This window comes from Harpia harpyja, chromosome 2 (genome assembly GCF_026419915.1).
Source record: "Harpia harpyja isolate bHarHar1 chromosome 2, bHarHar1 primary haplotype, whole genome shotgun sequence".
In the NCBI taxonomy this organism is placed as follows: domain Eukaryota; kingdom Metazoa; phylum Chordata; class Aves; order Accipitriformes; family Accipitridae; genus Harpia; species Harpia harpyja.
In genome coordinates, this window is record NC_068941.1 from 59,324,173 (window position 1) to 59,468,351 (window position 144,179).

Here is a 144,179-nt window from a genome sequence, read left to right on the forward strand (position 1 = left end):
GGAAGAGAAAATCAGGGGATGGAGTGAGGTATCAGATATAATCTTGGTTTCTCTCAAGAAACTCATTGCCCCTTTTTCCTGAATTTTCCTGCATTCAAATAGGAAAGAGATTAGATCTCTTACCCAGAAGTCCTTCCTCAAACATATGACTCCTCCAGTCAACTGCTTCTGAGGGCAGTGGTATGCAACTTCAGTGTCTACTGCTCCTGTACCTTTATTATTAGTACCTCTTGCATTTCTGCTACTTTTCTCCCAATACCAGTTCAAACAAGCAATGCCTGGCCCTTGGCATTGCTAGGTGACTTCCTAGGACATTGTTGTGATTTAAACCCAGCCAGTAACTAAGCACCACGCAGCTGCTCGCTCATTCATCCAGTGGGATGGGGGAGACAATCAAGGAAAAAAAGTAAAACTCATGGGTTGAGATAAGAACAGTTTAATAGGACAGAAAGGAAGAAAATAATAATGATAATAATAACAATAATAAAATGACAATAATAATAATAGTAATAATAAAAGAATTGGAATATACAAAACAAGTGATGCTCAATGTAATTGCTCACCACTCGCCGACCGATGCCCAGTTAGTTCCTGAGCAGTGATCCACTCCACCCCCCAGCCAACTCCCCCCAGTTTATATACTGGGCATGATGTTACATGGTATGGAATACCCCTTTGGCCAGTTTGGGTCAGCTGTCCTGGCTGTGTCCCCTCCCAGCTTCTTGTGCCCCTCCAGCCTTCTTGCTGGCTGGGCATGAGAAGCTGAAAAATCCTTGACTTAGTCTAAACACTACTTAGCAAAAACTGAAAACATCAGTGTGTTATCAACATTCTTCTCATACTGAATCCAAAACATAACACTATACCAGTTACTAGAAATAAAATTCACTCCATCCCAGCCAAAACCAGGACAGACAGACAAACATATGAGGTGAGCCATAGAAATAGGTGAATGGTTTGGTTAAAGCCTTCTGTGGCCTCCTGTTCCGCTAGTGGCTGCTTTGACCTGACTGCCTAGAAGAGTTTGATGGTTTCTTTATGTTCTTATTCAGTAAAAATAGACCAGATTTAGGGAAGTTATTCAACACATAAAAGGTGTACTTTACTATCATGGCCCTGGGTTTGACAGACTGTGGACTTGGTAAGACCCAGACGTCACAAGCAATGCTCTGTTCCCCAGACCTCACCTACTTGTGTAGCATCTGACAATCTCCGGAGGGACTGCACTTTCAAAGAAGAAATCACTAATGAGGAGATATGCAATACATTATTGATTAGCACAGATTCATTCCAAACCAAAATACACTGAAATATCAATTATTAAGTAATAATATAGACTTTTTTTCTTTTCACTGCTCAGGAATTTACACTGTAGAAGTAACCCATGGCTCTAGCTGATTCTAAATTACTGACCCCCTTACTGCAAAGATGTAGGCACTGACCACGGCTATTTAATACAAAATACTGCTCTGCACTGGCATTTGCAAGCAGGTTTCTGTGGCTGACATTCTCTGCTGTATGCATTAATTTTTAATTCCTTCACTTTCATTATCTGCAAGTAGTGATTTTTCCATTATATTTGTAAAGGTGCAGCCAAAAAAAAAGTATGAAACAACAAATGGCCACTGGGCAGGAAATGAATCACTCTGGCTTTGAGCATGCTAACTACAGATACTGCAAATATACAGAAACACTTTGAAAACTTTCCAAGGACAATGCTCTGTTAAAACTATAACATGTATTCTCGGGATCTGGATGTATTATTACACAACTCTTTGAAAACAAAAAACAAATGAAGCACGCAGTAAAAAACCTGGTGATGTGTTCGGATGGGAACTTTAGTTACAAATGGGCTGACATCTACTACTCTCAAACAACACTCTATAGCCAGATCTCCATTCTCCTTTCTAGGAAGGACTCAGCAGACTACTGAATGAGAGTCAAGTTAAGTCTTGCCAGAGAACTGTCTTTTTTTCTGCACATTAGTATCATCCCCAAAGGATGCTGCGGTAACGTGTTGCCGGACAGAGATCTGTTTTGTCAAAGAATACGTGACTTATTTTTTTCCAAAAGGGAAAGTAAGGGGTTTCTCCATGCCCTGCTGTGACATTTGGCATTTTTCAGAGCATGCCTCTGGTCATTTGCCATCACATTGACAGTTTACATAATGTCTCCGGTTTGATTTGCTTGATGGGATCCCACTTGCTCAAGAGGGCTGAAGATACATAGTTAAGATCAAAGGTTGCCTGAGGAAGTTTTCGGTCTCCTCTACTCCTACATTGTAACCAGAGCAGAATATTTAAAGAAAAGCTGCAAGCTGTGGGCAAAACTCAGTCCTAACTCATCCTCATTGATTCGATTTAAGTGATGGGGAACACAAGCAGTTCGGATAGGATCCATTACTACCCAATATTTTACACCATGTCATTAGTAGAGATTGTGTTTACTTCATTATCTTTTTAGGTATGTGCAGAGGATTATCTAAAAATCAAATAAACTATTGACCTTCTTTTGGAGAATTCTTCATTATGACTCCTGTTTGAGCTGCCCAGATCTGGCCTGGATAATAGGTGACTCAACCAAGGGATAAAAAAAACCAACAAAGTAAAACATCTGTGGTTCATTTTGAAAACATCATAACAAACAATATAAAGTGTGAAAGTTCATGCAGCTTTATTTGAACAGCCTAACTCAGACCAAGCTTGCTGTGTTTCTTTTCCCTCAAATCGCAGCACAGAATGAGGTTTGTCATAGCCATTTGGCCTTCAGTTGGGCTGCAGCTGGATCAGCTCTCAAAAGCAGAGTTGCTGGAGAGTTTGTTATTTAAAAAAAGCCCAAGGGGAGAAAAAACAGTAAGTAACAGCTGTTACTTACTCAAAAGAAAATTTTAAAATAAGATATTTTGGCCATGTTTCAGACACAAGCATGGCAGCAAGAGTAAGGAGTGTGCAGGTTTGGTTGCTAGTCCAGGATATGGGACAGTCTCCCTTCCCCGCTTGACTGCATGCTCCTCCACAGAGTGAGGATGCTGTGTGCTGTGCAGCCTCGGTGGAGATGGCCAACCAACCACCACAGAAGCTAGCTCAGGTTCTTGGGCAGATATGGCAACATTACTGTAACCTCTATCCAGCTATCACTCCTGGCTACTCTGCAGGATGAAATGGCGATGATGGCTCAAGGACCTTCAATGACTCCTTTTAACCAGCCTGGCTCTACTAGTGAGCTAGAGAGGATCATTACTTCACTATAATGATTTGATACATGTATGAGAACCTCAAGTTTCACTGAGCTGTATTTGCATGGAGTCTGATACTCGGTGTACGGCCAACGCAAGAACTGATACACTCATGCAGGTGGGAAGTGGCATGCCATCTGGCTCTGGGCGCTGCTGGGGTGCTCCCTCTCACCCACAGCATCCCTCAACACAACCCAGGCAAGCAGGGATCTCTCATGCAGCACGTTCACCTCCACTCTTGCTGCATGGCCATTTCTTGTCCCGAGAGTGCTCCTGCCTCAGCAGTTCCCAGAAGGGGTCCAGCGCTCATCTGAAGTCAGCAAGAGGTGGAAAATTCACCACTTCCCAGCAGTCTGCTGTTCACTGATAATTGCCCTTGATCAAACACTGTGATCAGATATATATGGCTTTGGCTTCTAGCTGCCAGTTCTTGCTGTGCCTCTGGGCCCTAGATTTTTCTCCCTCTGAAGGTAAATTCACCATAATCAAACCACCTTTCATTTTTCCATTCACCCTCTTTCACTGCAACCCGCTTCTGTGCTTTCTTCTAAACTGCAATGTCCCTCCAAAAAAGGCGATCACAGACCTGTATATGGTCACCATTACCTCTGTTTTACACAAAAAAATATGCTCCTCTGCTTCTTCTCCCTTGCATATGCCTTCAAAGTTTATACTGAACCTCTGTGGCTGCTACAGATCAGCATTATTGCTTGTGCACAATAATTCCTATGGTATCCCAGGGTACTGAACCATCTGAGCCCAAGGCAGTAAAGCAAGGACTTTTCTTCATCTTAGCTGTTAGGTTGCGTTCAGCATATGGAAAAAAGGCACTAGCTTCAATCTGATGATACCAATAGGAAAACAGGCTGGTGTAAAGCTTTTAGATGTAGGGATTGTGTCTCGCTTCCCATTTTGCATAGTGCTTGCTTAGTGCTGTGGGATCTTGTCCTGCTTCTGTGCTCCAGCATTAGCACATACACAAAATAATAAAGTCGAGGCTAATTAATGGGACCAAGAACTCTCCATCAGCTGCTTTACACTTTTCTTCCACAGGATAAAGACTGGGGCTTGATGCTGTAATGACAAAACTGCAGTTTCACAGGAGAGCTCAAGAAGCTAACTAAAACACTCCAAGAAATGTAAAACTAAATATTATTTCTTGAAATATAGAAATCTTGCCTGGCCCAGGAAGAAGTACTTAGTGCTATATATAAGATTGCAATTGGGATTTTAGGAGGAAAACACTGGCTACTTACTAACTGATACGCTGGATATTTACTAACTGATGAAGTCTTTGAGTAACAACAAAGTGGAGGCTATTAGTTCAAATCTCATCTCCCAGCAGAGAGCAACACCTATAGGCATGTTGGGGTCTGGTACTCTCAGCAGGGATTTCCCTGCTTGTAACGCAAAAGGAGGAGATGGGAGGTGGATAGAAGGTGACAAATGTGAGCAAGTAGCTACTAAAGGGGAATCATCTGACATGAAGAGAGGGAACTAAATGAAGTTATATCTCTGCTGTGCTTAAATCCATGTATATGATGCTGAACACTCATATACATGGATTTGAGTATGTATACTCACATATGCATACTCATATACATGAAGGAGACTCCAGAGGAGTCATAAGAGTCTCATACCATTGCACGCACTGATCTTCTGCCTAGCTTTGTGCAACCTCCAGTGCCTTCTGCCCTCTCAGAAACCCCTTCTTCACTCGGATTGCTCCTGGATTTTATTACACATTTCTTCACTCTGATACACAGCATCAAACCCCTTTTTAATTAAGCCATCACTAATAGATTATTACAGAATGCAACATAATAGGCACAAAACTAAGAGAAACTTTACCTGGATATGGTAATCATAGAGATTTTAAACTTCACAGTCTAAAGAAATGTTTCTCTCAACCAGATGTCTAAGGAGTGCAATGAGAAAACTTTTATTTGTAAATCACAATGTAAATAACAAATTTAGATATCACTCAAGCATATAATTCATGTTATTGGCAAATACTTGCATTAGGACCTTTAATGAGCTTCTAAAAAGTAAGCCATTCATGCAAGCCTGTGTAATTCCTCTTCATAAAATACAGAACCTGGATACATACAGATAATAGTAGATAAGCCCCTGAAAACGAGAAAATAGAGATTTGATATGATGCACCAAGAGACAGGAAGCCAGTGACAACTTTCAGAGTGAGGTGACAAAGGAATAACAGCAGAAAAGGCAGATGACCTCCCCTAGCAGCAGTGGTTGGGATGGATCGATGAAGGTGTAGTACCCTACCAGGAGACCAACAAAAATACAGAAAGATAACTGGGAAGTGACAAAAATCTGAGGAAGTTTTTAGTGGCTTAATATAACATGCTAAAATAGAAAGTGCAGTCTCTGTGCCAAGTGAATCCAAATTCTTCCAAAACCAAATTATCTTCATGCTAATGATTTTCTGAGCACTGATGTATTACAACAGAAACTAGAAAGCTCTGACTTCAGTGGATCTCCTTCTACCTCTCTGAGCTAAGTAAAAGCACTTAAACAAAAATTAAAAAATAAAAAGCATATAAATTTTTGGCAATGAACACATTTATTTATGGAGTTATATTGCTTGTTGTTTAAAAATTTTGTATCATAGCCAGGTTATCAAAGTTCCCCAAATCAAAGCTGCGTTTAGTTCTTCTGGTGTTCTTGTACCACACCAGCTCACTGCTTGCTCACTCTCCTTCTGTAAAACTGGTCATACCTGATATTATATTAGAGTTTCTTACTGAAATGTTTCATTCTGCCAGTACTGTATGGACTGTGCTGTAAGATCTAAGTCATCAGTGCACCTCAACTGTATTAAAACTAAGCAGGAGAAGTGGAAAAAGAAAAGAAAAGAAAAGAAAAGAAAAGAAAAGAAAAGGAAAGGAAAGGAAAGGAAAGGAAAGGAAAGGAAAGGAAAGGAAAGGAAAGGAAAGGAAAGGAAAGGAAAGGAAAGGAAAGGAAAGGAAAGAAAAGAAAAGAAAAGAAAAGAAAAGAAAAGAAAAGAAAAGAAAAGAAAAGAAAAGAAAAGAAAAGAAAAGAAAAGAAAAGAAAAGAAAAGAAAAGAAAAGAAAAGAGAAAAGAAAAGTTGACAATGCTTATTGTTCAAATTATCTATGGTATATTAAGTCAGTAGGTAAAACTTATTTTCTCATGTATTTTAACTAGTCCAAGTTTATATTGCATACATAGCAATGCAATGTATATTTTCATGCAGTACATCCAATAACCTTTAATAAAATATTTTAAAGGCTGTTACGAAGCACGAAGCATATGCAGTCAAAGTACATTAACATAACTAAACTCCTTAATCTAGAAGAGCAGATCTGCAGTTGCAGCGTTGCCCCTGTTTATTAAAGACAGACTGGGAGCGTTGTCTCCACCATTGTGTCCCTTTGCCACTTTTATTTTCCCAAGGAGAAGGAAGGATGACCAGCAAGGCAAGGCTTTCCTCGGGGTTGCAGAGCCATCTAGTGTCGGAAGGGCAGGATTCCCGCATACATAATTTCTTCCCATTTACTCTTAATTCCCCAAACGTTTCCCCATTCCATACTTCAAAGATTTTATCAGCGTTTCTCAGGCTCCTTTTTGTTCTCTGCAATACCTGCTTTTTTCTTCCTTTTCTTTTCAGTCTTTAGAAATCTTCAGGCATGAAAGGACTGCCTGACAACACTGACTGCCCCATACCCAAATGATGGTAGGTCCAACTTTCTGTATTTGTTTCTTCCTTAGGATGGAAAATACAAGGATGGAGCTAAGCAAAGATTCTTTTATTTATCCAACCCTCTGCAACACCTAAGGGGCCAATTATACCTAAGCTAGCCCTAGTAGATGTTGGTCTATCCTGTCCCTAAATACATCCAGAACATCCCCATTCCAAAGGTAGGAATATCCTATTCTCTCTGGCCAGCCTTTCCCCTGTGGTTACTTATTTTGACTTGGGCAGTTTGCTCTCAAGTCTAGCTTCAGTCTGTTTCTTTCAAATTTAGGTGGCTTCTTCTCATCCTGCCTTGGAAAAAACAGAGGCATTTGACCAGTACTGTCTTTGGTATAACATTTGTCTATTGGTGGATGTGCCTCCTCCGCTGCTTTTTCTCTATACAAAGCAAGTGCAAACCTTACAGTCTTTGCCGGCCAGTGGGGTTTGTGGGACCTCTTTGCCGTGCTTTCTGCTCTCCCCTGAGCTGTCTTTTCGTCTACCCCTTTCTCCAAGAGCCATGGCACTGCTGGATGCTGCTTCAGCCAAGTCTTCGTTAGTGCCGCATCAGGGCAGCACAAGGGCTGCCTGTGCCTTACAGGTGATACAGCTGGTGCTGAGCTTAAGTGGCCACCTCAGGTGGGGTAGAAACAGTCTGAAGGGCTGCAGAAAACCCAAAATACAGCAAGAGAAGTCTGAGTGCAGGGTGCTCAGAGAAACAGGACTACTGGGTCAAATAGGAAATATTATGAGCAGTTCCAGGGAGCTCATGAACACTGGTGGCCCTCCAGGTAGGAGGAGTTCTATATGTAACATGTATATGCACGTGCATATTTCCTACAGAATGTTTCAGCTCACTGTATACAAGATAATGCTTAATTACTGTAGAGATGGAATAAAATTGTGTCATTTGACAGACTAGCTGGAGAACAGGTTAGCTAAATGTAGGTACGGCTTTATTTTGTGACCAAAGTACTTGTTTCAGGCAACAGAAAGGGTTTATGTAGATGACTGTCCTGGGTCTATTAATCAACAACTAAAAAAGAATGCAAAGTTTGGAGCTAGAAAGCTTCCCTATTTCAAAACTGGGTTTGACTGCATGACATTTGGCTACTGGTGATGTGTTTCATTTTTATGTGTGGTGGTATGTTATCCAATATGACCTCCAAAGACAGGCAGCTCTATCCTAAACAAGACAGGACCTCAGAGGCATGCCTTTTATACTCAACTCCAGCTAGAGCAGATTTCAGTGATCCACTTTGGAAATGATGAAGAAATAAATGACAGACAAGCTGCCACCCAAGAAGAGGGGCAACCATAAATACAGAGCTGAAATGGTCTGATCATAGGAGGGATATATTTACCTAAGTTATATGAATATCCATGTTAGATAAAGAGAGGTATTTATCACCCATGCCTCTGTTTAGGCATCTGTAAATAAAAAGTCCAACAGGATTTTGAAAGCAATCTGGCAGAAGGTGGGTAACCTCAGATTTCCACTGAGATGGTTTATTTTTGGGCTGGTTTCCTAAGAAACAAAGTGTGTGTGATCACACTGTCAGTCTCTCACTAATAACTTCTGAACCTGCTGGCTGGGTTTGATGGAAGGCTAGCAATCTCAAGGATATGAAATTCCTGTATGTTCCATGAAAATCAGTCACTAGGTGGAGGAAAGAGACCCAAATGAGTATCTCCATGGGGAGACAAGTCATAGAATGAAATCAGCTGTTCTTGGTCTGGTTTGCTCTACCAGCTGGGCAATAAGTAGGTATTGGGCAAACAATAAATAAACGAGTGCACATTGCAGACCCAGGCACAGCACAGCACAGCACTGGCTGCTGCCTTTTGGGGCTGTATTGTGTCCAGCTGCTGGGCAGAAACAGGCTGTCCCAGGGGGAAAGGAGGAATATGAAACAGATGGTGGCCCTGGAAAGGGGAGCCCTTACTCATAGGAGTATGAAGTACTGTTAATGTTGTTCGTGAGTGGAAGATGCTGGACCCGCTGCAGTGATGCAAATAAGATGTCTGCTTCCTCCTCTGCTATTCTACCAAAAGGCATAATTTGTTTAAATAAAATATCTTAATTTGTCTTGGCTTTTGTGTTAGCTACCCAGCAATCAACAATTTTATTAATTGGAAATTGCTCGTTTGGAAAAAAAAAAATCACTCCTTTGCCTCATCTTAAAATAAAAAGTGTTTGTAAAAACCTCTGGCTCACAATAGTTTTTAGGACATTTTAGTACCATGGGAATGGATGCGCTTTCAGAGAGACAACTGCCTTGCAGATGGAATACGTTAGCAGAACACGAAAATGAGAAAAATAAGGTGGTTGTTTGCACATCTGCCCACTGGAGGCCTTGTCTCCCTCGGCACGAGCTGCCGCAGGCCACTCCTTGGGAGAAAGGAGGTACCGCAGAGGTGCCAATGACCTTGATAATATAATGCTGGGCCAGTAATTGCCTGACAGCATCCACCGGTACATGAAAGTATCCGTTTACTCCAGGCCTTTCTTTAGAGGCTGCAGTTTCACTGGATTATTGGGACATAAGAAGTCTCTGCCTTACAGCTTTTTTTGTGGATTCCTGATGTTTCTGGCTAGAGTGAGGTAGACAAGGTATTACTATATCCTCCCATGCTTTTTCCTTCACCTAAGCTTAATCTGTTGCTGAAGAAAGACAAGAAAGCAAAGTTTAAGACCAGAAAACAAGGTTAAACCACAGGCTATTATCTGTAAAACCCTGATGAAGAGCTGCTTGCAATTCCTGGACAACAGGTATATGGATTATTACAAGAATATAAGCAAAACCAATGTGTTTTCCCCCTTATTCTTTCCTATCCTTGCTGCTGTGACATAACTGAGGGGAAATGTAATTATCAATGTAAAATCTACATTTCTGCACATTGTGTATAGCACACACACATGGAAACCCCTTGGACCTTCTTTGGAGGCAAGTTCTCTGTATTTATAATGTGACCGTGTGTCGTGGTTTAACCCCATCCAGCAACTAAGCACCACGCAGCCGCTCACTCACTCCCCCCCACCCAGTGGGATGGGGGAGAAAATCTAGAAAAGAAGTAAAACTCATGGGTTGAGATGAGAACGGTTTAATAGGACAGAAAAGAAGAAACTAATAATGGTAATGATAACACTAATAAAATGACAACAGCAATAATAAAAGGACTGGAATGTACAAATGATGCGCAGTGCAATTGCTCACCACCCGCCGTTCGACACCCAGCCAGTCCCCGAGCGGTGATTCCCCGCCCCCACTCCCCCCAGTTCCTATACTAGATGGAACGTCACATGGTATGGAATACCCCATTGGCCAGTTTGGGTCAGCTGCCCTGGCTCTGTCCTGTGCCAACTTCTTGTGCCCCTCCAGCTTTCTCGCTGGCTGGGCATGAGAAGCTGAAAAATCCCTGACTTTAGACTAAACACTACTGAGCAACAACTGAAAACATCAGCGTTATCAACATTCTTCGCATACTGAACTCAAAACATAGCACCGTACCAGCTACTAGGAAGACAATTAACTCTATCCCAGCTGAAACCAGGACACCGTGTAATGCCAGATATGTCACCTGAGCTCTCCCAACTTTCAAAAAAGATGACAGCAGGTCCTGCTCCATCTTCCTAGACACACCTGCTGGGCAAGCCAGCGGCCAGGAGACCTCCACAGCCAGCAGCAACATCAGCTCTTGGCTTGCTGGCATTCCCCCCATGCTGGTGAAGGGGGAAGCTCTTGTGGTATCCAAAGTGGAAGAGGTATTCAGATCAGCATATGAAATGTCTGCAATGGTCTGACAGTGTGGATTATGTTCACTGTATGCTCTGCCCAGCATGGGTGGTGCAGGAGCCAGTGGCACAGCAGGCGCCTTGGTGAACCCATTGCTGGTCAGTCCCAAATCCCTCCCTACCTCCCATCGTACCAAAGCTCAGTCCTGAGCTCTCGATGGCACTGGCAGTGGCCTTCCCACACTGCTGGAATCTGCAGCTACTAATTAAAGACCAATCCTTGATGAACCCTTCTAGTGACTGCCCTGTGGCCTCACGCTTCCTCCATCTCAGCAGCCTGTGTTTCATCTCCCCTTTAGCAAGCTTCTTAGGCAGGTCACAGTTCTGGTATAGCTCCTCTCTTAATTGATATTTCTTGTATGGCACCATGTCAGATGCTTCACTGAAATCAAAACAGAGCAAATCTGCTGGGAAAAGTCAGCTGTCTTGTCAAAGGAAGATACTGGGTTAGTGTGGCACTACCTGCCTTTCAATGAACCCACACTGTTTTTTGCCCTGTTTGTAGCTTACCTTCATGTCTTGAATTACAGTCTCCTCCCTACCAGGTGACAGCTCTTGGGAGGGAAGAGCCCTGTGCTCAGACCAGGCCAGCACCGGTCATCATCCTTCTTGTAAAGAATAGGGTCCTTGAGCTGGAATAAATTGTGACTGTTCCTCAGTAATTACTAGCACCTTTGGTCATAAACAGGAATTAATTCACCATAAAAAATCTACATCAGCATCATAGCCTGAAATACTAGCATTGTTTTTCTTTAAAACAGAGACAGGTAGGACTAAGGAGTCTTACTGCCACTGCTGGCTGGACAAACCCATCAATTTATGTGCTGGAAAGAAGTGTGTGTAAACATTTTTCTTTCCAGCAACAGTGGTCAGATGAAGAGATGAATGAAATTTCTTTTATTCAGAAATGATTAGTAAAGATATCAGTCAAAACATGAGCAGTATCTGGAACAAGCCATTGAGATGATAGTGGTAATATAACCACCGTTCATACTATCTGGTACCAAATTCCTCTCCCTACAAAGTTGCAGGGTGTATTTGACCTGCCTGCTGTCACTACCAGGCACAAAGAGCCTGGTCTTACTGCAGTGGGTGCCAGAGTTTCCCAGGAATCACATTTGGTTTGCAAGCAAAGTCTGTTTGGTCCATTTGAGATCCTTACAGACTCACCAGCTGCAGTGAGTCAGCTCTCTTCCCCTTTTCTCACCGAGGCACATTTTTCATTCCCAGCATCACGCATCTCTGTGCAGAGACATGAGCCGGTGTAGCCAGGATGGCAATTCACTCCTCTGGATGTGTCCCCGAGGTAGGGGATTGTTCTCTTTTCTCTGCACCTGAAGGTTGGGTTATGGCCATGTGGTGCAAGGAAGTCTGGTTAGGTCATATGAGATGTTCAAATGCTGTTTGGCCGACGGACAAGTCTTGTTTCCCATGAAAAGGAAACAATGACTGGACTATGCAGGCTATAGTCTTGTGCCCTTGTTCTCCGCAGGGTATGGGGTAGGTAGCGGGAGGGAGGATATGGTAGCAGATCACTGCTCATTTTTAGTAAAAAGCCCAGCACATTGGAAACGACGTCTTTTGTCTTTCAGACAATGTCAACAGCTAATGCAGGAGAATTACTGCAATACTGCAGCCCCATGCAGCGGATGCTCCCTTCTCCCAATACACTGGAGTGAAGCGATTCTGAATAAGCATTTGTAACCAGTGCCCTGAGTCTTTCTGAGCTAATAAAGAATTATTGGCAGCGAGTTTCCCTGCCATTCTTCTGGAGCTTTTCAGCTGCCACTCTGCAGCAAGGAGATAAACACAAGCCCTAGGAGCCTCTCGCAACTTTCCCACATACTGTAACATATTTTGGAGATGTAGAATAACACAATGGAGTCCAGTGGAACCGAGCAGCACCGCAGAACTGCCAAAAGTAGGAAACTGGTGTGAGGGACTGCCACTCCTTCTCCTACATTGCAAGCTTCGGTTACCTGGTGAGTTTTGCACTGCACTTGGGCATTTTTAAGCAAACAAACAATTCTCAAACATTTAAACAAAATTCAGTAAATATAGCGGGCTAGAAGCTCCGATTTTAAAATGTTTGGGTCAGCAATCAGGTAATTGTTATATAGAGCACAGTAATAAGAGAGAGATGACTCTTACCTGACTTCAGGTGCCTCTGAGGCACATCTATATTCCAGCTTGGCAACTAAGCACACTTTAGAGTCAGCAGAGTTAATGAAATACAGAGCGCAATTACTCTTGCCTAAAGTAGTCTACTAGATTTGGCCAGATGGCTTACGAGGTCTCAGCTGATGAAATCTCCTCTGGCAGAATGGGCACCTAGACACCAAGTTCAGATGCAGGCAGCTACCACTGCAGTCAATGTCTAATGTTAGGCAAAATGAACGTGGTCCAGATATCTAGTCCCTCCTCAAGGTGACCAGGTACAACTCTTACAAGAATAATGCAGAAGGTGCTATTAGCAACAACCAATACAGTGCCAAAAAGCTTTTCAGAAAGAGCAGATTTCTCCACTGCTTACTGACAGGAATAGGAATCAGAGACCCCGAGAACAAGAACAAAACTCCCAGAGGGCTTAAATAGAGGAAACTAAAGGACTTGCCTGAACGTCAGAATTCAAATATTTATAACCCACTGAGAAATCGTGTCTCTCCAGCAGCACTCATGGCATGCCTTCACTTCAGAGCTAGCGCAGGGTGATTGACAAGTTATTGGCATCTCCCCAAAGCAAAGCCCACTCTGAATTGTAGTTCCACCCTGGTGAGGCCCATGCTGGGCTGGGGCCATATTCCCCAGCTCCCCGGGCTTCCCCTGCTCTGCCCCTGAGGGAGGAGGTGAGCAGGGGAAGGCAGACGGCACTTGGGTAGCAGCACCTGCAACCTCAATGCAGGGATATGGGTCTCGGGGTGGAATGAAGAAGATGCTGCCCACTGACCATACCTAACCCCAGGGAGGTTCCCCAGCATTAGATGCTTCCCAAAAGACCTGTGTGGTTCCCAGGGGCAGCTGTACCAATGTGCAGAATCCTCATTAACAGTAAAGAGCAATTAGGTTTTCTCTTCATGGGCCTGTACTTTTCTTAGTTGCTTACTAATTGAAGCACACCCTTCCTTTGCTTTGCACCTTCCTTTCACAGGGCTTTCAGGTGTAAGCAAGAATCCTTGCTGCCCTTTCTCAAGAATCCCCCTCTTTTTCTTTCTGTCTCTGTTAACGGTGGGTCCTGCACGAGACCTGAAGTAGAGATGCTCCATGGTCACAGGCTGACGACAAAGCTTCTTCTTCATGAAAGAACTGCATTTTTTTCTTAGATATTTATCATTTGTGCCCTGATTTAAAGAAAAAAAAAAAACAAAAAACTTTCATAGGTGAGCTAAATTAACCTAGGACCACAAGTTACATGTGTGCATGTATGTGTGTGTGAGTATTCTGAATCGGGAAACATTCTTCCTTCGTTTCCTCTCCTGAACTTTTTACATCTTCATAGTGAATAATTTAATCATTATTAAACTGTCCATGATCATGGTATTACAATGTAATCACTACTGGCCTGCACAGAATGCAGATATTTACATACATCACTTCTTTTTGTATATGACATACATTAAGAAGTATACCTAAAACAATTTTCAGTTCTGGCCAAATTTTGTTTTAAGAAACAAGTGGAATCAGACAGACAGTATTAGCATATTTAGGCCATTGTTTTAAACAAAATCAGGAGATTTAATTAAAGAAAATCACCCCATATTGCGAGTAACACTGCGTGACTGTAGCACAAACAAAACTAAGCAATTTTTTTATGAACGCTGCGTCATCGGTTACTAATGTCAGATGAATAACTAATGCTATCTCGTGCTCCTGAAGCCTCGTTTCTCAGCAAGGAGCCTCCCTAAGTGAAATGCTAAAGAGAGCAGTCCAAAGATTTACATAGGTCAGGATGTAAATCTCGGGGGAAGGAACAGATTTCTCCAAGCAGAGAAGCAGGAAAGGGAAAAACAGCAGCTTTCCTTCTTCTGAGAGGGGAAAACAGATAAAGGGTCCTGGTGGCTCCTGCCAAGTCCTCACGCCCGCTGTGCTGCAGACAGTCCTGCCTTTCATAGGTGGCGGAGCAGCAGCCATTCATTATTGGCAGAGAATTAACTGCTATTCCCATTTATTTTTCCTTTTGAAATTATAAAAACTGGCTCATGGGAGAAGCTAACACTTCAGTTTGCTGTATCCTGCCAATAATGATCAACCAGGAGCATTAAAAAGCAGCAGGCAGTGATACATTTTGTTTGACTGGGCCTTCTTTCTCAACCTCCTGATATTTATCAGCCTCTTTAGTTTGATAATCGAAGTTAGCATGCTAGAGACAGAGAGCATCACCTGCCCAGGAGCCATGGGTACCGTGGTTTAACCCCAACCAGCAACTAAGTACCATCCAGCCACTCACTCACTCCCCCCCGCCATGGGGTGGGGTAGAGAATCGGAAGGGTAAAAGTGAGAAAACTCATGGGCTGAGATAAGAACAATTTAATAATTGAAATAAAATAAAATAAAATAAAACAAAATAAATAATAATAATAATAATAATTTGTAATGAAAAGGAAATTAACAAAAAGAGAGAGAAAACCCAAGAAAAAGAAGTGATGCACATGAAAAACAATTGCTTGCCACCAACTGACCAATGCCCAGACTGTTCCCGAGCAGTGGCCCCCCCAGGCAGCTTTCCCCCTAGTTTATATACTGAGCATGGTGTCATATGGTATGGAATATCCCTTTGGTCAGTTGGGGTCAGCTGTCCCGGCTGTGTCCCCTCCCAGCTTCTTGTGCCCCCCAGCCTTCTCGCTGGCAGGGCAAGTATGAGAAGCTGAAAAGTCCTTGACTTAGTGAAAGCACTGCTCAGCAATAACTAAAACATCAGTGTGTTATCAACGTTATTCTCATCCTAAATCCAAAACACAGCACTACACCAGCTACTAGGAAGAAAAAGAACTATATCCCAGCCGAAACCAGGACAGCCTGAATGGCCTAGAAGCCCCTGAGGCCAGTGGGCAAGAAGTGGTGCGGCACTGACAAAGTGAGATCTCAGAATGGACATGTTCCTGAGAAGCCCTTCCATCTTGATTTCTGGGCACTTTTCCATGCAAGACACTTCAGTGGAAAGTTGATTCGTATCTGTTTACAGCCAAACTTAACCCTGAAAGGCAGATGTACGTTAAAAGCCAAAAAAGCTTTGGTTGGCGGGAAGGGTTTCTACTGCAGTAGTGAAATGTTGACCCTTTGCTGGTGTAGTTGCTCTGAAATTTTCTACTAGTGAAATGTGCTGCAGCAGGTGGAGAAAGGAGGCCGCTTCCCTCCCCTAGAGAGGGGTTCAGGGCTACAGCTCAAAGCAAAGCTTGGTGGGACTTCAATTGCCAGAATGGAAGTTAATCTCCCAAACTTTGCTCCCCAATCTGTGTACAGTTGGGTTTGGATTGCCCTTCTAAGGCACCTCACCTTCTCCCTACACAAGATGGGAGGGTAGGTGCCTAGGTCTGGACTTTGCATTTCTACTCTGGAGGTCAGAGTCTGCAGCCCAACGTTTACCCCAAAGGGGAGTCTCTGCTGCTTCATTCCTGGAGCAGGCTTGGCTGGTGGCCGTGCAGCGCTCCTGCCTCCTTCTCCAGCCTGCAGGTAGCCATTCCTCTGCTCTCGCCCAAAGTCACGCAGAGCCTGAACTCTGACTTCCAGCTCACTCTCTTATGTTTGCTTTCAATCCCACATGTGTCTCGATCCCTCTTGACAATTGTAAAGCCCATGAATACTGTGTCTTTGTGGCAAACACAATGTGGGGCGGTCCTCCTCAGTTAATAACCAGCCGATGCGCAAGCCCTCAGCTCCTCAAAGCACAATGGGGAGTTTCTTAGGTGCTTTCCAATGTTTTGTTGCAAGTTCATGAAAACTGTCCCACGAGCATACCAATGCCCTTGCACGTTTCAGAGGCTGCAGGCAGGGGGATTTTGCAGAACCTCCTTCGATTCAAGCTCTTGCCACAGAGAGGCAGCCTCTGCCAGTAAGACAGAAAGAGAAAAAAAACAGTGAATGGGAAAGAGGAGCTTTGTAGGAAGCATCAGTAAATGGAAAAATAGGGACAGTGTAGTCGGGATGTGAGGTTGTGCCTGACCTGCTCCTGAAGTGCCCCTGTGCTTTGTACTGTGGATGGAGGCTGCACTTCAGCGAGGTGTTTTACATACAGTAACAAGGTTAAGTTTCCCTGACCTGTGAAGGCAAAAAAGAAGTTTTTTCTGGTGTGAAATGACAGTGGTGTCTTTGCAGCATCTCGTTCTCAGGACTGGAGCAGCAGTGGTACCTATCCTGATGGTTTCTGTGCCCTCGCTGAAGAGCTTGGGGGATTCCTGAGGCCACCTTCTGCAACCAAGGGACTTTGCCGGTGGAGACCACTCCATTCTAGCATGGTGGGCAGTCTAAAGAGAGCGTGAGCAATAATTTACAGCAGGTAGGGATTTACTAAAACCATGAAAACCATATATAAATTTTGTCCTTTATATTAAAAGACCAAGTTGAGGACTTGCTGGGGTTTGTTCTAACTGAATATATGGACCTTTGTTCCTTTTTTTTTAACTGGGAACTCTGTGATATCAACATTCCTGAGGACAAAAGTCCTTAGCTTTCCACCTGCAAGTCAAGGATGTTTTTCTATTAAAATCCTAATTGTATCAATGAGGTTTATTCATTGTTTCAAAGCTACTAGTAACAATTAGCATGCTGATGTTCACTGATTAAGAGAAGAAGGAAAAAAAAAGTCTAAGGTAAATAAATCAACTTAAAAATTATCCCCTTCTGCAAACAACAGCTGCACAGGAAAAGGAAGACTGTTAGCCATCTTTCACTGATGTACTAGGCTGATCCAGTAGATGCGTTTCAAGTACTCTGCGGCTGCAAGTTAATATATCCTACACTCCACAGGAAAGAACCATGCAGGAAAACAAAAAAAAAGGCAGAACAATTGTGTGAACCAAAAGCCCCATCTTATTCTGAAAACATCTGGGCCTCTGAACGTTTCATTCATTCATTTGGTTTATTTGGTGCAAAAGCTGCCCAAGCATTAGCAGCCTCGTGGTTAATAATAGAAAAAGCAAATGTTGGTGTAGAGATCCTTTGCCTTTTATTCGGTAGGACATGGACTCAGAAAACAGGAACCGCTCAGGGACTGAGGCTATACAAAGTATGACAACATTCAGTATGGGGGAGGACAGCTGGGATGTGTGATGCTGGGATTATGGAGGGGATAAGGAATGCCAGCGGTTTTGGAAATACTGGTTTATCGAGAGCCTCAGCTCAGCACAAAGTACAGGAGTGTTGGCGAAAAAGAGTACAGGGGCGAAAGAAATAAATGGAGGATGAAATGCAGACTCAAAAAGTCTGGGATGATTTTGGCACAAAGCTTCCAAAAAGCCAGGATTTTATCAGTCAGGATATCACAGTTTCTGACAACTTCTACCAAGCTCAGCCATGGGACTCTGCTTCAGTGCTGAAGAGTGTCCTGTGAAGGGTTAAGTGGTAAAAGAGCAACTGCTTCATTTTACGTAGGCAACACAACAAAGCCTGGAAATGCAAATGCGTTCAGAAAAAGCCTTTGAACAATTTTTTTTTTTTCCCTCTCAAAGTTTTTACGTTATAGAGGTTTAAGAAAAGTCCCCACTGTTTATTGTCGAGTGTTTATTACTGCGGACATCAGGAACGGCTGACAAGTTTACATAAAAAATTCCGGATCTTAACGTTTTCCCAGTTGTTACTTTTCCTTTTCTACCGCTTCATCTTTACAGAAGAAAGGGATTAAAGTGATGTATTTTGTCGCACATTTTCCTGCAGTGAATTAACCCTTGGCCAACAATGACAAGGAAGACAGTGCAGCTATATGGAAATTAACTTGACAGCCAATAAACATGAGAGGCTGTTGTTCACTGGATTTCATTTTAATAGGCATTAACAAGGCTTTTGGGTTAAGTAAGCAAACGGAACTAGCCCTGAGACTATCATTTCATTTCATAGCCCTTTTCATAGGGATTAGCCATCAGTCTGAAAGGCCTGTGAGGCTTCATCTGGCTTTTTAACTCAAATTGTACTGAATCCATCGCAATTCCCTTTTGCTCCTAAAATGCTACAAACAAGTAAACAATATCCATTGTGGATCCTTATATTTCTTGGTACGTGTCAGATTTTTAATGACAAATCTGAGGTTGGAATGGCGCAAATCTGCACTGCAGGTAGAGCCTGCCTATTCCCAGAGCTTCAGTTAGTGAGAATCTTTATTCTACAATGATAATTTTGCTTTAAAAAATGTCAAAGGTACCTGCATGAGCTTAAGGAACAGCTAAGCCTGTTTCCCCTCCTCTCAAATCTTAGGCACAGTTTGTGCCTGGGCTGAACTTGATTTGGCTACAAGCTCTCCGGGCTGGGGTACCAAGCTTGTGTCACTCTGCAAGTTAATCAAAATTGAAGTGATATCTCACTACAGACCTTGATGCTATCGTTCTGCTCATCCTCCTTATCAACTATCTTCCCCTCCAGAAGTAATACAACAATTAACAGCTGGGTAAGAACAGAGCATACTGTGCACGCTTTATTTGGGGGTAAAAGGGCACAGAGTAGCCACAGCACCAAAGAATCAAGATGAGTGGTTTTAGTAATCACTTCTGACTGAGAGCAGCGTATGGGAAATTAAAATAATGCTTTTATACATGCTCTGGTTTAGCGAGCCTTCCAGTCAAGAGAAACCACAGAGCTTCCTAACGGGACAGTCAGGAGCTCTCTGTAGGAGTTCCCATCGGGCCCACGGCCAGTGATGGTGGTACCATGCTGGATGGCCCCAGCTCTGCACAGAGGCACCAAAGCTTGAACACTTCGGTGATTCTGAGCAGCTTAATGGAGTTGTACCACATGGCGCCTGGCATACCAGAGAGCAGTCCACTATTTCAAGCCAGCCCTGTAAAGCTGAGGACCACACTGTAAGTGGCACAGGGACTGCATCCTCCTGTGACCAGGAAACAATGGAGACTGAACGGTTCTGGGCAGAAGTCAGTTGGTGCTGATGCCTGGTGTAGGACCATACCAGTGGTTGCTCATCGCGTGCTGCAGAGATACTGCTAAACTGGGGCTGAAGAATGGTGGTCAGAGGGTCCTGATGTTAGAGCATATGACAGGAGGTTAAGTCATGTAGAGCTACCGTGTCCACTGATACTGTGTCTGCTTCTCAGAGTACTGAGTGGATGGAGTTGGGTGATTGATGGAAAATTGTTTTCCCATGGATTCGCAATTCAATCATCTGCCACGCTTGCATCCTTTTCACCTGCCTTCATGCAATTGTTTGTTTGTATAGATATTTGTGAAGAGTCTTTTATTTATATGAGTAAGTATTATTCACAGACAAGTGAATGTATTGATATGTGAACAAATGGGTTCCCAGAAACAAAAGCGCAGTCTCTCTGGAAGTGATTACCCTGCCACCCTATACATACACATTTACTTGATGAGAATGTGACTAGAGAAACCAAATGTAAAACATGCAGGACAGCCAATAAATGTCATTTATGTGTCCCAGTCAGGAAGGAAACCAGCTATTTTTAAAACAGGGATTTATAAATATAGCCAAATGTAAGGCATGGTCTAAAGAGGACAAGCAGGAATCAAAGATGCTCAGTAGCTTTCCTGGAGCACAGAGCTTATTCACCATCCCTGTTACTGGCCCAGACCCAAGTAGAGCAGAGCCCTTCTAACGTCCTGTTAATGTGAGTGTCTTCTGCTCTTTTAGCTAATAGCATCAGCACGTCGGAAAAAGTCTGTAGAAATATGCAGGACCGGGCTTAGCACTTCTGCGTGGCTCTGTTGCAGATTCATGACTTACGAGCAGTGGAGGGCTTGAGAGTGGAGTTTTCTGTGTATCATCTGCCTCATGCTTTCATGCATAGATGCTCACCCTGTCCTGTGGCACACATGAACCTGAGTGTATTTCTTCACATGTTGGGCCAAGACAGCACCTATCCACTTCCTTTCCTCTTCTCAAGAATTCAAAAAGTCCTGAATGACTTAAATTGCCCTGGCAAAATCCCAACACAAGCACCTACGCGTTATGGCTCATTCAATGCTCTCGAGTCTCCATCAATACCTCAACCAGAGGATCCTGCCGTGCAGCTCCTGTAAGAAAGATGTCCTCAAGTGAGGTACATGTGCCTGGAAAAACCTGTATTTCTGTGCTAAAGAACAGGAATGTAAATATTGTATTAAGATCTTGTATTTAACATCTGTGATCTCAGCAAAGGGGAGGAGAAGAAAAAGGAGGTTGTTGTCATGAAGAAAACAGCAATGCTTACTACCCAAAGGTTTCTATTTCAAAGATTTTCAAAAATATTTCATGTGTTATTTGCAAAGTTGTATACTAATTAAAACATGCACTGAAATATTTATTAAGATTCTGCATCTCTCTCTTGGCTCCCTCTCTAAAGCTCACTAGGAACTATTATATCAGCTACTTTGGGGGTTTATGTACAACAAACAGCCCAGAGGCTTAATTTCGTGCAGCACTTTTTGAAAAGCTATGACTGCAAGCTGTGCTTCAGCAGAGTGTAAGGTTGAAATGTAACAGGATATTGCTGTTTTAATGTTCCTATCACATGGGTATGTAAGGCATGGGAGGTAATCAGTAGCTGGTTATTAAAAATCAATTTACTCCAGTGTGCTATAGTGCAGACATCTACCATCATAAGTAATATAAAAAAATTTAATTTTATTGTGAATCTCCTGATACATGGATATTTTTTTTCTTTTTTTTCATGGAGCTGCAGTTAGACTTGGAAAGGTGATGTGGTAGCATTAAAACATTTCTGGACTGATAAAAATGACAAAGATATTGTCTTCTTAATTTCCTGCTTTGAAACCATTCTTATGATTTCACAGCCTTTACTAGTGAATTCACTTATTAGTGAATTTTTGGGTTTCCCAGTCCCACCAGCATTGCCTACATGCAATAATTAGCAATTAACATGATACTTATGTTTTAAGGTGTTTTTTTCCACTATTCCTAACTTTGAAGACTTGATTTTGTTCTCTAAATTACGGTTATAGTCCATAGCATGACCTTTTACTGGGGCCGTTCAAGAACTATATTTTTAATATCTGTTTTCAGTAGCTTAAAAGACTGTCGAATTTCAGTCAGTTTGAGGATGTTATTTTCCAGGGTGGCAGTCCACCTTCTCCAAATGAATTTGGAGAGGCTGGAGGAAGAGAGGAAATGCTTGGCCTTCTTTCCGAAAAGAGATGATGGCCCTCAAGAAAACTTATTGCTTTCATGCTTTGAAATGATGGCTTACGTTCACACACACAACCCCGCCACGTTTAAATGGCATTATTACAATGGCAAAAACTCATGCATTCGAAAGGTCAGAAATGCCAGAATTATAACAACATATTTTCTGGGGGGAGTTCTTTCTGTGTTGTAATGTTGACCCTATGGATAGGATCATGCGCTATTTCTCTATAGATGCTACATCTTGCCGAGTGCATTGCTTTCACATTACTCAAATACATCTGATTTAGTTATAAATACTGGAATAGAGGAGGCGAAGCTTCTCTCTTTTGTTCTACAGTGCACCAGATGTCCCTTTTCATTATCATTACAAATATCCAGTGGCATTATTCCTTCATGTCTCTCCTACAAGCCCACACAGCACTGTGGAGGAACCATTTATTGTGAAATTACAAGTATCTATTTAACACCAAGAAGGATATTTGGTATTTTAAGAGCTGTATTATACCAAGGTAAGTGAAATTTCTTTCAAAGCTGTTCTAGATTCACACCAGTGACAGTCTGGGGAGAGGCGAGCCTCAGCTGCAGGTTCCTTTAAGGCATTTCTGTAGCCTCAGGGCTCCTTGGACTCACGTGCTCTCTGCAACTGTCTCCTTCAGGCAAGGAGCCGGCACTGTAGCCAGTGGCAAGATCTTCTCCCCCTTCCCCTGCGCTCCCCACACATGATCAACCCAGCAGGTGAGTGAGTGACTGCTGCTGCACAGAGGTGGTTCAGTGGTCACATACCTTTTTTTTCCCCAAAAGCAGCCTCAGACTGATCACCAGTCTGAACAGCAAACCCAAAGCAGACAAGATAATGCAGGAACGGCAGGAACCTCATTCAGAGCCAGTTTCAACTGAAATACAGTGAGCCCACTGCCTCCAGATTGTGCAGACTGTGCTACTGCATGTGCACGCTGGTTCTTAACTGTAGATCTTTACAGAGGAGTTTTTGCCTAGCTTAGTTAAATGCCAAACAAATGCCAAATAAAAGATCATTGCAAAAGGTACCATAATAAAACTACTTTCCAAATGCCTCGTGATTAGGACAAGAAATATCAGCAAAGGAAACTGACGTTAAACTTTATTCCTTACTTTCTACCCACCCAGTGAAGTACTGCAGTACTAATGTGGGAGGCTGCTGAAACGCCATCCTGGAGGGCTTTAAGGACAGGTTAGCAAATGTCTCCCAGAAACGAATTAGGAATCACAGATTCTGCATGAGGGTAGAAGAACAGACTGGATGAGCTCTCAGTGTTTTTTCCTAGCATTCATTTCTATAACCCATCGCACACCAGAAATGGGGCCACTATCCCAGTTTAAAAGGGATTCCCAGAGAAACCCATACTGTTCATTGGCACTGTGATGGGTCTTCCAAATCCCACGTCGAGCAGCCTGCCCTGTGCGGTCCCCAGCAATTGCTGCTGTTTCACACCATCACTGAGCCATCAGAGAGAAGAGCCTGGCCATCACCACCAGGGAGAGCAGCTGTGTTGGCATGGCAGCCCGGCTCCAGGAAAGCCTTTGGGTGCAGTGCCACAGGCAGTCACTCCAGCAGAGACATTTTAGGGGAAGGTGTGTCCTCAGCCCCTCAGTGGCTGCAGACACCTCTCCCTTGTGAAACCACAGCTTAGAGCCAGCTACGCTGTGCTCTCATGTGATCAAGTGCATCCAGCACCCACTGCTCCGCACCGACTTGACTGTGTCACCACTATTGGAAACCCATACTTTGGAAGAGCAAGAGAAGCCCATCTCACTTTGCCTGCAGACTGGATTGATTGTCTTCCTACAAGGAAGAACAAACAAAAGTGTCTTTCACACTCCAAGTGTCCATCACACTCCATCATCGCTACTTCCATTGCAATAGTCAGTGGTGTAAGGAGGCATAAAAGATTTAGCTCAACTACTGCACCATGCTAACAGTAGACACTAGTGAAAAAGAATAGCTGATTTTTTTTTTTAACTCTTTTAAAATCTCATTTTAAAATTTTAAATCTCAGCAGAAAAAAACAGCGTAAGTGTGGCTCACACCGTCTTGAGGGGACAAATGAGCTTAGACAACTCGTCAGCAAATGAGCAGAAGATGGGGAGCTACCGAGCAGGACAGCTCGATGCCAAGAGTGAGCAGGGAGCTGATGTGCCACCAGCTTCATCTGAATATTCAGGAAAGTTAGTTAAACGGTGACACCTTGTCCTGGCACATGTCCCTATCCTCTCCTGTAAAACAAACCCTGGCACACAGCACATGTCGTGTCACTTGCCTTTTTTCTTTCAGAGGAAGAGAGAAAAAATTCTGCATATTTGTAAGACATCTGCATTTAAAGCCACAATAGCAGGGAATGTAGATGTCTGTGCCCTTCAAAAAATAAATGCCAGGGCATACTTTCACGGAGTGCTTTGTGCCCTGCCCTCGCTAGACCAGGGACTCTTAAGACCACAGTCACATGGATTAAGGCAGAAGCATTGCATAGACTGAAGATATCTGCCACTCTAGGCAAAGATTTCTGGATTAAGATGCGTAAAAGCTAGCGGTAACTGAGATGGCAGAGATTTAATAATGCTTCTAAAATTGCTTATGTAATTCTCCTGGTTGTTCATGGCCTGGAGGAAATGCTTTCTAGGACCAGGGTGGTGCGTGTGAACCAGCGGTTCACACCTGCCAGAGAATTTGTGCGGGGAGCTGTATAAAAGTAGGATGCGTTTGGGAAGCCAAGGGGAGATGTGGCAGGCAGGGTAAGTAAGTGCCACAAGAGTGGATGGAGGAGTGGGCTGTGCCAGGCTGAGCAGGACACAGGGAGGCTGGCAGAGGAGACAGGCTCCTTTTTGGAAATAACTCTGAGGTGCGGGTCTTGGTGGGGCAAAACAACCTCTCTTTTAGTGCAAAGCAAGAGTTGTGGGAAGGGTGGCAGCTTTAGAGGAGCTCCCCCAGAGCTGAGTCTCCTTTCCCTCCTGTCCACTGCTTTCGCTTGCAGACCTGGAAAGTGCTTGGCAGGGATGTGTTCCCCCTCGGCCAGCTCACCTGGGAGGAGCCCAGGCAGCAGCCACCAAAACGCCTCCCGTAAATCCTCCCTACCACCCTCCATGCCCATGCATGCCCCTCGGCACTGCTCAGGCTGCCTGGGTGCCTTGCATGGTAGCTGGACCCTGCATGGGACGGTCGGTCACGGAGCAGCGACTGGAGCCTGCCAGCTCTGCAACAGCACCTGCTGAGCCAGTGTGGCCGTCATTGGCAAAGAGGACTGAACTCAGGAGCAAAGAGTGTGTTTTCCAAGGAGATTATTTGGCACTTAGTGGTTTGTCTCCCAGATGACAGTGTCAGTCATCGTAGCAGGGACTATGTGTTAGCTGGCTTCAAACACAAGTTGAAACACAAATCATCTTGTGAATTACAGATGAAACCAGAAAAGGTGATCAGAAAGAAAGACTCTTCAAAACTCAAAGGTCATGTCTCTGCCTTGATGGAGAAGCAGGTTTTTCTCTAGTAGTAGGTAATTATTCTTCTGTGGAGTATAGATTTTGTGAAATATCACGGAACAGTATCATAAATCAGAGAAAGCTAAACCCTAAAACCTCACTTCAGAGACACTGGGTTCAGGCTTCCCCTAGAAACTTACCCCTCTGGCTCTTTACACAGGCCAAATCCAGGCTGAGGAAGTGCCCATGTTAATCCATTTAAGAGGGAGGATCACAGCAAACATCTCATGACAGCAGCTGACCTTACAAGAATGCCTCCCTCATGATGGCAGAGACTTGACATAGATGCCTGAACTTGCAAAGCATTTGTCATTTTGAACTGCCACCCTGGGACAAGAGTTCATAATCTCCTTGGGATCCCCAAGCCTTGTTCTCTAATTGCCCTTCAACCTGAAACCCAGTCTTTTCAGAAGAGTTCAAGTAAACCTTCTGGAGTATTTATTTTCAAATATCTGAGCTGACTTGGAGAAAGCAGGCTCTTTTTATCTCCACAGTAGCCATTTCTCAATGGAAATAGAAGGGAATTACTTTTAAGGCAAAGAAATAATTGTTTTCAGCTGGTTAATAATGAAAAGAAATTGCATGCAAGAGTTTGTATTGTCAAATTCTTCTATTAAACATAGAGAGAGAAGGGTTGCAGAGCATGGCTCCAGGCTGGAACACTGATATAGCATTATCCCTGTTCCCCCTCTATTACAGCTTTAAAAGTGATCTGCAGACTGCAGACTACAGCTCAAGACAAAGGGTCTCAGGGACCCAGAGCTAAGCACCATGTTTTATCATTGCAAATTCCTTCCATCTCCTGCCTGACTCAAATAGATGCAATCTAGACTGGAGGCCTGATGTTCATGTACCTTTTGATATCTTTCTGACTGTGTAAAGGGGCCACAAATGGGACATAAGTATAATTTATACATACTATAACCTCACTTTTCATTGGCCCAGTGGAGACTTTCTAAGTATGAGACTCAGGCCAGAAAGTTCACATTAATTCAGGCATTTGTTGTTTCTTCAAAGTATAAAATGGCAGTTGTACAGCTGAAAATCCCAGTGGCAGCCCCATAGCTTCATAGGAGGAGACAAATAAAGCATTCAGTGTTTCAGAAAATACCACAAGGGCCAGTCTCAGTGAATCTGCTGATCTCCCCAGCATCCGTCAAGCAAAGTCTTGTCAGAGAAAAAGCATCTGTGTTTGAGACTTCTCATACATCTGACAGCTCAGGAGGTGACTCACAAACTGGGGGGCTGGTGTAGAGTCAAGCTGGCCAACTTTGGTCAAAACGAGCTCTGAGAGCAGGAAGAAAGAGAAATGGCCCCATTGTTACAGCCACGCCGCATGACCAGGGCCCAGGCTGGGGCCAAGGCAGCGGAGAGGCTGCCGCCACTTTCTTTGCCTCTACCCAGAAAATCTGGGCTTCCAGACATTTTTATTTTCTCGATCGCGGAGCAGCCATTGCCATTGAGCTGCAGGAACATCCGAGTCCGTACAACCAAGGCATCAGTGGTAGGCAAAGGCAGGCGGTGACTGCTTACGCCCCACAACTGCTCTGCCAGACGGTGCCCCAGGGATCATGGCACTTGGCGACTCGATGTCAGTAGAGCTAGGATCCTGTTTGCATTTGCTGTACCCCAACCTGCATTACCTGAAGTGGGGAGGAGCAGGTCTGTGAGGAAGAGAGACCTAAGCGGTCAGCACAGAGTGAGGGAGCCTTCTGGGATCTGATACTGCTCCCCTTAGAGCATCCATCTCACCCTCCTTAGTCCTCTGCACCAAAAATGTTGTTCACAATTAAAAGTGGTTCTTAAAGGTATGCAGGCTAACTCTGCTGTTTAACAATAGATAGTAGCAATGCATAGATAACTTCTATTTAATTCCTTAATCTTACATTAAGCCAGGAATGTGTGTTTACATTTAGTATTTCTAAGTATCATGCTTCTCATGTGTGCCTGATTTTTAATGATCTCCTGAATAATTCATTCTAAAAGCCTCTTTATTTTCTTCTCTCCAGTTTAATTAACCTCTTGGTGCAGTCGGTGGGATTTTACCATAAAAGCATAATGCATTTTGCACTAGTGTGTAACTCATGCTGGAAGAATCTGAGTACAGCCACTAAAGAGTTAATAGCAGCTTCTGACTTAGTGCCATTTTATTATGGATAATGAATAATAACAGAACATTTTCTTATTGTGCTGAGCACTACCTTAGGATACCCAGGAAGGAGTATTCATCCTGCCTAGCACCACTGGCCAGACCTTGGCGCACGGCTCCCTCCTCACACCGAGGCAAGGGCAGCATCCTGCGTTAGTTTTCTATGGAGTTCTCTCCGCCCTTCCCAAAAGGCTGAAGAAGGCTCCCAAATGTATGCTGGTCCTCTGCCAAAGCCTCGGGCAACAAAAATTATGGGGGATGCAATTGCGACATCAGGAGGCTCTTGACTGATACGTGCTTTTGGGTTCCCAGTTAGAGCCTTTTTGGGTTCCTACTGATGGACCCCATTGACCATCCCATCCAAAGACTTGGACTTCATCAGCAGAAAAGAGCATTTCTCCTTTGTGCTGCAAGTTGGCAGCAATTATCAATAACTGTATGAGCTAAATCTCATTGTTCAAGGAGCTAGACTGCTTTCTACAATGAGAAATATTTTTTGCTTTGCAAATGGAAGTTGCTGTAACATGGTAGTGGGCAAGTCTTTATGAATGCCCATGTATGAGCTATCTTCTTATTTCCAACATGTCTTCTGTTCCAGGGTTTCTAACTACCCTATGAGTGTCTGCAAACTCACCTGTCTAATTTCACAAAGTTTGGGGATATTATTCTTTCTCTTACAGAGGTTAGGAAATGGTGATACAGAGAAATTAATAAAATTGTCCCCAGTTCTGTCACCTGGGTAGGGACACCAAAGGGAACCTTTGCATGCTGACCCCACCGTGGTGCTTTAACTGGAAAGCCAGTTTTCCTGCAAAATGTCCCCTGTGCTCATCCATACTCTCAGCAGGTGCAGGGGCCGCTCACATCTACAGCTACCTACCAAGTTGGTGAGGGGCCTGGAGCACAAGTCTTATGAGGAGCAGCTGAGGGAGCTGGGGCTGTTTAGTCTAGAGAAGAGGAGGCTGAGGGGAGACCTTATCGCTCCCTACAACTACCTGAAGGGGGGGTGTAGTGAGGTGGGTGCTGGTCTCCTCTGTCAGGTGGCTGGAGATAGGACGAGAGGAAATGGCCTCAAGTTGAGGCAAGGGAGATTTAGGTTAGATATTAGGAAAAATTTCTTTACTGAGAGGGTTGTCAGACATTGGAGTAGGCTGCCCAGGGAAGTGGTTGAGTCACCATCCCTGGAGGTATTCAAAAAGCGCGTAGACGGGGTACTCCATAACATGGTTTAGTGGGCATGGATGATGGTTGGACTCGATGATCTTGAAAGTCTTTTCCAACCTAAATGATTCTATGATTCTACTTCAGAGGCAGAAGACCCTCCTGATGCCTTCTGCAATTTATCCTGTCTCTGGGCAAGTTTCTGTATCTCTTAACCTGGTACAGTCGTACTTGACCAAGTCATGCTTGGGCCACCTTAGTGCAATACCTTTGCAGTGGACCAGCCGAGCATCACTTTGGTCCTGTGGTGAGGGATGGCACAGGGCCACATCAGGCTGCGCTGGGCCAGGACCCAGAAGATGTGTGAGAGGTGTTTTATCCTGGGCTTGTGAAAGATAACCCGTCATTAGATAAAAGCCCGTCCCTGAAGATTAGAGAACTACTCTTAAAATAGGCAAATGATTAAGCCCCAGCTGGTTTGGTTTGGACTAATTAAGGCTGAGTCTTTGGCTGGGAAAAGTGATATGGGATTTAAATCAGCCCTGCACCGTTTCAGGAAACAGATTCTCTCATGCTGTTTTTTTTCCCCGTAACTATTCTCCGGGTTCAGATTGTCAAAACACGCAGTGGCGGTTATTCGCTGTTAATTATTTGATGCTTTCTTAAGATCCTCTTATGCAACTGCTTCGTTATGCAATTAAACAGCGGCAGGTTGCCACAGGCCAGGCGGGGTACGAGGAAGCTGGTCATACCTTAGATAAGCGGCAGGGGTTGGCACGGCGGCAGGGGCTGGGGGCCGGGGGCCGGGGGCTGTGGGTCGGGGCGAGGGGGGACGCGGGGAGGGCAGCGCTTCCTATGCACAAGCCGCACCAGCGCCTCGGCTTCCTGAGCATCTGCGGCTCGCGGGACGGGCAGGCCTCACGCCTTTCCCAGTCTTTGACATTGCGGACTGCAAAGCGTCCCCCGCATGACCACGGGGGCTCAGAAAGGGACAGAAATGGCACTCCAGCAGCTCCCTTCCCCATGATTTGAGGGAGCTCGGAGAGGGGATCGCAGAAGCCGGAGCTGGGCTGCTTTTTGATGCTCAGGCTCTCGACAAAGGGGTCTTTCACCTTGCCCAGGGCAGCAGCTGGCAGTGGTACCCCGGCTGGAGCTGGGGAAAGCCTCACTGCTTTCCATCAGGTGCTCTCTCCTGGCACGTAAAGCCTGGTTTGCAGCTTATTTAAGGAGAAATTTGTGGGATGGGTTTTATCTGTGAAACCTTAAGTGATGTGGTCCCCGGGCACCAGCGCCCACCTCGCTCCTCGCAGGACACGGCGGCCAGCCCAAGCACTCCTGCTGGAAGCCACATGTTTCACAGGGAAGGTGCTGGCAGGTGGCATCTCCAGTAGTCCCTGGCACTTGCCCATCATGCTAAGCTGCACCAGCCTGAATTTGCAGGTCTCAGCCCCTGCCCCTCTGGGGACAGAGGAGAGCCTAGCGGGCAGGGGCGGTGGTGATTTTAGGCATGGGCATTTGTCCAAGTGTATAATGCCAGGGTTTAGTTTATTAGATACCTGCATGTATAAAAAGGCATTTTATTTTAATCTATTTTAATACATACCTAAATGCTTCCAGCTACTAAGATTTCTCCAAAGACTAATTTAAAACTTTTTCTTTGCATTGTACATGAAGACCCTCATACTGTTCCACAGAAGGGAACATACTCATGAGGATGTTATGATAAGCTGTCTCTTGGCGTGTCTCTTTATTAATTTTTGGTAAGACCTTTTCTAATAATACCCATTAGTTCAAAAAACTAGTATCCCGTATCTGGAGCTTCAAAATTAAGAAAGACTATTTGCCTCTGAGGGCTTCAGAATTGTCCCAAGCAACAGTTCTCAGAGAATAGAAACCAGCAGTTTGTATTTTTTTAGATTTTAAGTAATTTTAAAATTTAAGGAAATTCAAAATTTAAGGGATAAAGTCTTTGACTCAGATCCATTAAAAGCTGAACTCTGTGTAGAAAATATATTTTTTTAATTCTTTTTTTTTTCCTGTGTAATCAAATAAAGATTGTGCAGCCATAATTCAGGCTGTTTGTGTTTTTGTCTTGTAATAAGATGTTATTTTTTCCACAACATCCTAGCATTAGAAATATATACCAAAAGCATTGCTTAAATTCCAGCCAATTTAGATTGTTCGATCTTGTTTGTTCCCAAGCTTCATTCTCAGTCAAGAAAGTTAGATTTCTGTGTCCTAGTAGATTATTATTATCGTCTAAAATTATTGGCACTGAATGAAAACATATAGGAAATGCAGATAGCTTGTGGTCTTTACAGATCACCACGGAGGAAATTCCTTGAACATACAATCTGCCTGTCCAGCTGTAACTTGCTATGTGTTGAAACCTTTATATGCTAAACATATGGTATATGGTTTAAGTCTTCTCATGCTATGAGGAGCACATCTTTGAAGGCATGACTTTAAAATGCTCCTTTGCTTGGGAGACCTACCAATGCACAGCAGCATTCTTTCATTGGGCACATTGAGACGATGGTCGCTGAGTGTCTGTCTTTACCAGAAAACAAAGTGGGGAGGGGGACAGGCTCAAGCCCTGCGTTAGCATGATTTACATGCTGCAGGGAAGGCCCTATAGCCCAAGCAGGGACCATTTAATAGAAAACCTCAAACGCTGAGCAGAGCTGGTGTTTATACACCAAAAGTGTGACTTCTTTTCAAAGGAAAAAAGACACTCAGAAAGTTTCTGTTGCTGAAGAGCAAGTTTCCCTTACCAAGGCATTTGTACCAGCACATACACACTACCATGTTGTGTACTTAAAGGTTTTCCAGCTCAGCCCAACATGAACATGCCTGCTGAATTTTCTAGCTGGGGATCAGCTTTCCAAAATCTCTAATTACTCCATGCATCTCTTTATGGGATAGTGTTGCGATATTACAAGAAATCTCATCTGAAGAGGATAGCGTAATCCTCCACCATAAATTACGTTAGTCAGTCTTCTGGAAAGCTGAATTGCCAAGGGCAAAACACCACCTCTCTGTGTCTGTTAAACTGGGTAATAATAATACTTACCTGTATCACAAGGGTGCATTTAGGATTAATTACCCCTCCTCATGCCAAGGATGAACTTATCCCATGGTGTTTGGTACTGCCACCCATTAGTGGTAATTTGTATAACTAATTATTGTGAGGCCTGCCTGCCAATGTTTTCACACACACACACATGCACATACTCTACATTAACTTCTTTCTAGTAGGCTTTCTGGCACTAGCAGAAGTTTGGGGCAGATCTTTCCCAGCTAGGTCTTGCTCATGTTTTCCTTTAAAGGAGTTTATCTGTAAAGCAGTCTCAAATGATGAGTCCCCAAGCAGCCTGGGCTCTTTGCCCATAAGGTGTAAGTATTTCCTGCTGACATTTTAGGATACACTTTCAAGCACCTTTTAGAAAAGGAAGTAGAATAGGACCCAGAGAGATCCTGCCCCCAAAACCAGGCTGCAAATCTCTCTTCCAGCTGGTGGCATTAGATTATGGCATGCAGCTCAACAAGGAGATTGTACAGCTCAGTCACAACAGGGCTGAGGTAACACTCACTTCCTCAAATTAATTGGAAACCTAGTTTCTATTTCCAGAAGTCATTACAAACTGACTGAAACTGTTAATGATTAAAGGATTCACCTCCCATAGCTTCAGCAGTATAAATGCCAGCTTTGTAGTCTTGAGTGATTCATCCCATCACAGGGTAAGCATCCAAGACAGGTGAAACAGTCTTGCTGTCAGCTGCAGAAATAAACTGGGGAGGGGGGGGAGCTTGGCCAGGGTGCCTAAATTTCAGACAGCCCAAATTAACTGAAATTAATCCACTTTAAGATGCTTTTGAAGATGGGAATTAGTTTGTAAAGTCACAACAGCCCAGAACATCAAAGGTCAGTGAGCACCTCACTTGGGCTCTTTTCCCAGTTCTGAAAACATTCTCTCTGTATCACATGAAACTCTGGTTCTCAGTGAAAAATGCCTGGCTGGTTGTGTCTCTGAACTTGTGAATACGATGTCCTGTATAAAGCACAGTGCACTATACTGTTTGCATTCATTAAATCCTCTTCCACTGGAAAATTGGCTCTCTGGCTTGGGATATGCATGACACACGGGAAGGATGTCTGTAATCGCTTACACAAATGTCCATATCCTTCTGTTGTTCCTGCTCCCTCCTTACTGTCTCTCATGCTCAACCCAACTGCATCTTGAACTGGGAAATGACAAGCTGTGAAGTATTTTCGATCAGTTAGAATTACATTTGGGTCTTGAGTATCATAAAAGCCAGAAAAAAAACTGCATTTACTAAAACCCTTTTCTCTGAAAAGGTATTAATAATGTATGATCATACTTTGCAGATAATGCAATAATTGCTTGCTTGATTATGTAGCCAAAATAATCATTTTCAGAGATGTTTGTTTTTTGCCTGGTGACTACATTTTGTATCATTTTCAGGGCAACAGATGCTCATCTATTTGTTCTGCTTCAAAACCCAGCTCTAAATTGAAAGTGAATTACTGTAAACCTTCCACAGGCATCTAATTTTACTTTAAAAATACATGCAGCCTAAATGTTCTTATACTCAGGAGGGGAAAATCCACACACAAAGACCATGTTCAGGGAACTCAGTGCACTACAATTAGCTTCACACCCTGCCAAAACGGAAAAATTATGCACCCAGAAAATACACATTCGCACATACCCGCAAAAACATGTGCTGTCTTTCAAATCTGGTTTTTAAATGTTGATTCTGCTTCTTTGCCCCAGCATGACAGCATTTTATGTAAGTTTTTTAAGTACGTGCCAATTTCACTAAATAAATATAAGTAATTAAATAAAGTGAATAAATAAATAAATTAATAAACAAACAAAGGTAGGTAAATAAATATAAGTAAAAAAAGTTATAAATATAAGTAAATAAATAAAAGTTAATAAATATAATTTGTGATCTTGGCTAGGCTGAAATGTACTTGAAGACCTGTTTGGGTAATGATTTGGAAAGTAATGGACTACACAAAACTTGACGTCCAAAATGGGACCAATCCAAAAATACATCTAGGGATAAAGAAGTACTAAAAAACCAAATTTAAAATAAAAGAAGAGAAAAATTTATGATTTTTCCCTAAAGAAAAGGAAAAAATCCAACAGTAGAAAGCAGGACAAAGCTGCAGCTAGTTAGCTTATCTGCTTCACTTTTTGGGTTGTTATAAAATACTCTGCCTAAGGTTTTCGAAAGTCATCACCTTTCAACTGACTGTTTCCACCTGCTTCAGTACCAACACGACCACGGCTTGGTGAAGGCCCCAGTTTACAACCTTGTCCAGACCAGCTTTCTTTTTAAGCGCTTAGGTGTGCTTTCCCTGCTCAAATCCAAGGGCGAAGCTCTCTGCAGAAGAGGCTTTACCCCCCGGGTCTGATGTCGTACAGCAAGGACCTCAAGGAGAGGACGATGCCGGTGAGCAAAGCCCACCCGGAGAGGACGTCCACCCTCACGCCAAGGGCCAGCACAGCCGGTACGTCATCCTGCTACGAGCATTTCTGCCCCAAGGAGGATGCTGTCTGGAAATCAGGTTTCACCATGGACTGTTGATTTTTTACCAAATTCTGACAACTCCTGCTTGGTTTTGCCACCTACTTTTTTTCAAACAACGGGCGAAGTGCTTTATTTTTTGTGGAGACATGGGTACATTATTTTCTAGTTGTCTTCTCCCTTATTCAAGTGTATTTTCACCATGGCCAGGCCTGAGGTAGGAGGCAATTTAGGGTTTGGAAAGCGAGTTGTGACCAGATGTAGTCAGCAGTGTAAATGGGCTCCCTTCTACTCAACCCCACTTACTACATCCTCGTTCAGGGTGTTGCAATTAGATGAAGTAATGTCTGAGACTAAAAGAGGGAGAATGACCTTGTTATAGGATTTTTTTTGTAAATAAGACATTGAAATGAAAACAAGGCGATGTTGCACTGGAGAGGAAAATGCAGGAAAGAAGTGGCCAATCTGGTTAGCGAGAGGCTACTTAAAATCTGTTTCTAAACAGGAACTTGGGGTGGAAAAGGAGAAGGAAACACCCCAAAAGGTATGGCTGGTCATGGCATGCAGACTAAAGATAAAAGCATCAAAAAGAGAATCTGCGTATGGCAGGTGGAAGAGGTTGGTGCTCAGAAGTGACCCTGTACTTTTTGGGTGGGAGGTGAGGAGGACCCGCTTTCACCCCTGCTCCTGTAGGCATCTTTCCCAGCCTGGCTGCATGCGGTGCCTCCTCCTTGTGCTGCCTCTGCCCAGTCCCCTGAGACCATGGGAAAGATTTCAATAAAAATGCTAAATCCTGGGAGACAAGCTTAAAAAAATTAAGAAAAAATAGAGGCAATCTATACAGTTATTAACCACCCAATTTAAGAGGTGATTTTTGCAGTCATTTTCTACCTGATTTCAAATCTTAGAATATAATGAAATATGGTTAAAAAAATTCCTTAAATGATCTGACTCTAGTCACAGCCACAGGTTCCTGTTCCCTGAACAAGAGGTAAATGTAGGTTAGGAAACAAAGTGGGAGGCAAGAGCTATGTTACTTCTTGATTTCAGCTGGTTCTTCATACCATGCAGCACAAAATCCTACCTGCTAAAGGACCAGATGCTAGTTTGTGTTGTGTCTAAGAGTGAATTGAAATATTCTTTAAACAAAATGTAATGGGAACTACCTCTGTTTCAATAAGGCCCTTAATGGAACAGCACAGGCATCAGTATTAGGTCTGTTTTTATTTAATATATTTCATTATTCATGATCTAGAATTTTACAAAGGAGTCAATTAATTACAGTTGCAGAAAAAAACAAAACTGGACGGTACATTACTATGCTGCTGCCAGTAGTTAAAAAGTCAACTATTTCTTTGCCAGGAAGATTTTTTTCCTTCCAGCCAAAATTAGCAGTGCGATTACCCCAAATTGCTCTGTCTCCTTGTCCCCGAAGCAACTCCTTCAGGTGGTGGAGCTGGGTGCCATCAAACCCACAGGGTGCCTGCCAAGGGGGTTGTATGTCTGATGGCGATGCCTGCACCAGGTTGTCTCAGGAGCTGTGCGACTATGCTTCGAGCTTCCTTGTTCAGACTGCACAGACAAAATAGTGTAGAATCAGTGCTTTCTGAGCCCTCAGCACATCTAGTCTACCTACTTGTACATACTTTCTATATACTTCTTCCCACATCCTTCTGTGGCAGGCATGGAGGAGAAGGGGAACAGATGCGCAAGGGCTACAGGTGGGTGCTGCAAACACTGGTGGGGATGTAACGAAGAAGGTGCTTTAGCAGGAGCCTTCCTAGTAACAGCGAGCATCCTCAGAGGCAACCAGTTAGTTTAGCAAGTTGCATCTGCAGGCAGTTGGTAAAACAGTTCTCTTGAAAGACTTCTCAAAAATAATCACATCTTTTTTCATGACAAAAGGCCTCTGGACAGCAGGATGAAAAATGCTGCACACAGGTTAGGTGGAAGAATAATGCAAATTCTGAAGTATTTCTTCTTGTAAAGTCTCCATGGTAAGTCTGTCATGCATAGTCATGTCATAATATGCATAATATGCATAAGTCATAACACATAGACTTATAGCTGGCTGTCATAGCAGCCCTGTACAGCCCTCTTTCTACACTTGGGTTAAAATGCTAAAATCTATTGCAAAAGGATTATATTGAGTGTGCCTGCTTGGAAGTGATAGACTTCCTGAAGCTGTACTGATGTTCAGGAATGGTCTTTTCAAGTACAGCATATACTTAGCCAGGAGAGAGGATTTGGACATTATTAGACAAAATGAACCGTATTCATATGGTGTTTATAAAATACATTTGGTTGTTATTTCCCACTGCAGCAGATGGTACCCAAAATAAGAAATGACCTGGGACCTCATTACCAACTGCATAAAGTCTGCACAAAACTGCTCAGGAAAGTAGGAAAATATTTGACTTGTTTTCTTTTGAAGAAGGTTTTGCTTACTTTTGGTCTCTCAGAAAAGAAAGTTCATAGAAGATATTCATCACAAATACCCACTGTGACACTGGGCAGGACAGAAATTTAGAAGAAATATCCCGCCTCATGCTGCAGGGTACCAACCATCAGTCACTGCCTTGAGTTAAGAAGACACATCCCCACCATGAGGCAGCTATTCCCAAGGTGCATGTGATGGGCAACTTGTTTCCAACCTCCCCTGAAGCAGCTGATGGGGCCATTGCCCAGGACTGCAACACTAAATGCCAGCATTCATTTTCCAGGGAAATGGCTGGAGTCTCAGATGTTGCTAGATAAGTGTCCTGGTGTCATATGATGGGACCATCCCTCCTCCCTAGCCAACGAGGGCTCTCGAACGATGCAAATAAGGGTAATTATCCAAAGAACCAACGCTCAAGAGGGTGCCCATCTCTAACACTTCCCTGGTTTTGGTATCGCGTGCCGTAGATTGCTGGAGTTAGCAGCCAAATGCGCAATCTCCTATTTCCATTAGTTTCTGCCACTGTCATGAGTTACGAAGGACAAGGATGAGCACGAAGCACAGGACTGATGTGGTGCCAAGCCCAGTGCAAAGAGTGGTAGGATGCAGCCAGGGAAGGAACCTGAGGCCTTGCAGCAGCTCTTGAATCTGAAGCTCCTAGTGACCATCTGCAGCTGTGTTTGCCCATGTAAATGTCAAATGCAGCCTTGTCTGGTTTTGCTTCATTTGCTCTTGCTGATTGACCCTTCACGGTGACTGCCCTGAAAGATGGCGGCTGCTGTCAGCAGGGGCTGAGCCAGCAGCACCCAGGGCACAGGACCCCTAACTTTCTCCCAGATGCTGAGAAAGCCTTTTCCCTTCCCTCTGAGTTTTCTCCCCTTTCCGTGATCACTGTAACCTGCCTATACAGACAATAAGCTTTAAGGCTGGATCTCCCCATGTTTTGGGTCTTTGTTGGGTTGTCACACTCTTCTTCCCACTTCTTGATGCACTGCACGATTTCGTATTTTGATATGAATTTGAGCCTAGACAAATGTGTGCCAGTGTGTAATTCAAGTTTAATCTGCCACCAGAAAAGTTACTCTTTTTAATTTAAAATAACCATCTACCTGAGAGTCGAGCTTTTTACTAGTTGTAACTGGAGAAATAGCCATGCCAGAGAATAGTAATGCTTCAGTGTAGGAAAACTGTTTTTTTGCCTGTTTTCTAAAACTTCCACTGAGCCCCAGAGGCTGTTTTTTTGTCATGGAGGAGAAACAAAACAGTTTTTGTTCAAGTTCCTTGTGCAAAGGATCAGAGACGTTTCCTTCTCCAGCTGATATGTTGTAGATCAGCTTTAACCATATTTGCAGGTATCACTGTGGTTAGGCTTGTACTTAACCACAGATCACAATTTGGGTGCCAAACAATCTAGATAGCTCGTCATATGACTGTAACGATCTCACAGCGCAGCGCAAGTGGGGTCCACGGTTTTCTGTGCCATCTTCTTTGCTTTCACACTGGCCGCACACAAATGTAAAACTGCAACCTTTTCATATCTATTCTGCCATTGGAAGGAGAAGGCTTGGGTGGGCAAGCAAGGTGTGCTGATACTCATCCACAGTCCTAATTTGTGCACATCTGTGTGCTCCGGTGAAAAATTAGGCTCTGCTCCAAAGAGGCTTTTGGTATCAGAAGAAGAAATCTTGAAAAGATGACGAATCCGCACGCGCTCTCTGGGCTGGTGACACCGGCCGCGTGTTGCGCTACAAGACTTGCAGGCGCCAGGCCAGAAAATATCCTTGGCGATACTGTGGTGTTATTTCTGAAGATATTTCTCATGTAATAGAAACGGCTCTTTGGACTGTCCAGATACTAGATGGTAAATGAGGGGATTGAAATTCTTACCTTCCAACTGGTTAACAGTCATTTTCTTCATCATTTATAATTAAATTACTAACAGCCCTGCACTGTACAATGCAAAATACTTTGACCTTCTATCAGGACCCTCATTTTTCTCTCCCTGACCTAAGGCTAATGTGTGAGAAAGCAGGTGTGATGTATTTAGTCCTAAATAATTTTCTGCTTTGACAAATGTGACAAAACGTGGTTCTCCTTCAGCGTCCCCCCTCCCTCCCCCCGCCTTCCCTTCAGGAACTGATGTTTTAAACGCAGAGCCGACAGCGATGGTCTGGTCCCAAGGAAGTAGATCCATCTATTTATTACTTGTGATCAGAAAAGTGCCAGGGTGGTGATCGGCACACATGACCATCACACGGCCTGGGCAACGTAATTGCAACAATAGCTGACGAAGATGATTAAAAGGAGATTTGTTCCTAAAGCCATTTAAAGAGGAGGCCAGAGGGGCTTGTGTCAAACTGCGCCGCCTGCCTCAGCAGCGTTTGCCTGCAGGACAGTGCGTTCTGCAGCTGCCCTGCGCTAACAAATACACACACACACACAGAGCCCAAGGTAGGGAGCTGGAGTCCCCCCGCTGCTGGGGAGAGGCCTTGAGCAGTTTGCCTAAAAAGAGGATCTTCCCCAACGTTGTACTGATAGGCCGTCATAGAAAAATCAAAAATACTAAATGCAGCAAAAGCTGAGGTTGGTGAGGCAACTGTATTAAGGAGCGATAAAAAAAAAATTAAGAAAGCAAAGAAGCATTAAAGATCATAAAATATTTTTTTTCTTCCCAGCATTTTGGGACAGAGGCTGTTAAGGAAGCAGGTAATATGCTTCCTGCTGGGATGAACTGGCAGAGTAACAGAGGCCACCTGGGAGGCAAATCCTCTGGGTTAACTCCTACCACTCCTAGAGAAATTCCCGTCCCCTGTCAAGTGCTGGTGGCTTCTCTGCAAGGGGCCGGCGGGATATAGTGCAGATGTTCTCCTTGACCCTTGAAGTGCCATATGTGGCCCCAGAGAAAAGCTGGCTGGTGAGCCCAGGGCCGGGGATGCTCGTCCCTGTGCTGGGATCCCAGTACTCCTGTCACCCTGGATCCTGCTGAGGCATCCCTGCAGGGGCCGTGCAGCAGAGTGCAGGCAGTGCAGTGCGATGTGCAGTTGCTGGAGGGATCTTGCAAAAATATTTTTATGACAAAAATATTGGTTTGTTTTGTTTTTCCACTTAAGTTGCTGTGCTGGTTTTGGCTGGGACAGAGTTAATTTTCTTCATAGTAGCTAGTATGGGGCTACGCTTGGGATTTGTGCTGGAAACAGTGTTGATAACACAGGGATGTTTTCGTTACTGCTGAGCAGTGCTTACACAGAGCCCAGGTCTTTTCTCCTTCTCCCACCACCCCACCAGCGTGTAGGCTGGGGGGGCAGAAGAATTTGGGAGGGGACACAGCTGGGACAGCTGACCCCAACTGACCAAAGGGATCTCTCAGACCATATGATGTCATGCTCAGCGTATAAAGCTGGGGGAAGAAGAAGGAAGGGGCGATGTTCAGAGTGATGGTGTTTGTCTTCCCAAGTAACCATTATGCCTGCTGGAGCCCTGCTTTCCTGGAGATGGCTGAACACCTGCCTGCCAATGGGAAGTGGTGAATGAATTCCTTGTTTTGCTTTGCTTGCGTGAGTGGCTTTTGCTTTATCTATTAAACTGACTTTTATCTCAACCCACGAGTTTTCTCACTTTTACCCTTCCGATTCTCTCCCCCATCCCACTGGGCTGCTGCTGGAGCTACCTCCCTGTAACCCCGGGGCTATATTTCTGCCCCATCGCCAGGCTCAGGCACTCCCCAGTAATGCCCCAGACCTCTGAAATCCCCAGTGGCTTAACCATGAGCTTCTGAAAAGCAATTATAATCCTGGGATTCTATTAATTTCCTTGGGGTATTTTTGCAGGTACTGCTCATATTTGTATACTTTCTTCATGCCCCCAAATGCCAGAAGCTCTAAAAGAAAAGAATAAAACTTCCAAAATGAGTTATATAACTAATTGTAGTGAAGTGATTTGATTTTATCCTACTTAATTAGTCTCATCACAGCAGTTCAAAGGATGCTGACAAACATGCTCTACAAACATTTATTTCTATTATTAAAAGCGAAGGTGTCATGGTTTAACCCCAGCCAGCAACTAAGCATCACGCAGCCGCTCACTCACTTCCCCCCCCACCCAGTGGGATGGGGCAGAGAATTGGAAGGAAAAAGGTAAAACTCCTGGGTTGAGATAAGAACAGTTTAATAGGACAGAAAGGAAGAAATTAATAATGATAAGAGTAATAATAATAAACTGACAATAATAATAATAAAATTACAATAATAAAAAAAGGATTGGAGTATACAAAACAAGTGACGCACAATGCAATTGCTCTCCACTCGCCGACTGATGCCCAGTTAGTTCCCGAGCAGCGATCCACCCCAGGCCAACTCCCCCCAGTTTATGTACTGGGCATGACGTTGCGTGGTATGGAATATCCCTTTGGCCAGTTTGGGTCAGCTGTCCTGGCTGCGTCCCCTCCCAGCTTCTTGTGCCCCTCCAGCCTTCTTGCTGGCTGGGCATGAGAAGCTGAAAAATCCTTGACTTAGTCTAAACATGACTTAGCAACAACTGAAAACATCAGTGTGTTACCAAAATTCTTCTCATACTGAATTCAAAGCATAACACTGTACCAGCTACTAGAAAGAAAATTAACTCTATCCCAGCTAAAATCAGGACAGAAGGTATTCTAAAACATGCTTAATTTTTTCCCCTCTTTTAGTGTTAGTTCTCTCAGATGGAATACCTAAAATGTATTACACCAGTAAGTTTCCTCCCCTCCCTCAGAATGAAGCCACTTGCAAACACTGGGATGAGTGAGGACACCTTTGAAGGCCTGAGTTACAAAGGGCTAAAGCCAACATTTCTTCCTCCGCTGCTGCCGGGCTCAGCCACATGCTGGTACCCAGCACAAGAGTCACATCGTGCTTCTGCTGCTCTTACCAGTGCAGCAACTCAAGGCTATCCTCAGGCAGGCAAGGCCCTGTGCAACTACTTACTGCTTTTGGTGGAGCAACTGTCATTTTTGACCTGTTGTTTCTAGTCCAGGAGAAGTCTTTCCTTTGGTGCTTAGGTCCAGAGACACCCTGTCTACCAGAGTAAGTTGAAACCCAAAACAGGTTGCACAAGAACTCTGGAAATTTCCAAATAATACTAATTTCTGGGACCACATGACTAGCTAATGTTTGGTCCTATCAAAAGAAGAAAAATGCAAACAGCTTTTGAATGAAAAATGACTGAAGGGGAAAATACAAAAATGTTTTCATCTCATAAATGAGTTTGAATTGTTTTGCTATTTTAACTCAGAAGAGGAAATGCCAAAAACAGCATTTAGGAGGTTGCTATTGCCCTTTTTAAATTTTCTTTTAATGTTCTGAATAGGCTGGAGGCATGTCTTTCACTCCTTTCATCCCCAGCCCACCAGGCAGCTAGACCCAGGTCTGCTGCCCTGCTCAGCAGCCCTCCTCCCACCTTGAGCAGGCAAGTCAAATGTCACTTGTTATTTCAGTCACCAAAACTGAGTGCTCAGATGTGCCACTAAGCCAACTTCTTTTCTGATGACCACACCAAAACCCCCACAACCACGTATTAAGAGCAAGGCCCCCTGCCTGGTAACGATATTTAGACCAGCCAAAAGCACGTGCAGTGTAATTCACAGAAGTGCAACCAACCACTGGTGCTGATAATTCTCAAAATGTACATATTTGGGGGAAGTCAAAAATTATTTTGCACTTTCTGCAGCTAGAGAAAATACTGGGGTAACTTGCACTACACACTGATGTGTATTGATCTATAGGGGAAGCTACACACTGCGCCTTCCCGAGCGGCGACCTGATGGTTGGATAGCGTTAAACATGCCACGTGAACCCCTGATCGGATGCTGCTGACATTGCCTATTGAGGAGTGCAGTCTCAAAGCCCAACACGCCCTTTGGGGTCAGCTGGTTTCTACTGCCTGTCACAACTTAGCTAAAATGATTTCCAGGCCACAAACAGAAAAATCAAGTCACTAGAGCTATTGCTGCTAGTAAATAACCTCTGCTGCCTGGTTGGCAGCTGACAGATAATAGTTATTACCAAAAAGAGTGACTGATAATCAATTTATGAAATATGGACAATCTTTCAGAAAACATAGCCTCAGAGCAATTTTTGGACATAAACTTATTAGTTACGGAGTAATCTTTTAAGAAATTAGTGCTCAGGAAACATGGCAATTGAAGGTCATCTGTAACCATTATTCATAGTTACAGAAGTTTCTGGAAACCACAAGAACTGCAGAGTAGGTTTTCATATTTTTGTTATAGCTTCAGTTCTAAACCAGGGGCTAAAAGGTCTATGCAACTGCTCCTTGTCTTCTGTTGAGACTCAGACCTCCCCACAGGACAAGTAGGAAGTTTCCTAATCCACATACAGGAAGAGGGAAACGTTTCACTCTCTCAGTTTCAGCCTACAACACAGTAGAATTAAGGATGCTATTGTCCAACCTCTTCAGCGATCGCTGTGAACATTTCAGCCTGGGGTATGACTGGTCATTCCCTGGTGATGTGGCCAGGCACATTGTGTCTCCATTTACAGACAACTTCCCCAAAGACCCATACAGTACACAGATGTGAAGGAGAACCAGAAACAAAAAAATCTGGTGGTGGTGACGCATAAAATACAGGTTACTAACTCTATGTATACTGTTGTGTTTCCACGATCTTTCTTCTTCTCTCTCACAGAGCCTACAAGTATTTTCTTCTCTGGCTCGTAAAGAGAATGGAGGAAGAATCATTCTATAGCATTCAGTACAAGGGTGGGATTTTTCTTTTCTACTTCTGGCCAAGTGAATGCTACAGCTGAGGTTCTCCAAAGTGCCATAACTGATTGCAGAATCACAGAATGGTTGAGGTTGGAAGGCACCTCTGGAGGTCATCTGGTCCAACCCCCCTGCTCAAGCAGGGCCACCTAGAGCCGGTTCCCGGGACTGTCTCCAGATGGCTTTTGAATATCTCTAAGGATGGAGACTCCACAACCTCCCTGGGCAACCTGTGCCAGTGCTCGGTCACCCTCACAGTAAAAAAAATAAAATAATTTTCTGATATTCAGATGGAACCTCCTGTGTTTCAATTTGTGCCCATTGGCTCTGGTCCTGTCACTGGGCACCACTGAAAAGAACCTGGCTCTGTCCTCTTTGTTCCCTCCCTTCAGATATTTGAGTCCATGATGGTCCATGGTCCTGAGGCTCCATGCTGGTATCATGGTGCTGGTTTCACTTTATATCTGGGTACAATAATGCTTTGAAGGACAGCTAAAATACATATTAAATGCCTTCCTGATGTGCTTTTCCATGTAAGCTGTTGTTTAGAACCGGCACACAAAAATAATTCAGGGGGAAATGGTCCGTATGACCATGAACAGGAACGGAGGCGGTAATCCCTGCAGGCCTTGTAAGAAGAAAATAGGAGAAAGCTCTGCTTTTTTCAGAAAGCAGAGATGCTGTATTCTAGGTTGCTTCAGAAGGGGAAACATTTCAGGAAAATAAAATCAATGATGTGCTAACTGAATAAATATATAAAATAGCTCCTTTGGCTATGCTAAATGAGAATCCACGAATTATTTGTACCAGTTCAGATACTGGAATGCCTCAGTATGAAGTCTACTTTGCTTGAATGGTGGGGTGGACAAGACAGGAGAAAAAATGGTCCAAAATCAGCCACAAACTCAGTATCTTCTGAAGCATTATTAGAAAACGGTAACAGTGCTAATTGTGGCAAAACTTGCACCTCCTGGCTCCTGACAAAATTAGTTTTTAATTTCCTTAATTAGTTTTAACAAACAGAGCCAAGACCTGGGTGGAAGCAAAAAAGAAAAAAAAAAAAAGGAAGCTGTTTTAAAAAGGAACCTCTGAAGGAGGGGAGCTCTTCAGGGATGTCTGTTGACAGAACAGAAATGCTTAAGGACCAAAACAGTCGACGTCTGTCTCTCATATGAGTTAGTAGGGGGTTTTGGTAGGATAATTCTAGAAACTTTTGCTTATATGCTCTGCACCTACTATCAAACCATGCACCAACCATGCTGATGCAAAGCCTTATGCAGCAGAGGAAAACGTGAGCAGGTGAGTCACAGATTTCAAACCTGGAGTAATTAAAGCAGAGGGTCTCCCACTAAGATGAGGGGTATCTGCTCAGCTAGGGAAGCATTACGTTTTCTCTTTATGACCTCACCAACCAAAGCAGCGCTAGGTATCTCACGCTGCCTCCCCTGCAGTGCTGCATTCAGCCAGCCCAGCACAAGCCCTAGTGCCAGCATGCAGGAGGGGACGTACCCTCAGTAACACTGAGATATTTTTGTTCAATTTTAAATACTATTCATGACATACAGACTGCATCAAGAGTCTACAGGATGAATCTTCTAGTTGCAGTTTTTTCCAGAATGAAGCTGCATCCCAGTTTTCAAGTATTTGTCCCGTCTATTCATAGGTAAAGAACTTTCATAACAAATAAACATTAAGGTTTTCTGGCATACATTTGCAAAAATGTTTCAGAATGCCAAACTTGACCTCTGTGTGGCCAGACACTGAGATTTTGCTTCAACCCAAGAATTTATTAAGACTTACATGAAAATATTCCATCTTAACATAGTACACATCAGTAGTATTTGAATACATATTTACAGATTTATTTGAACTTTTCTGAACTGCAATTCTACAACCGAGCAACATATCCATAAGTGTTTCATAAACTTTCAAACACTTACATATTTATACATATAGTTTTTGCATATATATATATATATATAAAAAAATATTTTTGAGACTCAAGGACTGAGAATAGTCAAAAGGACATTATTGCTACATTTCCATATTTACAAAAACAATGCATGAACCTATTCAAAACACCAAGCCATTGCAAAATAAGTTTCAAAAATCCCCAAATTATAAAAATATAAATTTCAAGAACGAAAAAACCCAAACCTCTTTCAGCTAAGTGTCCATTAAGTACCGAGACATCTATAATTATAACAACTAGTTTGTCTACAGTTGCTCTGAAAGCCAACACGTTACATAAGAGCTTTTATAGCATTAAACTGAAAATGCTCAACAACAAGTATGCATAAGAGTGCCTCCAAACAACTGGCTAACTTTGGAAAGGTGCAACAGCCTAAGGAAGTTCAGTGCAAATGGCTAATTTTTTACTTAACTCTGACAGACAGATTCCTGTAACATTAAACCAAATGCACAGTCATAGAAGGAGCATGGTATTCAACATAACTCAAAATATACTACCAGTGTGTGTATTTACAATTACCTTGCATTTGGGCAGTTAGTTACACATTTAAATTGCATGTAAACTCAACCAAAATCCTGGTATAGTATAAGTTACAGAGTGCTTAAGTGCATTGTAAATAAATAGGTACTCAACTAGTACTCTGCCTCTGACAAATGCTTCTCTCAATGCCTTTATTAATTTCTAGGGGACAGAAACAAAGGAAGAAAAGAACTAGCAGTGTTTCCTATGGGAAGGGGTTAGAAGATACTTGAGCACAACCCTAGGCTCAACAGATACTGACCCCAAAGCCTCACGTTTGTCAAGCAAGACCAAAGGGATTCTTTCTTTTATCCCATGTGTAAATTCAGCACTTCCCAGTTAGGCTCTTCTTCATTATGATCTCTGGACTACTACAGAAAGATGAAAAGACTCAGGGTGGGGGGAAAGTAACCCTTTCCAGTTAGCACTATCCAAGCCTGCCTGTGGGAAAGATTCACCTGGGTAGGACAAGATAAAGAAAGGGCCCCCAGGAGAGAATTTTTTGCCTCTGCTCTTGCCTAGATAAGATGACTCGTTAAACGGCCTCTCCTCCAGACACACAGTTTACTGGAAGCAGCCCTCCTCCTCTATTTTGACTAACTTGGCAGGGTCCACCTATCTTTGGTGAACACTTTTGGACATAACTATTAGCAAAACAAGCATTGAAGCCCTTGGGTTCCCAAGGTGGGGGGGGGTGGGAGCGGTTCAGGCTCCATGGTGGGGTGAGACCCAGTAATGGGCAGCTCCGTCCCTGGCGGGCAAGGGGCCAGTGGGAAGTAGTGCATACACCCACAGAAACCTTGTGACCCATCTGCAAGGCTGACAGCATGGGTGGGAAATAAAGATGAAGATTTGCACTCTTCTTCCCTCCTCTGGTTCAAACCCCAGGGCTCCCAGGAGGGTTTGCTGCTGTGCAGACCAACTTTGGAAAGGTCTCAGTCCCTTCACCTCTCTCGCCCAGGTACATCCAGCACCCTCGCTGGCCTCCAACCTACGATACCTACCTGGGAAAGCTTCTCAGGCTTGGCTGGACATGGAAAGGGGTTTGCAAAGCCATTAGCTTCATATTTGTTTATTTCTTAATTTCAGCAAAACAAGATTAACCAGAAAATGACTGTACACCTTCCAGGCACAGATCCACAGAAGGATCACTGCAGATTTGGTTTGATCTGCAGTCATCTTGTTCCACACCCTGGCTCAGGATTTCTTTTGTTGGTCGTTTTTTTTTTTTTCTTCAGATCTGGCGCTCTACTGCAAATACACACAATATAGCAAAATATATACAGCTTCAGTTAACATTGCAATGATGCCTGTAACCGTGCTCAGCAGATTAAGTTTATGTGTAACAGTGTGTGGTGAAGGACAGTATTACAACAACGTTTCAGCTACACAGTGCTAGTAGTGAGTAAAAGTAAGAGAAATTATTGAAGTCGTCCATCTCTCACCCCCTGCACAATACAAACAGCTAATACATCTGGCCTCCTCTTCTTCCAGACGCCACTCAAACATCTTCGCGTACCAGGAGAGGCTGAGTAGATGAAGCACTGCTACCCACCGAGTTAATCCTCACCGAGTGATCTGGAGCATTTCCTTGACTGGAAGGTGGAGTTGAGAAGTTTGCATAAACCTGAAGAAGCCAAAGACCGGTGTCAATACTCTGCAGACCACTCCCTTTGCACATACTTGGAGAACTCTCCTTTCATAGCCTTTTCCCACTGGTACTACACACCGCCATGGAAGGGTTCCAGCTCAGGTGTTTCTTTGCAAATGTAAGGAGAGTTTCAAAAGGTCTTGAGCTTAACTGCTCTTTTAAAGAATCAAGAACCTCAATCACAGTTATTAACACCACAGCTTCCAACTGCATACCAAATTTCAAGTGAGCTTGAAAAAATGCAGATCAGGTTATTACTAAACTCCCCCAGAAACCTCACTAATACTTCCTTCACATTCTTGCTTTTGTTTTAGTAATTCCTCCACCTGCCAAAAACACGCTACAGGATGCAATCGAACACCAGCAGCTTTCGGTTTCCTCTTTTCTAAAATTGTCAGGAAGCCATGTACTCTGTGCCCAAACAAGGCATCCAGAAGGTAAATGGAAGCTTTGTTTTTAAACCAGGTTTTAAACTTACTTTTTTAAACCTCAGTAACACACAATGTTATTGTGAGAGAAAACCCAAGTTTCTGATGTGCCTCCAATTTTTCTTTGGACTGTTTTGTCCAGTTACCCTCTCAGAAAAAGCTTTTGCTAGGGAATGGTCGAAAGAGCAGTGAATACAGTTTGTCACGACATACCTCCAAGGTTATATAAATAGAGCTAGGGGAAGCAAGTGAGAAGAGGCAGAAGAGCACCGAAAGCTCAACCTCTTCGTCCAGAAAGCTTTTCTAATAAAAGCTAAATATACTTCACTTCTGAGATGTTTCCCAGATTAATAAAATATTTCATAGTTTAATATAAGATGAATTTATGCAGTACCATTGCATTTTGTAACATCAGAATTATAGTGTCAGGTTGAGTAAGAAACATCAATCATGCAAAGAATCTTCTCCAGCTGGTATGTTTTGGGTATGGGCTTAGACAGCTACTGTCTAATGGCACAACCAAGAAGTGAGAGGCCCAGACATCATTCCTACCACCCAAACTGATAGTGCAAAGCTACATAAATAATACTGGAAAAATAATGAGGCGCCCGGGCTCTTTGCTCCTCACAGCTCTAGTCTAACGTCTTGCTTGAAACAGCATTGACTCCAAAAAACTGATGATCTGTAACTTACCCGAGGGGCATTATCTGAAAGCTGCTGTTCTATCAGCTGTACTATTTGTTTAAATGTGGGTCTCTGTAAAGGATCAGCATCCCAGCAACTCTTCATTATGTCATACCTGCAAAGATACTGAAATTAAGTACCGCTCACGAGGAAATCCTTAAAGCTCTTATCTTGCCTCCATTATTATTTGAAAGAAAAGTGTGACCCAGTTCCACAGTTTACCTTCTTTAAATGACTTTTAAGAATAGAAATAGTACTGCTAAGACCTGTGCTTGTGACAACAAAGGACTCAATACTAATAGGAGTCTCTGGACATAGTTTTCTTTGACAGCTTGCTAAGTGCCAATCCCTTCACAAAACAGTGAATTAGGGATGGCTCATAATGAAGATCAGTAGCCAGCCCTCTTGCTGTCAGGAAGTACAGCACAAATGCAGATGCTGTACAGTCTGGTGATACATCTCACTGACTGCTCTATCTGAATTAAAAATGTTTAATTATGTTCTGTGATCCGTCAATAATTTATTGATATGGAGCAGATGCCACGACAAAGTGATCAGATGGTACAAGGCATGAGTGTATTTCATTGCTTGTAACAACACAGGCATTGTATTCTGCTAGTTAGAGTATATGAATTATTTAAAACATGAAAAGAACTTAAAAAAAAGACAATGGGGCAGTGCAATAAGCCCTAATGCAAGAATGGAAGCTTCCCTTCCTTTGCATCATTGCTGGTGTTTGGTGACTAGAGGTGCTAGTTGCTCGCTTACATTTCAGGCGGTGCACACTCAGGGCTGAACATCCTGTATCCCTCCTTGATCATTTTATAGAACTTGGAGTCCACGGGCATCCCTGGATATGGGCTGCTTCCTGTTGAAAAAGCATGCGAGCAACATGATTTCTGCATCTGCAGTAAAACCAAGATGAAACAGAAATCCTCTGAAGTACAGATCTTGAAGGAGCTTACCTAAAGAAAAGAGCTCCCAAAGCAGTATCCCATAAGACCAGACATCACTCTCAAAGGTGTAGACACAATTGAAAATACTTTCAGGTGCCATCCACTTCACAGGAAGACGAGCCTTTCCAGGGAAAAGGGAATAAATTACGACAATGGACATAAGGCATACAAAATTTACAAGATAAAATTAACCTTTTCTACTTCTTATGTGCTTTAAATATTTGTTAAAACAAGAAATAGAAGTATCCATCCAAAAATGGAAATCTCAGCATTTTAGAGTCTCCAAGTGCTGCATGGTTACTGATCCATCTTTCTGTGGGTCTACCAAACTCGTGCAGTGCCTTGCACTCTGATCTTCTGTATACTGTGTGATTCCTTCTGTCTTGTTTATGAGGGATGGCAGGAAATCAGAGCAAAATAATATATATGACCATGGTATGGTTCCTTACATAAACATGCAAGTCTACTTCCGTGGACTTGCTACCATAGGCACACGGATGAGATTCACATAGTCAAGATGGTTCAATGCTTTAATCAACAGTTAAGACATCTGCTTTAGCTTCTCAGTGTACCAGAAAAAAAAAAGAAAATTCACAGGAAAGAAATACATATTGACATACATATTTTGGGCGGGAGTGTTGATTTGCTTGAGGGAAGGAACGCTCTACAGAGGGATCTGGACAGGCTGGATCGATGGGCTAAGGGCAAATGTACAAGGTTCAATGAGGCCAAGTGCTGGGTCCTGCACTTCTGTCACAACAACCCCATGCAACACTACAGGCTTGGGGAAGAGTGGCTGGAAAGCTGCCTGGTGGAAAAGGACCTGGGGGTGTTGGTCAACAGTCGGCTGAATATGAGCCGGCAGTGCGCCCAGATAGCCAAGAAGGCCAACGGCATCCTGGCCTGTATCAGAAATAGTGTGGCCAGCAGGAGCAGGGAAGCGATTGTTCCCCTGTACTAGGCAGTGGTGAGGCTGCGCCTCGAATACTGTGTTCAGTTTTGTCCCCTCACTACAGGAAAGACATTGAGGTGCTGGAGTGTGTCCAAAGAATGGCAACGGAGCTGGTGAGGGGCCTGGAGCACAAGTCTTATGAGGAGTGGCTGAGGGAACTGGGGTTGTTTAGTGTGGAGAAGAGGAGGCTGAGGGGAGACCTTATCGCTCCCTACAACTACCTGAAAGGAGGTTGTAGCGAGGTGGGTGTCAGTCTCTTCTCCCAAGTAACAAGCGATAGGACAAGAGGAAACGGCCTGAGGTTGTGCCAGGGGAGGTTTAGATTGGACATTAGGAAAACTTTCTTCACCAAAAGGGTTGTCAAGCATTATAACAGATTGCCCAGGTGTCGTGGTTAAACCCCAGTCAACAACTAAGCACCACGCAGCCACTCACTCACTTCCCCCCCACCCAGTGGGATGGGGGAGAAAATCGGGAAAAGAAGTAAAACTCACAGGTTGAGGTAAGAACGGTTTAATAGAACAGAAAAGAAGAAACTAATAATGATAATGATAACACTAGTAAAATGACAATAGTAATAAAAGTATTAGAATATACCAATGATGCACAATGCAATTGCTCACCACCCGCCGACTGACGCTCAGTTAGTCCCCAAGCGGCAATCCCCCCTGCCCCCACTCCCCCAGTGGACGTGACGTCCCATGGTATGGAATACCCTGTTGGCCACTTTGGGTCAGCTGTCCTGGCTGTGTCCCCTCCTGACTTCTTGTGCCCCTCCAGTCTTCTTGCTGGCTGGGCACGAGAAGCTGAAAAATCCTTGACTTAGTCTAAACATGACTTAGCAACAACTGAAAACATCAGTGTGTTATCAACATTTTTCTCATACCTAACTGAAAAACATAGCACTATACCAGCTACTAGAAAGACAATTACCTCTATCCCAGCTGAAACCGGGACACCAGGGAAGTGGTTGAGTCACCATCCCTGGAAGTATTTAAAAGACATGTAGATGTGGTGCTTAGGCACATGGTTTAGCAGTGGACTTGGCAGTGTTAGGTTAACGGTTGGACTTGATGATATTAAAAGTCTTTTCCAACCTAAACAATTCTATGACTATGATTTTTCATAAGTTTGTGTGGGGACAGACATCCCTTCAGAATGCTAACTGGAGCAGAGGAAAGGGCTTCTGTCCTAAGCATTTGTCCTGCTGTGGGGGAAAGCAGACCTCTTCCTTTTAAGTGGTCTTGCAATGATGTGGCCAAAGATATATTTCAACCATACTATAGAGAAGACCTTTGATGTCTTCTAAGGAAAGGAGACCCAACAGAAAAGGAGGTAAATGGAAAGGGAAAGAAATGAGGTGGAGGAAAGGCAGCATTTGCCATGGGCTGGCTCACCAGAGAGGCAACCAGAGTTGTTTATTTCCTGAACCACACAGACAGCACTCTTCTTGGCCAAGCCCCCAGGTGCTGTCAGCAGCACTGCCTCCCAGCAGCGTCCACGGCTAGCAATGCCCCAGCGCTCCTGATCTGCTTTAAGATCAGGCCAGATGCAACTAAACGCCTCCTGGAGCCACTGCTTCCTCTCTCCCCAGGCAGCTGCACCCTATCCTCCTCTGACCCTTTCAGGCTACATAAAATCCTATTCTCAGGCAACTCAGGAAACTTAAAGGGTAGCCTAGACAAGTAAAACTTAATTACTTACTGCCCACTTCCCTCCTAAGCTGCTGGTCTGCACTTCCCACTCCCAGGAGCCTTGAATGATCAAGCAGCTCCTAACCTGACCTTGAGCCTGAAAGCAGCTTTCTTACACTAAATGCCACTCAATATCTTGCCAGGACAGCCATTCCTGAATTGTTTCAGCTCCTATTGTTCCCTAACCTCAACTTCTAGGCACCCAGTGGCTGGTACCAACATTGTTTTTGAAGACAACCAATAATCCCATCTCTCCCATAGCCTAAAATAGGGATGCTGTAGGTACCTGGGACATCAGAGGCTGCTGGGTGACAGCAGAGCAGCAGAGATATCTCAGATACCTGAGGTGCCACGGACTGACTGAGGTTAACTGAGCGTGGCAAACCACTTTGGTGAGAAATGATCAGGTGTGGGATTTTCTCTCTTAGCCAAGTTTGCCCAAAGCCAGGATGGGCAAGCTTCAGTTCATGTATTGTCAAGTCCCTAACTAACAACCAGCCCCTGACCGTGGAGCACTCAGCTGGGCTGGGGAGGAGGGCTGCCTTGTTGAACATGATCTTCTCTCCTTTGAAAAATGGTGCAAGTGAAAGTATGTGTACTCCAAAGGCAGTGGCTTGCTGCACATTACTGACACAGATTTAAAACACTAATCCAGGCAGCGCAAATCAGTTTGAGATGCAAAATACCTATACTTCGTGGCACACTTCTCCAGCTTAACCACAGACAAGCTCGATTTTCTTTTGTAGTAGGGCTCCTTTTACTGTACTAGTACTTTAAAGGGGACTTCGAGTGCTGCCAAGGTAATCTGCATCACTTCAAAGTGTCTTTGTACCCCTCCAGAGGTCTAGTAGGTACTAGTGTGATTGATACTCTTCTACATGGGAGGTTTTAAACTCCTCTCATCAAAATATAGTGTCTTGTTCCAACCCTGTTACAGGGTTTGAACTATAGCTGCAAGTTAAGGCTGTATTTGTTACACATACGAGGTTAAAATCTGTATATGGAATCAGAGAAAACCAGGGCTTTTTTGCCTCCCACTATGCCCCAATCAATAAATTTACACTTCAGAATCCACTTTCCATTGTCTGAGTGATGCTTTATAGCAAAGAACAGGATGCAAACCCCTGATTATGTATGTATTTTTAAAATAAACTATTTCAGTAATGGACAAATATACCAATGCCCAGAGAAAAAGTTTCAAAATAATTATACTTAGGATAGGCCTACCAGAATATTCCAATGGCAAAACTTGCAATTACTCAGAGAGCTGTAACTTTTAGTACGTTCAGATACAACAGAAAGACTGGGAGTTACATTGGTGCAGCAAAAACATCTCTTCCACTACAACATACATTCAATACCAGCACGTTTTTTCCAGTGTAACAACATGTATATACCAAGGGTTTTTATCAGCATACACATCTACATCAGGAATCGCTCCTCCTAATGCTCCTGACCAGCACACATATATATCAGAATTGGGAAACCTAGGTTTCTGCCTAACTAAGAAAAACTTTTCTTTCCAAGTCAAGACAACAGGAATTCCCCTAACTTAAAACAGGTGGATAAAATATCATATATACTTACGTTTCCTTTGACCACATAATTTGAGTCATTCCTTATATCTCTTGCCAGGCCAAAGTCACAGATTTTTGTTATTCGACCATGAGTGAGAAGAATATTTCTTGCAGCCAGATCCCTATGAATGCACTAAATAACAAACAGACAAACAGACAAAGCTATTTTGTAATATCCTGAACAGGCTGTTGCTTGGTTACATGTTTACTTAGCTATATAACTTACTGCATTATGCATTTTATGGCAAGCTGAAAGTCATAATGAAGCCACGTGTTGATAAGCTTACTCAGATGATTAAACATTCTGGTGTAGTATCTTTGCTATCATGACATTGATCCACACGGTTAAGCTTGTCTATGCATTTATTTTAGAAAAGACCACTTGTAGTCACTTTGAATTTTCTAGTGTTTCACGTTTGCAGCTAAAGTTTAATGTATTTTTTCTCTGACTTTTTATCAAAAAATCACTGGCTTGTTTCCTAACACAGGACACATAAGAAGAAAATGTGGTTTGTTTCTAAAATAATTCCAACCTTTTATGAAGTAGCTATTGTGGTTGAGGGGAAAGTGTTGAAAAGCTGAAAATAGGGAAAATTATGGTAACAACTTCAAAGCACAGAAGTCAGGAAACTGAATCCTATTTCAAAAATACTCCTCTGGAAGACTTGAATTATTAAGTACCTAGGAGAGTTTTATAAGTAGGCCTAAGTATTTGAAGATCATGGAAATTTTCACGTGCCAGTATCTTTCAATGAATAGTCGAGCATTTAGTGACCTAGCTAGCTTATACTGCAGTTTTCACTTCAGAAGTGTGTATGTCTTTGTAACTGCAGCTCTAGAAGGGTGCCCGAGTTTCCCAGCGGTTGCATTTTCTTTGTATGCAACTGTGGAGCCCATGTGCATTTGTTAGAGAATGGAGGTAGTTCTCTAACAAAATGATCTCTTTTTCCATCTGGAAAGGAGAGCATTAAGCTCCCACTTTACTGATGGTATATAGTATGCAGGCCACAGCTTTCCAAAAAATAGCTGAAGACAGTTCAATTTTCTCTTCATTTTTTTCCTTGAAATACAAAACTTTATGAGTTCCCTTCAAAAAATGACATAAAATGTCAAGCATTATGCAAATCAAACTCAGGAAATGATAACTGCAAGTTGCATAAGCAACTTAATCTCTGCCCCTTTTGCATGCTTACACGAGGAACTATTTTTAATGACAATTACTGTCTCAGAGGACTCTCCTTCACCTCCCAATCCAACATATTCTTCACTTTGCATATGAAAATTACTGTACTGAAGCAGTAAAGTGAAGGAACGGCCAAGCATTCAGCATGTCTCTGCCTTGTTCCTCCAGAATCAGTGCAGTTTGCATTGAATAAAGACTTTGTCCATTGGAGGAAGTCCTGTCTTGTGATTAAGGCACCGTGTGCTTAATAAGGGAATTATCCCCCCAGGACAGACTCCTATCCTGACTCCTACACAGAGGCACTTTTATGCTTCTGAGCCTTGATACACAAGTTGCAGAAGAGCAGCTGGGTACTCTGCACTGCTGGTCTGTGTGGACCCTCCCTCCCCAAGGGCATGAGGCAATGTGAAGCATCTTATCCATCAGTCCACACTACTCTGCATTTACTAGTTGGACCGAAAAGCATGTATGTACACAATGACCAAAGGGGACCAAGCACAGTAATGTGTTAGTGCAGTGCAACTTAACTCTGTGACAAAGCCGTTAATTCTGCACTGCCAAAGCGATACTGCACATTACTTCCCAATCTCACAGTGAGGTGGTGTTACATTCATTTTTGCCTTTGGTACTCAATGCCACCGTGTCTGTTTTTATCAATGGAAAGGCTATAAAGAAAACAGTCACTGGGAACAATGCATAGTGAATCCTGGGGCTACTCTATAGGAATATAAGAAGAAATAAAGAATATGTGTGCTAAGCACTGGATATCCTCAATCGTGAAGGATGCAGGAGCCTGGTGAAAACCATTACAATCTGTAATATAATGTGTTTGCCTGTCAGGCCTGTTTTAAAGCTGTTAGATGAAAAATAAACTAAGGGCTTTGGAAGGAGGAACAGTGGGGAAAAAAAACAAGTGCAAGTTTTAATGTGGACTTCCTTTGGAGCAGAATTAGAGCCACATTTCCCACTACTAACACAGGATCCCAGGATTACCTTATTTTTCTCAAATTGCCTAAGTTTGGTTTTGAGCTTTATCCAAGGTGCACCTGTACTATCCTGTGTCTATATTAATTACAATGTTTACATGTTAAATGGCATTTTTCAAATAAAATGGAAGAACAACCATAGGAAGATCATAATTACACTGTGCTTAAGACTTCTACTCTTTATAGATCCCTTTCTGTTATGCAATACCTCTCCTATGAAACGCAGAGAAATGTCTATTATGGTCAGGGTAGCCAACGAAGATTCTTTGTGGGTCTCTAGGTTGATTTTATCTTTCCAGAAAATTAAAAACCAAGACATATCCTGTGGATTAAGCCATATTGCTAAAAAAAAAAGCACACGATGTGATAGCTCCCCTGTTTAAGGCAGTATTCTGCATGAGAGAAGTAGCAAGTGCAGCATTGTTTAAAACTCATGCAAATAGATAGATTTGCAGCAGTCTTCATACTGTTCTTTAGTTTGTAAACTCTCCAGCAGTGCCACAGAAAATATATCCTAAACTCTCGAGATTTAATTGTTTTTGAAGGTGTCCACATGTTGGGTTTCCAGTTCTTTCCTGAATTCCATTTAATTCCTATACACCAGAGAAGACTGAAGAAATAACTCCTTGGGGTTTCTATGGGTTTTACTGCCTCCAAAGCCATCAGGAGTTCTGACAAAACTACCTGTGTGCTCCAGGAAACAAAGGAATGGCTGGAGATCAAACCCATAAGAGCCACCACCCAAGCTAGGCAGGGTTCAACTGCACTTGCCGTCTCCCAACATATGACATTATTAAACAGTGGAGCCTTGGGGTGCAGCAAACATACTTCGCTGCAATTCCTCTCCTCTGTCTCTTCTCTTGACATTTCTATGACTAGTTTCTGCACTAGCACTGCTTCACGCTGACTACTGTGCACCCTACATTCTGTTTTATGGGATATAAAACACCACTTTTGGCCAATGAGCACAGTACAGAACTCCAACAGTAGCCAAAGCTTCAGGTACAAGAAGGAGCATACGAGTTTGCAGTGCTTGTTGAAAAGAACACAGAAAGAACATGTGGATCACATTAAAACACTGAAAGTGATGCTGAAGGAAATCAGAAATCTACTGATTCTGTCCAGCTCTGAAAAATTCTTAACTTACATTTTTGGAGGCAAGGAAGCTCATGCCCTTTGCCACCTGGTAAGAAAAGCTTAGTAGATCTTCAACATCTAGAGCAAGTTCATCATCTTCCGACATAGAAAGGGTAACATCCTGATCAGTATAGGATCCTGCACAATACAAACAACAACAGCCTTTGAGTGGAGCAAGTGTAATCATTTAGAAAGAGAGCTATCTTAACATTAAACAAAACAGTGATCTGAGTAAGTACCAGACTAGAGTCACGTAAATAGCCCATCACCAAAAAGCAAAAAATAATCCTGATACTCCATTTAAGTGTGGAGAAATACAAGACACTGTAATTTAGCATATTGTTATTTCTCAAGCCTTCTCATATCAAGTAATGAGTTTTAATTGTCCCCATCCATGAGACAAACGTGTGATAAAATTGAAAAAATCCATGAAGCCACTCTCTCTGCACTCCCACCAGCAAACAGAATTCCTTGTCGCTGTACTCACCAGACTTCACTGGTCGTTTTTTCTCAGCTTTTGGTGGGACTGCATATGACACTCCTGGTTTCATGTCCATGTACTCATTGGCAACATCACTGTACAGGCAGCAGATGAAATGAAACATAGTTTAATGAAAAAGATCTCAAAAGCCATCCAAACAAAAAGCCAAGGTTACACCAACCTCCTGAATATAACGCTTTACAAATGATCAGTAGATTGGAAACTCATGGGTGTGTAAAAAAGATGAGGAAAGGCCTGTGCAGAAAGAGAGGTTTGTCAGTACAGCTGATGATACATCTCAAAGTTTGGAGTTTGGCTCAGGTGAGCAAACAAAACCGTTCATACATATACTGTTTATATGGACTTCACTCTCTATAAATTAACATCCAGATGTCTCACAGGATCTGCTAGTGCTTCCTTCTTCTGCTTAGGCCAACTTCTACCAGAATATTTCAGCAACTCAAGTGGCAATTGAAATGCAGAAGACAAATGGTAACAAATGTTAAATTCAGAGATTCACAAGTTCCACAGGGGATTTGTATGTATTTCGAAGAATCAGCCAAGGCTTGGGACAGGCATCTGCTACATTTTTTAAGGTTAAGTTTTCTTATTGCTATATATAATTCAGATGTACAGATTTTCATACTATATGGTTTATAAATATACAGTTAGGCACCTTTAGAAATGATGGATATACTCTGGCATTTTTCATGTCATTGCCATTAGAACTCATATACATAGCCCTTCCTTAACCCAAAATATCTGTTTAGCTTATGAACAACAAATACAGCCACAGAGCTAACATGGAAAGGAGTAATGAGATCACCAATAGCTTTAGTCACCACCAGAAACACATCTGACGCATTCTCCTGGTTTCAGCTGGGACAGAGTTAATTGTCTTCCTAGTAGCTGGTATAGTGTTATGTTTTGGGTTCAGTATGAGAAGAATGTTGATAACACACTGACGTTTTCAGTTGTTGCCAAGTCATGTTTAGACTAAGTCAAGGATTTTTCAGCTTCTCATGCCCAGCCAGCTAGAAGGCTGGAGGGGCACAAGAAGTTGGGAGGGGACACAGCCAGGACAGCTGACCCAAACTGGCCAACAGGGTATTCCATACCATGTGACATCATGCCCAGTACATAAACTGGGGAGAGTTGGCCAGGGGGGGTGGATCGCTGCTCGGGAACTAACTGGGCATCAGTCAGCAAGTGGCAAGTAATTGCATTGTGCATCACTTGTTTTGTATATTCCAATTCTTTTATTATTATTATTACTGTCATTCTATTATTACTTTTATTACTATTATTATAATTATTATTTTCTTCTTTTCTGCCCTATTAAACTGACTTTATTTCAACCCATGAGGTTTTGTTGGGTTTTTTTCCCCGATTCTCTCTCCCATCCCACTGGGTGGGGGGAAAGTGAGGGAGCAGCTGCAGGGTGCTTAGTTGATGGCTGGGGTTTAACCATGACACACATTTAGCAGCTGCAACTTTACACTAAATACCAATATGAGAATTTGGTAAATACTCCGCCATTAATACCTCAATTTACAAAATGTGCTCAAACAGTGGGATTCCTTCACTGAAAAGAGGGCACACCTCCGATGGCAAATCATAGCTTTGTGTTCATCACCTCAGTGGTTCCAACCTCTCTGGGGCATCACCAGCTATCCGTATATTACCACGGCACAAACAGTTTCACCAGTACTATGTCCTGCTGGGACATACGACTTTACCACCTCCTAAGGGCCTGCCTGGTTCTTTTGTGTCTGCTAACACAAAGTAATGGGCCCACTGGGGCAATAAACAGACTACTAATAAAAATGGGCAGGTATTGTAACAGGCCCTACATTTTGGTAAGCTATGTCTCCCTCACTTCGCAAAGGGAAGGAGCGAGCAGGAAATCTGCTTGGAAACGTACTTGGAAAGAGCTCTGGGCTGGTATCTAAAACAGAGCGGTTAAAAATATACAGACGAAGTAACTGAAAAAAACCTAAGTACAAGAGCCATCTCAGAATCGTGACATGGGTCGTGTCATCACAAAATTTAGCGAGCTATCAGTGGCAGCTTGCCTGTGATATTGTAAGGTGCTGGACTGATTTTGTAAGAAGTCATTTCTGAAGGCAGGAACTTAGAGGAGCTCAGAGTATTAACACCCCAACACTGGGGGAATTGTCATTCAAGCTGCTAAATGAGCACTGCCAATGTTTAACAGGAACGATAAACACAAATACGTACAAAGATTGGAGCCAAGGAGTTGCATGAAATAACTACAGGAAATTTGATAAAGAAGTAAAACAGAGAGTGTATACAATCAATTGCGCTCTGTTAGAATAAACCACCCACTGTACAAATCGTCTATTTAATTAAATTGTTTCCTTGCACAGCAAAGAATCTTCAAAGCCTGCTGCATGAAAGGTTTCTCCACATCGCTTATCCCTAGTAAACTTTGATATCTCCTCCTTCCCGATCTTCTAAAAACACAAGTACATTTCAGCAGGTCATACTTACGCTGCAGGCTCTGCCTGATGCAAAAGGTTCTCATAAACTGCTGTTTCTGCATGTTCTTCATGTTTTGGACAAATAAATGAATCTCGTTTCCGTCTCAGAAAATTTAAAAGATCACCATAGCAGCAATATTCTGTAATCACCAGAGTGGGACCTGTAGTTGTATGTGAGGTTTAGAAAGCAGGTGAGTATTGTTTTTAAAGCAGAAAACCTTACATAAAGATAGCACTCAGCCAAGCACACAGGCTGGGCTATTAAAAATCATACTGCCTATCACTGTCTAGACTTGAAAAGTTATAGAAAAGTAACCCAGCATCTTCCCTTTCACAGATCAGCAACTACGGTACAGCTAAAGCTGTGTCACTCCCAATTAATTTTCCCCGCCTCAATTGCATTGCATTGTACAAAAATTAAACAAATAAGTCTTTTTCTCTTTCTTTACGTGATAATGTTTCTGGCCAGACACTTCTGTTTGATTTTGCTCACTTCCTGAAGGAAGTTATTTGTTCCAAACGTTAGAGTAATTCAAGCTTCAAACATTAATCCTTTTGATTCACTTCTGTTTACAGTAGAGCTTCACACTCCTTCAGTAATGTTTTGGAAATGATGTAGAGTGTTATATTCTGCAGTATAATAGGAAAAATCATTCAAACAGAACAGCCTGCTGCGACAGAAAACTACATTGCACAAGGTCTTTAGAATATTAAAATGAAATCGGAAAGGAGAATCAAGTCATCTCCAGCACGGATGTTTATAGATCAAATATAAGTTTTCTGAGTGAATGACTCCAGCTATGGCCCTTGAATATATAATTGCACTGCGTGTTATTTCATCTGTAAGGTTATTCTGTACCACCATTTCCTAACCTCACTAGTTTATTTCCATTTTTCTGCAGTTAAAAATTATAGCTTTCGAAATAGCAAAAGCAGTGTTTGTGGTGGGATTTTCTTACAGATGCCACATTTTTTCAGCTGTGACACAGTCATGCACTCAGGCCAGTAAGTCTACTTTGTTGACTGCTTAAACAAAACTGTTTCATCCTATTTTTAAATCATTAAATGTGAAAGCCAGAAATGTTTTGCCTCCGTCTAAAACTATGAATTTTTACAAGCTCCTTTTCTTTGAAAAATGAAGCAAAAACTTAAAGAGCAAATATTTGTGTAAGAAGCAACACCATCTTTCATATTAAAATGCACATAAATTAAAAATACAGGTCTGTATCTTTCTGCATTGACGCTTCAGCTGTTTTGTAGCTTTTACTATGTATGAAAACAAACTTATTAAGTTAATATTAAATGTGAAACACTTGGGCTGTGCAATAGTTTATTTGGAAAATCCTTTTTCTCAACTTTCTGCTGTTTAGAATTTGTAACTTCAGTGGTGCCTTAACAGATACATTTACAGTTTAAACAGAAGGCTGGAAGACTATACAAGACAGGCCTGTTGACTTCACCTTGGATACCAACAAGGAGCCAGTTCATGTATCTTTTCTCATTCGTGAGAAAGTGTGGTTGAGGAAAAAACTCATTTTTTGTCATCTCTCAAGAAGAAAGTGCACAATGGCTCACATGAAAGAGAACGACTGCAACCTTCCTGTTTAGCTGCAGCTACAGGGGTCTCCTTACTGCTTTTAGGATAAGCCTAAAATCTAGTTTCAGTAATTCACAGATGATATTCATGATGATCTGCAACCTGCGTAAGCAAGAAATGTATTTAAGATTTCTATATTTAGCAGCACTGGATACTTCTTCACAAGGTTCCTCCTGGCAATACAAAAGGAACAGAAATAATCAATAATCTATTGATAACCCCACCTCCAATAGTGCAAGCTCCAAGCAGATTCACGATATTAATGTGGTTTCCAAGGTAACTCAGCACTTTAAGCTCCGACATCAAGGCTTCTCTTTCTGTTAAATGGGCACTTGCTGCAAGGCAAAGCACAATGTTCAGTACGTAACACACCGACCAGAAGGAAGTAAGAAAAAATTGTACAGTATATTAGAGCAACTTACTTACTTTTCAACATCTTTACTGCTACTGTCATAGCAGCATCAGATTTAAACAGACCATAAGCAGTGGCTTCAACAACTTTTCCAAAAGCTCCAGCACCAAGGGTTTTACCTAGTAAAGCAAAACAAAATAGTCTGTAATGACTTGGAGCACTTCTTCCTGAAGAGTTCAACATTTTATTTTATGATATCAAGGAAGCTATTGTAGATATGCCTGCTTGCTTTTTGTCCCAAGGTAAGTATGAGCAATTATCACTATTTGCATTATTGCACAACATGTTTTTGACAAAACGCTGCTGTGTTTGACCAAAGTCTCATCTGAGACCTGAAGGTTTCACCTTGCAGATGAAGTTAAATAAATCTAAACTAACCAAAACTCAACCGGTTTCTAGGAAATTCCCATTTGTGATCATAAGGAAGTTGTGTCGGATCTATGTAAACATAGTTGTTTCCATTTATTTCTTCAACAACTTTCCATTGAACTTCGTATTTGGGTTTCTGGAAAAGAAAGGGAATGGCTGTCACTATCGAAGCCTCCACAGGCAGCTCACAGGCTTTCCTAACTCTGGCAAAGGGGCTTCTGATTTTACCTGCAAATGTATGTACACAAGGATCATGACTATGATGCACAACAGTCCTGCAGCGACTCCAAACGCAATTAGTAAAGGGGTGAAAAGGGTATGGGTACGGATTTGTTCTGGAAAGAAACAAAGAAAATTCTGCTTAAATACTGAACAAGCAAAACTATCTTAAAAAGATGTAGGTGAAAACCTTTCCTTGGTTCTTCCTTGTGAAACACGGTTTGGGGTTTTGACTTTCCCAGATGTGCTCCAGGTACATGAGAATGGCTTTCCTGAATGAGCTGTGGGGGACAGAGCTGGCAAAGAAACCATCCAGTTTGTTGCCTTGGGAGTCTCAGTTTCATCAATTCTGGAGGCGTGACGCCAAGATCAATTAATGCAAGGGGTTTGCATGATCTCAGTCAAGTTAGGTTAAAGAAAGAAGCCTTTTTCTGAAGTCCTAACTTCTTTTCTTCCCCCCCCTCCCCCCCCCCAAGTATGATCTCTACAGCACAGTCTTTACAAGTAGAGGTTATGCCGAGAAGCAAAGGAATACCATTCCAGTAAAACCCATCTGCCCCAAATCTGGCTTATTTGTTTATGTGTTATATCTGGGTGTAACAGAGAAAAAAGCAGCAGCAGAACATTTGATTTTGCAAAGAAGGGCACAGATTTACAAACACATTTCGAGGCATCTATGCTCTAGTGCTTTTTTTTCCCCCACAAACCCACAAATACTGCTATAAAACTCGTAAGCCCTTTTACAGTATGTTGTTACTTCTTTTACAACAGCAGGGCCCTTAGGCTCTAGGCAAGTTCGGGACCGCATATTTCCTGAGACATTGTAAAAAAATAAAAAAAATGCAGTCTTTCCTTGAAAAAAAAAGTGATGGCCTAAATAGTCAAAACAGACAACAGCAGGAAAAGAAAAGGGAGGGAGAGAGGGAAAGCCAGTGTAATGCTGTAGGTGGTTTGCCCCTGTGCTGCACAGACAGAAAAAAACTAGCTACCTGCTGCACTGCAGATCTGGAGCTGTAAAAAGACCATACCACAATATTCAGTGAAAAATTGAAGCAATGCTTTGACAGGCAGAACATGTAGCGCAATACATTATACAGTACCGTAAACTTTCTTATGGCAAAGGTAAACCACTTAAAATCCTCTTACAGAAAGAGCTGAACAGCACCCACATTTTACGGTCTCATTCACTCCCGCCGTTACCTTTAATAGCAAAGTTGAAGAAAGCAGAGCTCCTGTCACCATTGCTGGAGGCCTCGCAGCACACGGTGCCAGTGCTCCTCAACATGCTGGCGTTAATGGTGCTTTCAACCAGGATTCGTTCAAATGACGGCACTGATGAATTTGTGTAACTGATTTTGACATCCATGGGGGATATTGTCGGTGAATCAAAACACCTGGGAGAAACAATACTGACAATTACCTGCCATGGATTGCTACCCGGAATGAATGACAGGTCCTGCTGCTGAGGCAGATAGTCACTGCCAGACCATCAGATAACTAAATAACACCGCTCTACAAAGGGGTTCAGCTGAAGATCTTATCCTCGAAAATTAGCCTGCTCACGATGTCTCATTGTCTTCTGTGTAGTGGGTGAAATGAATACATACACCAACCCTGACCCAGCTGGACACCATGAGGTCTTTGCATTTGCTTTTGGCTAGAGATACCTATGGGCCTCTCAGTCCACTACGGGTTTTGTACCATTCAACCCACATCTCCAACTTCAGCTTTGAGCAGTTGTGGTCTATTACCTGCTCTTGAAAACTTCCCCTAAGCAGCGCTTTATTACAGCACAAAAAAAAATCCATGATGTACATACAACACCATCAAGTTTATATGCAGCCAGAAAATAGCCAGTTCTGTTCTCTCAAGATGCTGCCTCTCCTTCATATGTCACATCATTACTATATAAGCATGCAATTAAGATTAAAAAAAGTGCTATTGAAAAACATTAATGAAATAACAATTATTTTACGCATAAAACAAATTACGCAGGTGGGAGACCCATGACTTGCTAGTATGAGATCTACAACCATGGTGGAAGTCAAAAAAACACTGTAAAATGTGCTTCACAAATGCTTACTTCACAGTGAAACTCTACAGTCTTTTTAGAAATGTGGTAACTAGATATCAGGTTTTATTCATAGTAACTCCGGACTTGTTTACTTGTGATACGCTTCATGTGAATAGAAATCTAATTACTTTATGCCTTGAAAAATTATATCATTACAGAATAAAACAAAAGATAACAGCCATATTCACAAGTGATGCTGTGACTGTCATTCTGTGAAACTGCATACAGAACATGTGTCATTTGTGGCCAAACTGATACAAACCTTAGCTAGCTTGCAGCAGAGAGAAAGTTTGGCTTTTACTTTTCCACAGCAGAAAATGTTGGTTATTCCCCTTGCAAGGACAGAATGCAAAGGGGAATAATGAAACGTACCTCTGCCTTCCCTCAAACCATTGCAAATAATGCAATGCCGAAAATTATGAAAACAGTGACGCAACATCTGAACATAACTGTTACCGAGTCATTTTATGTTCTTAATTTTTAATTATAAATTGAGTGTGTTGCATCTAGAATAACCTTTGGGAACTCTGGTTTATTTAACTCACCTCTGCTCAGTTCCTGGGCAGAAATACCAGTATATGGTAGGGGCTGGGAATCCAGCTGCTACGCACTGGAGAATACCATTGCTAAGTATATCCAGAGTGAGAATCTCCGGTTTTGCTGCAATAAACAAAAATGAGAGTCACACGTTAGGGGAACACAGAATTTGCATTGCCATTTGCTCTTCACCCCAGCAACTCATGTGCATCGTCGTCCGTGGAATTATTCAGGTGAACACCGCTTCACACGTTCAAGGGTGTCCAGGTCTGAATCGGTGTCCTGCAAGCACTGACCATCTGTAAAAATATCAGTTCTTACACTGAATGCTTGCGCTGGATTTCAGAAGAATACCTTACCTCCACTGAGTATTTGGTTTGATGAAAGATCCTAAACCAGCAAAGCCCAGAGCTTAAACAACCCCAAGAAGTGTGTGCTTAGAACAACAGTGTGGTTCCTGTTCCTGCACAGCATAACTTTACCCGCCTGTTAAAATGACAGTTTCTTCACAGTTATAAGCGTACTAAATCTGTCAAACCACATCTCTCTTACATCTGCCCTGTGTATTAAATATTACCACCGCAGCCAGAAAAGGAACTACAGTGCAAGGCAACCAGCGCAAACCTCCCCGACCCCACAGAGGACATACGTCCCCCTAAGATACCGCTACTGAAATGTCTGACTGACCGACTCTTTGAAACATTGCGCACAGAGGAAACTAATATTTGGCTGAACATACTAGCTTTCCAAATGATAACTCGTGACTGCTGTGGTACTTTAGAAACCGATCTAGACAGCCAACGCCTCCTGCCACGTCCTGCACCGGAGCTAGTCCTGCAGTTGGTTCAGGAGCTGCTGTTTCAAGTATGGCAGGAAACCTGAGCGATCAGACAGATTTTACAGTCATTAGTCTAATGTCTTTCCAACCACCACCAACACAGCGAGATGTTTTTTCTTGGCGAAACTTGAATTAGAGGCCCTCTTCCCCATAACTACCTTAGATTCCTTGCAAAATCACCCAAAAAGAAGTTAATGGAAAAAACAGACTATATTGCAACGATGCTGCTCACCTGACAGGTACAAGTTAAGAGTCCATTATCAGTTAATACAACTTTACAGAAATGTAAGATGAATTAATATTCTAGAAAGTAGTGAAGCCGTATAGACTACAGTGGGAAAACGCAGATTTATTTCAGATAAAATCCACGTACAAAGACTGCACGCTGTTAGTTTTTAATGAATATTCTACTTGCTGATTAAATTAGAGCCAATAAAGCACACATATATTCTCAATCACATAGCATCTCCTCATGACTCATGTTACAGGAACTGAATGTTCTTTCATTTCTAAATCCGCATGTTGTGTTTTATGCAAACCACCAAGAACCAAACATTGTTGCAAAATGTTGAGACGGATTTTCAGCATTACTCATTTGGTGAGGAACTTTTTGACAGTGCACAGCATTTCACCCAGCGTCAGTCTCATGGAATACACATAATTCACATTTCTGGAACTCCTATCAAAATGGCTGGATTGTGAAATTGTAATTAGCTAATCTACTACCCATGTGCCATTTGTTTAGGTATATGCTACGTTTTAGGCAACGTTACAACACAACGTAACTCAAGAATTGAAAGAAATGAAAAATCAAATATAAAAGGGATATGAACATTAAGCCCTGAAAAAAATATTGTGCCAGAGTTGGGCTGCATCTACCATCCTCCGACTTTGAGTGAGGGAAACAAAAATGCCCATGTAGTCAGGCTTTTTCCGCTGTAAAAACCTAGTGCGATAAAAGCCCGTCTACACGGCCACGAGTCCACGGGGACTCATCCTGCAGCAGCAGAGGGAGACGAGATGCCGCGCAGGGTTAACGCCTCCAGCAGCCCGGGCAGAGTGGTCCAGCCCTGGTGCCATGGGAAGCTGAGCATGCCGTCAGCAGCCTCCCAAGAACCGCCGACCTGAGAGCAGCCCTACCCGCGATGTGCCTGGCAAAGTGCTTTGATGTGGCGATTAGCGCGATCAGCATCTCCCCACCAGCACGGAGGGCTACCAAGCCTCTCCGGCTCAGAGAAACTAAGGGATGCGTTTCACTTGCGGCTGCAAAGAGTCCCCCGCAGGCAGCACCCAAAGGGATGGAGGCTGCTGCTACTGCCGTCCCCCAGGCTGTGCCGTTTGCCGGCTCAGGCCACGCGCGTGTCTCAGCACCTGCACCCCTTTCTGGCAGCCAGAGCATCTTCCTCACCCACCAGTGCAGGTGCTCCAGGGGATGCTGGAGCAAAGATGGACTGGCTTTTGCAAACAGATGCCAAGCTGTCACCGAGCATCTTCTTTTTAAAAGAGATTTTACTGTGCTAGATTTTATGACTTTCACTGCCTAATTACCCCTCGCATCAGACAGGCTCTTAATGATTAGACTTTGCTTACTGTTTTGGCCTTAACCCTTTAAATATTTAATGTTTCATTACATTGCTCGTCATATATGCATATTGCCTTCCATAATCAGTCATTAGATGTCTTCAACTTCTAATTTCACTAAGTCTATTAACTGCTTTTCAGCTGTTATTAATGTTGATTCTGAATGTATCAAAGATGAAAGAGGTCATTCCTATTTTAATTCAATGCTCTGTATAATAACATTATGCATTTAATTGCTTTCTATTACTGATTTCCTTTTCTTCATCGTTAACAAAGTAAATGTCTAAAAAGTAACACTTAATAGGTATTGTCTGTCATCGCAGTCAAAGAGAGAGGGCTTTCCTCCTGGAGCTACATTTTCTGGATTGGAACAAATCTTTTTATGATATCATGGTGACTCCTCATTTGTTCACTGCATAGTCCAATGACAGGAAAACCGCTGAGCTTGGCTTCATGGGATCTATAATACCGTGACCAGTTTTCTCTTTGCAGCACGAGCCGCAACTGCATAGATAGTATTTTGTTGACTATAATTATGCCCAGATATTATTTTTCACTAAAATCAGATACTAGTTGGAAGATTCCTCTACTAATTGCTAGACATGCTGTACCTTGCCACTCTGGAGATTTCTACAATTTCTTAATTGTAACTTAGTTCAGCATGCTGCTTGTCAAGTTGTAATTTTCTTTTTGGCTCCTAATTTCAGAGCTCCTTCCTTCCTTACTTTATGTCACATTTACTATGAATTACTACTTTTTTTTTTCTAAAGCAATTTAGTATTGTTTCAGATTAGCATATGCAATTGCTAAATGTGTTTAAATCCAAGGTAAGTATTTCTACACTGGGTTTTTCACTCCTTTCAGCAAATGCTTCAGCATCAATTTTTGTTTATGTGAAGACATTCTCCTGATTATGAATCCTGTTTTACCTGTTTGATTACTTTCTGCTGATTACTTGCCCAAGCTAGATGTGTAAACATCATGAGCTACATCTCAGCAATTTATGTGAAATCCCCGCTGACAACAATGCCAGGTCAGGATGCACCATTAGATCAGGATCTGACCCACCCACACGACTCACCTTTGGCAGTTACTCTGCTACGTCAAATAATATGGTACGTTGTCATGCAGTTTGTGTTTCATACCTAAATGATGACCATTTTACAAGCCACTGAAAACAGGTCAGTTTTCCTAAAACCAAACCCCTAGAAGGATCAATCTATTTCACCTCCTCTTTTCCAAACAAAAAAATATTTGCAGGAGCTTAGTCTAAATGCCAAAAGAAACTCTTTTTGAGTCAAGTGTGCCAAATCTATCTGCTTCGGCAATGGCTGCAGTCCACCCAGGGCCAGAGCGCATGGTAACGTGAGCTCTTGAGACTGCTTAAATGTCCCCACTGCATCCCAAGACTGATCTTACTACTTAGAAGACCAGTAGTTGAAGCAAGAGGGAAGAAGACTTGTATACTGCTGGTTGTATGGACAAGCCATTCAGAAAAACTAAACTGTATGCTCTCTCTTGCCTTGGCCATCCTGTTTCACCATGCTCTTCCTAGTCTGATTTCCTAACCATGATCTACAGGGATTTTCAGCTTTTATCAAACAGCACGTTCCTCAAAAGCGGCAACATGGAGCTCTGCACCAAGAACTGACACCTGATGATGAAAAAACTGTGGGTTGTTTTTTTTTTAGTTCTTCTGCCCAGACTGCTCCCAAGCAACCTGCAGAGCTTGGGAGAGCTGGGAGGACCATGAACAGCCCCTCGCTCCAAGCACACATATGATGCTGCAAATCAAAAACACCATCCAGCCCCGTGTGAACTGACAGTTCCACAGGCAACCTGCAATTTCTCCCATTCCTTCCCAGAAATTAAACTTCTGGCTCAACAATTTGCTCCGCTAATCTGTAAAATAGTAGAATTATCCCTTGTGACTGTAACCCACGGAGGCAAAGGACATCTGACGTTGCCAGTGCCCTCATCTCAGAAATCACAGCTAGGAAATGGAAAAGGCACAAGAATACAAATGACAACATTCACAGATGAAGGAAGCTGAAAGGAGCCCAAGTGACATTTCTAGACCTGAACTATGGCATTGCTAATAGTGACACTACAAATGTTGATGTTCAGTGATAAATAAGAAGAATTCAGAAATTAACATCTAGGATTTGGGGCATTTGTGGAAGTCTCAACAGTCCTCTGCATAAACCTATGCCTGGAGAAACAGAGCCGCAACACAGAACTGTATTTGCAGCACATTCATTCACTTTCTATACAGTTCCTCCTGCTGGGCTTGAAGGCATCATTGTCTACCTCACCTTAGCTTCTCCAGTTTGCCTGCAGTTCCCTCCTGGTTTAATTTTCCTTAAGCTTGGCCTTTAGCAGCTGCCAATATTTGTCTGCTGAGAGCATGAAACGCTCTAACAGGATGGCTCTGCTAAGAAGGCCAGGGTTTCCTGAAGGTTTCATTGAATTAATTTTGAAGTTTAGCTTTTGTCTTGAAGAACACTGTTTGGAACTGAGACCGATTCTCTTTTTTAACAAGCACGTCCCGAAGATGACAGCACACGCGTCTGTAAAGCTATGCAGTTTCTCTAAAACAATGGTGATCTATATTATTATACAGAAGTATTTAGATGCCAAAAGCCACAAGTGAGTAATTCTCCTGACAAGCTTTCAAACTCTGCATCCAACTCAAACAAATTGAAGACAATTAATAGCTTAACTTGGCTGCCAAAAATGCAAATTATAATCCCTGTATATCCTGCTCCACCTTAAATTATCAAAGGTTTATGGTACATGCTTATTTCTGAGATTGTGCTTCCAGGTGCTACAGCTTTTTTCCTGTATAAACTATCTAGCTGCTCTCTGGCAACCTCTGGAATACATTTGCTAGAATGCAAGGTCACGCTGGATAGTAGGTGGATTTGTGTAAGTACTCTGCACTTTTATATCTTGACATTTAAATAGTTTTCCAGCATGTGCTTCACTTCAGAAAGCCTCTCATATGCTGAACCACACTGTGACATCTTGTGCATACATTATGTTGTATAAAATACAATGACTGTGATAATGAAATATTTCAGACTGTTCACTTTACTTACTTTTCACATAGACATTAAATGTTACAGAGGAGCTGGCATCAGAATTGGACACAAAAAATGTGTAAATGCCTCCTTCTGTTCCTTTTAATCGGGTAAGGTGAAGTTCACTTGTATAACTGTAAAGAAAAAAATTAAGCATTACTGATCCTCACAACTTGCGGTGAACAGGCAATTGATGCGTAGAAGCTAAGGAGTGAATTATTAGCATGCTGTCATCTTCTGCAGACGCTGTCCATGCAGACACACTTATCTTGCATTACGACTGCCCTTGGACTACAGCATCCAAAAGTTTTGCCACTTCTAACACCAGGGTGTTAGAATGTGTGCCCGGGTGACAGCTCAGCACCAGGCTCAGACCCCTGCTCCTTTTCTCGCTGAGGAAGGAACCCAGATACACAACCCAGGCCACACGTGCTAGGTGCTTCACTGGATTTTTGGAGGACCAGGGCTCAGGAAAGAACAGTGCACAGCAGAAGAAAAAGCATAAGCTTTTGTTCAGAGCCTTGGGCTCTGCTGTGGTGGTAGAGGGAGTCTCTGCACACAGACAACTTCAAATTCTTATTTTTGCTTATTGGGCAGGAATGGCATCTTGTAAGTGAGTCGTGAGTATGTGGCACACTGGTCCTCAGATGGTGTGGTTAGCTCAACGTTATTCCAAATCTAGGTTAGCAGACTTTGCACCAGTTACTGCGGTAAGCCACGCGTACTACAAGATCTTTTATAATCACAATTTTCTCACCATCTCCACTTTCCTCTTTCCAGAGCAGACTCTAGTTTGCTGTTCCAAAGTGAAATCGATAGCACTTACAGTCACTCTTATTACCTGTTATTGCCCACAGTCTTGAACTTGACATAATGGTCTGATGAATTCTGTAATGTTTCGTTCATGTACGTCCAGACTTCTTCCTTCGGTTTTGGATATGCCTCATATTCAACTGTTAAATTTCCATTTTGTCCTGCATTTATATCTATTGTGGTATTCATCGTTGCAAACAAACGGACAAATCCTTTAGCTGACAGCCATAAGAGGAGAAGAAAAACAATTTCAGGGCCATTTAGAAGATTGTCAGGGCTCTAACCACACTTAAGACTACTTCAAGATCAGTGATCAAACATCCAACTGTGAAACAGGAAACCTTATCTACAAAGCAGAACTTGAACCCTCACCTGCCAAAACCAAGGCCACTAGCTATATATAGCAATGAGGCACAGGACTTAAAGGAGCCCTGAGTGCCTTAACAGAAATAATTCCGTCTTCTGGTGATAAATACACCCTATTTGCTTTTGGAAAAATGCAAGCATGTCTTTGATTCTACTCAAGTATTTATATTTTTCCAAAAATCGGAGCTGCTAACTGTCTGGTACAAAAGAAACACTAAGAAAAAAGCAAGATCAATTGATAATTTATGACAATATACTAGATTATTTCAGGTTTCTTTGTCAAGTGTAATTAAGAGCAACATTACAAATGAAGCTATTGAAAACTGTAATTAGAGAAAAATGTGCTAAGTCCACAGGCCTGGATACCACTTGTCTTAAACTAAGGCATTTCTGTGCATCTACTGCTGGGTCTTAATCTTTTATTTGGCAGATACCATTTATCATTGTGCAGTTCCGCTCCAAAATATCATGTGGAGCAGCATCCTTACCGCAGTGATTTTAATTTCATTAATAAACTCATCAGCTTCAGGATTATTCACTTTGAAAAGGCAAATTTTTCAGTCCTATTACACAAATTCATATGGGAATTATCAGTTTGACAGGCAGATTGCAATTACAAGGAAACACATTTACTGAGAGAGCTTGAATCTAGACCAAAAGTCAATCTCTGATCCCTGCTTCTTCTCACTTTCTAGTAATCAAACTGCTGTGGCCAGCTGGGCACCTGAGCTCTGGAAAACCAGAGCCAGCGGGGCTTGGTGAAAGCATATGGAACTGCCAGAGCACTTGACAGATGCTTTGGAGAAGAAAGGATGAAGTAAACTCGCAGCAGGCAGGTATGCTCTAAAATGCTCTCCATCGCTAGAAAAGAGAAAAAGGTTTTAAATCTGGAAACTAAAGATTTTTAGTTCCTTCACAGAGCTTTTTTCTATTTTCTGCATAAATACAGGATCCCTTATGCAACTTAGATTAAAAATCGGACCCAAGAGCCTGCAAATAAAATTTTATGATTGCACTATCAGTCCCCAAAAATGCAGTTTTAGAAACTGTTTACATTTAGATAAATTAACTGTTAAAAAAAGTAATTGGGAAAATTACCAAAAATACCCATTATTTATTGTAACCTTTTTGGCTAACGTTAAAGCCACAGCTATTTAGTATCTGATACAATCCCAGGATCTCTCCAGTACACACCATACATCACTTCCGAGGACCCTGGGTGCTGGCACAATTCAGGTAAATGTAGTCAGCTTGACAATGAATGGTGAAAGGCATCCAGAAGCCAGAGTTTATTTTAAGTCAAATTTGGCGGGGGGGGAAAGTATCTCAAAAAGGAAAGATTCCAGCTTTTCTCTGGCATTTTTTATTAAATACAAACTTTGCATTTTACTAAATACAAACTTGTTACTTTATTATCTACTGTTTATAATGTCATGCTCTATTTTAGCCCCCAGACCTTCCAAAGTCAATTCTTTTTAAAGCCACATTTGCATACGTAGTAGTCCTAAGAATTTCTGTAGTTAAGAACTTCCCTCCTCTTACAATAAAAGCTTTCATATTGTTCCTCTTGGGGAAAAGATTTACTTTCATACTTCACACTGTTTCACTCTTTTACATATGAATTTAGTCTCTCCTGTAAAAAAAAAAGAGGAAAACATCCCTGTCCTTATGAACCCTACCCCCTCGAATGGCAGAGCAAGGTTAAGGGCATTCAAACCTCTGCCACTCTGCTGAAGATCTGACCTACACAGGTCAAACACTTCTGTTTTCTTTAAGTTACCAAAGAAAGCAAAACAAGGAATGTTGCAGGAGTATCTGTGCAACAGAAAAACAGATTTGAAAAGGAAAAAGGATCCAAGGCTACACTTCCCTCAGTTACTACACCCTTGAATGGTAAGGAACTGAAACAGTTGAAGCCAACTATGCAGACTTCTTCAGAATTATCTTATTAACTATACCAACATGTCCTTAATTGTCCTTAATTTATTGAATTAGCAGGCTTCAGCAGCTTTAAAATTCAAAAGGCACTGTCTGTCACCCAAGTTAATATACAGTAGACTCTAAACAGGTGTGTTATTAAACAAGAGGAGGGAGACAGTTTGCTCACTGTTAAGGGACACAATCCAAAACCTGTGGAAGTGATCGATAGTGGGTTTACCACGGGGGTGAGCACCAGAACAATTTCATGCTGTCTATGCACACTGCAATGTTCCTCACAGCATTATTTTAAATAGAGGTACATGTATAGCTTCTACATAAAAAACTGACATGCTGATGTCAGCAAAATTTCCCATGCTTGGAAGGCAGGTATTAAAGATACGCTTTGTGCTTCTGCTGCCAAATTACTTAAGCATAGGGATAGTACCAGGCAAAGGTAAATTAATTGCTTTGTTAAGACTGGATTAAATTTAAAATTAAACCTGGAAGGATGAGACAAACCAGAGAGATGGAAACACGGTTGGGTGGTTGTTCTAATATCACATTCCAACAACATGCAAAGGGTTATAGAAATTAAAGTAGTCATACACACCACAACACTTCCTGAGCCATCCCATATGGTACCAGTCAGCAATAACCTTTTAATAAAGCAACTTTGCTCATTGAAGTTTGGGGGAAAGGAAAGTCATGAAAGAGAAGGCTCCCCAGTGTTCTCACTTTCCACCTCCCACTCTTAGAGATGTTAAGATTTCTACAGGAGCTATTTACCTAGTGCTTTCAAGGTTACTGTGGCATTGGTTTTTCCAAAAGGGTTTTCTGCTTGGCATGTGAATTCTCCAGAATCATTAACTCCCACTGAACGGATGTTCAATGTTAATTTCCTTTCATATCCATAATCACCCAAATTTCTGCTTTTGCTTGTAACAATCTGTCGGTAAAAAACAATTAACATCTAAAACACTGTGTATGCAGCATCTTTCCTAGATAAATTAAAAATAGAAGTAATTATAACTTTGCTATATTAATATTCATAACTTTAAACCGGAATAATAAGCCAGCACGACAAACCTGTCACTAGAATCTCTCCATGCAAAACAAGTGTATGATCAGCTGTCTTTGGGAGATAAGGTCCTCTCCTAAGTCCCATACCCTCCCCTTATTCTTTATTTTTGTCCTCCTCAAGCTCCACTGAAGTGTGTGTGTGTGTGTGTGCGTGCGTGTGTGTGTACGTGTGTGTTCACCTCCCCTGAGAGCGCCAACTGGGGAGACCACCCCAAGCCACAAAGCTCAAACTCTAATTTCTTCAAATGTTTCAATCATACGAAGAAAAGAGTATTGTGCCCAAGGTCATACCCAGCTCACTCGGGCTACATTTCTAATGCTGATGAAGGTGAGGAACCAACAGAAGGTTTTATTTGCACTAACAACCCTTCTAGCTGTAGGGCTTGATGCAAAGTGACCACTGGGTCTTGACTTTCCTAATGCTCAGAAGCTGCAGCTATTGTAAAAAGTCATTGCAACTCTGATGTGTGGTTCACCACTCAAGTGGTGCCTAAAAATCACCGAAGTCTCTAATGGTTGCAATGCTTCCCATTGAACAACAAGAGAGAATTTAAGGTGCCGGAACTTCATCTTAAACTGGGTTGCTCTATGCCCTGAGTCCGCAGCATCTCCTGATTACAGCCATACTGCAGAAAGACCTGCTGGCAGCAGGCTTTACATGGCATCCTTCCGCTGGTACCCACTCTGATTCTTGGTCCATAGCAATCTAGATTTATTAATCTTAAAGGCAACTGGAAACTTCATTCTTTTTTCAAAGCATTAAGTATATCATGACTCTAAGCCTCCGTATGCATAGAAAAAATAAATGCTTTGAGGTGTTGACTTCAGTTTCTGTGAGAATGCTCAGTGTGGTTGGAAAGACAGATAAATTTACATTGATTAATCCAAATGCAGACCTGGACTTTTAATGATTTTCTAGTACAATGATTTCAATTCTTGGAGGTTCCAAGAGCTTCTAGATAAATTTAATCTTCTCAATGCAATTTTGCTTCCTCCTGAACTATAATAATCACAGATAGAAGTTTGTTCTGTATGGATGTGCTTGCTTATAACACGTCTCCTAATTTTCAAAAGTGGTGATAACTTCAGTCATACAAGGAAAAACTGGTTTGGGTTTTTTCCCTCCCACCTATTCAGGACAAAACATAATTCTGCATCTACTTAAACATGAATTTTATGTATTCTGTTTCAGGACAAAATTTAATTTGATAGTCAATATTTAAAAGATAGCATAGCCTGCTATTTACCAGAAAGGACAGAAAGGTCAAACTTATTTGGTCAAAAATATTTTCCTCGTAGCTTTTACTCATAAAATGAAAAGTGATAAAGCACAAAAACTTAAGGGAATGCCCTGATTTCATCACACTGTAACAAAGAAAAGGGAGGAGAACGAGAGAAGAAATGAAGTTCTCAGGTGAAGGACCTGCAGTTGACCTTGGCACAGGACCAAAAGCCCCATCTGCATGTCCCACGCTGCCTTCATGTCATTTAGACCTCCTCAACCTTCGGAGCTGCGAGGTGGGATTTCTGAAGCGGCAAGCACTTAGCGAGAGCAGCTCTGCCACAGCCAGCGGATTAGCTAAGCATGGCATGCCTGGCCCCAGGGAACAGGCCTCCCGTTCACTATCTGTCTGAGGAGATGTGATTTAGCCAAACATCACAACATCACAGAAGCCTTTTTTCCATATATACATGGACTGCGAATTATGTATTCTGGTCACTACCATTAGCAGTAAAAGACCAGCCAATTAGCACAGGAGCGTATACAGCAGGAGTTACTAACAGGTCTTCCCAAGGGCTTTTAATTAATTTAAATTTCAGGGTATACCCAGAAGACCAAGAAGCATCCTTAAAAACAAGCCAGTGCCTGCTGCTTGTTTCAAAGGCAGAGCTGGTAGTAAGTTGGCTGACCAGGGGAGGGGATCTCTCTGCCCCTTGTCTGCAAAATAACTGTGCTGCCAGTAATAAACTCTCCTGGAGCACTTAGCAGGCAAATAATTTAATTTGGTGATGCCAGGCAGAACCTTCATCTATCACTACAGACAGAAGCCAGTTCACTGGTTCATCTTTCAGAACTTTGCCAGTTAGTAAGGCACACCATGTAATTTAAATGAATTAATCATTCCTGTGAATGCTTACTACTATTCCTGTCACACGCAATCCCATGCTAATTAGCAGGTATTTTACTGTTAATGATAACGACTAGAATATGTAATTTGCAGTCCATGTGTTGATATTTGCAGCTCCCATTGATTGCAATGTGATGTGTAGGCACTCCGTGCTTCCGTATTTAGGCAGCCCAATAGAGGTCACCTAAACTTCACACTGAAAAGCCTAATTTTAATTTCTGTTTGGGAAGAGAAGCCCATGCAGATGCTTTTCCTCCCAGCCGTCCGCATGGGCATGGGACAGTTGTTGCTGGCCCCTCACCAGTCTCTGGGATGCAGGACCTTTGGAAATGCAACAAATGCAAACTGATATAGCATCAGGTATCCAAGTCAAGCACGTGAATGTCTACAGAGTTTGTGTACTGTGCTGAGGCATACAATGATACAATTAAAGGAACTCACCCCACTTTTGTGAGAAATCCAACTAGCTTGTACGCTGCTATCCACATCCGTGATTATGCATGTAACTTCAAATTCTTCCCCTTCTTTGAGAAGCTCGTAGCTTTTGGATAAGGTGATGACAGGAAGAGTTTTGTGAACTGGAAAACAATTTAGAAGTGCGTTACTTTTCATTAGCTGCAGAGCTTCCAAGGGAGGATAAAAAGCAACAGTCATAAACTTTCCAATAAAATTCAGGCCTCCGAGAGGTATTAAAATTTCTTTAACATACTACACAGTTGTTCCTTTACAACAAGCACATTACTGCTTCAATCTCCCTTCAAATTACGCTTAAAGTTAGATAATACTTGTTAGAGCATAGCAACTTGCATGAAGAAACTTGAACGATGTTGAACCATCAATGAGACGACTCATTCCATGACAGCGATTAAAAAGTTGCACTCTGGAACCGAAAACACAGTGAGGATCAGCCACTGAAGAACCGCAGCCTAGCATTAACTGCAACTTTTAATTACAAAATACTACATCAGACACGAAGTACTGTCTGATATGTCCCTGAAAAGCCCCTGATGGACAGCCTAGGAAGGACAGGTACAGCTCAAGGACTTCAGCACACCTGCCCCTGAAAGCACCACAACTTCTGCTCACGGTAATGGTTCACAGAGGTGGCTGGAGTCAAGTCCGTGGACAAGTTTGTCACCCAAGAGGTAGGTGGTTACAAGCAGCTGTGGGCTAGCTGTATCCCTGTTCTTCTTCAGGGTGTCTTTTGTCAACAGTCAAGTATATCTGAGGACTATGTGTCTCTTATCTCCGCAAAGCTCTTCCTCTGTTCCCTCCACAGATTTTTCTCTGTTTTCTTCATCCTTTCTTCAAATTTTCCTCATTTATGAGACTCCAGTGAACTTCCCACTAGGGCTTTTACACAGGAAGACTGACTTTCAAACTGTGAATGCACCATATATCAGATAAGGTCTTCCAGACTCTCTTCCTGCCTCTGACACAGGCTTTGTAGTTGTCTTAGGTAAATTATACGAAACTTAGGAAAACGCAATGCTTTTCAGCCATTCATACTTTAACAATAATGTTTTCCTCATGGTGCTGTAAGCGGCTATGAAAGAGAACAAAGAAACATGTTTGCTCTCTTCAGATATAAAGGCTCACATAAAAATCCCCCCCCGGCATTCAGCAGTACTCAAGAGACAGGAGGAAGCCAGTGCAGAAGGCGTGCTGTGTTCTCACCCACCAGAAAGATCTACGGACAACCAAAAAAAAAAGCCGTAAGGCCATAAAGCGCCTCATTGTTTTGAGAAGGGCTGGACATAAACACTCCCTGTGCTATCGTAGCAGGGCTGGTGTATGTCTGAGTATGCCTGCACAGCTCGCCGTTTCATGGATGCCTCTTCTGTCCTTCTGCACTAGAAGCTCAGGCCTGGGGGTCTGAGTGCCACAGTTATGATTACAAAAACATTGCCCACCAAAGGGTCTCGCCCTTAAACCTTCAGCCAAGGAGAAAGTGGGAGTTTTACCTGGTGAACTTAGTAACGACCAAACACTACAGCACGGTAATTACAACACTGAGGATGACAATACTGCTTTGCTGCTGATGGCCTTCAGCAGATGCTTCCACTTACTGCACGCTTCCCCCCAGATGGAGAACGTGGGCAGAGCACCCAGGTCCCATCGGTCACCTACGGCTGCCCACCATAAGTGGGCCACTGGTGACGGATGCCAGGTCAGCACCCTCCCATCTGAAGTCACCACTCTATCAAGCAAGTGCAGACTTTTATCCCATAAAAAAATGAAATAGTCCAATACTACAACTTGCACTCTCCTATGTCAGAGAAATGTCAGCTATGTCAATCAACTGCTTTCTTTCTTTGGCCATCACTGAAAAAACAGTTGAAAAAAAAACTTGTTACAGAACAAACAAGAGAGACAGCAAGAACGGACTTGATTTTTGTCATCAAAAGAGAATGCCAGATTAAACCTTTGTTCTCATTAATTGAAATTTATTATTCATTAGAATTCACTGTATCAGAGTGTCCAAAACACCAGGAAAAAGACTGCTTCAATTTGCTACAGCACTTGAGATGGCCCCCGCTGCCCACCCGCTGCCCCACCACCGAGGAGCACGGCGCCGGGCAGGTGACACAGCTCCAGCCGTGGAGCAAACACCAACGCGTCCCCTCATCACGCCACGGGGCAGCCCTCCTTCACCGGCACGAGCGGGTCTGCTGGCGGCGGCCTGGCCTCGGCTCCTAACGCCTGGCACAAAACAGGCGGCGGGGGGGGACGCGCACTGGCCCGAGCCGTGCACCCCCTTCTCCAGCAGCAGCCTCGGCGGCACCGCTGCGATGGCACTGCTGGCGGCTGGCTGCCTCTGAAAGCACAAAGCCAACCCACGCAGCCCCTACCCGCCGCTCTCCCTTCGACAACAAAAACCCCACGGGACACCTCGGCCGCGCGGACAGAAACGCTGCGGCAGCCAACAGAAACTCCGGGCGCACGGTCTAACGCGTGTGCACGGACAGAGGACGCTCCCTCGCCAGACCTTACCGCAGCCTTCGCGCTGCGCACACGCCTGAGCGGAGACACGCTCCCAGCTGCAGCCAGGGGTTACTTCGTTCAAAGAGCCCCGCAGCTACGTGGAGAACAAACTCGCTCACTCGCCCCTCAGCAAACGCCAAGACAGCCTGGCTGGCTGAACCGCTCCCTCCGCTTCTCTCCCGGGTATTTATGCAGCGCATGAACGACACACGGGGTAACTCTAGGCTCCGAACCGCCCGGACAAAATCAGCCCGTAAGGTCCTGCACGGCCAGCCATCGGGCTTCTCCTCCTTCCCAAACCCACTCAACCACCCAACCCTAGGGCACAAGGGTGCGTGAAGGTCAAAGGTAGGGTGTCATCAACAGGTTTGCAGAGCTAAGTGTTGCATCTGGCAGCTCAGCCACAACACACTCCTCATCATGATCTGGGCACATTGTTGCTGTTGTGACCACCCTCACTTATGAAGACGGAGACAAACAAGGGCTCTCTGCTCCCCCAAGCTCTGCCCCTCCACTGAATCCCTCTTCTTTAATGTCATCAGTCAGTTTCTCCTGCTGTCACTTGCAGGCAACAGACATGTAAGTAAGGCATTCAAATCTCCACCTTTCCTGCACAAACCTGTTCAAACCTCATGGAGCTGGTTTGTCCTCAAAGTTTAACTGCACAACGCACATTTCTTGAAATGGTGAAAAAAACACCTGGAAATCACCAGGAACAGAAAATAGAAGTGATCATGGCCAAACCTGCTCAGCACAGCCACAAGCCAAGTGCCATGAGATCAACCTGTGCCCTGACACAACTTGCCCAGAACAAGTTTTCTAAGTCCACCACCTTCCTTTGGACAGCCTGCAGCGGCCACAGGCACCCCAGAGCAATCCCCTGGTGCACAAGCACCTCTGGCTTTGAGTAGAAGACTCCAAAAGCCTCCAGAGGAGACCGCCACCTCCAGCCTCCCCATGACAAGGTCAGGACACAAGGTGAGGCTTCACAGCACTTCCCACCAGTTCCTGGGAGGTGAAGGGTAAAATCTGGTGCTCTACAAGAAGGCAAAAATCCTGTGTTACCTGGCCTCACATTCAGGAAAATGTGCTCCGATATTTTCTCAACTCCATTGTGCTTGGCCAAGCACTGGTAGCAGCCCTTAAATGACCTCTGTACGTTCTTTATAGTGATGCCTTTCTGGGGATTGGGGATGAACGTCATATTTTTGGGGAGACGTTTTCCATCACATTTTCTCAGCGTGAAATTTGAAACATCTGGATCTGTTAGTGGGCACACCAGCAGGATGTCACTGTCTTCTTTTCCATAGATCAGAGAATCAACAAGGAAGAGCACGTTTGGATCTGTGAAGAAATGCAAAGACCTGTCAGAGAAGCTGACATTGCACAGGGAACTTCTGATGACCCCAACTCTGCAACTGGGCACTTACATCAAAGAAAGTTTTACATTCAACCAGTAAAACCGAGTATTACCCAATTCATGTTTACCAAGAGATGTTAAATTTTGTCCTAAAAGAGCAGCACAACAGGAGATGTGCAGTAGCATTCAATACCAGACACACTACAGAATCATGTGCACTAAAAATAATCCTACTGCATTTTTATTTGGAGATGGGGATTTTTTTTTTGCCTTGTTTAGCTCCAAAACCTCCACCCTCCACCCCCAACAACAGTAAACAGATTTTCACAGACCATTAAAAGTAATTTGCTTTTAGCTAGTGGCAGGGCTGTAAGGTTTCATGCCCACAGGAGGATTTTGAAGAAATTTATGAGCAAATGGAAGTTGGAAAGCACCTAAATTATGGTTTTCACTTCTGTAAAATACATAATCTAAATGAACACACATTGCTACCAGAGGAAGCACCAAACAACTTCTCTCTCTCTCTCCCCTCCCTGAAAGCAGAGGTTATTTTTAGCCTCCTTAGAAAAAAACCTGGGCATACAAACAGCATATCTGATTGAAAAATCATCATGTAATCTTTCACAAGGTACCTTTTCTAAAGCATTTCATCTCGGCCACCACAGCACACAAACATACAGTACTTAAAACACTTTTACAAAAAAAGTCGAAGCCCATGATAGGTGATGACCTTGAAATGCTAAGAACCTGGCCATTAATAGCAAACACAAAAATAAAGGATGGTGTGGTGACAAACACTCCGTAGAAGTTTATTTCAGCTCCCATCTGCCCTCCCTACAGAGTAGCATGAATTAGAAATGTAGAAACAAAGGGAAAAGTTTTCTTTCTTTTTTTGCAAACTGCCTTCGTACAACTTGAGTGATTAGAGATCAACAAGCCATGATTTAACAAAAAAACCTGAGAGAATTTGGTTAAGATGATGGACAATGCGCATTTGGTTTAAGACAAGAAGTACTAGGCTGAAAATGAAGCATGGGACATTTATGTAAGCAGTTAGGAAATGCTAAGTCAAAGGGTGCTCATCACCGAACACAGAAGTTACTGGCTGGTTTCTAGCTTAGAGTGAGGGTATAGTTTTAACCTCATTTGATACTGCCACCCAAGAAGCCCCCACAAACTAAAAGCTTTGAAGCATCAGTCTAGACCTAGTGGATGGAGACTACTAACAAATGAAAAAGTAAAGCATGCCTGAACAGAACCAAAGTGTGATGTTTTGCACATGGAGATACTTAGACAAACACTATGAGTTGCTGTCACTCCTGAGCTGGAAGAGCATGGACTGGAAGAGCTCATCTAAATGTCCCTGCTGACAGAGACTTAACTGATCGGTTTCCTCTCAGTCCACTTTTTCTCCAATATGGACAGAGCCAAGATATCTTCGCTATGCAGAAAGTATGGCTCCCCAGGAAAAAAAAAAAAGACATCTTTTGAAAAGAGAAGAAAGGAACAAAGACCTGTTTCACTAACAGCTGAAACTGCAGGGAAGGCCTTGGCTGGGGTAAGTGGAATAGCTGAGGTGCTCCCCTCCCATCTTCCATCCTCCTCTGGAAGGGAGACCTCAGGGTGAGAATACATGAAAGGATTTGCTGTAGGGAATCCAGGCAGAAACAAGGCTGCTCATGGTCATCTTCTTCCCGTCACGGCTTTCCACCCCAGGTACGTCTTGGGTAGCACTTGCTTTCTGGGCATACCTCAGGTTTCCAACACAAAATGTGTGCTTGCGTCAGAAAAGACATGAGATTAAAATCGAGATTTTTCTCTCTTATGTAGATGTCTGAACTAGCTTGATCTTCACTAAACTTGCTTGGATAGGGACACAAACTGCTTCTATAAACAAAAAAACACAGGCACTTTCTGCCAAAGCAGAAAGGTGAAAGAGGTAAGCACCTGCCGTCTGCCAACACTGTGTCATCCTTGGTCACAGAAGCATAGAAAATTTGTTTAGTAGATCCAGATGGACGTAAGAGATAAACAGCTGCCACCATTTTATGTGCCACTTGGGACTGCGCAGGATCAAGGTTCTTGGTCCTGTTCTCTCTTCATTCCCAGCTTTACAAGCAGAAAGCGTGTGGGCTGCTTGTGGCAACCCCACAAGCAGCTGATCTCATGGTAGCATCTTCAATGTGATGTAAGATGTCATTAAGCCACAGGCTATTGCAAAATGATGGCCCACCTCACAGACATACTTATTTTACTGCCAGGAACTTGTCAAAGTGAAGCTTGCACATTTTTCACACAATTAAGACAAAGAAATTAACATCTGTTGCATGAGGGCCACACAACTTCTCTGATGCTTTGGTAATCATGCTCAGTGGAAGTGTTCCCTGCTATCCTGAGGTGAAGGAGTCACTCACGTAATGGAAGGCACAAGCACCTCTGTGATCACAGCTGTCTGGGATAAGTACCATGACCTTCAGGAAAACAGTCATGGTAGATAAAGTCAACAATGTTTGCCACATGCAGGTAAAACACATGCCAGATTTCCTCTAGTCATAGTCTCAGAGGAACACAGAAGGTCAAGAAAACTCATCCCTGGTAGCTGCATGGCTATTTGGACAACTCAGCAGTGGTTAAAGGAGCACTCTTTAAATTGTGTGGCCACTATGTCAGATATCTTCCCTTGGGAAAATACTCTTCGCTGTGCTGTGCTGGTATCTCCCTGTCTTGGAGAACAACCTTGCAGTAATTCTCAAAGGACTGGCAGGGTTCACAGGAGGCTCTTTGAAACAACCCCTGTTGGACAAGGAATGCTGTCTCCAAGAAAGCAGATGTTGTAGGACTTTTTTCCATCAACAGGGAAGAAAGACCACCAGAGCTATGTGAAGAAGCAGCAAAATAACTGTGTCCTGGTTTCGGCTGGTATAGAGTTAATTGTCTTCCTAGTAGCTGGTATAGTGTTACGTTTTGGGTTCAGTATGAGAAGAATGTTGATAACGCACTGATGTTTTCAGTTTTTGCCAAGTAGTGTTTAGACTAAGTCAAGGATTTTTCAGGTTCTCATGCCCAGCCAGTGAGAAGGCTGGAGGGGCACAATAAGTTGGGAGGGGATACAGACAGGACAGCTGACCCAGACTGGCCAAAGGGATATTCCACACTGTGTGACGTCATGTCTAGTATATAAACTGGGGGGAGTGGGGCTGGGAGGGATCACTGCTCGGGGAACTAACTGGGCGTTGGTCGGTGGGTGGTGAGCAATTGCATTGTGCATCACTTGTATATTCCAATCCTTTTATTATTATTATTGTCATTTTATTATTGTTATTATTATAATTATTATTTTCTTCCCTTCTGTTCTATTAAACTGTTCTTATCTCAACCCAAGAGTTTTACTTTTTTTTGATTCTTGCCCCCAACCCACTGGGTGGGGGGGAGTGAGTGAGTGGCTGAGTGGTGCTTAGCTGCTGTCTGGGGTCAAACCACGACAAACTGTCTCCCTTGGAAAGGAAAAGGGAATGCCAGGCATGGTAAACTGTCAGCTTGAGGGCAGCTGATGAACCCATAGATCAGGAGCCAACAAAAGAGAAGAAATCTGCACAAAGAAGAAGGGTAATAAAGGACTGTGAAGATGTGTCAGAGCAGAGGCATTTTTTTCCCATCTGAGACATTTCTGATCAGTCACAGGTAGATCAGGAACTGGAGGCATAGGAATCATTGCTGCCTGCTGGCTTAAGCCTGAGAGTGCAGCCTCGAAAAGCCAAATCCTTTAGCTAACTGCCTCAATAAATCAAGAGCTTGGGGCCAAACCTTACATGACTCCATACTGATGGATGGCATGGAATTAAAAAGACATTTCTACATACTGCTTGCTTCCTCACAGTACAACTGACTCATACAACTGATTCAGGTCACTTGGCTAGCTTCTAGAAAGAGAGCTCAGGTATATTTCACCACAAAACAACAGGGATGTAAAGATAAACTCATCCAGAACTTTGTTTTGGTGACAAAGGCCATTGCAAGCAAAGCTGGGAGTGAGTTTTCTTTCTAATGGACAGGGAAGAAGATTTCTTCTGTCACACTGTATTCTCCCTCTGTACCTCAAATTCATTCCCTCCTCCACCATTTACTGTCCTATTATTTTGGGTGTGGGAAACTGGGGGGGAAAGCAAAAATAATGCCTTCATTGAAATTTACCTTTAACAAAAACATAAAAAGAGGTGACAGTACTCCCATTGCTTTTGCATATGTATCTGCCTATGTCTCTCACTGTTGCATTTTTGGTGTACCACTCTTTCTCATTGGAACTCCTTGCTTTTGCTGATGGGTTCGAGTTCTGGAAATTCCAAGTCACAGGTCCATCCTCATTGCACCTCAGCCTTAATTCCTCCCCTTTATTCACAACCAGTGAAGATTCTTCACGGGGCAGTGAACCACCTGGAAAAAAAAAAAGCACAAAATACAATGCCTGTCAATAGAACTCTCTTTTTTCCTGCAGCAAAATTGTTATTTATAGTTGTATATATGCAGTTAATATTTTGGGAGTTATTTCTTAAAAATACAAAGTTGCAATGGCATTGTGCATTTCTACAGACACCTTTTGGTCTGTAAGACCTTCAGCACACAGAGCAAATAACCACTGCAGATGGAAACTGGTCTTTAAAAAACCATTTGAAACTAGTTTCACATGCACCAGTTTCTGCAATGGTTTGGCTTTTGAATGGGAACAGACCCAAGCTATTTAAAAATTAAATTCAAGAACATATGAGCCTGATTCTACATGGCAGCATTTTTAATCATTCTTTGTCATTTACTCAGTATGTTGCCAAGAACTAAAGTTTCCTTGCTCAACAGTTATCTTTTTTTAACTGCTCCCTCATGTATTCAGAAGCTCCACTCACACTCTTAGATTAGAAATGTCCAGTTTAATGAAGGCATCAGCACATGCTTTCTGTACTTGCTTATTTCTTTAGCTGAAGTGCTAATTTGTCATTTCTTACCTCCAAAAAATTTCATGGAAAATATTCTTCAAGCTTCCATCCCAACACTACCTAATTAGTTTCACTGAGGCACCAATCTCCCAGTCACCAAAGCTGCTCTAAATGACCTCTTAGCCTCTTTTTCACTGAACATGCTATAACACAACTTTTAAAAAGTTCTCAGAAACTAAAGATGTGTAAAATTAGCAGCTTCAAATCACAATTCCCAACCACTTCCCAACTTACACTGCGTACTCGGAGAAAGAAGCACACTCAGGCTTCTCTGGCTCCACTGTTAAAGTCAGTCAAGCAGGGGGTTGCTGAGTTAGCATACCCCTGATGTGAACATCTTAGTGAACCTACAAAATGGAGTTCATAGCCAAAAAAGCAGATAAATTCTTACTACTATGGACCTACTTGAACATCAAAAGAACATACACAAATATTGAGGTCATCTTGCAGGAATAAACCCTTCCCCTTTCAGAGTAGCTCTTTAGTCCTGCAAGCAATCCTTAGCTTACAATAGCTATGCTGTTAGCTAATGTCCCTCTCATGTGAAGCTCAGTTGTACAAGATTGTACAACATCATCCATATGTAGTAGCAGAGTCATGCCACTGAAAATACTACTTGCATTCAAAAACACACTCTGCAGCTCCGCTCAGAGGCTGAATTTCCCTACCCACACAGATAACAACAGACGTTCAAGCAAAACAATCGGATAATTAGTTGGGATGCGGTTATATAGTCCAGACTTAATTCATTCATCTCACAGCTTTAGTTGTTCTTAAGGTATATACTGGATTAAGACCAGGTCAGGTAACTGCTCCTCTTCCTGACAAATCCACCACAGAGCAGGAAGCAAAGGACGGTCAGACCACCTGCAGAGTCTAATTACTTGGTTTGTGGTCTGGGTTTTGGAGGGAGCCCTTGTTCTCGCCCCATCTCCCTCGGATTAAAATTTATCAGTGCTAACCCCACAGGCAGTCATTTTTCCGGCACCACCAGAAATTTTCCACATGAGGTCCACTAACCCTGCATATATGCTTCCATAACTGAACCATAAACAACCATCCTAGAAATAATAATTGCCAGAAAAAGGCAGAAAAACCCCCCACGTTTAATTTCAAATCTGCTACCTCAAAGTGCAGGTGTAAGCCTGAGCTGTGATACAGCAGCTCAAAGAAGGAGAGTGAAAGTCCAAGGTCTGAGGAGCGCAGGTCCCAGCCAGCAGTGGCTCAGCAGGTAGGAGAGCTGGAAAAACCCTTTGCCCTGGACATACAGGCACCTAAGAGCAGGGTAGAGGCAAGGAGACCTCTGATTTGCAAACCCCTCAGATCAGAGCCAGCAACTTTTGGCACCTGAGAAGGCAGAGGACAAAGACCTCTGAGAAGGCCTCATGAAAGACCACGCAGGTCCTTCATGGGATGTCTTTGGAGGACTTCTCTGCTGCTTCCCACAGACCACTGGGTACTTCGAACAACAAATGACATGAGCTGCATAAATAGCAAAAGTGCAATGTGGTATACCCACGCTGGCACTAGGTCCTCAGACGAGTCAGGAAGGCTGGGAAAGGAGAAGATCAGGACACCGTTCGCTGGCATCACTCCCTGCCTTCAGCCAGCAAGGTCTCAGCCTGGGCCCTGCCAGGGGAGGCATGCGTGTGGCCAGGCTGGGACAGCCCCCGCTGCCCACCCGCTGCCCCACCACCGAGGAGCACGGCGCCGGGCAGGTGACACAGCTCCAGCCGTGGAGCAAACACCAACGCGTCCCCTCATCACGCCACGGGGCAGCCCTCCTTCACCGGCACGAGGGGGTCTGCTGGCGGCGGCCTGGCCTCGGCTCCTAACGCCTGGCACAAAACAGGCGGCGGGGGGGGACGCGCACCGGCCCGAGCCGTGCACCCCCTTCTCCAGCAGCAGCCTCAGCGGCACCGCTGCGATGGCACTGCTGGCGGCTGGCTGCCTCTGAAAGCACAAAGCCAACCCACGCAGCCCCTACCCGCCGCTCTCCCTTCGACAACAAAAACCCCACGGGACACCTCGGCCGCGCGGACAGAAACGCTGCGGCAGCCAACAGAAACTCCGGGCGCACGGTCTAACGCATGCGCACGGACAGGGGACGCTCCCTCGCCAGACCTTACCGCAGCCTTCGCGCTGCGCACACGCCTGAGCGGAGACACGCTCCCAGCTGCAGCCAGGGGTTACTTCGTTCAAAGAGCCCCGCAGCTACGTGGAGAACAAACTCGCTCACTCGCCCCTCAGCAAACGCCAAGACAGCCTGGCTGGCTGAACCGCTCCCTCCGCTTCTCTCCCGGGTATTTATGCAGCGCATGAACGACACATGGGGTAACTCAAGGCTCCGAACCGCCCGGACAAAATCAGCCCGTAAGGTCCTGCACGGCCAGCCATCGGGCTTCTCCTCCTTCCCAAACCCACTCAACCACCCAACCCTAGGGCACAAGGGCGCGTGAAGGTCAAAGGTAGGGTGTCATCAACAGGTTTGCAGAGGAAAGGGACATACTGGAGGTAGCAGTGCATAGATTAATGTCATAACTGACCTACTGCATGAGTGCGGGTCTGTCGAACCACACACATTGCTGTGATGTGTGCAAATGCTGAGAGGTTCTACAGCAACAAACCCTCCCCCTTCCGAAGGCTGGCTCTTTAGTCCTACAAATAACCATCGCCCCATGCCCCTCTAATGCATAGCACAGTATTGCACAGTTGGACTAGATGTATAATAGCCATGCCTGAGCCAGGGAGGAACATTTCTCAAAAACGAATACCACTTGCATGCAAAAACACACTCTGCTGCTCCATTCAGAGGCTGAAATTCCCTACCCACACAGATAACAACAGACGTTCAAGCAAAACAATCGGATAATTAGTTGGGATGAGGTCATATAGTCCAGACTTAATTCACTCATCTCACAGCTTTAGTTGTTTTTAAGGTAAATACTGGATTAAGACCAGGTCAGGTAACTGCTCCTCTTCCTGACAAATCTACCACAGAGCAGGAAGCAAAGGACAGTCAGACCACCTGCAAAGTTTAATTACTTGGTTTGTGGTCTGGGTTTTGGAGGGAGCCCTCATTCTCTCCCCATGGAAGATTTATTTATCAGTGCTAACCCCAACAGACAGTCCACCAGCACCTGTTTTTCCAGCACCACCAGGAATTTTCCACATGAGGTCCACTAATCCTCTGAACAAACTCACATGACTGAACATATAAACAAGCATCCCAGAAATAATTGCCAGAAAGATTAAGAAAAACAGAATTTCATATTTTTATGCAACGTTTGTGACTTTTACCTACGCTTTCCCCTAGCACTCATCCTACCCATTCAGGCTAGGAGTTCAAAATTTTTCAACACTTATTATCAGGATTATCTAGCAAGTTGTTGGAAAGTTTTTAAAGGTGGTAACAACAGAGCAGAGCATGAGTCTGGTACATACATTATGTACCAGAGGTGGGGAAAGAAAGGTGAAGAGAGAACAAGCACACTGTGGCACTCCACGATATTCCAGTTGAAGCCATCACTCATATTTCAAGACAATGTTGCTACGGTCCCTTTTACGCAGCCTACAAATTCTCAGCAACACAATGTACAAGTTGAATTAATGCCTCGTGCAAAGGATTCCCACAATGTAAAGGGCTTTTTTGTTGCCTTCTGAAAATAATGTATCTTCAAGGAAAGTATGGCAGTGTAAGGACAACAGGTTGTAAACGCAAGGTCTATCAGATGTGCTTGGTATTATGCACCTAAATATTGCCTGTCTTTAAAAAAGAAGAATTAAAATGGTGCTTAGAAAGATGGGAATGACTTTGTATCTTCTTTTTGGAGGAATAATTAAGTAACAGAAATCTGAGCGTTTAACCAACAACTTGTAATCCAGTGTACTAATCCCCACAGCACGTGTCCATCTGCTATCTCTTGATCTTTCCTCAGACTGCTAAAGCCTCACATCCGAGACTGCTCCATTTGTGCCGCAGCTGAGGCACGACGGGGTTCTTCCAGGCCCACTGTTGCTCTTGCGCACTCCAGTAACACCAATCATAAGCATGTAACCATAACCACGACACTGACACTAATAATTCGGGAATCAGTTGTGCTGGCAGAATATACGCCAGGGATCGTAAGAGATCTCCAAGTGCCAAACCCCACAGGATACAGCGTCTGCTGTCTCCTCCCAGGGCTCCATGTTCACCCCAGGCAGGACCATGACTGTACCATTCACCAGTGAGACTGTAAACTCTCCGAGCAACAGGATGGAGGAACCCATTGTTATGTCTCCACTGAAGATTTCCAGGTGTGGGTGTGCATCCTTATTCTATTATCTGACCCACACCTGGGCATGCCCCCCCGCCCTCTACCTCCTTCCACCTTGGAAAAGGAGGTGGACCACTACTTCAATATCAGGTTGAGTGTCCCCACCTCACTGAAGCCCACCTGACCACAGGGACCCCACAGGAGAAGGGGAAGAGAGGAAACCCATCCTCTGTCCCTGTGGCTCCTGCGGGCGAGTGGGAGCGTTGGTCACAGACTGCGGATCCCACTGCGAAACATCCAACACTCCCCATACACTGCATAGCCAGAGTACCACAATGGGGTTCTGGATGACCCTCTACAGTTGTCCTCAAGGGCAACTAGCAGGTAGTTATTACATGCTAACAAAATATGTTGATAATGGCAAATATTTAATGAATAACAATGAAAAAAAAAATGTAAAATAAATTGCAAAGCTCAGAGTTGGACAGCCCAAGATCCATTTTGGATGTTCTAAATTTGTATCCCATAGCTGAAAAGACTCACTTCCACTACCCTAGCATCTCCTTGTAATATAACAAATTTGAGTTAAAAACTACAATGCCGGGATCACTTCTGAACAAGGCTGTGTAACTGAAAAAAGCAGCAGAATATATGAATATATTACAAGAAGCTTCCTAAGACCTAAAAATGAAGGGAGAGGGAGGAAAGAGGGGGAGTACAGCAGTTGTGACTTCTGCATGCAGAAGGAACATCTGGAAAACAGGGCTGGAGGAATTAGAAAATAAAACAGCTCTAGATAATACTGATAGGAAATGCAGGTCAAATTGCAGGGATATGATTAAGGACAGCAGAATGTTCCTGTAACAATTAAGGGATGTGCAAACAAAAAAAGCTTTGGCTAAGGAGTGCACCATCCTGGGAAAAAAAATACAGTTTATGCCGGAGCTTTTCAGCCTCAGCCACAACACTGCTGTAGCACGGAAAAGCACATCAGGTGCAAGTCCACATCACGCTCACAAGCAACTGGAAACCATCTCCAGCTGCCAAGCAAACAAAGGACGTGGGACTGCTATGGAATAAGATGAAGAGTCAAGCGCTGTGGATCTTATTCCCAGCTCTGCCACAGACTTCCTGCAGAACCTTAGGCCAACAGGTTAGTCCCTCTGTGGCCATTTCCTCTTTCAATAATTATCTAAACATTAAAAGGAACAAGAAGTTTGTGGCAGCTCTATAACACAACAGATTGCTTTCAGAGAAAACAAAACAAAACAAAACAAAACAACCCTGTGCCTTATTCCACTCCCTTCCACGTTAAACTTATCTCAAACATCTCCCAAGACAGGGGCACAGCGCAGCTTCACAGTACAGCCACAACCTGCTCATATCCAGTACTAGCCTTTCTGCCAAGCCCAAGGGACTGGCAGCGACCTGCCAGCAGGTTCACCCAGCAAGAGCAAATCCCTATCCCTGCCTGTCCCAGGGCTGGGACACACTCGTAAGGGCATGGCAGGCTCTTCTGAGCATCTGCCTCTTCCCCCTGTGGTTGTCCACAACCTTCATAGTCAGCAGCAGTCCCCACGTAAGCTGTACACACACTGCGCAATGACAACAATGACCTGACCATGACCTGATCCTGACCATGATTTCTAAACCAGTTAACGTTTTTTCTATGACAAATGCACTGAGGAGCCAAACTTCAAGGGTCAAAATGTCCGCGACTCATGTAAGATTGTGGTGATTGGATACAATTAGAGAGACTGCTTTCTTTTCAGTGCCTATTCATTCTGGGCACTGGGTTCATGTCAAGGGCTGTCACACAGACCTCACTCACCACATTTTTCAGTTTCTCATCTACACCAATGTAAGAGAGCAGAAACAAGAGATAGCTTTATCAGTTAAAGTAGTGGCACTGCTGTAGACGCAATGGTCCACGGATATCAGCAAGACATGGCCTGCAGGGAGGTAATATCCTCTTTCAGCATACCCAGCACTGCTGGAAAAATGAGTATGTTTTCAGAAACTCAAGTCTCCTGCAGATCTGAAAGAAAAGCAGAAGCAAAAACATCTCTTTTACACAAGTGCAGAAGTCCTAGCCAGAAGCCTGCCCGGTCTTCTTTACAGTATTAGTTGGTCTAACTGAAGAGTATCACCTTTCCAAGTCTGTCTCTTGTTTGTTAAACCCACTATGACACTTGACATATGCTATGATGGAGATTAATTTAAGACCTTTTCAATTATACTTTCTTTGTCCTACCATTTCATGGCCCAAGGCAACACATATAGTGTCAAATTCGCATGTTAATCACACTGAAACAACTTTAATTTACTCTGATGTACAAAATCTCCCAGATTTTTCAAAGGAAAGATGCTATCATATGCTTACTTGTTTTGTTCCACTTCACTAAACAGACACTCTCCCTTATGCTAGATGAAAAGTTTAGCAATGGCAAATGTCAATTTTAAATGATTTGATCTGAAAGCTACATCAGATCCCATTTCAGCTAGGCTGCAGGGGAAAAGAAGGCTATAGCCTCTTACTTCGCGAAAGAAACCATCCACGCCAACACCCATGCTAGTGTCTTCCTCAAAGACACAGACCAAAAAAGGCCAAAGACGTGATTGTCCCCTGCAAGTGTCATGGACTCTCGGCATATTTGAATGCCACAAATCCTTGCTGATAGAAACGTTGACTGGCTCCTCTGCCCCTGCTCCACCTTGGACACTGAAAAATAACTGTCACTGGGCATGTATTACAGGGTCTAGACTGATTAGGCTTCCCTGCAGAACAAAGTGGTTTGTTTCTAACCCATCTAACAGAGTCAGTGCTATCTGCTGACCAACAGACTCTTCAACGCCGTGTGTTTCCCAAGCAGAAATGCAGAGCTCCTGTGCTTGCACTTGCTCTGAAGTTTTGGATCCTCAGAGGCTGTACGTTAGTAAGCAGAAAACCAGAGGAGAGGATTAGTGGGGACTTTGACATTTACCCAGCTGCATGAGGGCAACCACTGTCTTGTCACCCAGCCTTCCCTCACGCTGTAGACCCTTCAGCCTGAACGGGAAGGGGGCAGAGGAAGGGCACTGTGGAGGGCAGAAGGCGGGTGCTCACCAGCCCAGCACTCAAAGGCACAGCCAAACCAACTCCATCTGCAGGCACCATAAAGGAGAAACGGGTATCCCCCAACACAAAGAGCAAGCGTAGAGCCAGCCAGCCGATTCCCGCCCACGGCAAACCCAAGAGAGGAAGCAGAAGGAGGCTGGAACAAATGTTGTCTTTATCATCTGTGGAGGCATGAGCGTGGGGAACCACAGAGGCAGCTGGACCTTGACTGTGACTGTGAGACACCCCCCTTTGCAGTGATGCCCCACGGCAAGCTTTCAGCTCCACGGTTTGGGATTGCTCCTACATGGACCTGCCTCACTAAACACCTCAGGTCTTGGGAGGGCACTCCATGTGACAAGTAAAAGGCACTTGGTGCTTACCCCTTGCAGAGAAAACAGCTCAGGTGACTGAGGAGACACCCAGCTACACCTGAAGAGAGGTTACGCACCCCTCTGAATGAGATGTGGTTAATCAGAAACAGCCAGCATCAGAGGCAGGTGGCAAGAAGACAAATCCAGCCAGCTCTCTAGCCCCCGCACATCCCACTCTCCAAGAGAGACATTCACAGGATCTTCAGGCAGGACAAATCTGAGCACCTGGGCTGAACCCCTGCTTGTGGGTAGAAGCCAGCAGATGCTCCTGCATAGGGTCTTGTCGCAGCAATTAGCAATGTCGCTCATCGTACTTTGCTTCCTTATTTCAGAAGCAGGCTTAGCAGAGCAGATTCTGCGCATGCCCTCCAAACCAAACATGTGAGAGCTGCCCCATACATGCAAGCGCAACACTCCCTCAAGGCAGGGGGCTGGGGGAAGTAACTGCACCTTCCAGAGACAGAGGTACACCTTCCTCTTCCCCCAGCCGCTTTGTTTTCCTTTGCTGGGGTGAGGAAACTCCAGCCATGCAAACAGGCCGCTTTTCCTGCCCACCAAGCGGCTTGCCCCTTCTGACTGGCATGCCTCACTCTGCTAATACAGCTAAAACAGGCATTTGTCAAAGGCAGACATGTAGCTGAATATAATTCTCCTTTAGCACACATACTAAATGGCCACAGCAGGACCAAATGCCATGCTTCTTTCCATGGCTGGGTATGATACCTTTCTGAATCCTCTTCTTCTGGGAAATCATGGCTTTGGGGCTTTTTCTGTTGTTTTGGGGTTTGGGGGTTTGTTTCTTGAAGGAGCACCATATGTACTACAGCAGTCCAGCCACTCATCTTGAAGCACTATAAGCACAACCTATTCTAGGTGATTAATTCATTTTATTACAGCACATTGATGCGCTATGGTCTCTTACACCGAAACTTCCCACCAAAGAAGGAATCTACGGGCAATGTACTAATGAACAAAACCAAACCCGAAGCATGACTGACCTATCAGGTTTCTTTAAACTAGAATGGTCTAAGCTTAGAACAACTACTGGCTAATTCTTATTCAAAGAAAAATACAGAGGACAAATAAATATGTAAGTATACATAAGTAGGATTTGCGAAAAAAGAGCAACTGTTTGCCACAACACTTGTCAGCGTTGAGATTTATACATTTAGACTGATCCTTACTCCTACTGAATTATTGCCACCTTCCCTCTAATTTCCAAAATTACTTATTAACCAGCTGTTCTCACAGTTAGTTTTATCAGCTATTAGACACATAAATAAACAAATTATAAAGTAAGTACAGAGAATGATTAGAAGGAATGAAAAAGCTCACTAATGCATAGTGTATTCAAATTCAGCTGTCATTCATCCAGTCTATCCCTTTAATGGCTTTTTCTTCTCACTTCTCTTTGCTGACATTTACATTAAAAGGTGCAATATCTTTCAACTTCCATTTTGAACGAATGTTCCCTGTAATGAGCAACATGGGCTTGAAAGCATGTTTTCTGAAATGCAGTGAAAAGGTAGTTTTAATGAAGAGAAATGAGAAAACTGGACAACAGTGAATCGTTTTGCAATCTGAATTAATGTCTATTTGGAAAAGGCTCAACTGAGGAAGGCAATGTAAGACTTTTGGCATTGCGAATTCTAATTATTTCAAGTCTTGGCAGTAATTTTATCAAATAGTAGCAATTTCATTAAAAGGTGCACTGGTAATCATCTACGTAAGGCCTCCAGAGGGGAATATATACCAATAATTGCATAATTACGTTATCATTGCTCTTATGATGGACCACATTAAATACCACAAAGAGCAGCACTGCTTTTTACTTTCTCTAGATATTTAGTTCAGTACTTTCTCCTAGAAGATTACAGCAATAAACAAGACTTTCAGATTAATAAATATGTTCATCAAATTTTGCAGAAAAGACACAGCTACCTGTATATGTCTGTATTACTTTGTATTCTCTTTTCCTTCACTGAAAGAACTGACAGATTCATGAGAAAAATCCTGGTTTTAGTAATAAGATAGCTGAAGTATTTATATAGCTCTGTTACCGAAATACAAGTCACTGCATCACATGTCATGCATCCACATGGCACACATCCATTTAAGAAGCAGGTTTTGGAGTATTTCCCTATTTGTCCATATAAATTAACTTCATCTATTCAGTGATTTTCAATAAGCCTGCAGCAAGTTGGATTTCCCTTGTCTAACTAGCGCACAAACTTTGCTACTAACTAAGACATTGGTAAAAAATTCTTGTAAAAGCGTTGTTTTACAGACAATACCAAATCTAATAAACATGTTTTTAATGGCAGACCCAGTATTAGAGAAGTATCTTTGCACATGCCTTCTGAAACTGTGATGAGGATAACTTCTGGAGGATTCATCAGCATGTTCTTCAGAACCTCCTTGGGTGAACAAATCTCACCTCAGGTAATCACACTAACACCCAGCAAGATCTGTCACTGATGTTGTCTTGGAAGCGCCTTGAATACAGAGACTTGGATATATTTCTGACAATCCAGTTTCATTTCCCCAGTCTTCTGGCAAGGAGATACATAACTCGGCTCTTGAACTTAATCTCCAATGTCAGCAGAAGTCCCACTTGTAATTTTTGCTTGCAAATTGTACTTTATTTCCTAGTTTATTAATAAGCCCTATCACGAATTGCATATACATGGCATATACATAGATAGCTGCTTATTGAAAAAGTGGTCCTCCTTCCTACCCCAGGAAAGACACAGAAGAGGGCATCGCGCTGTGAGCGCGGTCCGAGTACCTGCCTAAGCAGGGAATCCCATTTCAGCATTGCTTCTGATGGTATCTAGTTTATGGGAGGAGACCAGAAATATAGGGTTTACTTCTGCTCCTTCCATTTGACCTCTTTTATTGTGCTGCATACCTCAAACCCTAGGTATGATGATATTAGCATCACTGCAAAGTCAGCAATTTTATGTATAATACCTGGAAGTCAGATGTGCTATGGAATAGGAAACTTCAACAGCTTGTGTTACAATGAACACTACTGGGAGGAAGCTTTTATTTTGTTGAAGATAACATAATTTCTTTTCAAAGTTAAAAAGTTATGCTCATCCAGGCATAGAAAGCACTTCCACGCCATGTAAAACAGCAAACAAAGAGGCAGCAAAAGTAAAGAAAAGAATCGGGCACTGAGCAGCAGAAAATGAATGCCTCAGTACCAGGTCCTATTCCAGAAGAGCATGTAAGGCACATGAACAGAACCACTTCAGGTAAAAATACCCTATTAAACTGCATATTTAATTTAATATTACATTAAAAGTAAAAATGTAGGATTTTTATAATGAATATTTTCCTTTTTAAAAGTAAAACTATTCAACAGTAATTTTGAAAATACAACAACATAAATGTAAACTTACAACTCCTCTAATCATTAAAAAAAAATTAAAGGCAAAAAAATTATTCAAGCTGTACCTTTGCTGCCAACATTTTAAAGGCAATCAAACTACTGAATTCATGGAAGTCAGTCACTGAGCACCTCTAGGCAGGTTGTGCCGCATTGATAAACCAGCCTTCGCATCTGGAGTTCCCTAGCAGGTGCAGGGAAAATATTTTATTTCAGTTCATTCAGTACAACTCAATTAAGCAACTAGTCCATTCAAAGAGAAGCTACTGATCAGGAGTTGAAAAAAAAATGTATCTTTTTTCCATTGCCATTCTAAGAATAAAATGAGGTTGAGATGGACTAGTTCTGAAATTTTTACAGCATAGTGATTAGAAACCACAGTTTTGACTACAGACAGGCCTTTCAGACATTAATTCTTTATTTCAAAACATTTCTCAATGAGTTTTTTCTTCTGAATTGGCTGGCTTCTGTGTGGTGTTATTTGTCTAACTGAAGACCATTCCAGAATTCTCATTTCCTTCATTGTAATCGATGCAAATCATTAGTAAAAGATCAATTATCTAATACAAGAAATGTCAACACTTTCTATTTTCATATTAAAACATACACACAAAGAATCAGAATAAGTGTACATATAACAACCTACATAATTGCTTAAATACAGGCACAGTGATTAATCAAAGTAAGTATAACATTAAGTGCAAAGGCTATATTTAATTAAAACTCTATCTCAATGGTAATAAAGGAGGTTAAACCTTTCTTTACAAAATGATTAAGTAGAAATGCAAAACAGTTAAAATGAGGCTTACTGTTGGCTGATTTAAATCATGATTAAGATCAGATTTACAATGCTTTGAGTCAAATTGAAGCACATAGTACATGGGGAGGTAACTATTTTGTTAAACCTGGGAGCACTATGTTTCTTATGTGGAGTCAGACGTCAATTTTACACATCGTATCTGGAGGAAATACAAACAAGTTGGAGAGGGCTGAGAAGAGGAGGAGGAGTTACAAAAGATGCACCAAAAGAAAAGGCTGGAAAAGGTTTAAAGTCAAAGATGTTATATTAATTGTCAATGTGTAAAATGTTATTAAAAAGAGGGTGGTGATCAGCAGTTCACTGTATCCAGCAGAGCAGGGAAAAAAAAAAGGACGGAATTAAGCAACCAGCAAGGGAGATTTGGTTAGGTATCAGGAGAAGCTTTTGACCTTTTAACTACTAGTTATGTACCAGGCGGTAGACTCTTCACAAGTCTGCCTTAAGTTGAAAGTCTGCCTGGCAAGATCTGCTCCGTCTGAGCCCAGGGGAGAGCAGGGGACAGACCAGATGACCTCTGCAAGTCTCCTCCAGCCTTACTCCTACAGTTCTGTGGGAGCTTCCTAAGACTTGTCGCGTCTCTTAGAAACGCAGCTGCGGGAGGCAGGTGAATGCATGAGAAAGCCAGATTGCATTCAGCAAAGAATGAAGTTTCCAGTCTTGAGGGCTGCAGACAAAACCTTCAACACGTGATGTCGGTGCAGCCATTAACTCCTGAACAAAAAACAGATTAAGAGAGCCAAGGGCAAGTTTTTAATCTCATGATACCCTTCAGCAGGAACCTAGTTAGTTATGAATGGCCCAGCTATGTGAACACCCGGACGACTTCTATTACACAGCTCATTGGGACCTTTTCTCCCCCCCCCAAACCATGCAGGCTCTGAAGGACAGGTTATAACCAACAAGTTTGATTTCTTTTTCCTGTGTGGCTTTTGCACAAAGCCTTTCTTTAAAAGAAGTCCACTCCATGTCACAAGGAGCACATTCACCCAGCATGAGCAGAAGAGCGCTACTTAGCTTAAGACAACTGCTGATGGGAAAAGAAAGGAGATGTAGGACTAATCTGGCATTTGCCAGGCTTCCAAAGAACCTGTGAGGGATGTATCTCTCTGACTTTCAAATTTCCCTGCCACAGTTTTCATCTCTTCTTAACTTAAATCAGCCCATGCATCCTCTTTATCACTTAGATTTCTAACCGTCAGTGCCTAGTTGACCAGCGGATTCTTCTCCGTATCAGATATTTAATGATTATGTTACATGATTAAGGATTCAGCTGTCAAGATGACATTTAAAATCATAGACATTTAATGCTGTCAGCTTCCCAGTGACAAAACCCCCTGTAGCTGACAATGTTACTAAATGATGCTTCATCTGAGTTAAAATTTCCAGGAATGATCTGTATGGAGCAGCCTGGGAGTTGCATAGCATGGTAGCAACATTAGAAACTTTTCATGCCTGTTTGCTGTTAAAGATAATGTAACCAAGAGCCTTACATGCTGTAAAAAAAGATCTGCTGCGACACGAAAAAGATCATTAAAAATCCATTTAAAGGTATATCTGAAAACCTATGTTTTCAGAATAAATCAATATAAACCCCAAGAGTAAATCCACTGAGAGATTAACATTTACTGTGCTTTCTAATTGGTATACCCTAGAAAATAGGAGTCGCATTCTCCCTTCAAACACAGATGTTTACACTCCCCTTACGCTTTTATCACTAACGGCAGCAATCTTGGCCAGTGGACAAACAATACACTTCAGTTGCCATTAGGTTTGGCAACCAGCCAAGGAGACTGCTCACACGCGTAAAATTACGTTCATTTATGACTTTTTGCAGGATTCGTTGTCAGAGTCCTTTCAGAAAAAGCCCTTCTAGTTTCCTAAAAGTCACTGAAAAAGCCAAGCACAATACTCCTGCAGTAAAATAACACAGAGGAGTAATAATAATTTTAAAATTCCTTTTATGCCAAATCCTAGTAATCTGTATGTGCATTCTCTTCAGACTTTTTAATAAATGTCCAAAAGACTAACACACTGAAGTCTGGATCACCACTTTCATTAGATGCCTTTAGCATCAGCTCTCCTCTTTTGCCTAAGGTTACAATGAATAACTTAAGGTCTGTTAAGGCTGAAGAGCCTTAAACAGGGAAGCTGAGTTCCTGAAGAACAGAAGCTGTTTCTTGTGCAGAGGAATATTCAGAAGGACGTTCAGAAATTACAAAAAGGCAAAAGTTTTGTACTTAAAGTGAGAAGGTACTTACAGTAAATGCAATGCATTAGGATATTAGACCTCATTTCCTCTAGCCATTCTCTGAACAGCTGAAAGAGACTTAAGGAAATGAGTCAAAATCCTGGAAGATGTTTGTACTAGATGAAAAAGAAAACAACATCTGTAAAAACATGTGTCACATACATAGAGCAAGACAATGTGCAACGCTTGATCTCTGCAACGGCATTCATCTTCACGGACAGGGAGAAAAAGCTGAAAAGTGGCTTAACCTTGAGCAATTACTGCCTCTCTTCTACAAGATTGATATGAAATAAGATCAGTTGTCATGTATTGTAGATAAACATATATGTTGTTGAAACTCTTTGATGCCGTGTGGTTCTTGTTTCATCCAGAATTTGTTATTCCTTACCTTCCGATTACACCAGAGTGTTTACTGAAAGTTCAGGCTAGAAAGCAGCTTTCCTTCAAACTACAAATGCGTAGTATTTGGTATTTAGTTTGACAGCTCCAGATATGCCTTAAAAATCTTTTGAACAGCTTGCACTAACAATGAATTATAGTTCAGACAGAAATCCAAAGAATATAGAGGTATCATTACAGCCTCTCACAACAGACCAGAGAGAGAAAAGGACAAGTTTCACTGCGAGAAACTCCTACCGACTGGAACATGACTCAGATGTTCCTGCTAAGACCTATCCTAGCTCGTGTTTACATGTGCTAAAGACATATCCTTTCCAATTCCACCTGTGTCCTGGTGCAACATGTCCCTTCTGGAGGTGACTCAGGATCCTTTGATCAATCCAGGCACCTGCAAAGAAGCATTACTGTTTGGACAATCAATGACAGGTTCCAGGAGGGCTGAAGCGAGGTGGAAAGTCCACAGAGAGCCAGTATAACCCAACGGTACTACAGCTGCAGTCATCTGTCAATGAGAGGCTCTCTCTTGCAAAATGAGCACATGGAAATGCCTCCAGTCTCTATGAATGGTACTTAAACAGGATGCAAATGGGAGTCTCACTTCTTGCCAAATTTATCACCATCTTTGTTACAAAGCCTGAAGAAAAATCACTTAGGCACTTGCTGGGAGAGGGTCCCCAGTTGTAACGGAAGGAAAAAGAGTCGAGTATTGAACAATCTTTGACATTTCCATTCTGTTCCTGGCAGTGGCCTTGGGCCACGTTTCTGCACAGGAGAATCTGCACTGCCACAGGGCAGGGAGGAAAAGGAGGAGGAGAGAGCAGAGATAGAAACAGGGGAGTAGGGAGGGCAGGATACTCAGATGGTTTGAGGGGGTCAAGGCAGCGACTGAGTGACAGCAATCACAATCCTCATCAAGTTCAATCTTCCTCCTTCAAGCCTCCTCCCTCGTGGCTGTCAGGTAGCAGGAAGCATTATGAAAACAGACATTCTTCCCTCTGGGCACAGGGAGAGCCTCCTATTACTCTGCAGCTGACTGTATTGATGGATGCTGAAAGGAACCATGTCCAGTCTTCCATGACCACGGGATGGAAATGCCCCAGAGACTCTGCCAGAGTACTGGGGGGTGGGGGACAGGGCGAGCCTTGGGGGAGGACAGGAGAGGTACAGAGAAGAGATCGTTCCAGAATATTGCATAAAATGAGGACTAGGCAATCCCCAAATGGAAGGAAAAGTGGTGGCGTATGTTAGGAAAACAAAAAGTAGGAAGGGGCTGTGGACAGAGGAGATGAATGGTTTATCCTCCAAGAAGCTGCATTGAGCTCTGTTTTCTACATCCTCCTTCCCTATTTGCAACCAAAGGAAGGAGCTCTTGACTAAAGGCCAAAGAAGGATACTTCATATAAATTTGTATACCGATGAACAACAGGATAGGATAGATCTCAGTAGGGACTGTGGGAGATCATCCAGTCCAAGTGTCTGCACTGAGGCAAACCCAGAAATAACCCAGGGTCATGCTAGCTCCAGAGCAATCCAGCACAGCAGAGCAGCTCTGTCCTGCCTGTCAATTCTGATGTCCCCTGCGCCCCTGCCAGGACACGAGCCATCACTGATACCTCCTCCAGCACAAAACTAGCCCTGACTATTCCTACATCTGCGTGATACACAGATGATGCGCACACATACCCAAGACAGTTGTCTTTTGCAACAGCAAGTCATTTATGCCTACTACACAGTGTATTTTTGTGTATACAAGTTTGTCTGATGTGCCCGAGCTGAAAAGTCTCCCACAAGTAAGCGTTTGAACCCAGAACCAGAGGAAGGATCACGAGAAAGGTTCCCTCCTTGCCTCTCCAGCAGTGTGGAGCCTGCATTTCATGTCTTCCAGGAGATGCTGCCAGTCTGACCTGTTTCTCAAGCTTTCATTAAGGACAGTCTAACCATATGAGGAAGGATAACCTTCAAGTGCAGGCAAGAAATACATGAAGAAAGTTGGTGCGTACTAATAATTTCAGCTTTTTTTTTTTAATTTATTTCGAGGAATAACACATTGGCAGGAGACTTTCCCATCCCTGTGGCCACAGCACTAGCATTTTGCAGATGGATGTGGGTATTTCTAAATAGCAAAGTCCAAATTGTCAGATATCACACTCCAGATTACCAATAAAAAAAAAGGGAGCAAACCCAGAAAGTTACCCAAACAAAGCTATTAACAAAAATGTTCATCAATCAACTACTGCGCCCTCTCACATCCCAAACTAAAGTGCTTACAATGAAGAAGCGTGAACTGTCGCTACTGTTAGCTCCTGGTATTTTAGTTTTATTCGCTCCCAGCAGCATGGGCAGAGACTCGCAGGGCCCTCCCCAGCTGCTCTCACACAGGGTGCTCTGCAAGGCTCCTCTCTGTTGGTGGCAGCAGACGGTAAACATCTAGCACTGTGCGTTGCTTCCCTGGATCCTCAGCTTGCTCTTAGATAAGTAGCAAAATAACCTTTCACGTTACCCGCTTTCAGACTTCGGTGCACAGGGCCAAATTGCTCCCTGGGTGCAACTCCTCGAACACTAGCAGCGACCTCCTTACAGCACCTTCCTCCGTAGGCCTCCAAATGCCCCTCAAGCCTACAAACTGTGCAAGCAGCTGCACGGCGACTCTGAAAGCCATGTGCAAAGTTGCCCGGCGCCGCAGCCAGATTGCTGTCTTTAAAATCACTAGCCCCGTGCGCCAGGGCTGTGAGGTTGGGCAAGGAAACCCCCTTTTCACAGAACGGTTTGGGTTGGAAGGCACCGTAGCAACGCAGCGGAAAGGAACCTTTGAATTTACACCCGACGCACCGAAGTTTGAGCACTGACAGACCTCCCGAAGGCCCGAGCGGCACCGCTCGCCCTCCTCTTCACCGCGGAGGACCGGCAGCGCCAGAGCAGACCGGCTCCGATGCCTTCTCCCGCGGTCACCCGCCTGCCCGGGCGCTCGGGACCGCGTGGCACCGACCCCCCGGCGGGGCGCGGCGGGGCACCGAGCCGATCAACCCCCCCGCCGGCGAGGCTGCACCTCTGCTGGGGAGCGCTGGACACCTGACGGCGGCGGCTCGTTCCCCGCCCATTGTTCAGAGAGCACTTACCCGCGGGGACATTTTGTACCGATTACCGGAGAGTTTATTGTCAAAACAGCCCGGCCCGCGGAGATGGGGGGTGGGGGCTCCCTGCCGGCCCCTCTCCCAGCCCCGGATAACCGCGCACTGCAAACAAAGGACTTTTTTTTCCACCCACCCCCCGGCGGGGCGTCCCGCAAAGGCGGCGCGGGGCGATGCCAGGGCAGACCGCGGGCTGCCGCCGCGACCCCCGCCGCGGCGCTGCCCCCGCCGCCGCCCCCCGCCGAAGGGGCCGCCGGCGACCGAAGTTTTCCCCGCAGCCGCCCGCGCCTGCCCCGGCCCCGCCGCCCCGCGGGGCTCCGCGCCCGCCCGCGCCCGCGGCTCCCACCTGCGGGGAAGAGGCTCAGCAGCAGCACGGCGTGCGCCAGCTCCCAGGCCAGGTACGCGCCCTCCATGCCGCCGCCACCCCCCGAGCCCGGCGCGGCGCGGCTGCCGCTCCCACCGCCCGGCGCGCAGAGATGCCCGAGCCCCCGCGGGAGGGCTGCGGAGTGTACGGCTCGGCCCCGCCGCGCCGCCGCCGGCTCCGCCTCCGCCGCCCGCCCCGCGCCGCGCCGCGCCGCGCCGCGCGGCCCCCCGCGGCGCCCTCCCCGCCCCGCCCCGCCGCCGCGGGGATGGGCGCAGGTGAGAGGGTGCCCCCCCGACCCCCGGGGACGGCGAGCGTCCTCGGTTGCCGCGGTGAGGCTTGCCGTAAAAGACGCCAAACACACCCCCCCGCGCACACCCCCGCCCCCCAAATAAAATGGTTTAAAAAAGAAAAACCCCGGTGGCCGAACGTGCACACAGTGCCGTCACGGGGGAGAGATCGCCCTCCTCACGGGGTAGCGCGGCTGCCGTGCTGGGCACCGCCGAGCGCTGCGCGGAGGGGTCGGGGCTGTGGGGCTAGGTAAGCCCAGCGGGCAGCGGGGCCCGGGGCGGGGGTGGCTGGCTGGCGAGGCGGCCGGGCTGGGCACGGGGCCTGGAAACAGAGGGAGCATCCCTCAAAGGGCAGGTGCAAAGGCATTTGGCTAGCTCTCAAATCCCCACTGGTAGCTCCTGGAGGTGTCACAGCAGGTTCTAGGTGCACCAAAGGTAACGCCTCTGCCCTGGCTCGCACCCCTGAGACCGCAAACCGTGCCCGCTCTCTGGGCTGCCACCTATTAAGGGTCAGTCAGAGCACCAGAAGTGAGACTTCAAAGTGTGACACAAAAGGAAGGATTGAAAGAACTGGCTGGCTCGATATGGAAAAGAGAAAGCTGACAGGGAGCTTAAACATGGACAACGTTCTCACAAAGAGGATTGTGAGCAATTGTTTTTCATGTCCCTCAAGGGCAAGATAAAAAGTAATCCATTTAGTTCTCAGCAAAAAAAAAAGAAATAGCTTAAATGTTAGCAAAGCACTTGCAAAGAGTAAGGAGAATTTAGTCTACAAATGCATTGCGGAGAAGAGATTGTGGAATCCCACAGAGGGAGTTTTTTAAGCACCGATGAGACAATTGACAAGGAGGATCTGGGAGCGCTCGCTTCTGTAGCTGCAGAGCTGGAGTGGAGCTGCTCTTCGGGCAGAAATAATACAAACTACAGATCTTCGGGCAGAAATAATACAAACTACAGAAATGTCTGTCTTTAACACTGCTTTGTCAGTCAGCGTCATGCTGCTGAGGTGAAAGAAAGGTGTGTGGGTGACCCAGGCAAAGGAGTCATCCATGCGTTCACCAGCTGCGCTCTGCCCAGGTATCCACAGGCAGCACCCTAGCTGGCAGGTGGGGGAAGGACACACAGACTATCAGAAAACCCGTCCCAACACTTCTGGATGGACAGAAAGATGTAGGGGACACATGGCAAAACCTTCACCCGTGGAAAAGCATAGATGTAGACTTTTTGAAACGTGTCGGTACAGATCAGAAAAGTTATTGAAGGTAAATTATTCCTTTTTTTTCCTTCATCTTCTTTTCTTTTTCATTCCTGTCAGTTTTTTTCCAAGGTTAATAGCACTGTCCCATATGGTCCAGCATGAGATGAAAGTCTTGTCTTATATGTTTAAAATGGCTCTCTCCATTTCTTTACTCTCTTTCATCTCTGACAGCCAGTCTCTTTTGATGGGTGAATCGTTCCTCTGCTGCGAAACGGAATACATTTTTGTTAGCACACCAACAATTTCAAAATCAAACATCGTTTTTAAATCATATTTCTCACTAGGTGCTAGCCTCATCAAATTAATTCTAGGTAGAGGAAAAAAATAGCTGAAATACTTAATTTTTTAGTGCACTCCAGATTTTCCAGGTGTCTTTGGGTTTTGTTTTTGTAGGAGAAAAAAGGGAGTTGGAAATTTTTTCTGTAAACACTTGGAGCATTTACAGTTTAATTTCTTAAAGATGCAAAGGTTGCGCACAATGTGCTATGAAAAGTTTCCACTGAAACATTATCAAGGAACATGTGACGTTGTTATTGTGACAGGTTTCTCCCTGTTCTTCTTGATTAGTGCTCTTTCAGTTAGTGGCCTGCCTTTATGTCCTGCACATCCCTGATCACATGAAGCCAAACTCCGCATGGCCCTGCATCATGTGCCTCATTTTCACAAGCATTAGCTGAATGTTAGACATCTCAAAATCAGAGTGGCAACAATATTCTCCGTGTACTTTGCCTGGCTATAAATAGCTACCATAAGTGGGAAACAAAGGTGAATTGGTTTTAACCTTGCCACTTCATTTATTTTTAATAATCATAATGATAAATGCAGTTGCCCTTTCCACCTCTGTCCAATGTATTGCACTGAATGCTGTAAGTTCTCTTGTCCATATTCTGTTTGCATTATAGAAGAAAAAGGAAGGTTCTTAAGCAGTGGAGGATTCTCTTAGGTCTTTTTTCTACCTTTGTCCAAAATATGCGAGCTTAAGCCAGAAAGGGTCTTCTCTGCATTTGTAGCCAGCCTCACATGTTCCTCTCTTCAGTCATCACTGCGGTACTGTGGCAGTATGTTAGGACAGGTAATGCCATCTCTCCTCATCGTCTGCTGGAACCAACTTGCAGTAGGTTGACGTTTTAAGCAGAGAGAACAAAAAGAGAGAGGATCTACAGCCTTTGGAGACAATGGATACAGATTTGGAGATAAGAATGGTAGGCTTGGAGAAATATGTGAAACCCTGGATTTGGAAAGCTCACTTCAGCTTGAAATCCTTGAAGTGATTTAACATTTATGGACCAGCTCCTTTGAACAGTCAATTCAAAAGATTGCTTTTACACATCCATGGGACTGCTTACTGGAGTAAACATTGAATAAATCAATAATATTCGTAAGATTAAGCTAATGTCACTGAACAACGGGTGCCCTAACAAAGGACTTTGGTTATTTCTGTATCTGAATGAAAATGCCGTTGGAAATTAGCTAGTTTGATGGTTTCAAGCAGTTTATTTGTCAGGGCTATGAAAACCTTTTTATTTTAAATCTTTACATCATAAATAATCCATGGGATCTATTTTATCTATGGCACGACATATCTAATGAGAAGAGAGAATACCCTTCTGATACAGCCAATCAATGCCAGCTAGAATGCCTCCCGATAACCCTGTGATAACGACTTCTTCTATAAGGTTATACTTTCCTTTTTCTAAATTGCAGATTGATAGATCTTAGTCTGGGGCATTGCTGTTCCATGTAAACTGGCAGCCCCAGCAAGCCAGACAGCTCCAGAATTAACTCCTCTGTGATTCCCGAAGGCTTTGAGAAATTATGAGAGTTTGAAACACGTATCGATTTACTGGTGGTGTTGTAAAAGCTATCTATCTAATCATTGGCATAAAAGTTTGTTAAGCTTTTTAAAGTGAAAAGTGGTTAAATTTCTGCCTTGTGCATTCATCTAGAACAGCCTTTCTGAAGAGTGGCTGTCAGGAATCTCATATGACCACTGTGCAAAAAATATATACTCAGCACTCTGCTGTATCTTAATTTTAATCGACAAAACCGTAGCTGTGAATTTTCTGAGCCTCTTGTTTATTAATAAAAAAAAAAATGTGTGAAATCTGCTGGTCTAAACTGTTCGTATGGCAAGGTGTAATCCAGCTGGACCTGTTTTCTAGAAGCCTTGAGATTTCAGGAGGTCCCATTGCATTTAGTTTTATTAATTTCCAATCTTCTACATCCTCACACTGACGTGTAGGGGTGGGTAAGTGGAGAAAACTGGTAGTGTTTGATAGGCATATGTCTTAAGACTTGATCCATAGATGGTAGGATTATAACGTCTTCCATGCAGTTTAACTGAAGAAACTTCCGGTATTTTTAGCAGGGATGACACTAAAATAAATGCAGATAAAGTGGACACCTTTATCTCATTCCTCCTGGAATACCATAAGGTATCTCTTATTCCCTTTTAATCCAATTTTGTAAAATAGTCACTAAATCCCATTGTGCCCATGATCTTCAATCAGCATTGCCATCCTGGTTAATTAAAGAGTTTTCCAGCATCGAATGTCAAGAGCCTAGATATAATCGTCATTGAAGCTTGAAATATATGCTGTTTTTAAAGACATCTTGTATTATCACATGCATAGCACACTATTGTAAAAACTGTCTTATCAGTATAAGCTTAAGTGGAAAATAAAGGCTCTAATCTTCTTGATAGCATTTTTTGTTAGCTTATAGCCTGCAATCTTACTAAGAAAAGAGATTTGTCTTTATGAACTGCCAAGTACGGTTCTTGCCTTTATCGCTTGCAGCTTTATTTGCACAGGCCACTGTTGAGAGCTGACTCCATGCAGCAACTTAGGTCTTTTCAAGTGTTGTTTTGTCTTATTTCATTTTGTTGCTGGGGGCTTTTTTTGAAAGAGTTTAACATATCAAAATAATTGTGGAGAAACAGCTGATGTGGCTTCCTCAAAAGCGTTCTCCTTTCCCACCTTGCTGCCCTTCCCACTCTTCCCTGGCCTTCCCACGCATGGCGGCTTTGGGCTGCAGACCTGGAAAGCCTCGTCCTTGCCCCCTCTGCCTGCTCCCAACAGGATAATAATGTCGCGGTTACTGAAAACATATCCAGGCTCTGCATCTCATGACAAGAACTAACTTTGCTTTACAGTGCATAAAGAGTCCTTCTGTGTTTTCTTACAGTGCTTTGCCGTATCTGAAATCTAAAGAAATGGCTAGAGAGAGGTTTTGTCAGGCGTTTTTCTTCTGAGGTGATTAAAACCACATGAGACCCAGTTGACTCCTTTGGCATTTTTGTTCAACTGCACTATTTTGCGTATGAATTTGAGGATCAAATAAGAAGAAAACTAACAAAAGCAAAAGAACCCTCTTGACTGAGATGACATATGTCAAAAGTGTGATGTGGAGAACAGGGTGCTTGTCTTGCCTGTGTTCCCTGAGTAGGTAAACTGAAAAGCATGTTTGTTTTATCATGTCTTGTTTGTCGCATCGCTGCTCAAAGTATCTTTCTTTAACCTATTTTAATTTTTCATTACTTAGGTGTGTCAGAAATTGCTTGGATCCTTTTTAGCCTTGCAAGGCATCTTCAAAGTTCTTTAGGTCCCATTTTGTTTACATCTTTGTGTAGTTTGTGGAAATGTGTCGGTTCCCCTTCCTTCAGCTTTAAAACTTGTTGCTAACCTGGGTTGTGCTTCATGGGCGAGCGGCCTCTCTTGACTCCTCTTGCCAGTGCTTCTCTCACATGTCTGGCCTGGAGCACTCAGCCTTTGTCAGGGGAGCATCATATGAGTCTCCAGCTCTCTCCCGGTCCCATCCTCAGTGCCTGCTCTGCCCGTCTCCTTGTACAGTGCAAGGCAGATTTGTCACAACCTTGCCACCTCGTCTGGAACAAGGATATCAGTGTCCGGCCTTAAAAGCAACTGTTATTTATTGGACTCAAAGCACTTCAGAGAAGACAGTTCTTAAAATAGTAAACAGGCTGCACATGTGACCCATTTACTATTCTTCAGAGAAAGACCAAGAAGCCTGGTCTCCCTAGCTGCTTCTCCGCAAAGCTTATCTCAGTTTCTGCTCAGCTTTGTTCAATTCCCAGGGTGGCCATGGGCAACTGAACTTCTTAGAGAGCAGGGCACTTTTTAGTTAGCATCTCCGTCTTTGAGTGGGTAACTCCCAACTTTGGTAAAGCAAGGCTTGCACTTTGCAGCAGATGGATGAAGTATCCACAGAGCTAACAGCTTTTGCATCGCCTCTCCTTTCTGCCCCGGCAACTTTTTGAGTAACCCCTACTAAATTAAAATGCTGTAGACGTTGTTGCCCTTCTGTATGGGGTAGGTAACCCTTACCAAGGCAATGCTGTGGTGTTTTAGGGGACCGCACAGCAGGTATGTACGTATTTACGTTTTTATTACAATCTATCTTCACAGTTCTTGGAAACCAAGAAGTCACTAAGAGATTATTTTCCTATCAGTCTTATTCCATTTTCATACAGCTATCTTGTACTGCCAGAGGCCTTTGGGGCTTTTTTTTCAGCTATGTATGTTTGCAAATGCAGTGTATATTATAATCCCTGAGCCCACAGTGCTGACAGACGGCAGGAAAAACATACACACCACTGGGAGAGTAAGGGGCAGTGAAAGGTGCCTCCCCATTAGAAAGGTCATACCCATCACATTTATCATCCGATCCTCTATTTTTTTCACCTGTAGATGTTTTTTCAGTCTTTTTGATAAGAGTTTTCAAACTGGGATAGTGCAGTCACCTTTTGAAATTTCCGTATGTAGCCTGTTACATAGCGTAAGTGAGCTTTTGCAAATGCTTTCAACCACCTCCCCAATGGATGCTGGCTGCCCAGCATCCTGGGAAGGCCTGGGATTGCACCTTGATGAATTTACATTTTGATGACTTCTTAGTTTGTCCAGGCTGGATAACCAGAAAGAAAAAATCAGTTTGTGAAGATGCCCAGGAGTAAAAATGGTATTTGTCCCTGTGAGACAGGTATTGTAAAGCCTGCTGATATTAATGAAATCAGCTAGCTTTAGCAGGCTTGCAAATTTGGACCTGAAGAGGCAATATTCTGTTAAATAGGATGGCTACTTCTCCTTTTTTCTCCTCCTGTTCTGAGTTTAAGCAGATTTAGTAGGGCCATATCAGTTCAGTATGCTCAAATTCAGTCAAATGAATTTCAGTGTATGGTTTCTGGGACCCTCTTCCTATTTCATTTCAGTTCTTTTAGGGAGTTGATATTGAAATGATGCATTTCTCAGGTGTACAATGTTTACCTAGATGTTTGTGTACATTTTTCTGTACATAGCTGTCTGATATGCAATATAAACATCTGCCTTAGTGTAAAAAAGTATATTCTAAAGACCGTATCTGTTTTTGTCCTGGTGTGTTCAGCTAGTTCCCTCTTGTGCGTTGTTTCTGCCTCCAAATTCAAGAGCACTGCTGGCAAACCCCTAATCCCAGTTGCCGACCCTGCATAAAGCCTGGGTCTGGCTTGTGTACATGTTCCCATGCTCAGAGGACTCTGCTATTAGGAGGTGACCTCCAGCGGCTGCACCAAGGTGCGTTCTCAGAGCTCACCAGCTCTTTGTGCCTGCAGTGGAAAAGCCCTGCCTTCAGTTCTGCCTGTTTTAAATCTTACAGGCATTTATATCCCAAAGCCTCTCTTCCCTGCCCCAGGTTCCTTAATTAACTGCCTATAGAGCCATCCCCCACTGATAGACAGCTGCCTTTGGGGAGGGAGGCTTTGTCACCTGACAGCACACAGGACTGGTTTGGGACAGGAAAGTGTCCAACGAAAACTGAGATTTGGGATTCTTTGGGGTTCACATAAGAAATTATGGTGCGTCCCTTTGCCATCTGCTCCTTGTTGGAAATAATACAAATGTAAATGTCAGTTTTGCAGCTTACGAGCCCGTTGGCCCTCTAGGCATACGGCCTTTCTTGCTGAGGGGATGTGCTTCCACTGGGACTCGGCTTTCACAGCTGATAGCGTGGTTTCTGTGTCTGCCTCCATCCTGAACTACTCCTGTGTCATTCAGGCCTGCGTTTGTCACATTGGTTTGCAAGAGGCTGGCCGTGAAATAGGCTTAGGAAGGTCCTGACCCTTCTCTCCCTAATTCTGTTCCCTGCTGCGGCACTTTAACTTGCTCGCTCTTTGTTTTGCTGCCACAGCTATTTTGAGGAACCGCAGAAAAGGTTATTTTTCACCCCTAATCTAGACCATGATCTGGTTTAGTGTGTGGCTTTGCAAACAGGTCTACTGCCAAACTGAAGGAGGAAAAGCGATGAGAACGAGCAGTGAGAAGGAACTTACGCTGGCTTGCTGCCAAAGCCAGCACCTCACAAAAGCGAACCCTCTTATTCTACAGGAGCCGGCTTTAAATACCGAAGTAAATGCCCCAATGCCTCTATCTGAAGCCAGGTGTGAAGGTACTTACAGGTGATTTCCCCATTGTAGTTGGACACCTAAATAGCCAGGGCAGTTTAAACAATGCAAGGCAGCAGACGGCTCCTCCTAGGAGTGGATATCTTGGTTATCTCGGAGCTATTTCCCTTGCCTCACGTCAGCTGGCCGATTGTTCTGTGCCCAGTCTGGGCGGCTGCTGCTGCTGCCGCCTTTATTTATCCGTATATTAAATGTTATACAAGATGTCAGTTATAGGTACAATCTGTTAAATGCATGATCTCTGATGTGTTACCAGCCCTCTCTGTACAGTCCACATATGGCCCATTGTTAACACAGATGTCAGCCCAGGAACAGCTTGCTTATCTTGCTACACCTCAGAGAGCGGGCAGCTCTTCCCTCCCAGCTTTTGCTTGAGTTCATGTGTCAGAAGCGGATCATTTGTTTGGGGCTTTGGGGATGAAATTAGTACAGCAATTAGGATGTGGCTGTGGCAAACGTCCACTCATTAGTCTATGACGATGTGCACTGGATTTATGACAGTGACGAGAAGTCAAAATAACACGGTAGGGTAGCTCCTTTCAAAGGCAAATTTAACAGGTGGTGTTTGCTGAATCTGAGTCAGAGTCTCAACCTGGGGTTAAATCTTGGGGCATTATTCTCTGTAGAACCTTGATGCCATGTTAATAATTCTCACTGCACAACCACTGTACAGCTGATAAGCAGAAATATGCAGCAAGTGTTGTAAATAATATTTAGAATTCTTCTTTCATCTTCTTTCACAGTTTCTCTAACACGATCATATGATGAAACGTGTCATTTTGACCCTTGAAAGCCTGGAAGAACATTAGCATCTCAAGTTCCTTTCCAAACACTTCAGAAATCCTTCTGCAAACAAACACTGGAGATATCCAGAGCTAGCAACACATCACAGCCCTTGGGTTAATGTTTGGCCAATACTGTCAGACACTGATAAAATAGAAAACTGCAGCCTATGTTCGAAGCGGTAACAGGGTCCTGGATCAACATGTCGAATGTCTGCACATTTTGTATTCATGTCATACTGCCCTGTGGTCAGCTACATTGGATAAAATGTTACTGATTGACAGCTCATGGAGTTTTGCTTCTCTTAGTTCTTTAATGAGAATAGGATCCCTATTGAAATGAGCCAGCTGAGGCTAAGATTCATCTGGGTCTAAGCTAGGTCACTAGATACTGTCTATACCCACTGCAGAAATGCAGGCACCTCTGGAGTGAGAGTCGCTCAACCTGATGCAGGTGGGATGAATCATCCCCTGGAGATGTCTTTCTCCTCCTTAGAGGGAATCTAGACAACTATGTGAAAGTTGCATATGCTGTTTAGTCTCAAAGGTTAACAGTCATTTCCTTTAGATGCCTAAAACACAATAAGGTGGACAAATACAATCAATGAGGAGTTTCCTCTGTAAATAAATCCAAAGCAGTACTAACAAAATATTTAGACATGGAGAGTCGGTCACGAGCACAGATCTGTCTAGATCTTGCATCACTACCAGCTACATCTTATATTACTTCACTGTTTTCAGCTGTGAATGGCACAGCCTTAAACACGTCTGCAGGTCTCCTTGCTCAGTGGGAAAAACATGTCTGCAGCTGCCGTATGGCACTGGGATTTGGGATCCCCCTTGCGCTGCCCCACTGGAGAACTTCAGTGAAATTTCTCTGTGCCCCAGCGTCTCCAGCTATAAAGTGCACTGACCTCCTTTGCAAAATACTTTGTGCTCTGCGGCTAATGAGGGCACCGTAAGAGCTAGGTATTGGCCTCCCAGAGCAGTTACTGAGCATCTCCAGTGCATGCCACATTCGTTTCCAGTATGCCTTTGGGTCTCGTTAGCTGCCTGGTATATATGCCTCCCTGAAGCTCCACTCCTTTCTTTGCATCAAAACCAACATAGCACAAAAGTTGCAGGTTGCAGATGCCCTGCCACTCAGTTTCCCACTAATACCTTGCCTGAATGGTCATCCTTCCATTAACGGTGGTGTGGAGCGAAGAGTATTTCCTGATGGAGTCAGCAAGCCCAGCAACTGTATTTGTAGGTGGATTCCTCTACTGGTGTACACTGACATGCTTTATCCTCCAGGGGTACTTGTAAGCCAGTGAGGCGGGGTGTAGCTGGGTGTTTGTAAGCTGGACCAGCAGCAGTAGTAGGTACCAGAGCCTTCTGCATGCCTGCATTACTGTGATGGCCCAATACCACATATTCTCAAAGTGGTTGTGCTGCCCTGTCTGTGACTTACTCATGCTTGGCTCTTGCCCCACCGTTGTGCTAGGCAAAGGTGTGTGTGGCCACATCGTGGATCCAGGCAGGGAACTAGCCTAGCTGAAGTATTGCTATAATACAAAAAAGGGAGGTGGAGAACAGGGTTGCTGTCAGCGAGGTGCATCGTGGACTGCAGCCCATGCAGTTGTTTCTAGTTCTTCGTAGTCTCCTAGAGCTGACAACTTCTGTCCGCTGCCTCTGATAAAGTTTTCAGTGCCATCAGCTAGACTGTGGTTCCACATAGATTTTTTAATTTCCTCCTACCAAAGATGTTTGAGATAAATTGCAGCTCCGTTTTCACAGACATACTTAAGGAGACACAAGGAATGCTCTTCTCAGCTCATCTGCACTGAATCTGCTGCCAGCAGGTGCAGAGCATCTCCAAGCAGGATGCACTTTGGGACAGGAGAAGGGGAAGGGGGTGGAGATGGCTCCCCAAACAGTCAAAAATACTACGGGATTACCTTTCCTACAGCTGCAGCAAGGGTCTGGCCTCAGGAAGCTCTGCACAACAGACAGGCAGCATTACGTGTTTCAAAAAGGGATTTCCTCCTGGCACTAGCTCTTGAGTGCTCTCCAACGTACGCCCAAAGCTCTCACATCTGGATCAGCTCACCGGCGGGCTGGGAGCAGAGCCTTAGTGCTACTTGTGCCTTGTCCGCGTGATCCCCTTTGCAGGGGGTATTAGCAGAAAGCTGTTACCCTGGGTTGTATGACTTATTTATGCTGATGTCACTACATTAAATAGCATCATCGCAGTAAACCTGTCTTGGAGGGACCATGGAAACGAACCATTTGTACACAAATTGCTGGTAGACTTCAGTACAGTCTCAGGTATGATGTTTCTGAAAAGGCTCAACTTGTATGTTGTGTTTTCCACAGACAACTTTAATTCATATTCATTCATAGCCTTCTTGCACTATTTGATTGACTGCAGCTGGATAAAAAAGAAAATGTTTGCTAACTCCTTTTTAGCCAAGTATGCAACAGTATCTCAATTTTAATAGCAAGCATATCTTTAGAGGGCATCTTTTTGTTAAGCAAATTATTATAGATTTTGCCCAATCTATAAAAGAGCAGTTTCACTGTTCTTCTGATTCTCTTTTACTTTTATGATAAGCTGAACATTTATAAGACAAGATATCGTTTAGATGTTCAAAATAGAATCATATTTTTGGACCATGACATCAGTTTTTCTGCCATTTCACTCTATTTTGAGCTACAATTAAAAGTTCTTTTTTAAACAAACTGTATCTAATTTCTGTGCTAAATCAAACCAGGCAGCAGGGAATGTTTTTACTTTTAACTAGAATGTCATTAGAGTCAAGTCATGCAAGTACAATGCAGAATTGTAAGACATCTCTGCAAAAAAAATGAATTGACTGCAAAGTCTTTGTCTACACTAGAAGTGGAGGTTTTCTGGTAGAGAAATTCTGACAAACCCTCATGAAGAACCACTGCTTGCACCAAAATAAAGTGATTTCCCACTAGAGCTTGTTACAGTTTTCTGAACAGAAGCAGCAATACCAAGAACAATTTTGCCAGCCCAGCAGCGTTTGCGAGCACGACTGTTTTGCTGAGAGCTGTGTATTACTGACTCCTCCTTGACATCATTATTCCAGCAAAAATTTTGGAGCCAGCTAATGCTGCAATTAGGAGCTTAAACCAACAGAATTAGCGCAGAAGTGACATTCAGTTTTACATGTGGAAATAGTATGCAGAAAATGTGCAACAAATATTTTTTCCTTGTAGAATATTAAGTTTGTAAATAAACCAATGCTCCAGTTACTTTTACAAAACTACATGCTGGGCCTAAATTCCTTTACAGTATGCCTTTAAAGGGCCACATATTGCATATATATGTAAGTTATACATAACTTTGCTATTTCTTCAAACATAACATTGTTCTCTGAGAATAAAGCCTGTGGCAAAATACGAAGTTTTGAAAAGCAACTTGCTTTTTGGGTTTGCTGGACAAAGAAACAGCGTATGACCAGCGTCTCTTGCTGTAATCAGCACTGCAGTTGTCACACTCGGCTAGCACAGAAAGGTTAAACTGCATTTAGCTAAAATCCTCCAAAAATTGTGTGGATTTCTCAGCCATTGATCCATTGATGACCCAGGTCAAAAATTCAGCCCCTGTGGAAGTATTGTCTTCAGCATGATGCTTAGATATCAGAGCCCCCCCAAAAAAAACTTAAGTGTTGAATTCCTCCCCTGGATGGTATTAAAGAACTGGAGCATTACCTGTGACCCAGGGGAAGGGTGCAGTATCTGGGACTTTGATGTCTCTGGCACTAGTCAGTGTTGATTAAAGACTGGATATGAGCTAAATGAGAGGCACATGACTGTGCTTGGTTAGCTGTAGAAAGAGTAAAATATTCAAAGCATAAAATTATAGTCTTAGACCGCTACCTTTAATTCTACCCATGACTCACGGGGAGGCTCACAGGGTCATTCAGCTCTCTCTTGCATTAATCTGCATGTCCACATCTCCTGCTGCAGGAAGATGTCTCTTCCCAGGTCTGTCCTGGAGAGCCGTGCTCTGTGGTGGGGCAAGACCTGAGCTCAGTCTTTCGCGTTACTGATGGCTAGGACCTACCCATTCCTCTCCTCCACCTGCTGCCTCACTTTATTCTGATTTTTTTCATTTCCAGCCTCTCTTTTCTCATTCCCAGCCTCCCATCTGCCTCTCCAGCCCTTTCTCTCGTCACACCGCTTCACTGACAATAGTAACTTTCAAAAGCTGAAAAGTGATGAGGACTTTTCCCAGGTTATTTCAGCTCCTGATAAATATGAACATCTCTGCAGGCATTCAGGGTGGGATGCTGCTGTGAGCTGAATGTGAGAGACTGCTCCCCATCCTGACTTGGAGTATACATCCAAGTAGGAGAAAGTAAATCCCTCTATTCCCAGTATGCCTAGCAAATCTGCATCTCTGCTAACCCTAGGAAATCTCTCCCAGACACACATGAATTGCCTTCTTTGTTTGACCTGTTTCCTATCTATTAAGCAGAGGGGGCTTCCCCCAGTTTCTTTTTGGTGTCTTTCATCTTTTTTCTTTTTTTCTTTTTTTTTTTTTTTTGGCTTCTATACTCCATTATAAATAAGAATTTCCTAATTATTTCTGATCTAACCCTTTAAAAGTTTCATGTGACGATGACACAGTAAGGAAATGAAAGAAGGAAGATATATTTGTGAATTGATCTGGTCACCCTCAGGCTTTGAAGTGGGAAAAATTTAGGTCTAGGCAATCCATTGCTGATGTAAATGTTTCAGTCATATATCTGGAGCCCCCATTAGCGAAGGGGCAATCTGTCATAGGCTGTCCCTATATGAGATGCTTTGTGCCCTTGTTCTGTGAAGAAAGAGTGGTAAACACAGGAGGTAACTATTAAATTGAGGGATGGAAAACACCATTAATAGTGTTCATTAACAGCAAGAGAATTACTTTTTTTTTTTTTAAACGTAAAAGGGAAACAGAGAGATTTGGTTTTATTGATATCTGCAAGATAAAAAAAAAAAAACGGCTATTAAGTCTCCAGATAAATATATTTCCTTGCAACACAAGATGTGTAATTCCATGGAAACAAACACACAGACAAACTGCAAAATGCTTGGGGGCATTTTTAACTTATCAGCATAGGAAAAAGGGAAAGTAAATATAAATGTCACAGAAGCTATAAGCAAAATTAAGAGAGCATGCATTGTGTTTAAATCTTATGGATAATGTGCTAAAGATTAAGTTGCATACTAATAACACACAGCACACATTTTAAAGTGGTAAAACACACAAATCCGATGAAAATAGCAAAAACTAATTTAGTAACATAATATATATTATGAACATATTAATATAGATCTGTATCTGGTGCAATTCCTGCTCGCATTTTTAGGAGGCTGTTAATTAAGAAACTATGACATTAGTCCCATTTTTCTAAATTTTAAGCAAAACCCAAGGCCACTGTTGTGTGTGACAAGGATTTAACCTCTGCAAAATCTCACTGGACACATTAGACAGACAAAGTTTACTAAAATGGATGTCAGATTATAGAAATAACGATTCTAGCAGCTATGTTTCTCGCTGATGCACTTTGGCAGCATTGTTTCATTGTTAATATCATAGGACAGAGTTGCTGGAGCTTCCCCATGGGAATCCTGCTGCAACCTCAAATATTAGCATAAACAGCTGAGTTTCTGCCAGGTTTGGTGACCCTGCAAAGAGCTGCTGCAAGCTCACTCGAGCTTGGAAAGCAGCGCTGTCCTGTAAATGACTTGCTGATCATTTGTCCTGGCCTTTCATACCCCTGGTGCAAGGTTGGAATAAAGGAAGCTAATAATTACATCTATTCTTCCAGATGTGATGGTGGAGCCTGTGGGCAGGCGTATTGCTTGAATCTCATTTGCTCAAATTGATTTAAATTTTATGGGATCTTTTTGATGAGCAGGACCGGTGGCTGCTGCCAGGAACATAGATGCATACATGGAAAGGTGGCAGTAATTGCTTTGTACGTGTGAACCACGCAGGGTCTTTCCTCATTTTTCTCTTAACTCCTGCACCAGAAAGGCCGTGTTTTGAAAGACTTTTCTTAATTCCTAGACAGAAACTAGGTAGGAGAGAGTCTTTCCAAAAGCCTTCTCAGAGCTTCAGCGCAGGTAGATCTGTGTGATGCTACAAAAGGCTGGGCTCTGGCCCTCAGTTTTGACAGTAAGGCAGCAAGCCCCGAGTCCAGCATTTGTTCCAACACAGGACCTGAGAAAAGCTTGGTTAGCTTCCAAATGCCTACATTTTCCTGCCTATTAAGCTGTCGTACATCTGGGGCAGCTTGATTCTGCAGCATCTATTTCCTGCAGAAATTTTGTAAAGAAACTTGACGTTACCTTTCTCCTCCACTTGTCTGGAAAAGGCACTGAACTTCTGATTCAAACATGTCCAGCATTGTAACGTGCTAGGGAAGATCCTCCGGGCATTCACAGCTTCTTTTGGCACTGTCTGTTGTATTTGGATTCAGATATGCTGTAATTTATTAACTTTCCCTCTGCATATGTTGTGTGTCTCCAGCAGACCTAGTTTTGGAGGAAAACTTTATAATAATGGTTTTGCAGAATGCTTTTTGCAGGCATCTGTAAAATAATAAGAGTTTCAATCAAAGGGACGTGATTATGAAGGAAAAGGTGGGAGAAAAGTGAAACTGCTGCAAAGTTCAAAATGTTTCCAGCAATTACTAGCAGTTTTCCGATGCATCTAAGTGTTGCAGTATGAATTATGTCTTCAAGCAGTTCTTGAGCCTTCACAATACAGATTTTCAGATATATTTGTTTATGACTGAGGCTTACTGCATAACGCAAATAATGTAGCAATACAGCAAGCGTGAAGCATGACATAAAAAATACGATTAATGTCAAGCTCCCAGATCCAGTGTCTGTGTGATATGTCCTCAAAGCGCCCTTCGCCTCTGAGTTACACATTTGAAATCAGGAAGACATAGCCTAATTTTCATTATCTTTGGATGCTCAGCAGTGTTTAATAAGAATGAAACTTATGCACGCATTTTCTCATAAAGATCAAATCTCGCTTGGGAAACTTGATAGCTTTTCTTTGTTGGCTCTTAATTCTTTTGGTAAATTAGCAACTGAAGAAAACATGGTAGTGGTAATTTGAATTAAAAACAGCAACAACGTTTGATATAGCACCTTACAAAGTCTTACTCTCAAAATTAATTCAAAATAGCTTGGGCATAAAAATTGCTATGCAAATTGAAAACTGCAAGCCTTAAGCATAACCAAACTGGACATCTATAATGTTTTCACAACCAAAAAGCCTTTCGTCCTCCATGGGAAAAACTTTCCAAAACACAGTAATTCTTTGTTTGTAGAGGTGCGGTCCAGACATGAGAACTCAAGACTTTTTAGAAAAGTTTATAGGCTCTGTAACTGTTCTAGACACACACTCACAGGATGGTTTCCTATACTGATGAATTCAGTCAAATCAATATTGCTTGACCCCTTGGGAGTTCTAGATTTGCCAGGATTCTGTTATTTGGAACATCTTCAGGTCTCTGACAGACACACAGCTTATTGTCATTCATTTTTCTTGCTGTTTCAAAATCCCCTACGTCAGATTCCTGTACTTGATCCTGTGTGAATTGAATAGAATTATTGTTGATACCATTTATGATTAGTATAAATAAATACATTTTATGCACAGGGTGCCAAGTTTTTAGACATGTTCTTCTCTGTTCCTGTCTTCATGCCTGAAGAGGAGCCCTCATTTTCAAAGAAAGAGCCTTCCTAGCAACCCCCTTTGAAGTATGTTAAAGATACTTTAGAAATGCAGGTATTATTAATCACTATTATGTCACTGGACTGCTCAGCATTTTCTGCATCTCCAGAGCCTGTGGCAATAAGGCTCAGACATTCTTCCAGTAGCAAGTATACCATCAGACATATATATCTTTGTAGTTAAATACACTTTATTATGAACATATATCAAATTATATATGTATTTTCAGGTGTAGTTGTTTTGGACAGTGATACATTTCAGTGCATTAATCATGACTTAAGCAAATAAAAGAGGTATTCCTCACCTTTGAATGTCTGCAGAATTACTCACTCCCTTTTGTAATGTAAATAAACAAGGCAAGAGGTTATATGGATAGTCAACACTCCAACCTGGTACAGGGTACAATGGGACAGATCTGCCCAATGCCCGGTAAAGGGCAGGTTACTTCTAACAGAGTTGCAATGATTGATGTTAACTGCTTGCAATTAGAGGCTTTACCTAGAGGAAAAGGCTGACTGCCTTGTCTGAAGAGGTGAGAAAACAAACACTGTGTTTCTAAACAAGTATCCTCCCAGAAAGAAGAGAGGAAGGGAAGCTGTCAAGAGGACAATACTTTTGCCCTTGAATTGTAAGGCCCAGAGACCAAAGGGGTCAACTCTTCCTGAAACTGGGAACTGACTTTTTGACCTCCAGAAGCAGTTCAGTGCTTTAAGCTCATCCAAGGGCCTGTCTTTCAGATTCAGGACAAGTGTTGTGCGGCTGGACATGGAGCCGCATCAGCTCCTCTGCCCACCTGGAGACCTCACCGTGAGCCAACTCAGGCTGCTCCAATTAGGAATGATGCTCCGGAATGTCTCAGGGATTAGAGATGTCTCAGGAAATGGAAGTTTGCTGTGACTGAGGGATTTTTGAATGATTTTTGTTTTATTAGTACCCCTGTTTGAAGTTTGTTCAGCAATAAGATCCACGGGGATAAGAGCCAACTGTGAGAAAAGTTACCAATATGCTTTATCCCTGTTATTATGGAGTCTGAGACTTGTTCAAATCAATCCACAAACATGCAGCCTTGGGTGCTTCCTATTCCAACTATCTTTGATACAAGGGTTGGAGGAAAGCTTTGAAGATGGATTTTTCCATGGTTCTAGCATTTATCAGAAGGGACTCATTACACAGATGTCCTTTGATGAAAATCTGTGGGCTTGCTAGCTTGGTGAGGGCAGTCACACATTAGCTGTGGCTGCACCCAGAGCTGGCAGGACAGAACCAAGCTTAGCTACAGAGGTCATTCAGCCACCTCAAATGGACTAATTTGCTCTGGTGCAGTCCTGGCTATGCCTCTGGGTCTCAGCTACCTCCGTGCCTACAATTGAGCAGCTCATGGGCTGAACCAGCATGCATGATGAGAGCCTGGCTGGCGGAGAAGCTTGCTTCAATAAGACATGGCAAGACAAAATCATAATATGCTTCTTCCCACCCCCCTTCCCACAGCATCTTCGATGATGTTAATTTTTAGGTCTCTCCGCGAACACCTTCAGTCACACTCCACTGATTCCTGTTGATGGTCCTCACCTCCATGATATACAGCCTCTTTGATATGATGTGTGGTTGAATGACTTGCAAACGTGGACAAGGAATGCATTACTGCTTTGTTGCAGGTGGCAAACATTACTTGACGTGGTAAGTTTCCCTAGCCAGGGTAGGGCCAACAACTTATTCACGGGAAATCCTCAATAATACTCACTCTCACCAGAATTCAGTTGTCAGACCCACAAATTTACCCACTGCTGATCAGCAGCACCTAAAGACAGTTCAATGCTGAAAAACTTTCTGTCTAATACTTTAACTGCCATTTTCAAGCACTGAACGAGTACTTGACTGTGCTGGCTCTGCCTGAGTGTATTTCATTACCCAAGATACACTTGAGGATACTACCTGAAAGACACTTATCCCTCCCATCCCAGCCAACACTTCAACTGTTGTGGGAGTCTCCCTCTGACCCAGGATTTCTATCCTGGCCCTAAACTATCTTCTTGCACCATGTGTTTCCATGAAAATTTTCCCTGTTTATGAATCCGCATTTTCTCATGAGAAACTGCTTCATCAAAACATTCCCTATTAGCTGCAGTTTCTTTCACTTCAAAGACAAACGCTATGGCAAGATCTGCATGCTGGGAATTTTAAGTCAGATGTCTTGTCTTGAATGTTAAAAGGAGCCATTTTGGGGGTTTTGTACACAATACATAATGCCCAGCATTAAGTATTTGAGGTAAACCACATTAAACTAGAATAGCATCAACAGTATGTAACATTTGGCGCTGCCTGAACTGTGACCCAGAGCCGTCATTTTTTTTCTCATCATAAATTGGGGTGTCACCACTGTGTTGACTGTCTAGAATAGTGCTTAAACCCATATACTTACTAAATTCCCCTTATTTGCTTGCAAATAAAACTCTGTGTGTGGTGGAGGGGGGGTGTTAACTGTCGACATGCTGGAATGTTAGTGTGTTTGTCTGAGTAGGGGCAGTACAGAAGATGTTTGGCTCTGTCTAGAAGCCTGGATACGGTTTTTATTCTGGACACATGCTGACTCCCATGTCATGTTGCAAGCAGGGACCTGGGCACTCTGACTGGTGAGGCAAAGACAGCCATGTGCAAGGTTACCCATGTCCTCACCATGTCTTGGAGGAAAATATACCTGCAAAGGCAAGCGGGAAGAGAAGGTGGAATCACACCACCATCAAAAAGGGTATATGACAGTGAGGTACCCTCTCCAGATCAAGACATTTGAAATTGTTCATCTGTGTCTGCTCAAAGTGCTTTGGCTGGAGACTGTGCCAGAGGAGACAGACCTTTGTGTCAGGTACATTGGGGTCATAACTCTGATATGGCTTGTCTTCATGGAAAGTACTACCAGGATAGTTATATTAACACTCTGACAAAAGTCAAGTGGGCTCTCCTCTTCCAGAGCAAGTTCATTGTCTGTGCTGAGATAAGGATTAGTGTCCCTCACCATCACATCGCAGTTCACATCTTACTGCGACGGACCAAAATACCTCTGGCTTCTCAAAGCAGTTGTCCAAGGCTCCCTTCAGCTTCAGGCACACATCCATTTCACATTCACAGGATTTTCTTTCAGGTCTCACAGCAAAAGCCTTATTTATTTACAAAAATGAAAGACAACCTAGATTTTGAGATGTATGTGTGTGCTGTAGATCAGTGTACCAGCCCAGTCTAAGCTCTCAGAAATAATGCTAAGCCTTTTATCTCGAAACCGGGCTACCTCTGATAAAGCCTTTTGGTCCAGTGTGGGTGCAAATTTGTGCTATAAATCTGGTGATATCACAGGTCTCTCTGCAGACTGTCATTCCAAGCATGGAGCTAGAAGATGTTAAACAGCAGCTACAAAGATTAAACATTTAAAATCAGCAGGTCTGGATAACCTGCACCTGTGATTTTTAAGACAGCTAACTAAAGAGAACTGAGGAGCAGAAATGGTGATTTTCAGCATACTGGAAAACTTCCAGTAGTTCCCAGGAGACTGGAAGAAAGTCAATAGCATGTCAGTATTTTAAAAACCTGTAGCAGGAAGCCTGGATATTACAAGCGTATCAGAACTATTTGGAAGCAAAACAAAATGTTGAGTTGTGAGTATAAGACTTGATTTTTAAGGATAGAAATAAAACTGTTTCAAATCAAAATTGGTTTATGGAAAACAAATCTTGTCAAACTAAAATAATATCTTTTTGTAATGAGACTGACCATTGCTGGAGACAAGTTATTAAAGTAAAGGCAGAAGATGCAGTACTACTATTTTTGCAGAAACTCTAAAGCATCAGAAATCCCAAGTTTAGACTGAGACTGAAAAAGAAATATTTAAATTGCTTAGCCAGAACTTATAGAAATAGCTCTTGGGTTCCAAAATGACTAAACACTTCTGACAAAACCTTCTTTCCTTTGCTATCAATTTTGAAATATAGGGAAAGGTAAGATCCATATTGCTCACCTATGTAAATGGATTTTTGCATAAACGAGGCAAAAACTAATGATAGCAGGATAGTGATGGCTTTGATTGCTGCTGAGCAGCTCAAGCTATGCAAATGTACAAACACTGTTTCAACAAATGAATAAAGGGCAGTGGCAGGTAAGTTCACCAATAAGCCTTTGTTTGGGATGTTCTTTCTCATATATTCTCTCTTAAACAGTCAGGCTGTGGCATTATGCTCCAAAATAAATACAAGTTAGTCATCTGCTGCACATCAGCAGTATGCACCAGATGTTTGAAAGCTGTGAGTACATTTAAAATGCCATTTTACAGTGTCTGATTATTAAATAGGATGAAAATTTTGGGCTCCATGCAGGAAGCTGCAATGACTGTCTTATCTATGAAGGATTCATTTAATTTGTAGCAGAATGGCTGCATTTCCCCACTGCCAGAGAAAGTGGAGGAAATTAGTATGGTTACACACTTACTGAAGAGGATGGGAGCAAGCCTGTGTGCATACATTCATACAGATATTGGGTTTACGTTGCTCCAAACTCACCAGACCTGTAAACTGAGAAAAGTGAGTGAATCCTTGTTAAAATCTTGTGTAGACATTCCCATGTGGAATGAAATTGGTTTTATTGCATTTCGATTTAATTCACTGGTGGGTGTAGCAATCGCCCCTCAGTCTCAGCTGAGAGTTTTCACTAGCTGATACCGGTGTTTCCCATTGTGGATGACCCCATGAAATGTAGCCACCGTCCAATGAACACAAAGGATCAAGTAATCACAATGTAAAGAGTTGCTGCTTCTTGCTGGGAGTTGCCACCATGAAGGTGGGAGATGTGGAGTTTATTTCACTTTTCACTGGTCTGGTAAGCCCAGGTTTAGGGTGGTCACAACTCCAATTCTCTAACCTCTGCCTGCCACCACCTGACACCAGCCAAAGGGTGCATGTCTGACATCTACAAAGGTACTTGGGCACCTACCTCGTATCAGCTTCCCATGGGTGTCGCTGGAGACTGGAGACGGAGCCAAACCAGTGTTCACTGAGGATCGCTCCTTACCTGCGTAAGAAAGGGGTCACTAACATAGCTGTACAGCCAGGACAGCTATATTAGTGAACATTAGTAAGAGAGTCATAGCTTATTTTGGAAGAAAGAGGACTTTTGCCAGGACAGCTTACATGAATGAAATGTCCTATACTTGCCACTGGACTCTACTGGTGGTCCCATTACTCCTGCATTGAGGTGTACACTAAGGCACCTCGGGGTGCAGCTGCACTAGTGTTTCCACTCGGATCAGGAAGGTGCTGTTGAACTGCACATCCCAGTTTAGCATGCTTTGTGAAGCAGTGCTGGAAAGCACAAACTGAGTTCTTCTGGGATCAACCTAAACCGGACGGTGCAGATCAGGAGCACCCCCATGGGGTTCCACCCACAAAAAGGGGAATGGACCAGACTAGAGCTAGTCTGAAGTCAAACTTCCATTAACTTGTATATCATGAACATCAGGTCCTCTGCACCAGAACGCATTTGCTTTGCAGTTCACCCCTAGTGCGCTGCACTGCTGCTGCTGCAGATATTGTCCATGGCCCCACACCAGCTTGGTGTGTTCATCATGTCTAAATGTCTCTGTGTAAAACAAAATGGCATTTTCTGTCTTCCAGCTGTAACTGAAAGAGCTGCATACCCACACAAACTATTCTGTATGAAAAAAAATCTTCTATTTGGGATAAAAAACCCCTCTTCAAATAGATCTTGAAATAAAATGAGGGAGATATAGAGTAGAGATACAGAAGAGAGCAACAGAACACCACAAAGCATTCCTCAGAGAGAAGTCTTGAGTCCTAGCCCAAGGAGTGTTTTCTGCAATGGGCTTGCTTATTCCTCTCCAAAACCCTCAGTATCTCTGACTAAAGGGAATAATTTTCTAATGTGCCTGAAGAACTGCGTAAGCAGGTGACAAGCATAACATCCAAATCTTTTTCATCAGGAAAATGGAGTTTTACATAGAATTTTTTTTGCAAAAGTCACTGCTTCAAAAAATGGCAACATTTTTTGGAAGGCTGTAAGTTGGATAAAACTCACGAGATTTTCATTTTTCAGAAGTTTTCAGGCTATGATCAGTTTAGTGCTTAAAATATGGGGGAAATTTTAACCAAAAAAACCTAGCTTGAGTTTCTTTTTTGCTTATGCATAAATCTTACTGGGAACAGGATCCATCTTAAAAGAAAACACAGAAGGTCTTCTCTAAAGTGCTACAGTTTACTACAACTGCCACAAAGTAAATTTATGGAAATTTTTTAAGAGCAAAAGAGGAATGTGTGAATTTAGATCCAGAGGTGAAACAGAAATGGAGGAGGATGTTGGCAATCTTTATTCCACTTGTAATGTAAAAAAGGAGTGATTTTTAATTCACATTTTTAACATACCTAGTTTTTAAAAAACATATCCATTGAAAAACAGAGAAAATATGATGTACTTCCAGTGTGATAGAGGTAACTAAAACCTAGATGCATAAATGCAGAAGCGGATGTAGAATTACTATACTATTTAGAAAAAATTAATTGGTGGAAAGCTATGAAAATATTAAAGGGATGTTTGCATTCACCTCCATGTTATTAGTTAATAGATACATAATGAAAATTCAGGTAAGAAGATGGCACTAAAAAGCCAAACCTGTCATTTCTGACACTGCTGTCTACCTCTGCAGCAGCCAGGATTTTGCGCATGGACTGTTCACTTGGCAGACAGAGAAATCCTTTTTGTTATATTTTCTCTCTCGCCTGCTTACTGCTTCCTGTCTGCATGTGATGACGAGATGTCATTTCAACACACAGCGTTGAGATGTCTGACAACAGCCACTACACCATCCCAGTTTGAGCTACTTTCACTGCCAGAACCAGGACACGTTGAATATGAAAACATCCAACCCGTGGTCTTAACACAGAAAAATATTAGCACAGATGCTGCAGGTGTGGGAAAGCACTGTGCTCGGTCGGGAAAGGAGCAGGCGCCTGGCTGCCAGATGACGTTGTCCATGAAGCTGCACCGATGCCACCAAGCACTTAGGTGCTGAGGTCTCCCCAGCTGTAATGTGGAATGAAAAATTCAGAGACAGTTCTGATGCCACGCATACCGCCTCAGAGGGCTGGGATGGTCCAGTGCAGAAAGCAAGGTTTGTCTTATCTTTCAGACCACAAAGGTAATGACTTCCACTAGATTCCTTGTCCTGTGTCCATGCGAGTTGATGGCAAAATGCCAGGGTGCCCACCACAATGGGAAGCAGGGAAGTGGCATTGCAGCTCTAGAGGGGTGGCAGTGGGCGTGAACCTGGCTTTGCGTGTGTGGGATGTGGAACATACAGCGTAAGGGTGGGTGCTGTGGAAGGAGGGAGTTGTCCCTGGGAAGGGAAAAGGGGCAGTAAAAATTCTTGCAGCCACCTCCTTGCCTGCGTGCCATGCTGCCTGACTGCCACCAGTGGTGACACCTCAGCAAAATAAATCTGGCCACAGGTGATGAAAGCGAGCCATGTTCATTTTGACATTAACTTGTAGTGGAACCTCAGCAGAGTCCGAGGATGTAGCCTGTCTTCCACTGGACACCAGGGCTTGGAAAAAAACCTGAGAGGTCATTTACACCACCCCACTGTCCTAAGACAGTTTTAGCTTTCCCTAAGCAATTTGTCAGAGAAGTTTGTCCAGGCACATTTCTAGGGATCCCTTGCTTGCTTTAGCAATGTCCTCCAACGTTTCATCACTGAGAACAGTTTTCCTTTTGCCTAATGTAAATCACTCTTGCTGCCATTTAAGCCCCTAAATTTCTTGCCCTGACCACCCCGGATGAGAGGAAGAGTTTGCTTTGTCCTCCTTCCAGCTACTTCTTACATATCTGAAAACTATTATTATGTCTCCCTTCCATCTTCGCTTATTGAGGCAACCATGACAATAGCAATGTTCTTTAAGGTTTGTAATCAATAGAGACGGAAAGAAAAATCAATCAGATTGACTCCTTGAGGGAAGTGAATTCTTTGGCCTACTTTGTAGCAATGAGATTTCTTGACTGACCAGGGTATTGCTCTGTGTGCGGGGGATGGGGAGGCGGGAGCAGCTCTGGGCTGCGCAAATTGGTAGGGCAGGTGAACGCTGGTGTGAAAATATCTATTTATCCGTGGGGGATTTTTTATGGTACTTTTCTATGGCAACTGAAGAAACAATTTTCAGAGGTATTTAGCCATTAAGTCTAAAAAGAAAGACAAACCCAACCTCAGAAAGGACTTAAAAGTGCTCCATTATCTTCAGAAGTCTTTCCCCGCATGCTTTGATCAGGGAGTCTAGCGTGGAGCCATGAGTCCTGCTCGTGCAGGAGAGTGCGTGAAGGAAAGATACGGCAATGGCCTGTTTCAAAACATCAAATTCCCCTGAACAAAGTCAGCAAAGCAGATTCAGTGTCACCCGGGCCAAGCTTCTGGTGGAGTGGGGGGTCCTCTGCATTTCATACACCATGTCCTGCCAGCATAGGCTGTCACACGGTCACCCCCAAACTCTCAGACGCAATTTTCCAACATGAACAAAGAAAAAGCAGCACAAAGTAATTATTACATAGTTTTAGTTCACACACTCATCATTCGATGCTTAAAAGAAAAGCTTAAGTGGAAGAGGGTCAGACTGCAACAAAAGCCAGAGTGCTAAGTGCTGTGAAGGGCTACAGTATAATTAGTGTTAGGTTGTATTTGATTCAATAGTTTTATTGTAAGATCATTGATCAATAAAATGTTCAGAGATTTTACACAAATTAAAGCTTCAAGGTCTCACTTCAGTTTTGGTTTTATTTTTTAAGTCAGTCATTGATGAAGATGGCATATGCTGCCATGCTAATCAATTCATTATTCCATGCAAATACCAGCAAATAAATTTAAATAAGATTAATTGAATTATGTTAATACTAACACAGATGCATGCACTTCCAATAACTTAAAACAGGGTATAATCAAGTAATTAAAAAATAGCCTCTGGATATCGGGAAATTTTTAAAGAACACAAAGACAGTAAAATTCTGGGGACTGAGTGATGACTGTACAGCTCACAAGTGCAACAGATCCATTAACAAAACAACCAGCTTTTCAACTTACTGTTGGCTACAACCAGTGTGTTTCTCAACTGTAATGCAAGATAAGAACACGACAGTTATTAATTTCAATGACTCATTAAATAATAGAGAACAAGTACATATAGCTTTATCTCATCTCTATAACCATCATAATCAATGTTCCCACAACTTGAAGGAACACTCTGTTGTCATTGACTGTCAAAATAAACTACAGCTGAGAACTGGCTAGGTTTCTGATTAAAATAATCTGGCAAACTGGAGCAAATTAACCCCATAGTGAAAATGATGCAGTCACTTTGATGGGTAAAATGATGGGCTTATTATGTGCAGTGCTCTGGTCAGTGCTTAGATAACATTCTGCAGAGCAATGCAGGGAGAAGGGTCACAGTCTGTCACTTTCCTGATGCTTCGAGGATTTGCAGGGCATGTGGCTTTGTTTGCTTTTGCACACATATATACACTCACACAAATAATCCGAGAAATACTCACTGAATCTATTTCAAAATTACTTTCACTGGGTGCTATAACATTGTTTTCATTGGTTTCACTGAAAAATACGAATATCCCATAACACTACAAATTCTATCTGTGAAGCTTATGGCCCGCTGAAGCAATCCGTTAGTATGATTTGTCACAACAATAGCCTAATTTGCCTGGCTTAGGAAGGAAAACATAATCCTCTGGCAACATGCAAAATATTTTATTTTCCCTATGACAATTAAGGCTGTATAATGAAGAAGAAATGTATCCCTATAACTCTGGCTCTAAACAGCCACGGCAGATTTGGGCTCAGTTTCACCTTTGACAAGTTCTTCCTTAATCTTGCTGTATCTGTAGAATTGTGGTAATGCTACTTTCTACTGCTCTTTGTCTCGTGTTTGGACTGTAGCTCTTCAAGGCAAGCGCTGTCTCTTTTTATGTGCAGTACTGCCAACTTAAGATGTTTTTCACATGTCTCATGATATTTGATGTTTTCCCCAGCTCTTGTGAGAATCTCAGCATTCATGTAAAAAAGAAAAGTTCCAGTCTTAATGGCTGTAGATAAAAGCTCAAATATGGGCCATGCATATAATGTAAGCCTCAAAGAGCAGAAAAAAAGAGGATAACAAATAACAGGAACCCTATGTTTTTATAGCTACTGGTAGATCAGTGTTTGTTTGTCCTTTTTTAGTTCATTATTTGTGAACCCTCAGTTTTGGGGTTGCTTCTTCAGTACGTACAGCACAGAAAACAAGGCCGTTCTCACCTTCTGGGGCTGACGGACCAGCTGGAGAAATCCCCATGGTGGGACCCCAGTCCTGCCTTTGGACATGTGAGTATGGACCCCTCCTCCTGGGACTAAGGCTGTTGGAGTCAGTTTGGCTCCTCCTGTCTCCACAAAGCTTGGGAAAAGGCAATGTTTGTCCTGTGTAACCTAGCACACCATTAGTAAAAAACATACATCGCTGCTTTGCTGGTACAGGGAACTCAGAGGTAGCAACCTCTCAACATCTTTTCTTTTTCCTTATAGTAATTATTTTTCTCTCTGTGTTTGGATTATTTTTTTGTGGTAAGACTTGGCACCGTACACACTGTCTGCAAGCACCTACATCTGCTGCTGGCCCACCCTGATGACTAAGTGGTGTTCAGCTGATAGGAGAGCTGTTTGCTCACCACTCCTCCTCTGAAGTGAACCTGTTATGTCAAGACTCCCTTGCAATTTTGTTCTTGCAAGGACAGCGTCTCCCTGCTAGTCGGTGGCCTTGCTTTCAGGTGGTGCCATCCTACCTGTAGAAAAAAAACACTTCCCTTTCTACACATAGAGATTCAAGAGGTACTTCTCCAGTAGCACTGTGTTTTGAAGAAAAATACCCTGAATTGTGATGGAAATCCAGGGGAAAGGAAACCAAGGGAGGAAGGAAAGGAAACAACAGTTTTGCTCAAAGACAAATATCTTTCATTACCTGGCATCTGTAAGAAATGAAAGAGAAGAAAAATTACTATTTTGTTTTCTCTTAAGCTTTGCTTTATTCACAGTAGCAGCTTCCTTTTCCCTGTGACAAAAGCATGTATGTGGATGTACCATTTGGACCCTTGTTCAGCTATAGCCAGTATTTTGCAGTATGGATTTCTTTTATGGTGTATTACCTTTCCCATTATGCCTCAGTGACATTGGTTTTGGCAGGCGATGTTTATTCTTTTCCCTTTGCTACTTCCTGTACAAAGGGGCACTGCAAATCCCAAGCATTTGCAATATCCACAATACCTGTGTTTTTGGACTGCAGTGTAACAGTTGATGGTGGTCTGCTGAAAAGCATAACTATTTCTGTGATTTCTGCTGCGGCAAAGTAACTTGATCTTTTCCTGCAAGTTTTATGGTAGATTCACACTGACACCACAACTAAGGAATATGCTTCTGTGACTCCAGTGCAGTACTTCTTCTCCATGCAGTACTCAAGCTGACATACTATGGAAATCACGTCTTCAACCTGTTTCCCTATCTGAAATTACACTTAACTTGCTGTTTTAAAGAAGCATGAGATCATTTGAAAGAATGCACATAAAGTCTTAAAAGCAAAATACTGTTGATCTGTTTTGATTTTAAGCAGCATAAACTCCTTTTTGCCTTTCCCATATTGTCTGTTTCTTTGCTCCAGTGTAAAATTACATTACTGTCTGGATGAAGGATAGGAAAGTGTGTTGGGTAAAATGCACTAATAAATTAGGTCATGGTACCTGATGACTTATAGCACATCAGTACCTTTGCAGGAGAAGCAGAAACAGTGGAAAGATCCTACACAAGTCCTACGGTCTTATTGTTCACTAGGTAAATATTGCAGGAGATTATCTGTTGAACAGCAATAACTATTCTAGGTTTCCTGAACTGTCAATACGCTGCAGGCACCAGGGTAAGCTCATCTCATGTATCTTTATATGTACAATACAGATGTGTTCCTCCTGGCTGCCAGTTTAGGAACCCCTAAGAGTCAATAGGGAAAATGAGGGATATTTAGGGAGTAATTAATCAGAAGCATTGTATACACCTACATCTGCTTGAGGATTAAATGAATCATATACCTGAAGTGCTTCTTGTCTTCCAATGAATATGCTTAACAACCAGCTCAGATACAGATGTTTTCACTGTAGCCATCTACATCTGATCACATAAAGTCCACACCAGTGGACTCATTTCTGATCTGGAAGGTACTTTAGACCCCATAGATGGGCCTTTCCATCCATAAGGTCCTTTCAAAATGGCCTTCCCATCAAGCTCATTATCTTCCCTAAAACTCATGCTTGGCATTGCTTCAGGTGGAAGACATTATCATTTTTATCATTACTGTCTTTATAATGGCTGGGTAAATAAGACATTATAAAAAACAGATAGCAGCTATTCCTTTGAGATTTGCGCTTTGGACTGTGGCCATGGCCTGCTTAGGTTATCGTTTACTGTGATTTATGCTGACGAAACTTAAGCTTATCTTCTTCATCAACATTTTGCAACCTTCACCATGTGTGCTGTTAACTACAAGTCACCAACTTGGTTTTGCATTGGTTCGTCAGCTAGACCTGACTTTCCCTTGACTTACACTAGGATTGGACTAGACTCCTGAGGCTCAGTCTAAATAACATTCCTAGAAGCAATGCTGGACATTTTCCAAAGTATAATAACGGTTTCCTTATTTTTTAAGAACCCAAACCTCTTGTGTTGTAAGAACGTGGTAGCAGAACAGCAGGAGCAAGAAAGAATGATAACAGGAAATCTTCTCAAACATATTTGAACTACCAAGTATCTATCACTTGCAGTTCCAGGGGTACTGCCTTGGGATTTTAACAGGGATAGCGTGCAGCCTCTGCATGCACGAGGTTTTTAAACAATGTGAACACTGGCAAAGTAAATGAAGCACTTGGCCAGTCTTTGTGAACATAATATCAGGCAGCAGGATTTAGAGATAGCTGTACAAGCAACCTCCTCGTTGCTAGTGTCTCACAGTCAAGAACCTCTTCCTATTTCTTAGTCTAGTGACAACTTTCCATGCCCAAAGTCCCAGACTTCCACAATGGCAGATTGAGTGCCAGCACAACTTCTAAAATGACCAGTACAGCCTGATGCTACAACTTACTGAGTGCTTCATGGTCTCACGTCGGTTCCTGTCTAGGTACATGTGGCTTGGTAGTAGCATTTTGAGTGAAAGGGATGTGGTTTTTCGCCCGAATTTGCAATTTTGCCCTTGTGAAAGATGAAGGCTGGCTGACCTCTGTGGTTTCCCATAACAGAACTTTTTCAGTCATAATAACAAATGTCCTCTTTGAGTTACATTAAGACCTAAAGCCACAAATACAGGCGAGGGACAAGACTACTCAGAGCTGGATGGACAGGAGGTTTTCAGTGGGGGAGGATACATGCAAGTGCAGGAGGTGGATATTTTTCTGGTGGAGCTACATGTTTAGCACTGCAGGAGCCAAAATAATCAAGGAAGACTTGCAAAGAAGCCCCACGGACAGCATTTGTTGTGCAACCCAGGAGAAACATTGGGAGAGACCTCTGCACTGGCTGGAAGGAGGTCTGGAACAGCCAGCACAGAAACTTTCTTCTAGTGTGTGATTCCTCCTCATACAGCTCCAGGAAATGGGAACTGTGTGTGATCTTCATGAGAGATACAGCCACAACAAGGAAATGCCCTATTCCATGGTGAGCTTCTCCTTGGGCTGGATTCAAGTCTTAAGACTCAGATTAGTGGCAGGTGACATGTATGAAAGGAGCTAAGTCAATGACTACACGCTGTATGCTTACATTTCATGTCATCCCTGATGAAATGGCTGGGCACACAAAAACAAAATTTTCAGGGTAAAGAGACTGAGGAGAATAAAGTCCTGGGTATTTAGGCAATCACAGGATGAATGCGATCAATCGGCGAGATGCAGCCAGAAAAATACAGCTGTAATTGTGGGGTGCATCAGCTGAATATTTCTTGTAGTTGGAGACACGCTCATGCTGTTGTACAAGTGACTGTTAGAACCCGATCTACACTACTCTGTACAAGCCCGTACTCAAAAATGTGAATTCCAGGTGGGAGAAGGGCAAAGAAGGGTCATTAAAAAGAGGAGAGAGGTGGAGTACTTATTCCACAAGAACAGAATAAAAGAGTGTGGGTGTCTTAGACTAGAATACAGTTACAATTGCTCTGTATGTATCTGTTAAATGGCTAATCACCAGGTAGTCATTAAAGAATTAAGAAGTATTTAAGTAAGATGGCAACACTGGCACAAGGACAAATGAGAGGAAAGTGACAATGAATAATTTGGAGTGGGAATTAAAAAGCAAGTTCTCATCCTCAGATGCCCTAGAACATTTTTCCAGTTGCAGTAAGGAAGCAAGATGTCTAAGGTTTTTAAGATGGGCTTGTTGTGACTAAGTGACAGTAGACAGCTTCCCAGTGTATCCAGCATTTGCCTTTTAAAAGAATACAGGCAAAAAGGAAAGCTCAACATTTTGTTGACAAGAAGGTCTTTGTCAAAGATGGAAAAACTAACCTAAAAGAGCATCCAGGCATATTTAGAGCCTTAAGACAGGGACACCCTTCTTCACCTAGACCCCAAACACTTTTCTTTTTGGCTCAAAGACCATCGAAGAACAATTTGAAGCCAGACAGTTCCTTTCTGGCTTCTCATAGACACTCTTTGCCATTTGTAAAATTTGCAGGAACCAATCTAAAGCAATTAGTTGATGGCAAGAACACCCAGGGTACATGAAGGGTTATGCTGTGTTCAGTAATCTTACTCTTTGGATGAAATCCTGGCTTTGCTGAAGTTAAGGTGAGTACTGTCCTTGATTTCAAGGATTCTCTTCAGTGTTCTGACACTCACACATTTGTGCTTGCTGTTAGTCACCACGTCTCAGAGAAAGAGGCAGAACCTGGTAATGGTCAAGGGGTATTTATGCCCTAAAAACAGAAAACATGCCAAAACAAAAATGATGGCATTAGAATGGAGCTCAAGGATTTTTTGGGGCCTCAAAAAAAATTTCTCCATCTATCCATGACACTGTAAATGTAATTTCCCTGTGACATACTAAAACTCTCGGTGAGCAATGCCTGTTCTCAGAGGTGGTTTTTTTTACTTTGTAGTTCTTCAATCTTCATTTATGCCACTTCTCCTTCAAATGTTCTGCTTGGGTTTTGTTGATGTTTTTTATCTTTCCCTCTCCTCCATTCCTTTCACCCAGCCGGAGTAAGATGCCCCTGGAAAGATGAAATATAAAGAAAAGCACCTGGCAATTCAGATGAGTTTGAATAGTTTAATGTCCTTTCTAGTTTTAAATTCTTTAGGGTTGAGCCTCCTTCTTAAAAGACATTTCTTATTCACTTACCTGAGATTATGCAAATCACTGCTGAACTCAGAGCAGCAAGGGTTATTTCCCTGAATAAAATTAGCAGACACTTAATAATAAGACAGATTTACATTTGTACAGCACATTTTATCTCACTGGATCCCAAAGCACTGCTGAAATGTAGTAGGACATTGAAACTGAGAAACATTCTTGACACATTAATTCTTCTCTCATTTTCACTAATTTAGCCTGCTGACATTCATGCAGTTATTCCTATGTCATACCAGTAGAAATCAGAGGCAAACCAACCCGTAACTTCTTCCAATCATTTACCAGAGTTAATTAATTCATCCTGGACCATTTATTACCTGATGATGAAAGCTTTATGCATGCTCCAATTGCCTTCCTCCATATATTCACAAAAACATACAATTTAAAAAGTATCCAAAATGGGCTTTTTTCAAAGCCTTAGATGTTTTGCATAGAGCTGGCAGGACATAACTGCCCATCCTGGACTTGGTTTGCAGCCCACCTAAAGTGTGTCCTTCAAAAGTCTGCATTTCCTACTGTCTCTTAAGATTTTGAATGTTTCTGCCTATATGTGTATTCCTAAGAAATAAGTAGTTTTTCTCTTTTCTCTTTATTTATCCTTTAACAATAGCTTGGACCCTTATAATCTCACCCCTTGTTTGGATAGGTTTTTAGTGGTCTTTGTGTGTTTAAAATTATTAACAAGAACTACTTTTCTGTTCTTTGAGTTCAGCTGGTTTTGTCCCTCTCCATTTATTCCCCACTTTCATGATCACAGGCTCATCTGAACCTGTCCTCATCCTATCCTGATAGTTGATATCCCTGGGGGTTTTTTCACACTTCAAATTGAACTATAGAGAGGCTTATGATGAACACACACCTCTACACCTACTAGTTATATATTTGATCCCATCTTATATGTACTTTATGTACATATGTACATGATTATGACACAGTAAACTTTTAATATAGTTCAAATCCACACTCAAAAAACAAACAAATACCAGAAGCTGTTGGGCACTTCCCAATGGAGATAAATACTTCCAGCAGACTCTGAGAAGAAAACACTGCATCTTGAATAACTATCACCATTTTTTGGTAAGATCTTGCTTTTGTTTCCTAACACCTCATTTCAGACCAAGTGACAACACAGAAGTTTGTCTTTTCTTAAATGCAACAACATTATCCTCTAGCCTGGAAATAAATAGTAATGCTGGCATGATGTCTAGAAAATTAGCCAGATTTTAAACCTGTTTTTCAGACACTTCAGAGAAAAGGCTAAAATCTGTTGTGTCAAATATTCAGGTAAAAAGACTGAAGCTGGATTATTGATATACCTGCCTGGTTTCGTTAGTGTGCTTCTCGCAGTTGTCCCTGCATTTGCCTGAATTTGTGCATTAGGCTCAAAAAAACCTGGCAGACAACAAAGCTTTCTGATAAAGATGTAGGTCTTGAGCCCCAGCCAAATGTCAGCAGGGGCCTTTTATAGACTCCAGTAGGAACTGGATCATGCCTTGCTGGCAGGAAAACCTAATGTATCACCTGGCAAAAATGGAGCTTGGCTATTAGAAGCCCTGAACAGAAAAATCACCAAACGGGCTTTGTTCTGTGCATCAAACAATAGTTCTGGATGTGTGGCCTTTGTCATTAGTACGTTCACAAGAGACACCTAATTAGATTAGGAGGGCTTTAAATAAGGCAGTGGTAATCGGCTGGGAGAGCCCCATGCAGACTGGCCGACAGTGAGGAAAGGCAACCTCCCCTACAGTTACCAAGACTACAAGGAGCTTTAGCGGCTGGAATGGAAGAAGTGAAAAGCGAAGCACAGAGTTTAGCACCCAGGTGGGAATCGGTGCCTTGGAGTAATAAACTTGGGTAAAGAAGGCTGTATTCAGGCATTCGGGGAAGATCTCCTTCAGCACACACAGTGAGGCCATCCCAGTGGCACTGGGGCCGTGTAGGACGGACGGTGGGCATGGACCAGAAGAAGCTCACAAGCCTGGTGCTACCGGACAGGGAGGGAGGAGAAAGGAGAGCACATCAGAATAGTTTAAAGCACTATTTGTCATAAACACCCTCCATGTTCGGTCATGAAATGAGGCAGCAGATATGAGACAAGAAACCAGAAATGCTAATGCCATTTGTAAAGCATGAGAAAAATAAATATGCTGCTATTTGGCTGAAGCTAAACATGAGCTCACACACGTCTAATTAATTAACATGGCAGTTAATTAACAGGACAGTTTTGATCTGCCATAGCAAAGCTTTGAAATACAGTGGCTTGCTAAGTTATTTATTTCAGTCAAAATTAGAGCAAGTATTTTTTTATTGTCCTATTTGCAGAGCTTCATGTTAGCCTAGTGGCATCAGCATGGCATCCCAGTCATCTGAATCCAGTCAGAATTAATCTGAGATTACAAAAGGTAAATAAAGGTTGATTTAGGTCAGGGAGCACAAAAGCGGCCATGAGACGCCCCCAGATAAGCTGGGTCTCTGGTAAAGTGCAACTGGCCTCTCACAGCCTCTTGTTTGCTGGTTTGGTTTATTTCCCTCTCAGAAATCAGAGCAAGACTGAACAAAGGAACAGGTAGGCCAGCAAGACCTTGAATTAAGTTTTTTTCTCCCTCAGCAATGCATCATCTAGCTTGGGATCCCTTATTTTAAGGGAAACACCAGTAGTGTAACCAAAATCCTTGGCTAGCCCAAGTTCCCACAACCCTGCATGATAACGCTAGGGTGGCTAGAAAAGTACAGGAAGGACTCTTGCTGCTGATTGCAGCCCCAGGACAAGTGTCTACAGCAGCCGTTAAAGTCCCCCTTCAGGAGCGATGGTCTTTTCCTCTTCAGGCATGGTCGTGGGCAGACCTGGTCTCCTACAGACCTGGGGACAGGCACCCAGAGGAGAGGAGGAGACGCACATCACCACAGGATCTGTGAGGCATTATAATTTAGAGACGGTTCCGGGGCAGGCCACAGAAAAGTGGTTTAAAAATACCTCTGCCCTTTCAAGGGTTTTGTGTCGCACCCGCCAGAAGCGGGGAACGGAAGCTCACCTTACATTTTAATCAGTCTTTCCTTCACTTAGTTTTAATCTGACCCTGAGTAATGCCCCCTAAGAAGATTCATTTAGAAGCAGATTACAGCACCTAATTTGCTAATGATGAGACATCATCCTCAGAATCGCAATCTTCCATCGGGACTTTGTAGATGCATAAGGAAATAAGATAAAAATGTCATGCCCCCCTCGGCATTGTCTTACAGCTGGAGTGCTCGTCCCCAGCCCCAGCTCCAGTCCCACCTCGGGTGGGAAGGGCCGTGCCTTGCCGTACTGGACCACAGGAAATAAGCAGGAAAAGCCTGGATAAGGGTATGTTTGGGTTGGAGACCTGTGGGGAGGAAAAAGATAGTTCATGTAGCTCATTGCTCCAAGGCCAGCGGGTTCAGGTCAGCATGCAAGTGTGGGTTGCAGCTGGCCCGTGCAACTGGGAAACATGTTATGGAGAGACATGGTTTCCTATGTACAGATGAGAGATCACATGCTCCCAGTTTACAGCCAGAGGGAAGGACAGCAGGCTTTCCATCGGGTTTTGTAGTCAGGTCTATGGGCAGGATTTTCTGGGGAAAGCAAAGAGGAATCACAGGACACCCCTGGGGAGTGAAACAGAGGGGAGCGTCGACCACTTGCAATGGGGCAAGGAAGGGAGGGAAGGGGCTACAGGGAGATCCTGATGTTTTGCTTAGGAAAGGTGTTTAGAGAAGGTGTCAGAAAATATAGAGTATCCTCTATATTCTCTGGTTATAAAATGGTTTGTGATTACAACCTGATTCAGCTTAAATTCAGTGGAAGACTTAAAAGTTTTTAAATGTCTAAAGGGTGCTTTTGTGTAATGAAACGAATTCTAACAACTGAAGAAATAGAAGACATGAATGGAAAGAAATGCATTTAAGCCAAACGTGCCATAGTATCTTCAACTTTTATCCTGAGCAAAAGAAAATCTTTCAGGAAGGGCTCCAGACTAAGCAAACTGAGTCAGCATCTCAGAAGTCATACTAAGAGTAGCAGAGGGCTCAGAAGTATTGCAAAAGCATTTGATCAGCAAAGAAATCTGCGTTCAATAAAAGGAGTATTGCCAAAAGTCAAGCTGAGTCAGACCTGTGAAGGATATTAAAAGACACAGCAAAAGGTTCTCCAGCTGCAGGAAAGAAAGTGGAACAGGTAAGAAAGAAAACTGTAACAGTAAAGCAAAGATCAAGAACTAGCTTCCCAAAAATTGCCTGGACCACACGCTGTGCACCCATCCCACATGCAAAGACTGAAGATGTTCAGGGAATGACAGTGGCCTTCCCATCTCATGGCAGACCCAGCCCATGGGCCACACGACCTGCCCTGGCTCCCTGCCAGTCTGCCACGACACGCAGGCAAGGAGGGCACGTAGCTTTAAGCAAAGGCTGAAAATCTGAACGGGGGAACTCCTACAGTCAAATATAAATTCTCAGACAGAAAAACTCAGTGCCACTGGGTGCCACTGTAGTCCATAGCTCCTAAGGTCAGGGAAGGGGTTTGGAAGGGCAGCACGGGCTATAAACTGAGAAACAGGGGAAGTGCTGCCCCTCACACCTTGTCTCCAAGCTTTTGCTGGTCTGTCACCAAGCAGGCAGGAGCTGTTGCCAGACCTGCAGGAGCAGCATCCTTTTCTACCTAGGTTTCCCTGGCCTCTCTCCTCCCTCTCTCTTCTCTGAAACACCTCCTGCTCCAGCAGTGCTCCCTCCAGGATGGACTCCCAGGTGTACCTGCCTCGTGCCCACTCCAGTATGGGGATCAGGCCTCCATGGCAATGTTGATCCCTTTTTTTGGAGTCTGCACTGATGAAGAAGTCAAGAATCTCCTCTTGCTTCCAGCGTTGCAAGGAAGTGGATGGAGCCTCTGAGCACAGCAGGGGCATCCTACTAGTGTTCCCTGTGCGTCTCATGCATGCTGTGTTGCCTGAGGGCTGGGAATCGTAACACACAAACATCTCGCCATACACAACAGGCTGCCTCTCCAGCCTGTCCCATCACTGGACAACCAACAGGAATTTGTTGATTTAAAATGTGCCTACATGCCATTTTACCCCACATAGCAATATAGCATGATGCAGACTAGGTATTCTCTTAGGTGCAATGTCTGGTTGGCAAATGTGACAGAGACAGTCCAGTTGCAATAAAGAGCTGATGTCTGGTAGTCAGCAGCAAGTAAAGTGCGTGTGGCTCTTGGTCCTTGTGCTGTAGCACAGGCTATCAGCTGTCACAGGAACTTACCTCCTAGGGGATCTCATGAAGCTGGAGTTTATATGTGTACCTCGGAGAAATGATGCACAAGTATTAGAATACATTTGTAACACAGTTTGTCATTTAAGTTCCTTCCCATGCATCATTTCCTTCTCATGCTTTTGGTTGCCTTTAGGAACCAAAGTGATACAAAATAAATGGGAACAATCAGAGTATTCACATCAAACTGTACTATTGCTTCAGACCAACTCACTAAGGCAGACACAGCCAGTGAAGATGCTAAAAGAGGTGAGGAATGCTGATCCTCAGCAGAGAGAAGTTCTCCAGCAGCATCCATCAGCAACTGAGTTGATGGGAAAGAGGAAACTGGTTTTAAGATGGAGCTTCGTACATTTCTGAATGTGATTGCATGATTGCAAGGAAACTAATCAAATGGTTCAGGCATTCCTTCCTGTTCTGTGTCCTGCATTGCAATGGATACCGACACCAAATAGTGAGAACTGCTGTGATCAGCTGATTACGCCATTGCTACCTGCTGGAGATTTTCACTGTTTTTCAATAAGCCATGATGACCATTTATTAAGCCAGGGGTTTGGACTAGATGGACAGTGGGTTTAATCTAGTTCCTAACCTGTGCTTTAACATGTGCTACAATTTGTTTTCTAACCATGTGGTTCAAGTAAATAGCGTTCCTATGGAGAAAAGGTGTTGCATAGGTCTCTGGAAATTATTGCATGGCCTGGAACTGTACTGCATGTAGATAAGAAAACTTGGCTGACCGATGTGAAAATAGGTAGGACAGTTTCTAATGTGAAGGAAGTTGTTGTTTGGGGAATTCGACAGGACATTAACAAATATGGTTCAGCTATCCATAAGTGCCATGAAAAAGGTCTCACAAAGATCTCAGTTTTTGCTTTAATTCTATAGATGGAACTACAAATATTATACAGTACAATTCTGCTAAGTAACACAGATTGTGCATGTGTAATAACCAATTACTTAAGCTGAAGGAGAAAGAGAAAAGGAAAATAAAACTTATTTTAGCTACCCACTTGCAAATAAAAATGGAATTTCAAATAATAAACTTCAGGACTGCATTACTGAAAAAAGGCATCTAAAAATATCACATTTATATTTCACCAAAATAATAAATGTGGGTTGATATGGTATCTTTCATACTCAGGAAATTCCTCACGGGTTCGCATGATGACACATGGATGCCTGATCAGTTGGTCTGTAGCAAATTTAGCTATAACACATCCACCTCTACTCACAGAGATATTTCAGTTTTACAATCTAAGGAAGAAATACAAAGGTGAGGAGCATATCAGATTTAGAAATCTGTCTGTACTTTTTTTGCCTAAAGAAAGTCATGAGGTCTTCAATATTAATTTTTGTGACTTCCTTTTGGAGGAAGAAGGATGTTATAGAACAAGGTTGGAGTAAAGTGGAAATGGGCTTGAGGAAACAAGCCAGATGAGTTGGGGCAAGAGGAGAAATTCTCATCTATTGTCATTAATTGAGATGGACTTCGACTAGCAAGAACTGAAGGAAATTTACCTGTAATTGGTAGTAGCTGATAGCTATCTGCCTTAAGGGAAGGACATTCAAAAGGAAGTGCTGAAGAATTTCCAGGAAGATATAAGCACAACATTACATACTTGTATTCAAACCACTCTCTGAGTTCACACAACAGCATTTAAGCTGCAAAGAAGAACTGGTCTAACCTGCCAGAGATATCTAAGTATCCAGTGCCTCTTTCTCAAATAATCATAGGGCAACAAGGATCAGTTGTGATCATCCAGCCTGGCATCTTGTGGAACCTACCAGACCAAACGACCAGACATTTTCAAGTCAGTTGTTGTTTGAACTAGCGCATCCCTTTCAGAAAACAGGTACTCTTGATTAAAAATAAAAATAAAAATCTTATGATGGGTTTCACTGCTCCTCCAACAAGGTTTTCTAGTGGTTTATCACTTTCACCTTTAAAAATTCGCACATTTCAAGACTTACCAAGTTGACCATCAATTTCTGGCCACTGGATCTTTGTACGTATTTATCTACTAGTTTGAAGCCTGCTGATGAAATGTCAAAAGCCACATTCAGCTTTTGCCAGTGCTACATTTCCCAGTGCCCATGTACAAATTGCCA

General features: G+C 43.1%; 1 protein-coding gene across 1 annotated transcript; it reads right to left on the bottom strand.

Moving 5' to 3' along the window:
• Positions 1-45,398: 45,398 nt before the first annotated feature.
• Positions 45,399-104,929, bottom strand: KIT (KIT proto-oncogene, receptor tyrosine kinase). Its single transcript, XM_052780049.1, has 21 exons — positions 104,770-104,929; positions 85,911-86,150; positions 81,425-81,703; positions 77,816-77,952; positions 74,952-75,111; positions 71,908-72,097; positions 71,085-71,200; positions 65,573-65,687; positions 64,154-64,347; positions 62,963-63,069; positions 62,744-62,870; positions 62,380-62,484; positions 62,178-62,288; positions 60,367-60,517; positions 57,859-57,947; positions 57,382-57,509; positions 54,076-54,198; positions 49,852-49,963; positions 49,655-49,754; positions 48,896-49,001; positions 45,399-47,750 (listed from the first exon to the last, which is right to left on the bottom strand). The coding sequence occupies exons 1-21, from the start codon at positions 104,834-104,836 to the stop codon at positions 47,625-47,627; spliced, it is 2,883 nt and encodes a 960-aa protein (XP_052636009.1). The 5' UTR covers positions 104,837-104,929; the 3' UTR covers positions 45,399-47,624.
• Between the last annotated feature and the right edge of the window lie 39,250 nt (positions 104,930-144,179).

Coding starts and splice junctions, on each gene's coding strand:
- KIT (XM_052780049.1), bottom strand. CDS start 104,836: ATGGAGGGCGCGTACCTGGCCTGGGAGCTGGCGCACGCCGTGCTGCTG. Junction 86,151..104,769: donor GCTGAGCCTCTTCCCCGCAG/GTGGGAGCCGCG, acceptor TTTTTTTTCCAG/GTGGTTCACTGCCCCGTGAA. Junction 75,112..77,815: donor GGATTTCTCACAAAAGTGGG/GTGAGTTCCTTT, acceptor TTTTACCGACAG/ATTGTTACAAGCAAAAGCAG.